This window comes from Trichosurus vulpecula, chromosome 3 (assembly GCF_011100635.1).
Source record: "Trichosurus vulpecula isolate mTriVul1 chromosome 3, mTriVul1.pri, whole genome shotgun sequence".
In the NCBI taxonomy this organism is placed as follows: domain Eukaryota; kingdom Metazoa; phylum Chordata; class Mammalia; order Diprotodontia; family Phalangeridae; genus Trichosurus; species Trichosurus vulpecula.
This window is the reverse complement of record NC_050575.1, coordinates 29,332,600-29,476,778: the sequence shown is the minus strand read 5'-3', so window position 1 is coordinate 29,476,778 and position 144,179 is coordinate 29,332,600. Positions and strand designations below refer to the sequence as shown.

General features: G+C 40.1%; 1 protein-coding gene and 1 pseudogene across 5 annotated transcripts; one reads left to right on the top strand and one right to left on the bottom strand.

The window, feature by feature from the left end:
- Positions 1-2,946: 2,946 nt before the first annotated feature.
- On the bottom strand, positions 2,947-3,474 carry LOC118844717 (annotated as a pseudogene).
- Positions 3,475-41,169: 37,695 nt separating this feature from the next.
- On the top strand, positions 41,170-140,977 carry LOC118841820 (core histone macro-H2A.1). Of its 5 annotated transcripts, none has more exons than XM_036749476.1 (9): positions 41,170-41,481; positions 58,327-58,528; positions 98,712-98,818; positions 100,303-100,500; positions 107,705-107,812; positions 116,690-116,789; positions 124,278-124,367; positions 127,399-127,573; positions 140,198-140,977. In XM_036749476.1, exons 2-9 carry the CDS (start codon positions 58,357-58,359, stop codon positions 140,361-140,363), a joined length of 1,116 nt encoding a protein of 371 aa, XP_036605371.1. In that variant the 5' UTR covers positions 41,170-41,481; positions 58,327-58,356; the 3' UTR covers positions 140,364-140,977. The 5 variants fall into 5 exon arrangements, with proteins under 5 accessions (XP_036605371.1, XP_036605370.1, XP_036605372.1 ...); XM_036749475.1 differs by having other exon boundaries at positions 41,193-41,481; positions 107,702-107,812; XM_036749477.1 differs by having other exon boundaries at positions 41,302-41,481; positions 98,715-98,818; positions 107,702-107,812.
- The last annotated feature ends 3,202 nt before the right edge of the window (positions 140,978-144,179 follow it).

The window sequence follows — 144,179 nt, the reverse complement described above, 5'->3', positions numbered from 1 at the left end:
ACACAATCAGGATAACACAAGATCTAGCAGCTTCTACATTAAGGAATCGAAGGGCTTGGAATATGATATTCTGGAGGTCCATGGAGCTAGGATTAAAACCAAGAATCACCTACCCAGCAAAACTGAGTATCATGCTCCAAGGCAAAATATGAATTTTCAATAAAATAGTGGACTTTCAAGCTTTCTCAGTGAAAAGACTAGAGCTGAATCAAAAATTTGACTTTCAAACACAAGAATCAAGAGAAGCATGAAAAGGAAACAAGAAAGAGAAATCATAAGGGTCTTACTAAAATTGAACTGTTTTGTTTACATTCCTACATGGAAAGATGATCTGTATAATTCATGAGACCTCAGTATTAGGGTAGTTGAAGGGACTATATACATATATATATGTATATATATATATATATATATATATAGAAAGAGGGCACAGGGTGAGTTGAATATGAAGGGATGATATCTAGAAAAATCAAATTAAGGGATGAGAGAGGAATATATTGAGAGAGGGAGAAAAGGAGAGATATAATGGGGTAAATTATTTCACCTAAAAGTGGCAAGAAAAAGCAGTTCTGTAGGAAGGGAAGAGGGGGTAGGTGAGGGGGAATGAGTGAATCTTGCTCTCATAGGATTTGACTTGAGGAGGGAATACCATACACACTCAATTGGGTATCTTACCCCACAGGAAAGAAGGAGGAAAGGGATAAAAAAGTACATATGATAGAAGGGAGAGCAGATAGGGGGAGGAGGTAATCACAAGCAAACACTTTCAAAAAGGGACAGGGTCAAGGGAGGAAATTGAATAAAAGGGGACAGTATAGGAGGGAGCAAAATATAGTCAGTCTTTCACAACATGAGTATTGTGGAAGGGTTTTACATAATGATACACATGTGACCTATGTTGAATTGCTTGCCTTCTTAGGGAGCGTGGGTGGGGAGGGAAGAGGGGAGAGAATTTGGAACTCAAAGTTTTAAAAGAAGATGTTCAAAAAAGAAAGTTGTTTTTGTATGCAACTGGGAAATAAGATTTACAGGCAACAGGGCATAGAAATCTCTTGCCCTAAAAGAAAGTAAGGGAAAAGGGGATGGGGGGCAGTGGGGTGACAGAAGGGAGGGCTGACTGGGGAATGGGGCAATCAGAATATATGCCATCTTGGTTGGAGTGGGGGGGAGGGAAGAAATGGGGAGAAAATTTGTAATCAAAATCTTGTAGAAATCAATGCTGAAAACTAAAAATATTCTAAAAATAATTAACAAAATAGAAGTGGGTAATGGAAACTGGGTAATGACATCATAACACACCAAGAAATAATAAAACAAAATCAAGAGAATGAAAAAAATACGAGAGAATGTAAAACATCCCTTTAAGAAAACAGCTGACCTGGAGAACAAATCAAGGAGAAGCAATATAAGAATTGTTGGACTATCTGAAAGCTAAGATTATAAAGAGTCTAAATACTATTCTCCACAAAATTATTAAGGAAAATTGCCTTGAAATTTTGGAACTAGAGAGTAAAATAGAAATTGAAAAAAAAATCTACCAATCACCATCTGAAAGAGATCCCAAGATGAAACTTCAAAGGAACATTAGAGCTATGTTTCAAAGCTCCAGGTCAAGGAGAAAAAAACTACAAGCAGTGAGAGAAAAAGAATTTAAATACCATGGAGCTACAGTGAGGAAAACACAAGATTTAGCAGCTTTAAAAGCATTCAAAGACCAAACGGCATGGAACATTATGGAAGGTCAAAGGAGCTGGGTTTGCAACCAAGAATAACTTAACCAGCAAAGCTGAGTATAATCTTGCATGGGAAAAAATGGAGAGATTTAATGAATTAAAAGACTTTGAGGTATTCATGACAAAAAGATCAGAATTGAACAGAAAATTTGACCTACAAGATTTGGGAGAAACATAAGAATGTAAACATTAAATACTAATTATGAGAGATTTAAGATCAAACTATTTACTTCTTATATGGGAAAACATTATGTTGTAACAACAACATTGCCAGCTGCTGTTGGGGTGAAAGACCAACCACAAAAGTACACAGGAGAGCTGCTAGCACAGGTCCTTTAATTTGCTTTTTCTAAGGAGAGCACCTTTAAGGGGTTAACAGTCTCACTTTAATCCAACATACATATATCATTCACTTAACTGAGGAGGAAAAGCCAGCATGCTAAACTTCAGAGAGAATACAAATAGAAATGACAACCACGTACAATATAAACAGCAAACACACACAGTTATCAGCAGACAGGCCTCTAGCTGTCTAACGAAAGAATTACATAGTTACCAAAGAGAGAGACACCAACCTCAGGGTTTTCAAAGTGGGGCAGCAGGGTGGGGGGGGGGGTAGTGGAGGTTCCAGTGGCTACCCAGAGTCCCGTCTGGCCAAATCTTCCAGTGAGTGAGAGCTCCAAACAAAATGCCAACCTCTGAATTTATATACCCTGTTGAGGGTCAAAGGGCATCACAACCATGTGACTCAAACCTATGTGAACTAGGCTTTCTTGTTTCTTAAGCAGGTCATCAAAGAGTCCCAATTTAATCAAAGAAACAAAGGCCAAACTCATCAAAGACACTTGATTACTTCAGGGCTCTAAAAGAGAAAACAGTAAAAAAAAAAAGTCCCATCTTAATTACCATTACATATGTGTAAATCTTTTTTTTTATTAGTAGAATCTGTTATTCATATTCCAATATGTTTCCAGAAAAAAAACAACAAAAATTTTTTTCAAAAAAAAAAAAAACTTCCCAACTACACACAGGAAGGAGGTTCAAAAGGAAAGGGGGGGGGGGGTGCCTGTCCATCCAACCTGGCCCCCCCCCCAGGTGTGGTTTTGTCAGCAACAAGTGGGTGGGGGAATGGCCCAAAAAAAACAATGGTGAGGGAAATGGTGCAGAAGCCTTGGGGAAGAAGAGGGGGCAGGGAGGGTCAGTATTGGGAGGGTCAGTATTGAGAGCGTCGAAGGTGGGAAGTCATTTCATAACACTTCTTGTTGATCATTCCCCGGTGGATACCTTTCTTCCCCATCAGCAGGACTAGCGTCTTGGCAGTCAAGGTAACAGTGAGATTGAAGGTGGGGGCACCCCCAGTGCTCTTGGTACGAAGGTCCATGGTGTACTCTCCATCTAGCAGCAGCAAAACCCTGATCACTGAACATTTCTGGCCCCCAAGTGTCAGCCCATTTACGAAGAAAGTCGAACGATCTTTGCCAACCAAAAAGGGCTACTTCAGCTGGCGTGATATTGGCGAAGGTTTTCCCGGGTACGGCGGCCCAGACCGAGGGAGAGACCTTAGAGCCGACTATGGCCGCGTCCTGACAGGTTCCGTCTGCCACGAGGTTGTCGTTATGGGCGTTCCAACCGGCCATAGCGCTGGCGGTCTGGCTCTGCTGCTACTGCGGGCAGGGCGTGGCGGAGAGCTCGGAACACGCGCTGCTGTCCGGACTCGCAGCTCCGTTCTCTCTGCTGCCTTCAGCTCCACATATGGGTAAATCTTAAGAATGGTATCATTATTTGGGTAGTTTGAAAAAGCATTCATCGATAGAAATCTTGGGGTTGAGATGATTATGACGGGATGACAAAAAAAAATCAAATTGAGTAAGGAGAGGTAAAATGAAGCTATTATCGCATATAAACAAGGTATGAATGGAAGAACTATTACAATGGAGGCAGGGTGTGTAGCGGGGAGGGCTGCTAGTGCTAGAACCTTATTCTCATCAGAACTGGGTTAAAGAGGGAATAACATGTACATCTAGAAGAGTCTAAAAGTCATCTTATCTTAACTTACAGAGAAATAGGAGGGCAAGGGGATAGGATAAGGGAGGGATTATTAGAAGGGTGTACAAATCAAAGAATAGGAGGAGCAAGAGAATAAAGGTGGGATTCTTATAAGGGATGCAGATTAGGGAGGCAGTAGTTAGAAGTAAATTAGATATCTGAGGAGGGATAGAGTAAAAAGAGAGGAAGAGAGGGATAAATAGTGAGAAAAATAGAACAGAGGGAAAAACAAGACTCTGATAAAATGTTGTTTATAAGAAACACATTTTAAAGTGGGAGATATACACAGAGTAAAAGTGAAGGGCTGGAGTAGAACTTATTATGCTTCAGCTGACATGAAAAAAAAGGAGTAGAAATCATGATCCCAGACAAAGTTAATGCCTAAATTGATTTAATTCAAAAAGATAAACAGGGAAACTACATTAGGATAAAATTACTATAGATAATGAAGTAATATCAGTACTAAGCCTATAGCACTAAATGCTATACCAGTCATATTTTTAAAGGAAAAGTGAAATGAAATACATGTGGAAAGAGATAGTAAAACTATAAGAGTGAGGATTTCAACCCTCCCCTATCAGAACTAGATAAATCTAACAGAAAAATAAATGAGAAAGAAGTCATGGAGATTGATAGAATCTTAGATAAGATAGATACAGTAGATATCCAGAAAGGCCTGAATGGGTATAGAAAGGAATATACATTTTCCTCATTAGTATATGCACAAAAATTGACCCTGTATTAGGGTATAAAAACTTTATAGTTAAATGCAGAAAAATTAAACGTGTCCTTTTCAGATCACAATTCAATAAAAATTATATTTAATAAGGTATAAGGGCAAGCAAAGTGGGACTTTTTGCTGTTTTTTTTTCTTTTGGAGTTCTAGTTCTTCTTAGCACTAAGGCAATCAAGTGCCTTTGATTGAGTCTTGCCTTTGATTGAATCAAGTCTTTGATGACCTGCTTAAGTCACAAGAAAGCCTAAGTCACATGACCCTGGGTCACAAGGGTTGTGATGCCCTATAACCCTGAAGAAGTGTGTATACACTCTAAGGTTAGCATTTTGCTTTGGGGGCTTACTCATGAGAAGAGTGATGTAGCCAGATGAGACTCTGGGTAGCCATTAAGGAGCCTCTTGGCTTTGAAAAACCCAGATGTTGGTGCTTCTTTCTCTGGTAACTATATATGTATTGTCTTGGTCAGACAGTTAGAAGCCCTGTCTGTTGATTTGTGTTTATTTTCTCTGTTTATAATTTCTGCTTGTAATTTCTGTTTGTATTTTCTCTGAAGTTCAGGGTGCTGACTTTTTCCCCTAAACTAAGAATGATACATGTCTGTTTAATTAAAGTAAGACTGTTAACCCATTAAAGTTGCTTTCCTTTAGAAAAGCAGATCAAAGAACCTGTGCTAGCAGCTTTCCTGTGTGCTGGTGTTATTGGCCTTACACCTCCACAGCAGCTGCAATTAACATTGCTATTACATAAAGGACCATAGAAATACATGTTAAAAATTAATTGGAGACTAGACAGACTAATCTTAAAGAATGAGTGGGTTAAAGAATAAATCATAGAAACAATAAGTGATTTTATTAAGAAGAATTATAATAATGAAACAACATACCAAAACCTATGGAGTGCAGCAAAAGCAGTAATCAGAGGAAAATATATATCTCCAAATACATGTATCAACAGAGACAGAGCAGCCCAATGAATTGGGTATGCAATTTAAAAAATTAGAAAAAGAACAAATTAAAAACCCTCAGTTAGATACCAAATTGGAAATCTTAAAAATTAAAATTAAGATCAATAAAATTGAATGAATGAGAGCCATTGAATTAATAAATAAAAGTAAGAGTTGGTTTTATGAAAAAATAAAATAGATGTACCATTGGTTAATATGATTTTTAAAAAGAGAGAAGAAAACCAAATCGATAGTATCAAAAAATGAAAAGGGTGAATATACCACTAATGAAGATGAAATCAAAGCAATTATTAAGAGTTATTTTGCCCCAGTATATGCCACGAAATTTAACAATTTAAGTGAAATGGAAGAATACTTACAAAAAATATAAACTGCCTGGATTAACAGAAAAGGAAATAGAATATCTAAATAAACTTATTATACTAAAAGAAACTGAACAGGCTACAAATGAGCTTCCTAAGAAAAAAAGCATCAGGACAAGATGGATTTACAAGAGAATTCTACCAAAAATTTAAAAATCAGCTAATTCTAATATTAAATAAATTATATAGACTAATAGGCAAAGAAGGAATCCTACCAAACACCTTTTATGAAACAAATATGGTGCTCATGCTTAACCAGGAAGACCAAAAACTGAGAAAGAAAATTATGCACCAATTTTATTAGTGAATATGGATGCAAAAACCCTTAAAAATACTAGTTAGGAGACTACAACAATATACCAGAAAGATTATATGTTGTGATCAAGTGGGGTCCATACCAAGAATGCAGGGATGGTTTAGTTACAAAAGTAACTAAAATCATATGACATATCAATATGTGCAGAAGAAGATTTTGACAAAATACAACACTCATTCCTATTAAAAAAACACTTGAAAACATAGGCATAAATGGATTTTTCCTTAAAATGATAACAAGCACCTGCCTAAAACCATCAACACTCATTATTTGTAATGGTGAATAAGCTAGAATACTTCACAATAAGATCAAAAGTGAAACAAGGATGTCCATTATCACCAGTATTATTCATTATTGTTTTAGAAATGCTAGCAAAAGCATTGAGAGAAGAAAAAGAAATTGAAGGAGTCAGAATGGGCAATGAAGTAACAAAACTCTCTCTTTTTGCAGACCATATGGTTATGTAGTTGGAAAATCCTAAAGATTTAACTAAAAAGTTAGTTGAAACAATGATTTTAGCAAAGTAGCAGGATACAAAATAAACCCACATAAATCAGCATTTCTATATTTCACCAGCAAAACCCTGCAAGAAGAGATAGTTAAGAGATGCCCCATTTTAAATAATTGTAGATGGTATAAAATACCTGAAAGTATAGCTGCCAAGACAAATCAGGAATTACATGAACATAATTATAAAACCCTTTTTTATGCAAATAAAGTCAGATTTAAATAATTGGAGAAAGTTGTTGATGGGTGGGTAGAGCCAATATAATAAAAATTACAATTCTACCTAAACTGATCTGCTTATTCAATGCCATCTCAATTAAGATACCAAAAAATATTTTATTGAATTAGAAAAATAATAAAATTCATTTGGAAGAACAAAAGGTCAAGAATATCAAAGGAGTTAATGAAAAAATGTAAAGGAAAGAGGTTTAGCAGTACCAGATCTTAAACTATATTTTAAGTAATAATTATTGTAACTATCTAGTACCGGTTAAGAAATAGAAAGGTAGATCAGTGGAACAGAGTATACAATACACAGCAGTAAATGATTATAGTAACCTTGTGTTTGACAAATGTAAAGATTTAAGCTCTGGGGATAAGAATACATTATTTGATTTAAAAAAATTGTTGGGAAAACTGGAAAGCAATCTAGCAGAAACTGGGTATAAACCAATATCTTACAACATTTCCAAGATAAAGTCAGAATGGATACATGACCTGGATATAAAGAGAGATAACATAGGTAAATTAGAAGGACATGGAACATATTATCTACCAAACTTTTGGACAGGAAAAGTTTATGAATAAAGAAGATATAGCATTAGGAGTTATAAAATGAATAATTTTGATTACATTAAATTAAAAATATTTTGTACAAATAAAACCAATGTATCCAAAATTAGAAGAAAAGTAGAAAATTGGGGGAGGGGGTATTTTTATAGATAGTTTCTCAAACAAGGGTCTCATATCTTAAATATATAGAAAACTTTATAAGAATATCAATTGATAAATGGTCAAATGATACGAACAGGCAATTTTTCAATGAAGAAATCACAAATATATATAGTCATAGAGAAATTGCCAATTAAGACAATTTTGAAATTCATCTCACATCTATCAGATTGGCTAAATTGATAGAAGAGGAAAATGACAAATATTGTAGGGGATGTGGAAAAATTGGGACACTAATAGACCATTGGTGGAACCATGAACTGATCTAACCATTTTGGAGAGAAATCTGGAATCAGCCCAAAGAGTTATTAAATTGCCTATACCCTTGTAATATTAATTAAGATAGGACTTTTTTTTTTTACTGTTTTCTCTTTTAGAATGCTAAAGTAATCAAGTGCCTTTGATTAAGTCTTGCTAGGTGCTAAGCCTCATGCCCACACCCTTTTGCTCATTAGATGTGAAGCCTTCAGGCCCTAAAAAGGGTATATAAACTCAGAGGTGAGTATTTTGTTTGGGGCTGTAACTCACTGGAAGAGTATCATGTGATTCGACTGGGCAGCTGTTGTTAAGAGCCTCTGGCTTTAAAACCCAGATGTTGGTGCTTCTCTGGTAACTATGTATTGTTATGGATAGACTGGTTTGTGTTATTTGCTCCGTCTATATAATGTATGTTTCTAATTTCTGTTTGTATTCTCTCTGAAGTTCAGGATTCTGGCTTTTGCCTCTGAGCTAAGTGAATTATATATGTATGTTTTATTAAAATGAGATTGTTAACCCCTTAGAGTTGCTTTCCTTTAAAAAGCAAATCAAAGAACCTGCGCTGGCAGCTCTTGTTGCTGGTCTTGTTGGGTCTTAGACCCCTACAGCAGCTGCTAGCAACATTGTTACAACCCTTTGACCCAGCGGTACTGACCAGAAATACCACCATTGGGTCTGTTTCCCAAGGTGATCAGGGAAAAAGGAAAAGAACCTATATTTTCTAAAATGTTTATAGCAGTTCTCTTTGGAGTGGCAAAGAACTGGAAATTGTGGAAATGCCTATCAATTGAGAAATGTTTATACAAGTTGTGGGATATGATTGTGATGGAATACTACTGTGCTATAAGAAATGAGTGGGTTGATTTTAGAAAAACATGGAAAGACTTCCATGAAGTAATGAAGAGTGAAATGAGCAGAACCGAGAGAACTTATTATATAGCACACTAACAGCAACAGTGTTCTAAGAACAACTATGAGTGACTAAGTCATTTAGAATATTATAAATGCTAAAATCAACTACAAAGGACCTGTGAAGAAAGATGCTATCCACCTCCAGAGAAAAGAACTGACAAATAGAAGTATGTATAGTATCATATGACATGTATGTATGTGTCTATACATATATGTACACATACATACATATACACACACATATATACACATATTTGTGTAAAATGATGGCCTTCTCTAATGCAGGGTAGGAAGGGAGGGAGAAAAAAAATAAAAAGTGCATAGCAGAGAACAAAAGAAAATTCAGATGGAAACACAGAAAAGCAGGGTAGTTTTGAAAACAATGTGTAGTATCTATTACATAGTTTTTATAAAGTAAACAATATGAAATGGAGATTCATGGTTTCATATTGAATCCTCTTTTTGTGTTGTGCAGTGTACGTTGAAAGCTTTCTTTTTGTATTTAAATTCAAAATGAATTTTAAATTTTTTTTAAAGATTAGTTTTTTCCCTGTCGGACGGATTTAAACTCAGATTTGCTGAGTATATTATTCTTGATCGTAAGTCTATCTTTTCCCTTCAGGAATTTTATATTTGAAGTGTTTCACTTCCAGTGGTAGTTTTTAAATGTTGGGTAATTCTGACTCTGGTCCTATCATACTTGAATTTTTTCTTTTCACCTGTTTACAATGATGTGTTGTGTTTTTTTCCCCTTTGACCTGGAGACTGGATTTTGGCTATAATATTCCTGGGAGTTACCATTTTAGTATTTTTTTCAGGAGGTGGATTGTTTCCATTTCTACTTGATCCTCTAGCTCCAAAAGATCTGGGCACTTCTGTGATTTTTTTGAAATATGATTCCTCTTCATCCTCCTCCTCCTCTTCCTCCTCCTCCTCCTTCTTCTCTTTCCTTCTCCTTCTTCTCCTCTTTCTTCCTCTTCTTCTTTCCCTTCTTCCAAGTAGTCCAGGATCATCATCAGTCATTTTGGCCTTTGTCTTGCCATTGGACTCCAATGACTCTAGAGGAGAAAGTGAGGCTGACAAAGCTGTGCAACTCTGCCTCACTCAAATCCAAGTCATGCACAAATCAAAGCATCATGATCATGATGTCCTTGCTCCTCTTCAGAAATGGAGGACAAGCAATAACAAGAACAGGTAGTCTGGTGATCCTTAAACTCTATATGTTTTCCAGGGCAGTTGCTTTAACTATAAGGTATAAACCTTATATTTTCTTCCATTTTTTTCAGTCTTTTGACTTGTTTTAATTTTTATTTTTATCATGGAGTCCTATTTGGCCCAATTTAATTTTTAAGGAATTTGTTTCTTGGATAAAATTTTGTACCTCTTGTTACAAGCTATTAATTCTCTTTCCAGTTCTTTTTTCTGTAGTTCTCATTTGTTTTTATTTTTCCTCTAGTACTCTTTTGAATTTTAAAATAATTTTAAACTTTTATTTCATTTTTCAGGAATTCTACTTGAACTTGTGTCTCCAAGACTTTTTTTGGGGGGGGGCAGGGCGGGGAGGTCTTACTTGTAGATGTTTTGGAGTCATTCTCTTCCTCGAAGATTATTTCTTGAGTGTTCCTGTCATTAAAATTGTTCTTCATAATGGGATTCTTTTTTGTTTGTTTGCTTACTCTTCCAGCCTACTTTCTGACTTCAGAACTTATTTTAGAGTTTGCCTACTTCTGGGGGAAATGTCTAGGTTAAGCTTGTTTGCTTTTGGGTCTTTCTGGTGCTTTCTTGGGATATTGAGTATTGTGCTGTTCCAAGTTCTCAGGGATAACTTAAGTTTTCAGTGCTCTAAAGTCTTATCACTACTCTCCTGGTCTGAGCAAGGCAAGTTTCTGACCTGGACTTGGGCAAAATGCACCTGTGGGCTTGCTCATGGTTGAGGTTCTGGTAGACTGCTGCTCCACTCAGCTGCTGTATGCTAGCTGGAAACCCCTGCTGGTTCAGATCAACAGAACTGGAGTCTGCCTTTTTGGTTTGGAATTCTTTCCTTAGTTATTCTCCTGCAGGCTTCAGACTGGGCTGGGACCTGGAACTGAGACCTCTGCTTTGCTCCTAGAGTCAGAGCCTCATAGCTACCACTTACTTCTGAACTTGTTCCTACCTCAGTACGCACCCTAGAGAGACCACGGGAATAGGTCCCCTCCTCAGTCCACCCTAGATCTATGATCTGGAATTGGGTATCAAGTGACAGAACTGCTAGTCAAGCCTTGTTCTTGCACTGTGCACAACATTGTTCCCTTTAGTAGTGGTCTGTGACCTCCCTCTTCTTGCCCTGCCTCAAGACTCTTAGTTCCTGCACTAGAATGCTGCATGCAGCTGTTCACATTTAGATCCTGTCCCCTTTGTTTGCAGACCTCTCTGTCTGTTTCCTTATGCCAACCTGGGCTGAAAAAAATTGACTTGGATTTTTTTTTCCTTGGATTTCCTGATCAAGATTCAATTTGATGCATTTTCTTTGTAGAGGAGTTATAGGGGTTGAAAGATGGAAAGCTCAGTTCTGCTTCTTTCTGTTAACCTGCCATCTTGGCTACATTTCCCTGAGTCTTTTCTTTAGGAGTTCTTTTGTGGTTTTTTCAATTTTATTTTAAGTTTGGGTCATTTAAAATCTTTCTTGTTCTGTCTGGGAAATTAATATTTTAAAAAATATTCATCTATTTCATTTAAATGGTCAATTTTACTGACATATTTGGCTGATATAGTTTCTAATAATTTCCTTTTTTATTTTTTTGAATTACACTTTTCTCATTTTAGATACCAACAATTTATTATATCTAACTTCTAAAATTTGATTTAGGCCCTTAACTCCTTTCTTGTCTTATTTTGAATTAGATTTGTCTAGGCCTGAATGGGGTACATTGAGGTTGTGGTTTTACTATTTCTCCATGAAACATGTTTGGTTTTTCCTTTAAGTATTTACATACAATGCCATGTAGTGGATATGTGTTAAATATTGACATTGATTTGATGTCTATGGTAATTTCCTGCATAATGTAGTTTCCCCTTTTACCTATTTTGTCTATTTTTGCTGAGTCTAAGATTATGATTGCTACTCTTGCCTTTTTTACTTTAGCCATGGTTGATGTTGCTCTATCCCTTTATTTTAACTACATATAAATCTTTTTGCTCTAAGTGTGTATCTTGTAATGAAATTTTGTTGGATTTTGATTTCTTATTAATTCTGCTCTTCTTTTACATTTTATGGGTCATTTCATCCCATTCACATGCATAATTACTATTATTAATTATAAGAATATTAATTATATGTTTCCTTGCTAATGAGTCTTTGATACTTTTTCTTCTTTGCTCTTTACTCATCTTTATGAAGAAGTTGGTGAAAAAGAAGTGTGCTCAGCACCTGTATTCTATAATTGATACAATCTGCTTCTACTCCCCTACCCCTCTTCTCTTCCCTTCACTTAAACACAAATCACAGGTTCTTGCCCTTTCTTTCTTTCCTGTTAAACATCTTTCCATGATCTACTCTCTAAGGTTAAAATTTGTTTTGCTTATAACTAATCCTTCCCTATATTTTACACTCCACCTTATTTTATCCCTCTTCTTTGTTCCCTCCAGATTTCCTCTTGAGTTAAATGTGTTTCTACACCAAGCTCTCCTTTGACCATTTCAGATTAACATGAGGTTCACAATACACATTCCCCCAATTCTTTCCCCTTGTTTGTACAGTCTATAGTCTAAATCTATCACCTCACTCCACAGTCAATGTTATACAACTGCTGCTTGCTTCTGTTCCTGCTCTTTGCCCAGCAAACAACCTCAGGACAGATCTTAGCTATACTCCTTGCCCTGCTATAAAGCCACATGTTAAAAAAAAAGATCCTCAGCCCACACTAGATCCTTGACCCAACTCTAGGGTTATAGAAGCACACCTAATAGCTGGCTTCTGTTCCTGCTCCCTGCAAGGACAAAACATCCATCCCATATAGTTAAATGCGTAGAGAATCCCAGAGAATCAAATAAAAAACAACTTGAAATAATAAACAACTTTAGCAAAGTTGAAGGATGTAAAATAAACCTATACAAATAAGCAGCAGCCCAACAGCAAAAGATAGAAAGAGAAATTCCATTTAAAGTTACTGCAGGCATTATAAGACATTTGGGAGTCTACCTGCCAAAACAAACCCAGGAACTATGTGAACGCAATTACAAAACACTTTTCACACAAAGTCAGATCTACATAATTGGAAAAACATCAGTTGCTCATGGGTAGGCCAAGCTAATAGAATAAAAATGAAAATTCTACCTAAATTAATTTACTTATTCAGTGCCATACCAATTAAACTGCCAAAAGATTATTTTATAGGGCTATAAAAAATAATAACAAAATTCACCTGGAAGAACAAAAGTCCAGAATATCAAGGCAATTAATGAAAAGAAATGCTAGGGAAGGTGGCCTAGCCATACCAGATCTTAAATTGTATTATAAAGCAGCAATCATCAAAACTACTTGGTACTGGCTAAGAAATAGAGAGGTTAATCAGTAGAATATGTTAGGTACACAAGATACAGTAGTCAATGAATATAGTAATCTACTATTTGATAAACCCAAAGACCCCAGCTTCTGGGTTGAGAATTCACTATTTCACAAAAACTGCTGGGAAAACAGGAAAACAATATGGCAGAGACTAGGCATAGACCAACATCTTATGCCATATGCCAAAATAAAATTTAGATGGGTATACAATTTAGATATAAAGGCTGAATATAAAGCAAATCAGGAGAGAAATTAATAGTTTACCTGTCAGATTTATAGAGAACAGAGGAATTTATGACAAAACAAGAGTTAGAGAACATTATGAGAGGTAAAATAGATAATTTTGATTACATTAAATTTAAAAGGTTTTGTGCAAACAAAGCCAATGCAACCAAGATTAGGAAAGAAGCAGAAAACTGGGAAAGAATTTTTATAACCATTGTCTATGATAAAGGCCTCATTTCTAAGATACATAGAGAACTGAGTCAAATGTATAAGAATACAAGTCATTCCCCAATTGCTAAATGGTCAAAGGATATGAATAGGCAGATTTCAGAGGAAGAGATTAAAGGTATCTATAGTCATATGAAAAAATGTTCTAAATCACTATTGATTAGAGAAATGCAAATCAAAACAACTCTTAGCTACCACATCACACCTATCAAATTGGCTAACATGACAAGATAGGAAAATTATACATGCTAGAGAAGATGTGGGAAAATTGGAACACTAATGCATTATTGCTGGAGTTGTGAACTGATCCAACCTTTCTGGAGAGCAATTTGGAATTATGCCCAAAGGGCTATAAAAATGTCCATACCTTCTGACCCAGCAATACCACTTCTAGGGCTGTATCCCAAAGAGATCATAAAAATGGGGAAAGGACCCATATGTACAAAAATATTCATAGCAGCAATTTTTATAATGGTCAAGAACTGGAAATTGAGGGGATGCCCATCAATTTGGGAATGACTGAATAAGTTGTAGCATATGACTGTAATGGAATACTATAGTGCTATAAGAAATGATGAGCAGGAAGACTTCAGAAAAACCTGGAAAGATTTATATGAACTGATGCTGAGTGAAATGATCAAACCAGGGGAACACTGTACACAGTAACAGCCACATTGTGCGATGAATTGACTTTGATAGGCTTAGCTCTTCTCAGCAATGCAAGGACCTAAACAACTCACAACTCCAAAAGACTCATGATGAATCCAGATAAAGAAGTATGGAGTCTGAATGCAGGTTGAAGCATATTATTTGCTCTCTTTTTTTGGCTTGTTTTTTTTTTCTTTCTCATGGTTCCTCCCATTTGTTCTAATTCTTCTATGAAACATAACTAATGTGAAAATATGTTTAATAAGAATGTATATGTAGAGCCTATATCGGATTATACACCATCTTGGGGAGGGAGGTGGGTAGGGAGGCAGAGAAAATTTGAAATTTATGGAATTAAATGTTGAAAATTAAAAATAAATAAATTAATTTATAAACAAAACAAAACATCCACCTCAATTTCTGCTGGATGCAGGATTGCTTCCTTCCTTGGAATATATAGCCACAGGCTCCAATTTAATCTCTCTCTTGGAAGCCTCTGCATTGGGTCTTCCAGTCTGTATCCCATTCCTATTGCCTGAAGTCCACTGTCACTCTATGTTGATCTGGACCGGAAATTTTACTCTTTGGTTTTTGGGGGATTTTCAGATCTGGTGCTCTTTCTAGATCTTTGGTGGACTGGTTTTTTTGTGAGACAGAGCTGGTATACTTCCTCTTACTCTGCCATCTTTGCTGCTCTTCCCATAATACTATTTATTTTAAGAGCATGAATGTGAGATTATTGAAGGCTGGTGAGTAGTTCTAGAAACTCTTAGCCTCATTTCGTAGGTGAATTTGTGGAAATGAAATTGGAAAGGATGAATTCTTTTTGGGTTAAGGTTAAGCCCTCTCTGGGTTCAAGAAAACATAGTATTCCTGGGAGGGATCCCACAAGTTTCACAAAAGCAAATGAAAAAGATGAGTATTAGAAGTTTTCCTTTCTTTGAGGAAAAGTTTAAGCCAGTGTCAAAACACTGTACTTAAGGAATTAAAAGGGAAAAGGACATAAGTAGATTGGGAAAAGGAGACTTCTTAGTGTCATCATCAGCTGGCTTTGCCTGTATTCTCATCAATAAGAAAACACACATACACACACACACACGCACACACATACACACTTGCAAAGGAAAGCCCTAATTTAGATGCTATTCTAGTACAGAGTGCTGTAAAGTTAAAGCAGTTTTGAAAAGGAGATGTCGGGTATCAAGTGCTAACATGGAGGAGAAAATTATGTTATCTGGTCCTACATCCTCTGAGGATGTCACTGCAAGGATACAAAGAAATGATGTTCCTCTAACATGGGCCCAGGCCTTCTCATCAGAAAGTAGAACCTTCCTCACAGAGCTCTAGCCTTTAAGTTGAGAGAAATAATTACTAATAACTAGGGATATGGGGGGATCTAGAGTTTTCTCCATTTTCTAAAGTCCTCACTTCAAGGCTCAGCTTCTGAAGAACAGGACTGATGATAGTAGATAGGATTAAATAGGATTGATACCTCAAACTAGGTATGGCTACCCCATCCAACTTACATTGTGTTCTACTCAGGTTTGGGTGGCAGATCATTTGTTTAGAGGCGAGGAGTATTTTAGAAGTAAAGGACCTGATCAAAGTCACATCTACTAGCACCTCAGTAGAATAGGTCCACTTCTGATTTTAATATTCAGAGGTCGGAGTTGATTGCCACCCTCAGGAACACCCACTCTTCCAAGGGCATATAAACTGTGAGTCCACCACCATGATTTGTCTTTGATCTAAAAGAAATAGCCAAATAACCATTCTTCTTATTAATAATATGCTAGAATTATTAATAAAATGATTCATTACCCAGAAACTCTGCCTCAAAAACCAAATCCCTCTTTACTAACTCTCCATGATATCTGAAATCAGGGCATTTGAAGCTGTTCGAAGTCTAAATGTTTCTAGTTTGCTAAGACAGTTATTGTTTTCCTGTTTCACCAAGAAGGGTTTGAATAAATCAGATAATATATCTTATTCTTTTTTAAATTACTTTTTCTTTATTTATTTTATTACTTTTTTTTAGTTTACAACACTCAGTTCCACAAGTTTTTGAGTTCCAAATTTTCTCCCCCTCCTTCTCCTCCCTGCTCCCCGCTCCCAAGATGGCATGTGATCTGATACAGGTTCTACATATACCTTCCCATTAAACTTATTTTCCCAATAATCAAGTTGCAAAGAAGAATTACAACCAATGAAATTAACCATGAGAAAGATGTAACAAAACCAAAAATAAAATAAAGTAAAAAAAAAAAGAGAGCAAATAGTTTGCTTCAGTCTGCATTCAGATTCCATAATTCTTTCTCTGGATGTAGAAAGCCTTTTCCATCATGAGTCACGATGCTGTTTTAGAACCTTGCATTGTTGAGAAGAGCCAAGTCTATCAAAGTTAGTCATCACAGAAGCAATGTGTCTGTGGTTGTGTACAATGTTCTCCTGGTTCTGCTCCCTTCACTCATCATCAGATCATATAAGACTCTCCAGGTTCTTATGAAGTCCATCTGCTCCTCATTTCTTATAGCACAATAGTATTCCATTGCATTCATATACCACAATTTGTTTAGCCATTCCCCAATTGATGAGCATCCCCTTGATTTCCAATTCTTTGCCATCACAAAAAGAGCTGCTATAAATATTTTTGTAAATACATCTTATTCTTAAAGTACCTTGTTCTTAATATACCTTCTTATTATTCTTAAGGGGAAAAAACAGACTTTTAAGGTTGATGTTTCTTTTTTTCTTAAACATGAAATCTACTTTCTACTTATGGTCTCATGGATAATTGTGAGAGTCCAACACTTCTTTGAGATAAAACTCACCCCTTTTACATCCCTATGTTCTGTCTCAGAGAGTCATTGTTGCTTTGTAATCTTTCTGAAGTTAGTTAGAAAATCTAATGGTTTGTATTACTAGTAGGCTGCCTAAAGCTAACCAGTGAATTATAAATACAGTTTCTTAGAGGAGTTCACACATCCTGGAAGGATAAGGCACTTAAAAAACCTCCAAGATAAATGAACCCCAAGTCTGACTTCCGAAGAGGGGAAAGGTTCTACCTTCCATTATTGAAATAACTACTGAGTCTCATCATTTGTCTGAGGAGCAGATAAGGGCCCTATATGGCCCTCTGATGCACTAAGAGTTGCCCTCCCCCCCAAAGAAATTTTTAATTCCATCTGTTTGGATTAGGAACCAGTACAGCTCATGGTCCTTGTTATGATAGGATAAGAATGTGTAATGTGACTAAACATTGTTCCCTTAAAACAAAACATTTTTCCTTATAAGGAAATTGTTTAAGTCATTTCTCCAAATCTATTTTGGGTTTAGTTTAATTTGTGAGAGGGTTCACATGAGAATTATTTGGCATTTTTTAAGCAAAAAAAAGGAGGTTCACAATTAATGTTCTCATCCTTCAATGCATTTAATAATGTTGAAAAAAGTTTTTAATAAAGTAGAGTTTGTCCAAATGATAGCAACCAGGACAGGAAGGGAGTGGAAGGCTGTCATGGAAGACTCTTTGAGGAAGGGGATTGATTCTCAGCCTGGAGAAAAGAAGACCTAGGGAAGGAAGATCATTGTCTTCTAGTATTCAGAGGACTGTCATGTGCAAAGAGGGATTAGACTTGTTCTTCTTGGCCCCTGTGGACAATACTAGGACAGTGGATGGAATTGTTGGAGAAGCAAAATTTGCAGGATCATGGTTCATAAGACATTTGAAGACATAAGATCACAACATTTGGAGCTTCAAAGCATCTCAGATGTTATTTAGCCCATCCCCTTCACTTTACAGATAAAGAAATTAAGTAACTTGTCCGAAGTTGCATATAGGTAGCACAAGGCAGAGCTGAGATTCAAAATCAAATCCTCTGACTCCAAATTCAGTATTCTTTCCATCACATGTCAGTTCAATATAAATAAAGCTTTCTTTATTATTACAGTTATCTACAAATAGGACGGCTTCCTCAAGAGACAGTGAAATCCCCTATCACTCATTGTATTCAGTTGGTGGTTAGTTGACAACTTTCAGAAAATTCGTATACAAAATCACAGAAGACTAGAATTTCAGAGCAAGGAAGGACCTTAGAGGCCTCACATCTGTACCTATAGCCAATCTATTCCTGGTACTGTGCACCATTAATGCATTGAATTAAAGAGACAATTAGAATCTATATTGCAACAGTGTTTTTTTAATCCAATGAATATAACAGGAAGAAAAGGAAGACAACTGTAGCAATTATTTTCAAAATAAATATTGTTTAGGGGGCAGCTAGGTAGTGCAATAGATAGAGCATTGGCCCTGGAGTCAGGAGGACTTGAGTTCAAATCTGGCCTAAGATACTCAACACTTACGATCTATGTGACCCTGGGCAAAGTCATTTAACCTCAATTGTCTCACTAAAAAAGAAAAGATAGATTTTACATATAACTAAAGTTGAGAATGGGGTAGGATGAGGGCAAGAAGAGACAACAGGTCCTTGCACACAGTAGTACTTCATAAATAATTGTTGAAAATATGAAAGGGTTCCTGCTTCCTATTTTCCACTTCCTCCCATACCACCTAATACCACCCAGACCTGGGATGAAGCCTCCCAGATGAAACTACAATAAAAAAGAAATAAGTGCTTCCGCACAATCCAGAAATGCACAATAAAAAGGACTGCAGAAGCCACCAGTGTGCTAGCAAAGGGGATTATGACACACATATGATTTTGAGACATAAACCAGGGAGTCAAAACAGAAAATGAGAACTATGCACCAATTTTCCTAATCAATGTTAGTTCAAAAATTTTAAATAAAATACTAGCAAAGAGATTATAGCAATGTATCACAAAGATCATATACTACAACCAGGCTGGATTTATGCCAGCAATGCAGGTCTGGTTCAATATTAGGAAAATTGTAAACATGATTGACCACATCAACAACAAATACAACAACAAAATCATATTATTATTTTAATAGTTATAGAAAATGCTTTTTTACAAAATACAACACCCATTACTATTAAAAACTCTAGAAAGTACAAGAATAAATGGAGGTTTTCTTAAAATGATAAGTAGCATCTATCTAAAACTAAGAGCAAGCATTATCTTTATTGTTTTTTTTGTGGGGGGAAGGCAGGGAAATTGGGGTTGAGTGACTTGCCCAAGGTTTCACAGCTAATAAATGTGTCAAGTGTCTGTGGCTGGATTTAAACTCAGGTCCTCCTGACTCCAGGGCCTGTGCTCTACTCACTGTGCCACCTAGCTGCCCCACAAGCATTATCTTTAGTGGGGAAAGGCCAGAAGCCTTTCTAATAAGACCAGGAGTAAAGCAAGGTATGTCCATTATCAATATTACTATTCAATATTTTACTCATAATGCTAGCTATAGCAATAAGACAAGAAAAAAATTGAAGGAATAAGTATAGGCAAGGAGGAGTCAAAATGATCACTTTTTAATGATGATAAAGTATCTAAAGTAGAGAGTCCACTGAAAAACTAACTGAAACAGCTGACAACTTTAGCAAAGCTGTAGGACTGTAATGCCAATCATGGTATCACACCTGAGGACTGCTGCTGTGAACAATTTTAAGGGTCTAATTGCATAGTATAATGAACTCTCTATTTATTCAGGACTAAACATTGTTCAACAAAGTATAACATTCATAGCAATATTCTTAAGGAAAACATATTATACATGTATACACACACACACATACACACACAGCTTAACACTCAGTATGTCATATGCCACATAGTACATATCATTGCATTGAGTAGCATTTCCCAAAATACTTGTTTATGCAATCAGGGGGTCCCAGGCTAGTGTCTTCCCTAGCACAATACATCCTTAAGGGATAGCAGAAAATATACCATCCACCCCTAGGTCACAGTAAGAACAATCTCCTTAATCAATTCTAAGTGTTGAAGTAAAGTACACTTTCATCTTAACTTGAGGTTGACTTCCAAGTCCCATGGCTCTTCCTCTGTGGGCTGATCACTCCCAGTTCTCACCTGGATTCAGTCGTAGACAGCTCTTCACTCCTGCTCCATGTCTCAGCTCGTGAGGACTGCTCCACTCTGAGCTCTTCCTGCTCCTGCCGGACAGCAGCCTCCAGTGCTCCTGCCTGCCGCTTCTGCCCCTAGGAAAACAAAGCTTAACAGGACAACAACAATATGGACACACACCACCAGCACCGTCATCTCAATTCACTTCAAAGCCGGGAGGCTCTGTGATAACAGCTCAGTTCACTTTAACAGTCCTCAAAAGGTGTTTAAGCTAAGCCTCCTTCCCACAGGCAGGTTTCTGCCCTACAGCTCTATTCATTTTCAAAGTTCAGAAACTCCTTCAGCAAGTCTCTGCCATCAGAGGTCTCCTCTTTGCTCTCGGAGGAATCCTCTCAGCTCTCAGAGGTCTCCTCTTCACATTCTCTTCCTTTCAATGCTGGCTTGCCCCTTCAACGCTGGCTCTCTTAACATCTGCTTTCTCAATTCTGGTTCTTTCTATATATAGCTCTACTCAGCATCTGATTGGCTAGAGCCCACATATACATATATGATTGGCTAGAGCCCACATGCACACGTGTGATTGGCTCAGCACAGAGGCATGTAAGACTGAGGCTGGGAAACTGAATAATGCAAACAGAAAAACATCAAAAAAAAATCCCCCTTTGCTTGCTGTTAAAAGGATATAAAATAAATCCACATAGATCATCAGCATTTCTCTACATTACCCACAGAATCCAGCAGGAAAAGACAGAAAGAGAAATACTATTTAAAATAACTTGTACCTACCAAGACACACAAAGGAATTTTAGGGACACTATTATAAAACACTCTTTACACAAATAAAATCAGATTTAAATAATGGTAGAACTGTTAATTGCTCATGCCTAGGCCGAGCCAATATAATAAAAATGACAATATTACCTAAATTAATCTGCTCATTCAGCGTCATGCTAATCAAACTACCAAAGAACTACTTAAAATAGTTAGAAAAAATAATAACAAATTTCATCTGGGGAAACAAGAGGTCAAGAATATCAAAAGAATCAGTAGGAGAGAAAAGGGAAGGAAAAGAAGTCTACCGGCACCAGATCTCAAACAATACTGCAAAGTGGTAATCATTAAAATAATGTGGTACTGGGTAAGAAATAGAGAAGGTGATCGGTGGGGTGCATTAGATATACAATATACAGAAGAAAATCAGCACAGTAACCTAGTTTTTGCTAAACCCCAAAATCTTAGATATTGGGGTAAGAACTCACGACTTAACAAAAACTATTGAGAAAACTGAAAAGCAGTCTGATAGAAACTAGTCCGAGACCAACATCTCACACTGTACACTGACAGAATTGGTACTTGATTTAGACATAAAAGGTGACATCTTAAGCTAATTAGTAGATCGGGGAAGAAATTACTTACCTTCTCTACAGATAGGGAAAGAATTCATGACCAAAGAAGAGATAGAGAGGTTCACAGGAAGTAAAATGAAAATTTTTTATTATATAAGATTTGAAAGTTTCTGCGAAAACAAAACAATGCAGCTAAAACTGAAAGAGAAGAAGGAAACTGGGGAAAAGCCTTTGGAGCAAGTTTCTCTAAAAAAGGTTTCATTTCTAAGATTTATAAAAAACTGAGTCAAATTATAAGAATGAAAGCTATTTCCCAACTGAAAAATTACCAAAGGATATGAACAGGCAATTTTCAGAAGAAGAAATCCAAGCTATCAATAGCTATATAAAAATGCTCTAAATAACTAATAATTAGAGAAATTCAAATTAACACAACTCTGAGGTACCACTTTATACCTATCAGATTGAAGAAGATTTCAGAAAAGGAATACTGGAGAAAGACATGCTGGAGGGGATGTAGGAAAATCAGTGCATTAATGCACTATTGGTAGAGCTGTGAACTAATCCATCCATTCTGGAAAACAATTTAAAACTATACCCAAAGGACTATAAACCTATGCATACCCTTTGATCTGGAAATATCACTACTAGGCCTATATCCCAAAGAGATCAAAGGAAAACGAAAAGGATCCGTATATACAAAAAGATTTATAGCAACTCTTTTTTTGTGGTGGCAAAGAATTAAAAATTGAGAGGATGCCCATCAATTAGGGAATGACTGAACAAGTTATGGCATATGAATGTGATGGAATACTATTGCACTATACAAGGTATTATATTGTTCAAGAAAAATTATTATACTGTTTAAATTTGACACTGTGATTAAAGGTTGTCCACATCGAGAATCTCACCTGACTCCAATAATTCTCTGGGAATGCAGAAGATGGCCACAAGCTACTTTGGGTTCCCCCAGGTCCTGGATCTACCCAAAGCATTCTTGTTTTGGGTTTCCACACCCAGGACTTGTAATAAGTCCACGCAAGCTTGTGTTTTGACTTCACTGAAATTTTAGTGAAAATTCACAGTTACTCATATCTATCTCAATCTACCTTGCTTTCAAGTTGCCCCCTTAGAAAGTTTGCTAAACTGTGTACGTGTGGTTTGTATGTGGGTACTCTTGTCTACATCCTATATATAGACATTTCTCACTTTATATAATTGGACCATTCAGCAGACCTCTATGTAATTGATTTTTACTTAATGTGAATTTGCCTGCAGATGTGAGGAATGGAGGAAGAGAGACAGAAAGGGGCTGCATACCTGTGGAGAAAGAAGGCCAGAAAAGGGTTCAAGGACAAGTGAAGGTGGGAGATAGAGAAGCAAGAGCAGGAGGAGTAACAGTGGGGTAGTGTCAGCCATGTGGGGGCCTGGCCAGAACCAACAGGTAGGGGCAGGACAGACAGAAGACAGACACTTTGGGGTGGACACGGTGGGGACATTGTATCAGGGCAAAAGATTCCTCTCTCTGAACCAGAGGTCTCAAGCCAAGTCCTGATCCAGCAGTGGCAGCAGCAGTGGCAATCTCTCCACCTATCTGTTCTTCTGCTTTCACTTGGAGGGTTTATTTTTAGTTTATTTTTTTTCTTGATGAGGGTGTGGAGCACCAAGCTGAGGAGCAGGAGAGAGAGAGAGAGAGAGAGAGAGAGAGAGAGAGAGAGAGAGAGAGAGAGAGAGCATAGTACTGAACAGTAAAGTTAACGTAGGCGTTTTCTTGGAATGCAGATTTATTTCAGAGTTCTTTAGCTAAAGTTGAATTTGTGTTATGGTGAGCAGAAACCTTAAACAGGCCTCCTCCCTTCCTCAGGGCATTGGGTGTACACCACTACATTGACTACATAATGCTGACTGGGCCAGAGGGGCCCTAGATCAGATGGTAGGTGATATGAGAGACAAATCAATCCTAAAATTGAGGGTCCAGCTTGCTCAGTCAAGTTTTGGAAAATATAGTGGGAGGGGGAAAGCTCAAAGGACTGCAGGCACAGTTCAGAGTAAGCTACTGACACTTGTTTTGCCATTTCTTGGGAGGTGAGGGAAGTGGTATCAGCATTGATCAGAGACATATGCTAAAAAAAACCGGGTTGGAATTGTTACAAGAGTAGTAGAAGTTGGGGAGTAGGCCCAATATCAGTTTGGACATTCAGATGGTGATACCATACTATGCTGGGCACAAAACTACATGATCCCTCTCACAAAGGACAAGACATCTATTCCTGACCCAAGTGGCCCAGAACCTGTCCCCAGATGGCAAAATGGAACTCTTAGAGTGAGAGCGTTGCCCTTAATGATGAAGAGTTGCATCATTATGTATCTGACTGCCCATGTCAGGTGTGCAACCACCCACAAGTCATGTCTGTGACAAATTGATGCTTCCTTGGAAAGGGAAAAAGCCTCCCTTGTCCAATGGTTTCTTGGATCCAGTCTCCAGAAAGCCTTACCTGATAAGAATGGACTGTTTGGGGACATATTTCTGCCTGATCCTTTCTGGCCCTTCCTCATCCTCAAAGTGCTTTCTCTCTCATAAGCCTTCATACCCCCTGAAGAAGTAGCTCATGTCTCCTTTAAATGGCAGACTTTGGGATGGTTTAGGGAACTCCTTTTCAAAAAAAGATTTAGGGGACCAAGAGGTGATATTTGGAAGCATCTTGTTTTCTGTCTTGTTGGGAGACACCTTATTATCTAATAGCATGGTGGAGATAGAATTGTTGCTATATAATTCTGATGGGCATGTCTTTATTTGGAAGAAAGGAGACCCTTTAACTGACTTAGTGGTAATTCTGAGTCACTGGATGAGAGTAAAGGAGAATCCTTATTTTGCCACTGTGGTAGAAGGGGGCAGCCCTTCAGAGGGCTCCAAGGGGGCAAAGATTTTGTGTTATTACTCTGATAAAGCTTTCAGGGAGGTAGAACAGGAAATACTTAGTGGAAGGTGATACAGCAAGAGCGTCAGTATCAACTTAGATCCCAAGATATTTTGCACGCAAGAGGGTTACGATCTCTTAACCACTTTACTACAGATGATCCTGACGCAGAGTGAAGAATTGTTCACTACGTCCAAAGTGTCTGTGCAGAGGCCCTAATATTCCTGGAGCTGCTCTTGCTCATCATGGCCACCTCATACCAGAAGAAGAAATCTATAACCACTGGGATGTTATTATCTGCACCTTGGCTCTAATGTTCTCACTGCTGCTTTGGTTCATCATCCCCACTTTGCATTAGGTGAATCAACTTTCTTTAATCATATGGTTTATTAAACATAGCAGAAAATATAAATATAATTATTAATCATTTACCTTCACAGATGACTTCATCCAATAGTTTTCCAGAACTTCTTTTTTTTTCTCCAAGTTTATAAACTTGAAAGATGTGACATCATTCATCACATGGACCAAGACTGTGAAACTTTGAGGCTTAGTCTTTCTGAAAAAGGAAGGAAAGCCTTAGGACTTTTGGCTTTTGAATTCCTCCACATTTTTGTTTTCTTTTCTCTTTTACTCCTTTTTCCTACCTTAGAATTGCCTGTGATAGGAAGACTGCCTAGTTAGTTTAATGATGGAAGGTTCTTTAGAAGATCATTAGGACCTTGCTACCAAGGGGTGGTATGTGGCAGAACACATAGCTTCGCCCCAGCCCAAACAATTCCCACACAATCTACATTGTTAGAGGAAGTTCCTGAATCAATGAGATCACAGTTCCCTTTTAGTGTTTAACTATAAAAAGACAGCAATCTATAGCTCTAGAAGTCTCATCCTTACTCTAGAAAATTTTCTAGTATACAGTCTTAGTATCCGATATTTATATTACACAGGCGGTCAACTTTCTTTAATCATATGATTTATTAAACATAGCAAAAACTACAAATACAATTATTAATCACTCACCTTCACAAATTATTTCATCCAATAGTTTTCCAGAACTTCTTCTTGATATCTGGTTTCAATGCATCAGAGGAATAATTCCAAAACACTCACCACAGTCACATCTTAAGATAGATTGCATGTGTGTATCCCACTTAGGGCCAACTCTACAAATGAAGGAAAAACAGAGGAAGGGCAAAGAGGTGTATTACTTTCCTTGTCTTCCAATAGCCCAGCAGGAGCTATAGCAATGACCAGTCTTACTACTCCAGTCCTGTCAGCTCCTTGAATGCCTGACCCCAGGATCAGTATGATATTTCTACTGCAACATTGGCCTTAGAGTATCATATCTTTAGCAGATAACATTGTAGGCATCATTGTTATAGTAGCTGCCAGCATTTGAAAACATTCAAAGCACTGAGCAATTTCCCAAATATAACCCAACTCATTCTCTTTTTCTTATTCAATTCTAGGCCCTATAATTGGACTGACTAAATGGGCTGCGTATCCAATTTCATTACAAAACCTAGGCAAGATGAATTCTTCGTAGAATCATAGAATTTCACAGTTGAAGGTCCTTCGATAATCATCTAGTCCAATCATATCTGAAAAAAAACATCTCTTCACACAACTCTGGACAAAAATAGACTGCCTTTGAACCTGGAGACAATGTGAACAAGGAGATGAGCCTTGGGGGTGGGGAAGGAGGTGTTTGTGACTCCAAATATATATTTTACCTATGCAGAATTGCATTTGTCTTGACAAAGAGAAAAGCTACCTTATTCTCTGAGACTAGAACAAAGGAAGAAAGGTTTGGGGAGGGAGGGTATAAGCATTTCTATAGTGCTTACTATGTGCCAGGCATTGTGCTAAGCACATTACAAATATTATCTCATTTAATCCTCACAAGTCTGTTAGATAGATGTTGTTATTATCCTCATTTTGTTGTTGTTGGTCTTTTGTTCTGGAAGAGGACCAATGACATCATGAGGGTGATGCCTTCACTTGTATGTGGATTGGATATGAGTGGAGTAGAGCTGTGCAAAGTAATCAGCTTCACTCTCTCCTATAGAGTTATCAAAGTCCAGTGGCAAGACAAAGGTAAAAAAGAGGACTGATGATGGGCCAGGATGCACAGATAAAGGTTAAATGATTTGCCCAGGGTCACACAGTCAATTAGTGTCTGAGGTCAGATTGCAATTAAAGTCTTCCTGACTCCAGGTCCAATGCACTATCTACTGCATTACCAGCTGCCTTGGGTGAAGACATAGAGAGGTTCTAAAAGTATGAAATTTCCCATAGATGTTCCTAATCTTCTCATTTAAACGATTAAGGTAGCAGCATTGTTATTTCTGGTATTTAAGAATGAATATGTAGAATGAATATGCTAAAGCAGAATTCTTAATTAAAGGCTTTTTTTAAAAAAAATTTAAGGAATTCCCCATTCCTAGAGGGATAGATACTTTCTTCTGTAACATGGGGGCACCGGCCTATAAATGCCAGTGTTTGAAGCAAGTGCACATTTTTCCTGCCTCATTTAAGCTCAGGCAACCAGGTGGAAGCTTGAGATGAGCTTATTCATAGTTCAGCAAAGATGGGACAGGAGAGAACTCATAGAAAGAGTAGCATAGAAACAAGAGCTTAGAGAATAGTAAAGAAGGAACAATGAGGCTATAATCAAGAAAAAGCATCCAACAAAGTGAGCAAAGGCTATAAGGAAACTGAACATTTTCCAAAGAAATAGAAAGTATTATAATAAATTCTGTGAGCTCTCCATCCATCCAATTAGAGCTCTAAAAGAAGAACTCAAAAAAAGATGAACCAGATAGTAGAGAAACTAAAGCAAATAATGAGAAATGTCTCCCAAACAATGCAGTCTTTGATAAAGAGAATAACAAATTTAGAACTCTACAATGCAGAGAGAGATTACAAATTCATGAAATAAAAATAAAGACTGAGTGAACACATGCCAAGAAAACTGAACTTGACAGGATGGGAAGATAAAATTTAAGGATTATTCCAGAAAAACACAATAAAATAAACAGCCTAATTTTAATACCTCAGAAGTCCAAAGAAGAAAAATTGACCAAAAGTACTAGAAATAGGATTAAATACACCTTTTTCAGAACCCATGGGATGTCAATGGAGAGCAGCTCTACTATGACAAAGAAATGTCATAGAGTCATTAACCAAGGAAAATAAATTCAAATAGCTCAAACCTACTCATTATTTATGAGAAATCAAAGGAAAAATTGGAATATGATAGTCTAAAATGCAAAGGAGCTCAAAAGGAAACCCCTAAATAATGTATCTTCATAAGCTTTATCATTAATAAAAAATGATAGACTTTCAGCATAAGAGAAGAATTTGAGTCTCTCCATCAGAAAATAGAAATGAGCAGGGCATTTGACATGTAAGCTCATGGAGGGGGGTAACATATATATATATATGCATACATACATACATATTATATATATATACACATACATACATACATATTATATATATACACACATATGCATGTGTGTGTGTGTAAACAACCATAGTGAACCTGTCCATTTCAGTTATGTTATTATATGCTGTTAGTCAATGGTTCCTATATTTAGAATTATAGCAGCTTCAATGGATTATTGACTAAAGACCAGAAATGCACAAAAAAAGAATGTTGAGAAAAAGATTTTAATGAGAAATCTCAAAATATTCACTTAGATCCAATACACTTTGATCAGGAAATTAGCAAAAGTCATTCAATAGGTCATGATTCTGATATAATAAAGAAAGATGTTCAAGAAATCTGTACTATTGACAGCCATAAAAAAGAGGAATTATAATGAAGAATACATTAAATTGGTTTTTCATTTCATGGAGATAATGAATATTCATGACAGCAATGTGTAATAGGGTTAGGGTTCTTACAAATAGTAGCTTAAAACCTTCTCTTTTTTACCTCAACATTCACAATTGAAACATGATAACAATGTTTATAACATAACCCTGGACCTCGCACATTGGAAACCCTCTCTGTCCCTCTAGCCTCTCCCTGTGATTGATGCGTTTCTCCTAGAAGCTCCATTTGAAAGAGGAGGCCCAGGCCAGCCATGTCTTTATTCCTCTCCAGGCCACACTTCTGACTCTTATACTTTCTCTACAATGCTTTTATGTCAGATACCTTCATATCTCCCCTTTCCTTTTAGCTTTTTGGCTCTCTTTTATGTGTTTTCTTCCACCATTAGACTGTAAGTTCCTTGAGGGCAGGGAAGTCTTTCTGCTTGTATTGTGTTCTCAATGTTTAGCACAATACCTGACATATAAGTCCTTAATAAATAAGTATATTAAGCAAGTGCTTAATAAATACTTGTTAACTTGACTTCACTTGATAAGCTTGTTTAATTTTTTAAGTGGAAAGAACAAGATTTGAAAACACACAATGTTGATTCATTTATTTCTGTGAATAAACAATAAAGTAGAAAAGTGATTGAAGTTTCTTATTTAATAAATTATCAAATCACAAAAAATAGAAGCTCACTCTATTGCAGAAAATTAATTTTGCTCTGTGAAAGCAATTTTCAAGTATATGTTTGGAGATTATTTCATTTGGAAGTTAGAGATAATGCCCATTTCTAACAATATAGTTTCTTATAGGATACATGATATATAAAATGATGGTGAATTAGTTATTGTAGAAATAATTCGAAAAAGGGACATTTAGCTTTGCAATTAGGTAAGGCAATTGATACTTGTAACTTAGCAAATACAGTTTTAATTGCATTTTAAATATGTCTGCATGGTGGTAAAAATGATTTCTTGTTGTCAGTTAACAGGACATAGATATTTTTAATTTAATTAATTCATAGTTTGGAGGAGAACAAATCAATTGATTGTCTTGTAGAATTTGCACAGATGAAACAAAATTAATGACTGGGAAATTAGACACATTGGCATATTGCTTCACAAATTAAAAAAATTAATGTGAATATAACATGGACACACTACAACATACACAAATGTTTTGCATTGAAAAAATGCTGCAGAAATTTAAAAGTGTGTTAGATGCTGTCAAAATAACTCACTTTAAAAAAATCAAGACCTACTAACTCTCAATTGCTTACCATTTCATGCAGAGAGATGGGCAGTACATATGTTACACTTCTAACACACACAAATATGTGCTTTTCTATGGTAAATAGATTAGTTATTACTCACTTATTTGAATTGAGAAACACTAACTGTCCTTTTTTTTTTACCTGAGTAAGTTTACACGGCATGGCTACAAAGTTTAGCATATTTATAATTATTAACAATTCAGAAATGAACTCAGCACATAGCGACAGGGTACAAATACAAACATATTCAATGTTTAAGACAAAGTAAAAAATAAAACTAAGAAACTAAAATTTCAGGCCCACACAATTAAGAACTACACTTAGTGCTTTGTGATATTACATAATTTCTTATTAGAAAATGAGTTATATTTGGATCAGACTGTCAAGAAAGGCATCAGTGATCATCTGAAATTTTAAAGTGACTTTCAATGAATATTTTCCTGACATTTCCAATAAATTAAATTGGATGTATAGCCCATTTGGTATATATTTTACATCTATGGCTGATGAATTGCTAATACATGAAAAAGAAAATTTAATTAATATACCAACAGATTTTGAACTACAAATATCATTCAAAAGCAACAGTCTTATAAATTTTTTACTAGAAATTTTAAAATGAATTTCCATCTCTTAACAAGAGAGCTTGAGAAAATATCCTACTATTTTCCACCCCATATTTGTCAAGCATTTTCACTTTGTCCTTTTAAAAAATCAAAATAAAGAAATAAAATCTACATGGAAGCAGATTCAAGATTATGTTTGTCTAGTATTGAGTCAAACATTGTAAACTTTTGTTCAAATAGAAAAGTCCAACATCAAAATTAAGTTTATATATGATTATTATATTATGTTAAACATTTCCAAGTTTTAATTTCTTTCACTTAACATGTTATTTAACTATTAAAGAAAAGAAAGAAAATCTATGGGTTATCATAAAGGCTAAAGTTGCCAAAATGGACTGTATGCCAAAGATATACTTAATATGCAATGAGTTACATGCTTTCAGGATGAAGAATTAAAGAATATGTCAAAAAAAAAAGAAAGAAACACAATTTCAGGCATGGCCACTGTAGGGATTTGCTTTGTTGGATTATATATGCTCATGATAAGGGTTTTTCTTTTCTTTTCCTGCTTTAATAGAGGAAGGTGGTAGAAGGAACAGACTATGAATTCATGTAAAAATAAATACATTAATCTTTCTTACAAAGTAAAACAATTAAAAATAAAAAGTTATTTATATTAAACAAAATTTATAAAAGAAATAAATTTAATATGAACTTTTATAGATAATAGTAAGCATATTGCTGGATAACCTCTTTTAATTCTTACATAATTTGCCAGATAAAATATTTGTAATTATTTTGTAATTGAGGTTTTATAGAATTTTATATCGAGAGTTTTCATAATTTTAGATAGAATACAATTTTGCATATTATAATTAATGTAAATTTTAATTTAGAGCTTTGGGGGCAAAAGTTATATTGTAAGCATTTAATGAATAAATCTAAAATATTATGAGTGATATATTAAATTGACTAAGTTCACAACAATTTTTTGGTTGTTGTTAAAAGGGATTTGTAGAACAAAATATGTTAAGAACCATTGTTGTAAGTAATACAACCTTATTCTTTAATTCACACAAGGAAAAGCTTAACCTGAGACGCACAAGAGTGTGAAGAAGAGGGAGTGCAGGTATCAGCTGAGATGATCCTCAGGGCGCAGCAGGTAGAAGGAAGAGAATCAGTGATTCAGAGAGAGCCAACCTTTTTAACCCTACTACAAGTAACTACAGTTACTCCAGGCTTTCTGCTCCAGGATTTGGAAGAGACTAGGAGTTTTACAGGAAGTGGTAGATCTCAGTAAGTTCAGAAAAAGGGAGGGAGGGAGAAAGGGACAGAAAGAACAACCATTTACTGAGGGCCTACTATGCGTCAACGTGCTAAGTGCTTTATATTTGAGCCTGACAACACCCCTGAGAGGGCAGGCATTACTGTTATTGACATTTTACAAATGAAGAAGCTGAGGCAGACAGAGAGGTTAAGTAACTTGACCAGGGTCAAACAGCTAGTAAGTGTCTGAGGCCACATTTGAACTCAGGTCTTCTCGACCCCAGGCCCAGCATTCTTTCTACTGTGCGGCATATACATCAATTAGTAAGGTTCCATAAGGAATAGAAGTTTCTAGTAAATATGGGGAGGTGTCCCGAAAAGAAGTAGGGCAAGGAAGGGTACAAAGCAGGGGGGAGAGAACTCTCTAGAGCAGAGACAAATCTCATGCAAAATAGGCTTTTGCTCATGCAAAAAAAACTACAAGTAGTTTTTTTGGCTTCTCATGTAGTTAATGATAAAGGATATGCAAATGAAATTCATGCTTTCACTCAAAGTCCTTCTTGCTGGAGGTCCCTCTCTGCCAAAAGCAGATGAACTATTAAGTTCGTTACTTGTTTTAGTGTAATCCTTGGCTCAAAGGACAATTATATGGAACTCTCTCATTACTGGAGTTTGATTGCTCAGTGCCCTTCGCCAGTGGGAGGGGCAGGGTGGAGTTGGTGAGAACAGGAGAGAAGAGACATCACTGCTTTTCTGGCTTCCAGCATCAAGAGAGAAGATACATGACTCCAATGGCTCTTCAAGTCCATGAAAGGAGAAAGATTCTGAGAAGCCGCCATGGAGAGAAGCTGGCAAAACTTTGATCATGTCCCTATTCCCAGTTTGCCACTCTGGAGACTTTGGGGAATTTCCCCTTGGGTGAGACCTGAGATCTGCTCTCTTGGTTGAGCTGAGTTATCTTATTCCCAATGAGAGATTTCATTCTTTCTGTATTTTCTGATATATATTTTCCTATGTACACTTTCATGGGTTTCTAATTTGCTATCAATTTGAATAAATGGGTTTCTTTGCCATTTGCTATGTGTGTTCATTGTAGAACTAGCAACTGGTAGGAAGCTTGGGACACTCCTTTCCCTATTAAGGAAATTGTGATCAGGAGATGTAGCTTGAACCTGAAAACTACTTCCCTCAGACTAATTATATTTAAGGGTGTATATATCTATATCTATATCTATATATATCTATATATATATATCTATATATATATATATATTTGTGTGTGTGTGTGTGTGTGTGTATAAATATAATTCTTGCCTGGTGCCCTCTCTCTGAGGAGAGCAGAGTGGTCAGCCTCTGGCTCCAATTTCCTGCTTCCTTCCAGCAGGAATTAAAGTCTTCCTTGAAGAAAGATGGGGGAAGGAGATGCTAGGAATGCCTATTCTTGCCTCCTTGTGAGCCACCACAGACCCACGAGGACATACATAACTTACATTGGCTAAAACAAAACAGAACCCACATGTCACACCTCTTACATTAGTGATAATTTTATCCTTCAAAATGTGGACAAACCAATAATAGAAAACTCTATTCTGGATCTGATTTTCACTAACATGGAGAAACTGGTTGCTGGATAGCAATGACGGGAAACTTGGGGGAAAGTCCATCCCTCCACCTTAGATTTTGTGATAGAGAAGGATGGGAAATATGGTCATAGTCTGACATATATCCTAGATTTTGACCAAGAGTTTAAAGGGTCCAGAAGAGAAAGAAGTATGATTCTATGGACCAGAATGCTCCAAGGGAAGTAAGTCAGCCCAGGAGGGATGAGAGAGTCTTAATAAGGAAATTCTAAAGATATAAAGGAAAATAATCCCAAAGAGGAAGGAAAATGGGATTGGTCTAAAGAGGCCAATGTGTATGCTTACCAACCAACTAAAAGTTTGAAATGAAATGTACAGAAGATAGAAGCAAGGTCAGGTAATGTAGAATGAGTGTGGGATGGTTCTGTGAAAAGATTGTCAGGAAGGCTAAAGTTCAAAATGATATGAAGCTTCCAAAGAAGTAAAGGGCAAAAAAATAGGTTAAAAAACTATATTGGAAGAAAAATGAGGATCAAAGAAGAGATAAGACCTTTGCCTGATATGGATAGGATGTTGAAAGCTGAAAACAAAGAGGATTGAGATGCTCAGCTCTCATTTTGTCTCTGAAAAGGGGAATGACTTCCAAAGTGGAAACTAAGAGGACACCCATCAATCAGGAAATGGATGAACAAGATATGACATATCCATGTAATGGAATTTTGCCATCAAAAATGATTTGAGATGGTTTCAGAGAAACTTGTATGAACTGATGTAAAGTGAAATGAACCAGGGGAAAATTTTATAGAAAAAAAAAACATTGTAAACATAAACAACTTTGAAAAACTTGAGCATTCTGATTAACATGATGACCAACCACAATTCCAGAGTACTGATAATGAAAAATGGTACCTTACTGACAGAGAAACAATAGGCTCAATATGTGGTATGAGTCACATAGTTTTTGATATGTCCAATGTGGGAATTTGTTTTGCTTGCCTATGCATATTTGTTATAAATGTGTTTTTTTCTTTTGAATGGTAGAGGAGGAAAGGGAGAAAAAAAAGCTTATTTATACATTTTTTTAAGAGAAAGGATGCCCTTTACACTGAAAATCATAGAACAGAATAACTACCAGGGAGTTGATAGCCAAGATAATTAAGAAAACAGTAAGAGAATATCTAGTGGCCCTTGAATTCAAGTCACTCAGCTCAGATGACTTATATTCTTGGGTCTTGAAAGAACTGGGTAGTGTGCTTGCTGAGCCACTCTCCATGATATTTGAAAGATCATAAAAAATAAAAGTTGTATTGTGAGATTGGAAAACAGTAAATGATGTCCCAGTTTTTAAAAAAGGGAAGAGAATAGAATCTGAAAATTATAGGCCAATGAATCTGATGTTAACTCCTGGAAAAATTCTAGAATGGATCATTAAAGAGTTGGTTGGCAAACATCTAGAAAAGGATACAGTGATTACTTCATTAGGATACAGTGACAGCTTCATTATGAACAGGTCGTGTCAGGCTAATTTTATTTCCATTTTTAATATGAATACTAAACCAGTAGATGAGGAGACTATTGTGGATATAGTTTGCTTAAACTTTTAGCAAAGCTTTTGATAAAATAGCTCATGATCATCTTATGGAAGTTGAAAGAGCTGGAATCAAAGAGTAATTGTTAATGGTTCAATATTAATGTAGGAAGAGGTTTCCAGTGGAGCACCCCCAGAGATATCTGCTTAGCTACATTCTTTAAAACAAAAATTTTTTAATTAATGAGTTGTATAAAGGCATAAATGGTGTTGTCATCAATTAATACATGATACAAAACTGGGAGGGCTAGTTAGCACAATGAGTGACAGGGGCAGAATCCAAAAGGATCTCAATAGACCAAAGCATTAGACTGAATCTAATAAGATGAATTCAATTTGGATAAATGTAAAGTCTTTCACTTTGTTCTAAGAAGAAAACTTCACAAGTGTAAGATGGAGGAAGCATGGTTAGACAGCTGTTGTTCTGAAAATGATCTGGGAGTTTGAGCGGAGTGCAAGCTAAGTGAGTACTGTGATGTGATTTCCAAAAAGCTAATCTGGATTCTTAAGAGGGGCCTAACTTCTAGCAATAAAGAGGTACAAGCTGGCTCCAGCACACCATTGGCTTCAAGGGATGTCATGTAGAGGAGCGATCGATTTGTTATTCTGGGACCCCGAGGACGAAACCTGGAATATTGGATGGAAATTGCAAAGACATTTAATGCCAGAAAAAACTTCCTAACAATTAAAACTGCTTAAAAGTGAAAGGTACTGCCTCTACAGGTGGTGGGTTACCCTTCCTTGTACACCTTCGAGCAAAGGCTAATTGACCACTTGTCAGGTATAATATAGGGATAATTCCTTTTTGTGCATGAGTTGGACTAGATGGCTGGTATGGTCCTTTCCAACTCTCAGATTGTGTGATTCTATGTTTCTTGAGCTAAAGAAGGCTGTAGTTTTTGTCTTTAAAAATACATTCCCCTAGGGGCAGAAAGACAACAAAAAAGTATTTATGAGCAAACTTCAAAGGGGTATGTCAAAAGAATGGAGAAAAAAATTGAAGCAGTATTTCTCGCACCAGAACAATGTACCCTCAATATGAAACCAAGCACAATTGATCTTTGGTATGGGCTAGGAAGAGAAGAGATACAAGGGGTGAATCTGGAGAAGCATACTTACCAAGCCTAAGATGGAAAGGAGTGGAGCGTGGCTTTTTGTTTCTGCCTCTTGCCCTCCCTAGGGTCTTTGGGAGATCTAGAAAAGAGCACTGGGGTGAGAGGGAAGAGTGAAAACATTTTATTGTGGTGCATTTCTGCCCCCCCCCCCCCAGTGTGGTGGCAGGAGGAATGATTTTGGCCTTGCCACAAATTCAGTTCAATCCAAGAATAGGCACTTCTCTAGGGAGGAGTAATCTTTCCTGGGACTTCTTCTTACGCTGAGGAATGTGGGACGGATGTATCTGAAATGGAAGATAGGCAAATGGGTGTTATATAAATTGAGAGGGAGGGATGAGGTCGTATTCCTAAGTGGTGAGTGAAAGGGCTTGGAATTAGACTATGACACACCACCTCCATCACTAATTAATATGGCTCCTTATAAAAACATATGAGAGAGAGAAGAGGAGAGGAGAGGAGAGGAGAAAGGAGAGAGGAGAGACAAGAGGAGAGGAGAGAAGAGAGGAGAGAGGAGAGGAGAGGAGAGGAGAAAGGAAAGAGGAGAGAGGAGAGAGGAGAGACAAGAGGAGAGAAGAGAGGAGAGAGGAGAGAGGAGAGAGGAGAGGGGAGGGGAGGGGAGGGGAGAGGAGAGGAGAGGAGAGGAGAGGAGAGGAGAGGAGAGGAGAGGAGAGGAGAGGAGAGGAGAGGAGAGGAGAGGAGAGAAGAGGAGAGGAGAGAAGAGGAGAGAAGAGAAGAGAAGAGAAGAGAAGAGAAGAGAAGAGAAGAGAAGAGAAGAGAAGAGAAGAGAAGAGAAGAGAAGAGAAGAGAAGAGAGAAGAGCAGGAAAGGCAGAAAGGAGACATGGTAGAGAAGGAAGGCTTGAGAGAGATCTGAAATTGCAATGTGTTAGGCTAGATAGGTAAGGAGCAAGGCTTTTGTTTTGCAGAAGCCCCACTTTGTATGTGAGTCATAGAAAGAATAAAGAAAGAATACTTGAGCACAACACCCATGAATACGAAATTAGAAGTTAGAGTATCCTAGGAGGAGAAAGGACTAACAAAGAGAATTAAATTAGCACTTCTTAGCAAGGGGCACTACAAATGAATATTATTCAAACTAAGAAACTAGATGGTTTCTTGGAGGGAAGGGAAGATTCTGTAACACTATTTTCTGGGTGGAAAAGGATAGGACAAAAAAAATGGGCTAGGGGCAGGATAAGGGATGCAATGATCATCAGATATATACAAATTGAAGTGCTTTGATGCTGATTTTAAATTTAATATGACAGAATTTAATAGAATAAAATACAAATTATTTTAACCTCAAACGTGAGTGGACTGCCTTATTAGGGACATTATTGTTTTACTAAAACAAATGGGAATGGTGGAACTGATATGGAAACAAAACTCAATAACAATTTTCTGCACACATTTTAAAAACATGGAATATGTTTTAGACTAAAATTAAAATTTTTAATGTTTTAAACTTTTTAAATTTGAACTTTAAAACATTTAAAACATGTACAAAATAAAAATAAGGTACCAGAACAAAAATTATTATGCTTCATACAATTATGAAAAAGGAATTTCATTTATGATTTCAATAAGGCAATAATAAAAATAGATAATGTCAAGAGAGATAAGCAGGGAAACTACATTGTGTTTGGAGGCACCATAGACAGTGAAAAAATAACATTATTAAATATATACACACTAAATAACAAAGCGTTTAAGTTCTTAAAGGAAAAGCTAAAGGAATTTCAAAAAGGTAGTGATAGTAATGATAACTATAGGACACTTTAACATTCTTCTTTAGAACTGGAAAAATCTAACAGAAAGAAAAACAACAAGAAAAAAGACTGAAGAGATTGTTGGAAAAATTAGATTTGGAAAAACCTCTAGCACTTTTGGAGTATGGAATGAAAAAATATACGTAATTCTCAGCATCACATTATTTACAAAAATTGACTGTGTTCTAGGGCTTAACAAAAAATGCAAAAACACTAAATATATTATTTATAGATCACAACTCAACAAAAATTAAAAATCAATAAAGGAAACATGAGCAAAAAGATATAGTCCTAAATGAAAGCTAAGTAATGACTTGCTAAATAATTAACATACCAAAAAGAGAGAAAAGACAGAAACAGAGAAAAATAAAATTTCCAAAATAAAAAGTTAAGATGACACATTCCCTATTAATAGGAAATAAAATGGGAGTTCATTAGTCCGTCCATCCATCCACCCATTCATTTGTTTAACAAGCATTAAGTATCTACTAGGTGCTGAAGGAGATTTTAAAAAAGATAAATAAAACATAATCTTTACCCTAAAAAGCTTATAATTTAGTAGAGGAGATAAGAGATATGGAGAGAAATAACCATATACCTGTAATATAAAATGGAATATAGTGAGTCCATAAGAGAGATCCAAACAAAAGATTATTAGTTTAGAGGAGGGAGAGATTATTCTAATCAGAGAAGAACAGGTAAAGCCTCCTAGATAAGGCTAGACCTTGAAGTAGGTAGGATTTCATCATTTAGAGATGGGGGAAGAAATAATAACTACCATATCTACCTCATAGGATTATTGTGAGAATCAAATAAGATGGTAGATGTAAAAGCACTCTCACAGAATATGTGAGACAGAGGTTACCACTTAGTCCAACCCATTTCTATATATTCCTATATATATATATATATATATATATATATATATATATATATATATATTTGTGACAATTGGGTATCTATCCCTCCTTTGGAGATCTCCAGAGAAGGGAAACTCCTGCCACATTTCTTCATGACCCATTAGTCTTATCAATTTCCTCCCATAAATCCTCAGTCTGGGAGTCTAACCAATGTGCCAAGGACCTTTTCACATTGTGTGAATACCAGTCAGCTATCCATCAAGTCATTCCTCACTCATTCTCAGCTTAGCTTCTTTTCCAGTCATATTTCTATCTGATGTTATTTCTGCAACTTTTACCAAGCAATTTGGCACTGGTAATGTTATAGCCTACTGATTTCTACCAAGTACCTCTCCATGATCCTTGAGGTGACTTGAAACTTTAATTCTTCAGAGACTGAGATAGGCCATGACCAAATAGAATCATGGAAAGAATATTGACGTTAAAAAAGATAAGTCTTTGTTTCCTGGAATATGTTCAGGTCATTAAAAATAGTGCACAATTCCAAAAGGCTATCTACCTTGCTCCCCTCCTTCTTACACCTCTAGACCCAGTTCATTGTCCAATCACAGTTACTATCCAAGATATATGTACTGATGGATCAATTCTATGAATTGCCTAGCCTACTTCATATCATGGTCTCGATATTTCTTTATCTATTGTTTTTTTTTTCTGTGGGAAGTTAGGCCAAATTCTTTCCAGTGATTATATATCTCATCTCTGCTGTATTCCAGTGCCTGATGTAATCATCACAATGTCACCTGCAAAACAGAAGCACCTGGAGGATCTCACAATCTATAGGAAATACCTCTTTAACTAGTATTTTGTGAAGGATATATTTCATAACAGTAGGAAGCATCTTTGTCACACCTACATCTCCCTATTTGATGCCTCCCTTGATAATATATATAGTCAATAAAAATAAACACATTAGGATCTTGTATTTTTTGTGCCCTCCAGTCAATTATGTGCCTGTAAAGATGTGTTCTATTGTAGAATATCTTTTGTGAAAGTCTGTTTTCTTCATATCTTTATAAGTGCTATAATTTGAGTGTCCATTGATCACATAAAGAGTTTGTAGAGAGGAGAAAGGCATTTAGGTCAGTAGTTATTGACATTTTCTGGGTTGCCCTTTTGGAGTGATAATGAGAAGCAGAGAAGACTAGATGATAGAGCAGTGGCCTTCTAGTCAAGAAAACATGGGTTAAATCCTGTATCTCACATATTGGCTACAAGACCCTGGGCAAATCTCTTAAACTTTAAAAGCACCAGGCAATTCAGAGCCGATAAACTGCTGCATTCCATAGAAAGAATCTCTTCATCTGGAGTTCTTTAATGTCTCTCTCTCTCTCTCTCTCTCTCTCTCTCTCTTTCACACACACACACACACACACACACACACACACACACACACACAGGCTTTTCCTCAAGTATATGATGTCCTGTCTCCTTTCATGCTTCTTGAGAATTTATTCCTCAGCGGCCTTTTTGTACATTATGAATCTGAAAATCGCAAGGAAGATCGGTTTTTTCTGCTTCCTCTTTTCCATTTCTAAACCAACCTGAGATATGGTCAATCTATGCTCCCTTTAAGGAAGGCTTCCAGTAATCATCCTTGATGAGTGCTCTGCTGTGGTGTAGTGGAAGGAGTATTGAATTTGGAATGAAAGGACGTGGGTTTGAATACTGACTCTGCTACATGCTAGCTGTGGGACCTTGAGCTATTCCTTTTTCTCCTCTGGGTTTGAGTTTCCTCATCTACAAAACGAAGGGTTTGGACTAGATGGTCAATCAGGTTTCTTCCAGTTCTAAATCCTCTTGCCTACCTGGGTAGAGAGATTTCATGATTGGGTAATCTTCAGTTATTTCAAAGTCTTTCTCCTGCTCTGGTCCTCATCTCCATGGATAGGGGCACAATTTTATTTCCAAGTATGGCTCAGGGTAAAGCTGATAGTTTTAAGCTTTGCTCCACCAAATCTCCACAGACCCCCGACTTTTCTCAAACAGCAATCGGCAGGATAGCAGCCACACTACAGTAGGAGGGATTATCCGGGAGAAGCCCTGAGAAAGGCCTGAACAGGGACAACTACGTCTACTGGTTCTGTGGAAGAAGTAGGAGGAAGGCGATGGAATTAAAGTCTCCACCTCCCAGCAGGCAATGTAGAGGTAGCGAGGTGGTTATCTTCAGCAAACCTAGCAAGACAGGCCAATCCCACCCCGCAGAACGCAAGCTCTTTGCGGGTAGGGGCTGTTTTCTGTGTGTCTTTTGTTTCCTGAGAGCCTTAACACCTCAGTGCCTAGCAAACCGCAGGCATTTAATAATGCATCTCCAATTGAACTGGGAAGCAGCAAGCCAACTGGCCGGAGGAGAAAGGAAAGGCCCTCTAGGCGGCTGGACCGGAGCTCCAGCCTGCACAGGATAAGGAGCCAGGCTCTCCTGCAGAGGGCTCCGAGGCCCGGGGCAGCTGGGCAGCTGGGCAGCTGGGCTTGAGCGCTCCAGAGCCTCAGGCTGCGGTTCGGCTCGGGCTCGTACGTGAACGCGCGAGGCCGCGCATTGGAAAAGGAGGGTGTAGATGGGGCGCGTGCACGGGAGCGCGGCGTTGCGGGGGGAGGGAGCAGAGCGGGAAGGGAAGGACCGCTGCCAGCCGGACACGGCCGAGGATGGGGATGTGACGAGAGGCTCGCGGTGCATTGTGGGAATTCACACAGACACTGCCGAGTGGTTCCAGTTCACACGGCGGCTGATCGGAGAGAGAGGGAGAGAGAGAGAGAGAGCGAGCGAGCGCGCGCGAGCGATAGGGAGGTGGGGGGGAAGAGATCGGACGAGCTAGCGAGCGCGGAGAGAAAGAGCGAGAGCGGTCGAGGCAGGAGACATATTGCTGCTGCTGCTGCCTGGGAGCCTCTCCGTAAGTGATCGGCGGGGGGTGGGGGGAGGGTCCGGGCTTTCCCGCTCCTCTGGGGCCGTGCGCTTGTTTGCTCGGGCAGCTGCAGCCGCCGACCCCCGAGGCTGGTGGGCTGCCCTTCGGAGCGCCCGGCTTTCCATTGAGAATTCTCTCTCCGGGCGGCCCGAATGGGATACATTGTGTCTCTCCGTCTGGCTTTGGGCGCGGGGTGGGGGGGGGGGGAGGCAGCTCAGAGCCCGGGGGTGGGGGTTGGGGGAACCTGCTCCAGCTGCCGGGAGAGCGAGAGAAAGGAAAGAAGGAAGGGAGGAAGAATTCGTTTGTTTCTCCCCCAGTTCTCCCCTCCCCTTTTTTCCTTTAAAGAGGTCGCCTTGCCTTCTTTCCTTTCTTGCAAGGAAGCTTGCAAGGCCGACAGCTTCTTAATTTTTAAAAATAAACCCGGAAACCAACTTCCTTTGGAAGAAAAAAAAAAGCAAGCATCCTATCCCTGACGCTGCTGCTGCTGCTGCCGCTGCCGCCGCCGCCGCTGCCCTCCTCCTCCTCCTCCTCCTCTCACCCGCCCCCACCCCCATCCCGGGCCCCGGGGCCGGCGGAGCCTCGCGGGGTTGTTCCCGCCCTTCCGGGAGCCCGGGCTTTGGAGGGGGGGTCCGGGCGGGGGTCGAGCCCAGTGCCTCCGGCTCCTTGAAGGGAAGGTGCAGAACCTGGAAGGAGGTGAAGAAAAGGACTCCTCCCATCCCCCTCCCCCTTCTCCCCCCTTCCCCGCGGCTTGGCCAGGCCTGTACCCAGGGCGCTGTTTGGGAGTCTTGTGTTAAAGGTGCCTAAAGTTGCACTTGGAAGATGAGGCGGCGTCGGCAGCAACGTGGCGCCCCGGAGTTACGCGAGTGGATGGCAGAGAGAAGGGGGTGTTCGGGAAGGAGGGGGGGTTCCCAGGTCCCCGGAACAATACTGGCAGAGGGAGTGAGGGCAGAGAAGAACGCCCTGGAAGGAAGGAGAGGGATGTGCATGTGTGGGCATTTGAGCCATGGCTGTTCCGGGTCCTGTCATTACTTACCCTGGGGGAAGAAGCCCGAGTCGCTGCCCAGGCAAGGTGTCCTCTTCAGTTGGGGGGAAGGGTGGGACCGAGTGGACCCTGTTGTTGCCCAGAGATGATGCCTGCACAATCCTCTTCTCACTAGGGAACGATGGAGGTACGGGAGACCGACCAGCACTCCACGTTCTTTAGTTTCTGGGTTGTTCTGTTTACAGTTTTAATTTTCTTCTTGAAGGTAATTCCGGGAAGGGCATAGATTTCCCTTCTGTTGCAGCTTGGTGAAGTGCCTGAAGAACTGAGTTCGATACCTGACTGTGTCAGCCTGCCCCGTGTAATCTTGGGCATGCCGCTGCACTTTGAGCCTTGGTTTCTTCACCTGTAAAATGAGGAGGACTGGAGTAGGTGACCTGTAGGGTTCCTCCAGGTTCTACGTCTTTGATCCTTTGCAGGGTTGAGAAAGGATTGGAACTGTAGACTTGCTTCCCTTTTCCCAGGAGGAGGGTGGGTAGAGATCGGGAGGGTTGTTTGGGTATTCTCTGTCAGTTCTCCTGACCACCAATGGTTGAGTCCCTTTCCCTGATAACCCATTACTTCCTACATTACCTAAAGGGAATTCAGATTATGACTGCAGTTGTATACATGTTAAGAAAATGCTTTATTTCAAAAGAGACCAGATGGAATATGAAGAGCAAGTAAACCTTAAGTCTGACACTTGCACTTATTGTGAAAAACTTGTAAGATTTTAACGATGCCATAAACGTCCTATAAGAATAGAAAATTATAGGGTCTTGCCAGTTTCCCTCCCTCACCCTCATAGTTTGAGGTTTTACAGTTCAAGGTGCTTCCTTCCTTTTTACCATTAGGCTTTCTTTAAAGACCATTTGCTTTGGTGGAGCTCATAGCCCTCATTCACAGCTTTAGAACTCAATTTTGCCCACTGGGGCCCACCTTTACCCATTTGATTATGGAAGCAAACACTAATTTACCGTCCGTGGTATAATTAAACCAAAAACTAGCACCTCTGATTTCCCAGATTTGGCAACAACTCCTCTGTATGAGTCTAAACCAAGTTTAGTATGTTTTATGTGGTAAAGTTACAGTTCCTCTTTATAAAAACATTTTTACTTTTTAAAAAAAGCACTCAGGATTTTAAAATCATGTTTTTTTTTTCCTCTGCTTTACACAGTGAGAAAGTCAAATACTGACACAATCTCCAAAAATTTGGGTTTGTATTCTTAATGAATTTAATAATAGCGGTATCTAGCATTTATAAAGCACTTTAAGGTTTATAATGGCACTTTAAGCCTCACAACAACCCTATAAGGCAGGTGTTGTTATTATACGCATTTTATAGATGAAGAAACGGAGGTTGAGAAGTTAAGTGACTTGCCCAGGACCCCACAGCTAGTATGTTGAAGGCAGGATTTGAACTGGAGTCTTTCTGATTCCAAGTTTAGCCCTCTATCCATGTCACCACCTAGCTGACACAATTAGTGCTGGTGTTGAAAGCTGACACACATAGTGCCGGAAACAAAGCGTAACAGAAGCATGAAATTATACCAGGATGAACTTGGACATTGAGACAGTTTATTTCCAGACCTCAGAAGTTGTTCAGTGCCCCGTAATAAATACGAATGGAGGGTTTTAATGAGTAGCAAGCTCAGCTCAAGTCAACACACATGGCAGCCACAAAAGCTCATTTCATCTTAAGAGTATCACGGTGCCTAGAACCTGGGATGCATGGTACGGTAGAAAGAGTGCTAGATTTGGGGTCAGTCACTGATCAAACACTGCTTTCTGGGCCTCAGTTTTTTCCTCTATAAAATGGGAGGACCACCTCTGAGGGCCCTGTCAGCTCTAAATTTATGATCCTGTGGCACTCCCAAATGTGTTAAGTTTTAGTTAGACAATGTAGTTCTTTTATTTATTTACCTAGGACTCGAGTGCCTGCTATGTTCCAGACACTAAACAGTAGTTACGGAAATGAAACTTCCTGTCCTCGGGGAGCTTCCATTCTTTTAGTATTGTTTTTAGTCCCAAGTACTGCATTTTAGGAAGGATGTTGACAAGCAGGAGAGTGTTCAGAAAAGATGATGAAGGTTCTTGAGGTTATGCCGCATGATGATCATTTGAAAGGGGATAAGGACGTATACACCAATCAGCCAACCAACATTAAGCATCTGCTTTTTGCCAGGCACCGTGCGTGTCCAAGGTCTCATAGCAAGTCAGTGGCACAGAGGGACTGCAACCTAGGTCTTGACTTGAGTCATATCCTTCTCTGCACAGCCTTATAGCCTTGCCCTGGATAAGTGATGCAATGAAACAAAGTCATGATTTCTTTATAAAAAATAATAATTGAAATGACCATAACCACTTACATCCGTACAGTGCTTTGCATTGTATAATTTCCATATTGTTTTCGCTTACATTATCTCATTTAATCTTTGCAACATCTCTGTGACATACAGGCAGAATTTGTCGCAGAGTTGTTGGAGGGGAAAGTGTTTTATAAACTTTAAATAGTTGAACAGTATCATAGATTTAGAGTTTGAAGGAACCTTGTGGTCAAACCTCCTCTCATTTCATAGATGAGGGGGCTGAGTGAGGTTGTGACTAGCCCATGGTTCACTTAGCTAGCATCTGAGGTAGGATTCGAACAAAGCTTTTCCTGTCTCCAAGCCCAGGGCTCCACCTGCTGCCTTAAATGTGAGTTATTATTAATAGGTAATGACTTTGAGATAGTCTTTTAAAAAAAAAGATCCAGGGGTCTTAGTGGATATCAAGCTCAACCTGTGTCCACTGTGATCTTAGGTTGCATTACAAGAGAGGACTAGGGATGCGAGTATCCTGCTGTCCTTCCTGTTTTAGCTCACACGTGGAGCATTGTCTTCAGTTCTGGGAGCCCAGCTTTAGGAAGGACCTAGAGGAGTTCAGAAGGAATGGCACCCTACACGGTAGAGGGTCCTGAGGTCAGCTGATAGGAGAAGCTGAAGGTAGTGGGGACATGTAGCCTGAACAAGAGGAGACTTCGCAGTAGACATAATACTGGTCTTCCAATATTGACAGGGCTGTCATGTGGAACATGCATAGGTAAGCCTGAGCCTGAACAGCAGAACTAGTGATAACGGGTAAAAATTGGGCAGACTTTGACCCTGTGAAAGTAAAAACTTCCTAAAAACTAGCTGGATTCCTGTGTATTTATTGAATTTCCCCTCTACCCAACAGTCTTGAGGAAAAGGTTAGATGCCCACTTGTGGGGATGTTGTAAAAGGGCTTCTTAAACAGCCTTGAACTGGACAAGATTTTGAATAATGCATAAATTCACCTTCAGAACATAGATACACTCCAACTTTCTGACAGCTCTTATTTTAACAGAAAACTAAGAATCGGTTCATAGTATACTCACTTAAGTCATATCTAAGGAGGCCTAAAATAGTAAGGAATTTTGAAATATTATTCCAAGATAGCCTACAGAAAATTTGCTTCGGACAAGTCGTCATCATTTTTTTTTTACCTCTACCACTGCCACCAAGCAGTGTAGAAGAACTTGCTTTACTTACAAAAGCCAAAAGGAAATCCCCCAAAACAGCCAGACCACTTTTGACATTGCAGCTGCATCAGAAGAATGTTCATTTATTGTTTTACTGATCTATGGCTGATGGTCAGAGCAAACAACTGTAGAGTTTTCTGTCTCTCCAAAAGAATTCTCTGAAACTCTGAAAGAAAAGGGGTTATGGTGACCATGTATTTTACCCAGTTCTGTATTGTGCTTGTGTTTTCCTGTATCATCCCAGTTTCACTGAGGCTGGTACAGTGAATTGGCAACAGATCTGGAGTTGGAGGACCTGGATTCAAATCTCAGCTTTGCCACTTAGGATTTGTATGATTTTGGAGAAATCACTTCACTTCTCTGTGCCTCAGTTTCCAGATGAGCAAAATGAGAGGGTTAAACTACATAACCTTTGAGATGTCTTCCAGCTTGTGGTTCCAAGAATGTCTGCAAGCCGGTGTTTTCTCTATATAAGTTAACAAGCTTATGTTTTCTTGGCTGGTAACTAGAAGAGAGTCCAGCTGTTCTGTGTGAATGGCTTGTAAGAATCATTTAGCAGTCAAGAACCTTGGAAATGTATGACTGTTTGGCAATGATATTTGACAGAACAACTTCCCTGTTCCTGGGAGCTTTTATTTGATGGGTTTCCTTTAGAGTGGATATTTTCTATTTTTTATTGGGACACACCCTTCCGAAATGGAGGGAGGTTGTGGACTGGGATGGGGTGAGGAAATCACTTTGTGAATCAGGCATTTACATTTGAATTCAACGCAGCAATCACCTTGTAAGTGTAAGGCCTTGTGCTTGGGTCTGGGAATGTAGACCTTATAATCTAAGGGGGAAGGGATGGGGAAAGATAATACATGGTTATGACCCCAGGGAGAATAGACAAGGTGACATCTGAAGGCAACTTGGGACTTGAAGTAAAATGGGGACTTTAAAAGATAGAGCTGAGGGGAAGGGGGATTCTGTTCCAACCATTAGGGATGATATGTGTGAAGATGGGGAAGGGCAGAAGTAGCATGGGTAAAAGAAGAGTCTTGTTCAGCTAGATCACAGACTGAAAAGGAGTCCTACATTTGTTTCTTACATTGCTGGGGAATCATTATCAGGTTAGAAAGGTAGTTTGGAGTAAGTCTAAAATGCCAGGTTCAGAACTTTATACTTCAATCATTAGGCAGCGGGGAGTCCCTGAAGGTTTTGCAGGTAGAGAAATGTCGTGATCAAAGTAATTCCAAGGGAAGGTAACTTGCTTGGGTGGCTGTATGGAGGATGAATTTAAGAAAGCATAGGCTAGAGTCAAGAGAACTGGTTATGAGGTGAGGACATTCGGGAATCTAAGGGATTCCTGAATTAGGGTGGTTATAATGAGGATGGAAAGGTGGACTAGAGGGATTTTTGTTTTCCTTACCGGGTATTAACATTTGATGAAAACTCCTGTAAGCAAGTAAACATGCTTGGGTGGTCTACATTGGTGTTGCCCTCTCTGTAGGAGATTTTCCAAGGCAAGTTGAAGCTCCCTGTCAATTGGCTGATGTTCAGATGCACACTAGGTTAGTTTTAAGCTCCAAATGAATTAGGAAGACAAATGTATAGCAGGTAAAGTTGCATACAGTATTCTTAACCACAGAATAATTGGGTCTTTGGATTATACATGTGCTGGGCTCACCTGTAGCATTTCGTGGCTTGCTTCCAAAGGATTGTGGAGAGTGGACTATAGGGTACTTGTCTACTGCAGCATGCTTTCAAAGAAGAGTGTGTGCGTGTGCGTGTGTGCGTGTGTGTGCATGTGCGTGTGTGTGTGAGAGAGAGTGTATGAATGGGGACAGATGACATTCTTGATTGGCTGGAAAACTAGAGCAGGCCCCTATTTTAAGCCAATCAGAGTGACACTTTTTAACCCCAGCCCCGTGAGTGATGGTTATTGTACTGTATCCTATGTCTCTTGGGAGTGACAACAGTGACACGGTTAATCATTTTGTATGATGGGAATAAATGGAAGGGAATGTTGTAACAGGATTAGTGTCTCATGCTCCAGAATTAAGTGTCTCAGATTGGCCTTGGTGATTGAAGTTGATGGGAGGGTGACAAATGCTTGTGTAGAAAGTGGGCATTTATCCAACTCCATGAGATCATTATCCTGTGACAACATGGCTTTGATCTGAGCACTGATCTTACAGAATCTGTCATCCTTTTACTAGGATGTAATTACCTTTAAATAGCTGTCACCAATCAGACTCTAATCAATACTTTTATTTGTGGTAAATGTACAAGTATTAATTATTTAGCTAATAAAAAACTTTATAACATATCTTTAAGCCATTTTGTAATTGTCTTGATTATTTACTTCTTGCTATTTGGTTTTTAGGTCTGTCTGTTAACGCAGTTAAATTAGCAAGTCTGAAAAAAAACCTTTATTTGGCTTTCTGCAAGAGAGAAACTTTTAAAAGATGTACAGAGGTACTTATTTGGAGACAACTTTAGGACTCCTTTTTGTTTCCTACATTGCTGGAGAATCAGGATATCTGGGCTCCATTCTGGCTGAGCTCTTCACTGTTTAACCTTAGATTAGTTTTGTAGCTTCTGTGGGCCTCAGTTTCATGAATTGTAACAGATGAGAAAATAATCTTTGGCCTACTCGTCTCTCTTACAAGTATGTGAGAAGGGTATGTGAATGAGGCACTCTGAACTCCTTGGAGGAAAGTTGCTATGTACTTTGGAAGTGGAATTGCTATTAATGGCTTCTGGTGTGGGCATGATAGGCATTTCTCATCATGGTGCCCTGAAAAAGTCACACATAGTATTGCTTAGAACTGGTATGTATTCCCAGAATTAGGAAAGGAAATCAGCTGGAAGAGAGGCATAGATGGTCATAATTGTAAAGGGCTTCACACAGTGCTTGGCACATAGTACGAGCTGTAGAAATGTTAGCTATTATTATTATTATTATTATTATTATATGTAATGAAGCACTGTCTTTACAACAGCCCTGTGAGGTAGTCAGTGCAAGTCTCAGCTCTGACACTCATAGCCTGTGTGACTTTGGGCAAATTGTTTAACTTCTCTAAGCCTCAGTTTCCTCGTCCATAAAAGGAGGGGATAGGACCAGAAGATAATGTCTGAGCTGTTCCAGCTCTAAATTTTATGATTAATCAGTCTCTCACTATGCATTTATTAAGCCCTACTATGTGTCAGGCTTAGTGAAAATAAATAGAAGAGGGAGCCAGTCCCTACCTGTCAGGGAACTATCAACCTAGTAGGGGGATGCAGTGTGTTCACAGAAACGTATGAAATAAATACAGAGTAATAAATGCGCTCCTGACTGAAGGACCCAGGACAGGCTTCTTTAAGGAGGTGGCCCTTGGGCTGAGCTTTGGAAGGATCCAAGAGTTGTAAGAGGCTGAACATTCTAGGCATGGAGAAGACCCTCTTCTCCAAAGAGGCTGTGCCCCCCAGAGGCCAAGGGGCAAGAAGTCCTGTAAGTATTTTATCTCTTTGAAAGATGAGAAGTTTAAGCAACTGACAGGGTGATATTCTGGTGAGTATCCCTGGACCTCCCGCTGACCTTGAAGATTTCCAAAAAAGCTTTACCCTCCCATTTGATCTGCACAAAAACCCTGTGAAGTAGGTGGTGTTCTTAGCCTTATTTTGCACATGAGGAAACTGAGGCTGAAGTTGAATGATTCCTCAGGTCACATATCTAGTGAATGTATGAGGTAGGATTCAGTCTCTAGTGCTCCTCATTCTAAATCTAGAACTTTTGTCCATTCATCATCACCGCAGGGTTGGCCACAATGTGATGAATTTTTTTGAAAATAGCTTACTAAAAACTCGTGAAGACCTGTTTATCTATGTAGGTATTGTGGCACAGTAGAAAGAACACTGGACCTGGGATCAAATCTCAGCTCTGCCACTTTATATTTGTATAACTTTGGGCAAGTCGTTTCACATCTCTGGGCCTCAGTTTCCTCATCTGTAAATTGAGTGGATTAGATTCAGTTGTATCTAAGTTTTCTTCCAGCTCGAAGCCTGTGATCCTTCTGTATATATTAGGCTATAATCAATATTGTTGGAGGGAGTGCCCATATTCATGAAATCATGGCTCTTCTGAAGGATTGAAATAAAAAGCATTTATAGAGCTCCTACTGTGTGTCCAGTATCAAGTGATTGATGCAGGGGACCCAGAAAAGACTTTTTATCTCAAGGATTTTATATTTTAGTTGGGAGTTACAATCACTTAACAAGTATTTATTAAGCACCTACTGTATGCTAGCCACTGTATTAGGGATGGTATAAAGACAAAAATGAAATAGTTTCTTCCCTTGAGGAGCTTATATCGTATCAGGGGAGATAACACACATGGGTATGTATATGTATGTATATACAGCTATATGTGTATATATACATATATGCATATGTGTGTGTATATATCATAGACATATCAAAATAAAGGGTAATAGGAAGCAGGGGATTAGGAAGAGCTTAATTTAGGAGGTGGTGCTTTCGTTGAGCTTTGAAAGAAATGAGATTCTAAGAGGTAAAGGTGAGAAGAATTGCATCCCGGGTATAGGGGTAACAGCCAGGACAGAAGCATGGAGACTGGAGATGGAAAATCATGTATGAGGAACAATAAGAAGGCCCATTTGGCTGGATCATAGAGTGCATAAAGGGGAGTAATAGAAGACTAGAGAGCTAGGTTGTGAAGGCTTTTAAATGCCAAGCTAAGGAGTTTAGCCTTGATTCTAGAAGCAGTAAGGAATTCCATTGTTTACTTACTGAGCAAAGGAGTGGCATGGTCCCTCCTGTGCTTTATGAAAATCACTTATCTCAGTGGAAGATAGGGAGGAAGGGGGAGACAGTGGAGGCATGAAGAACAATTAGGTCATCACAGTAGTCCGATGAGAGTTGAGTAGTGTCTGAGCTAGGTGTAAGTAGGTGGCTGTGTAAATAGGCAGAAGGGACAAAGTTAATGTGAAAAAAGGGGAGAGTGATACAAGACCGTAGAATCTGGTGTTGGAGTGGCTGCTTCGGACTGCTATCCCAGCAGTAACTGGGCCGTGCAGTGGTCAGGGAAGGCTTTCTAGAGGAGGAAGGGTTGGAACTAGACGTCAAGGATGGGTAGGATTTAGAGAGAATGGGGGGAAATGGGAGATGTTAAAGAGAGAAGGAATAGCAGGACAGAGTTAGGACTGAGACTGACAAGTGAAGTAAGGTCCAGAGTTGGGGGACAGCGTGCCATTTGGTTGGATGGGTGGGCTGGGGCCAGGCTATGCATGGCCTTGAAAGCTATTGTAGTTCCACTGACTCCAGGGCTCTTTCTGCTCTTCTGATGATGGGGCAGTGCTTTTTAGCTTACATAACTCAACTGATCGGATCTCAATAGCGGGTGGCAGAACAGCTTATTTTCCCCATCTGACCCACAAACATACTGATCCCCTCTCTGCCACCCTCTTAACCTGTGTGATCTCACCTCCCTGGGTTTCATCTGTAAAATGGAGGGTTTGAGTGAGGACCTCACATGACTAAGACTACATGGCCAGAAAGCGGTAGAGCTGGGTCTGACACCGAGGTCCCCAAACTCCTGTTCCAGTGTGTTTTCCTCCTTGGTGACTGGCAAGGTTTGGAGAGGGTTGTCCGAAATACCCTCCCTCTACCTTTCTATATGAGATATACCCCTCAGGGTTCCAACTATTCTGTGTTCAGTCAAGGTGACTGGTATAAGTGCGTATTAGAGCATTTGAGGATTTTCAGAGCATTTTCCTGTGAGGTAGCACGGGTATTATTTTCCTCACTTTACAAATTAGGAATGAGAAATTAGGTGACCTTTATTCTTGTCACAGCTAATGTAGTGCTAAAGCTGGAAGGGGTCAAATTTCTGGCTTTCCAAAACAATGGAGTGATTTTCTGCATTTGATTCACGAGCAGGAAAAGAGTAGGGCCTTCGCAAAATAAATTCCTAGAAATACTTTTTGTAAGTGATCACTTCAGCTCCTCCATCTGGCCAGGCCACAGACAGAACAGCTGGACCAGAGGTACAATGGTTATCACAGTGACCTAACGTCCAATCGCTTTCCTAAACATAACCACAGTGGATGGATGTGTAGGAGAACGGAGAGGGCTCTAGGGTAATTCAAGTAGGGAGGGTCAGAGTTTGAGGGGCTAGACTGTATCTACTTTGCATAAAAATAAGTCTAAGAAAAGCACATATTTTAAGTTTGGAGTAGAGAGATAAACTAGAATCATTAGATTTAAGAGATAGAAAGGATCAGCTAGTGACCCAGGGGTGGGGAACCTGTGGCCTCTAGGCCACATGTGGCTTTTTAAGTCCTCAAGTGTGGCCCTTTGACTGAATCCAAACTGAACAGAACAGATTAAGAACCTATCTAGGGTAATGCTTCTTAACCTGGGGTCCATGAACTAGTTTTCAATATATTTTGATAGCTGTGTTTGAAAATAATTTGTTTCCTCTGTAAGCCTTTGCATTTTACATTATTCATTTAAGAATGGGGTCCATGCTGCAGAAAAAGGCTAAGAATCTCTGATCCAGTGCAGTCCTCTCATTTAAGGGATGAAGAGAGAGGTACAGAGAGGAAGTCAGTTGTTCAAGATGTTATGGGTAGCAGAGCCAAGACTCAGACTCACATCTTCTGACCCCAAATGCTAGACTTGTAATTAGAAAGATTGGAGTCATAGAAGCTGAAGGCAATTGACGACTTTGATGTCTTCATTATATAAGTCTAGTATCTTTTACACATTCTCTGTAGGCACTTATTTTCCATAGGCACTTAGCTCTCATTAGCCATAACTGGACTGAAATCATATTATCCAACCTGATAGCATTCAGGCTTCTACAGAGCTCTTTGGGGAAACCTCCCTTTGGTTGTTTGATACTTTCATCAAGGATACTGTCAATATGTGTTTAGATCATTCTCAAAGATTTTCTAGAGATGAGAAAGTAAACTACATAGCAAGACTGTATATCCTGGTTACTCTTCCACAATGACTAATCAGTAATTCTATATTAAGTACCTACTGTGTGTCAGGAACTGTGCTGGGCACTGGATAGACAAAGACAAAAGCAGAACAGTTCTTTTCCTCCTGGAGCTTGTGGTCTATCAGAGGGAAATAATATATATGTTCATGAGTATAGAGAGAATTCATACCAATTAAATACAAGATAATTTCTGGCAGGAAGGGCACTAGCTGGTGGTAAAGAAGGGCTGGTGATGTGAATGCAGAGTAGATCTGGAAGGAACCTTAGAGACCAATCAGCTTTCTGATTTTATCGAAGGGTAGATAGAATACAGAGTGGGGAAGGGATCCATACAAGGTCACCCAGCAAGTTAGCCTTGGAGGAAAAAAAATATGCGTAAAGAAAGGCATTAAATAAATACAGAAAGGTGAAAACACTGCCTTCATCTGTGTCTCATTTTAAAGGGAAATAATTAAAACTCTGATATAGAAACTTATTCTGTATGTTTGTTGTGAAACATGACCATAGAGTAAGGGTGCTTGGTTCTGTGTGGCTAACATGGCATGCTGCTCAGATAGATGCCTTCGCCAGTTTGGTTTAAAAGTCTTGAAATGAAATGAATATATAAGGGGACTAAGCATGAAAAATACTCTTGAAATGCTGTTTTTGTCTACACTGTACAAAATTGAAAGGAGTTAAAAGGTTGCTGTTACCAGTCATTTGTTTATTCTGTACTAAACATGGGTCCGTTTGGCAGTTTGAGGAAGCCTATGAACCCCTTCTAAGAATGATCTTAATTGCATAAATTAAGATACATAGGGACACAAAGGAAGCCAATTACATAGTATAATAAAATTATCAAAATTTAAAAAAAAATTTATAGACCCCAGGTTAAGCACTTCATTTGATACAAAGTCAGAAGAGCTTTCCTCCCTAGATTTGATTGCTGGTTTTGTGTCCTAGAAGCTCAGCTTCAGGGAGAGATGTTAGGCTGAAGAGACAGCAAGCAAATCAGAAAGATGATGTCTCACATGTAAGATGGAGAGGAGTCAGCACTGAATCTCATTCATGACGAGGGAGTGCTTCATTAGAAGAAAAGGTTACCATAATCCAACTCTGTTAACCTATACAACCAGGCATTCCCAGGTGAGGGGTGATCATTTTCTCTGAAACTTAGGTATGTGGAATACAAAAACAAAAATCTCTGATGCCCTTCCTTGTTCATCTAGAATCATGAAGGCCATAGTTTCTGAACCCCAAACTGAGACATGTCTGAAAAAAGCTATTTCATTTGTAAAGCCTTATTTGAAGTACATTTTCCTTTCCTGAAATTACAAGTGTACTTGAAAATTGTGGAAGACAAATGTTCACTGGGTTGCCTTGCTGAATTGGGGCCTAAACTTTGAACATCTTAACTCTTTATCTTGGATGCTTAGCTAGTTTGGATCTATTGGCAAAGATGACTCAGATAAAAAGAAAAAACCTTTATGTAATTTTTAAAAATTTTAATTTCTGTAAGTCTGAAATACATACCTATGATATAGGAGCCTTTGTTCCAGCCCACACGCCTTTACCTTGCTATGTATCAGGCTTGACAGGCAGCTTGGCCCCTCCCTAGGCCAGGTGTAAATGTAAAGTTGGGGCTATTAAGTTTTTCAGGGCAAGCTGCTGGAAACAGATCCTGTGAATGCCTGAGTACAGAATGGGACAAAGAACTTTAATTCTAGGGAACAAGATGTACTTTGGAGCATGTCAAGCACAGAAGTCTAATTGTTCCTCCCTTGAGTAGAGGTCACACTCTTCTCTAGCTGTAATTAGACCAAAGTCACTGAAGGCAGCTATGACTGACTGCTTAAGGTGGGCTATGCCCCCAGGATTGTTGAAGGGTGTTAGGAGCTAAATTCACAGTTCAAACAAAGAGCTAAACGAATTTCAGGAAATACTTACCACTTTTCCGTATGCTTCTATTTAAATACAAAAAACCCTATCCATTTAAAAAATTACTACAGTAGTACATGACTTTCATATCCATAGACTTAATGGAAATTTCTTGTTAGGCTTATGGTTCTAAGAAATATTTGCAGTAACACTACACATGGGGTAGCAAAATGTTTATTAAAACTAAGTTAGGATCTTTAAGACATTTCCTGCTTTTAGTGGGTAGAGGCACTTGTAAGTAGGGAATATTTTAAGTCACATTCATTCATTCAACAAAACATTTTTATTAAGCATTCTTCACAGTAGCCCTGTGAGGTTGGTGGCCCAAGTTGCAACCCTGCATTGTACTGTATTACCTTTGTAACCCTGACTTTGTGGCTTGTGTGCATTTAACTTCTCTGAACCTCAGTTTCCTCATTTCTCAAATAAGGGAGTTGGACTAGATTTCCAGAAGCTCTAAATCCTGTGACCTATCATCGAAAGTACGGCTAGGTGGTGGTAAAGATAAAAAGTTGATATAAGACACAGTCCACCTAGACCTCATAGTATTGTAAAGGAATGAGATGCATTGCATTGATAGACCCTAAGTATAAACATTCTCGTTAAAATGAGCAAAGCTTATAATTATGAGGACTACCTTTCTGACAATAAGTCCTGTTTCTGCTTTACCTAGCCTTTAGGGGACACTTGACTCTTTGCCACCCTTTGGTGGATGGGTGCATAGATGTATTTCAAACAGTAAGGTCTCTCTCCTTTGGACAGCTACCTCAGGGTGGATTCTGAACCAAGTTTTGGGCCGCCTTAGCTCCTATCAGATTTGTCTGTCACAGAGCTCTGATTTTCTGAGAATTAAGCTTACTGACATTTGACCCAGGCCTGTCAAGGGGCATTAGAGCCCCAGGGGGGAAAAATGAAATAGTAAGATATAAAATATGTTGCAGTGAACAGAGTGTACCTGGTAGTGCTGTTTATGAGACCGTAATTAGTGTTTTTATAGACATTTAAATTTCTATGGCCTTCAGTGAGCTGAACTAACGTCACAGAGAGCTGGCCCTCTGGACTGATGGCTAAGGCCTGAGTTAATGATGTTCCATTTCATAGATTAAGTAAGAGAAAGGGGTCATGTGAGCTAGTCAGTGATTCTGCTAAGAATTTGTGTTCTATGACTTCAAGGTGTAGTGGAAAGAATGCTGGAAGACCTAGGTTCTAGTCTTAGGTCCACTCTTTACCATTTGTTGTAGATGAGTCAGTCTCTAAGTCCCAATTTTCTCATTTATCAAATGGAAAAATCGTGTTTATGCTACCTACTTTCTCGAAGGGTAATTTCAAGGAAAATATTCTTTCAACTGTAAAGTGAACTAGTTTTCTTGACACCAGCTTCATTGTTCCATCACACTTGACTCGAATGAAAAATCCAAGGGACAATTTCTGAGTAATTAATAATCAATTTATTAATTAGCCTAGCTAATAATCAATAAATCGATGGTCAGTGGTTTCTCTCAGTAACCAAAGACAAAACACATGGAGACTGGAAGCCTTAATTTACTCTTGGAAAGGGGGATGTCCCTGACATGAAAACCAACCCTGATTGGTGAACAGTTAATGAGAGGGTGGGCATATTAATGAGGAGGTGGCTAAAAGTCTTCAGCTCCTCCTGCTGAGAGTGACACGTGATCATGAGACTCCACTGCCTCCAGCAATCTGCACAGGGCAATCCATCTCTACCCAGAGCACTCTAGTTGGTTCATGACCTGGGTTACCCTGACCTCCAATGGGGGCCAGGAGGAGCATCCATCCAAGGACCTGGGCTTAATGCTTTGGGGCTGAAGTTCATCCAGATTAGATTCTGTTTGCCTTCTAAACAGAAGTAAGGTCTCATGGTTGGGTGCGGTCCTGCCAAGATTGTGGAGCATGGTTCCAGAGGATTTGGGGAATCTCATCATCTACTAGCCTCATCTGTCAGCCTTGACCTTCAGAGACTGGCGGATTGACTTCCAGGGGCTGGTCCCCAAATGAGGAAATAAAGAACAAAAGCCTTAATCCTGATTTAGTAATTGGTTATTAATATAATAAAAAATAAATTCCCTCACACTGGTTCAGGGTACTGAGTGCTTTAAGAAAAATGGCTATTCAAAAAGTATGAGCCTTCTGGAAGTATAAGATCATGAATTTAGAGTTGGAAGGGCCCTTAGAGGTCTTCTAATTCAACTCCCTCCTTTTGCAGAGGAGGACACTGAGGCTCACAGAGATTATGCACATGTCCAGAATCACACGGCCCCTAAGTTTCAGAAATGGGATTTGAAGCCATGTCTTCCTGACTTCCGAGGCTAGCATCCTGTCTACTATACCTTGCTGTCTCTTAGGCTTCAGAGAATTTAAATTCCATTTATTCATTTAATAAACACTTATTAAGGACTTACTGCATTCCAGGCTTGGCCCTGGGGATACCGAAACAAAAGTGAAATCATTCCTGCCCTCATAATATCTTATATCCTATTCTCCAAAATCACATAAGTAGTAAATAAGTCAAGCCAGGATTTGAACCCAGTACTTTGGACTCCAAATGTAGCACTTTCCCCTGTATGATGCTGTATCTGAAAGGTATGTTTTATGTAAGTGCATCCACATTGACTGTCGGTCTTCCTGCTTTGCCCCACTTTGCTTCCTCTCACTGCCTACCTGATTCTTCAGCATCACCTTTAACAGGTTAGAGGAGTGAGAGGACCTGACTGCTGTTTCTCTCTAGACTCAGCAAGTATTTGGTAGAACCTTCAAGTGCAGGGTAACCGTAAATTAAATTTCATAAATTAAATTCCAAAGAGACCTTGAGAGTTAGTTCCTCTTGCCACTCAGAACCATGAGCATTAAGTTAGTCATGGATTTTAAGAGTCAGTCATTCTCCATGCCGATGAAGAAGCTTCGAAATATGTACGGTCAGCAAATAGATAAGCCCTAGGTTTTAGTTCTGTGTAAATACAATGATTAAGCATAAAGCGTAGAAGACCAAGCAAAGAAATCCAATTTTCTTTTTAAGTGTACAGTATAAAGGCACCTAAGGACAGTCACATCATCTTCATGGTAATGTTTAAATGGAATGGCAAATAAAGTAAATGGATGTCACAGCGTCAGACGTGGAAAGCGGAATCATTATTTTAAAGGAGGAGCGAGCAGATTCATTCCAAGAGAATAAAGAAGATGTAAGTGTTTTCAGGTCTACATGGAAGAACCAGATCTACTGTCTCTCATTTGCCATCACTTGGGCAGATACGAGCTAGACTTAGCCTGTGCGTGCATGTCCTGTTCCAGATGGTCCCAGAATTGGAGTGGGTGATCTGATTTCTTTTTCCTTTGCCTTTGTAGTGTGCTGTTTCACATCCAGGAAAAGACAAGATGTCAAGCCGGGGTGGGAAGAAGAAGTCCACCAAGACCTCCAGGTCAGCAAAGGCTGGAGTCATCTTCCCTGTGGGACGGATGTTGCGATACATTAAGAAGGGACACCCCAAGTACAGGATTGGGGTGGGTGCTCCGGTGTACATGGCTGCTGTGCTGGAATACCTGACTGGTGAGTCTGACTTGGCTTGGATGTGAAATGGCCATCCAACGAACGTTCACACGACATCTGTTAGGTGCCCGACCTGGAACTTCATTGTGGAGAGGAGGGGGAGGGAGGGAGGGAGGGAGACACAGGGGAGAAGAAAAAGCTCCAGTTTATCCTCAAGTTTACAGTCTGATAAGGGAGACAGGACAAAGAAACACTCAGTGACTAAGACATATATGTTTAAATGCTAAAATGTGATACACACATAGGTTCGGGAAAGGGGGAGAAGACTTGCAGGAGGAGGTGCGGTTTGAGCTGAGCTTTGATGGATGAGGAGAATATAGATTGGCACAGAAAGGAGGAGGAGGAGGAGGGTATTTCAGGCTGAAACAGCAGCATGAACAAAACCACGGAGACAGGGATAAGTGGGGCGTGTTTGGGGGACAGACTATTTATGTGGAGTAGCACAGGGGAATGTTGGAATAGTTGGAAAGAATGCAATCTAATGAACATTTGTTAAGTACCTTCTGTGTGAGAGACCCTACTGCCTGGGGATTCAAATGAAGAATGCAATCTCTGTCCTCAAGGAACTTGTGGTGTGGATAAGGCATGTACAAAAAAGGATTTTACAAAGGAGGAAGCAGTTACCACAAAGGAGAGCTCCAGATAAAGTGATTGAAGAAAATTTTAGGAGGGGTGGAACAGTAGGAGGACTCTATTTAGGGGAAAGGATTCCCATAGAATCCCACTAGTAAAGATTAAACTCCTTGAAGTTGAGGATTATTTCATGTCTGTCTTTTTTGTATTTTACATTTTTTTTGTCTGGACCTGTAATTTCCTTAATAAGGGGAACTCTTATCTGCCAATACAGACGAGTAACTGTTGTACAGCTTAATGTCTCAGAGATTGGCCACGGGAACAGAGAGGTTAAATCACTTGGTCCCAACTAATATGTGTCAGAGGCAGAACTTCGACCCAGGTCTTTTAGATTCCAAGGCTGTCGGTCATATTTTGCACAGAGTAGGAACTTAATAAATGTTGATTGAATGTTTATTGAAATATTAGACTCAACAAGATGGTATTTAGGTTCCTCAAATCTAATACACCCAGGTCTCATAGAGCCACGTTTTTGTTGTCCCACCACTACAGCTTTTGGTACTTGGGAAATAAAGGCAAAACTGTCATATACTCGTGCAAGTGCTCTACACGGAGTGGGTCAGACCCTCTAGAGATAGGTAATCTAGGGGAAAGAACAGTGGATCGGGAGTCAGGAATTGCTTGGAGAGTCATCCATTGTCTGAAGCAGGAATTTTTTTTGACTGTCCTTGAAAGGGGTCATCCAGTCTGCTCAAAAACATCCAGTGATGAGGAATCCACTGATTTTCAATGCTGCCTATACTCTGAACTTCCATTTTCTCATCTGTTATAGGGGCAATTACTTTTGCTTGGTGTAGAAGCAAACCGACGTAGTGGGTAGAGAACTGCCTTTGGGGTCAGGAAGACTGGAGTTTCAGTCTCACCTCTAACACATGCTGTCTGTATGACCTCAGACTCTCTGAGATGATATGTTCCTTCTCAGGTGCTGACTTCCATTGAAAAAGGGAGTTAATTGATCAGGAACTCCATAACCCAATGAAATTATAGGCTAGGATGAAAAAAACCACTGCAGTTTCCCTCACAGGGAAGGGCCCACATTCACATATGTAGAAGTGCTTTGAAAACAGTCAAGTTTTAAATAAAGAAGATTATTAGAGTGGTCTTAGGACCTCAGAGATCATGTAATAGATCACAGTATCCTCTCATTTCACAGCAGAAGAAATTGAGGCTCAAAGAGAGGTTGGCTCAGGATCACAAAGCAAGTTACCAAGAGGTCTAGACTGAAAACCCAGGGTTTCTGACTCCCAGAATAAGGCTCTATTCTGCATTGTATCCTGCAGCATGATACTTTCAGTTCACTTCAGTTAAAAAAAAAAACTTTTAAAATTTCATCGTTACTGATATCTCCTGTCTTCATATCGCCTTCGTTTCTGAACATATCTTTGTTCTTCCTACTCAGAGACCCATCCCTCCTAACAAAGAATAAAAGAGAAAAAAACCAGTTCTGTGAAAGCAAGCGATGCATCAAATATGTCTGCAGTATGTGGACTAATCCACAACTCCCCTCATTCTCTCTGCTCCATCTGTGAAATGGGGACAGTGATATTGGCCTTAAAGGTTTATTTTGAAGATCCAAGGAGATACTCTGTGTCATGTACTTTGAAAACTTTAAAGTGCTCTATTAGCTGTTAGTTAATATTATTAGTTATTAGTATAATAAACCATATGCAGAGTGTACATATACAGAGTAAATACAAGGTAAATTGGAGCAGCTAAGGAGCACTACCGAATATGGGACACTAGGAATGACCCCGTGTAGAGTTAGGTTTTCTGATCAGTTATCATTCTGTGCTCTTCTTTTATGCATAGCTCATGGGCACCTAGCTGTGACAGTGAGCAGTGGAATCTTGCAGTTGTGAGGGGGGAGGAGGGCCATGGTTTAATGAATAGTCTTCTGACATTTAGAATCCTCTTATATTATTTGATCTTTTTTTAGTGGGATGTTGGAATCCTGGGTTAAGGAGGGAGGTGATTCACCTTCAAGCTTATATTTTAAGTTCCCTTAACCAGAATGAGAGGAGAATCATAAATTTGGAATTGGAAGGTAGCTTTGAGATCATCTAATCCAACCCTTCATTTTACAGATGCTGAAAGAGGCTCAAAGAGAAGAGTGTTTTGAGTTACTTCTCACTCTGCTCTGTCATTTTAGTGTCATTTAATTTTTGCTTCAGTGAAAATACTTTCTTTCAACAAATATTAAGTGTCTATTATTTGCAAAGGCCTGTGAGAGGACACAAATGAATGAGACCCAGTCACTGTCCTCACAGAGCTCTTGGTTTACTGGAGGTTGTAGGGAGGGCTTAAGACATGAACACAGATAAATATGCTATAAAGCAACATGTGGCATGTCCCATATGAATGATAAAGATGAGCTTTTGGAATATAGAGGAGGGAGAGGTCACTAACTATTGGTGTTATTAGAGAAGGTTTTGTGGAGGAGGTGGCATCTTGAAGGAAGGGCAGCATTTAAATAAGTGGGGATGGAAGCAGAGGGAGGAATGAGGCATTCCAGGCAGGGAGAACAGCGTGAGCAAGACACATAAGGGAAGGCTTTCATGGTGGAAAGTGAGTACAGCGGTTTGGGTGGGATATGGAATAGACTAATTTAAGTAAGTATGCTGAATCACTGTGCTGCGGGACACCCAAAGTTTAAATAAGAAGCTGTTCCTTCTTGGGTTTTACATATATTAATATATAATTGTAACATACGGTATAACCTAAGTGCATTAGAGGGAGGCACAAAACCAGAAAAATAGCTGACTTTAAATAGTGTTTATAAAGCACAGTACACATATTATCTCTTTTGACTTGTACAGCAACCCTGTGAGATAGATAAAGGTAGTATCCCCATTTGGAAGTGAAGGAAACAGAGAGCTTAACTTGCCCATCATTACACAGCCAGTAAGTATTGGAGGCAGGGTTCAAACCCATGCCCCTTCTGACTTGGAAGTCTAGTATTCTTTTGAGGACATCTCTGCCTTGTGAAGTTGGGGTGGGGCCAGGGGAGGGGATTGTTGAAGCCTCCTAGAGGACTTGGCTCTTGAGTTAGACTTTAAAGGTTGTTTCCTTTAAAACTCAAGCTGTCTCCTCCTTGAAATCTTTTTCCCTTATAACCTCAACTCTAAGGGATTTTTCCTTTCTTTGTTAGGCAAAAAGGGAAGGGAGGACATTCCAGGTATAGGGAGCCCTGTGAACACGTGCATGGAGGCAGGAGAGTACAAAGGGTGTATGTGGCAGGAGTTTTGATCCCTCTGGCTGGAACTCAGAGCTTGTGGGAGGAGAGTATTATGAGATAAGCCTGGAAGGCTTAGGTGTCACCCAGTTGTGAAGGTCTTTTGAGTATTTTAAAGGCATTTGAACTTGAGTCATTAGGCAGTAGGGAGCCATTGAAGATTTTTAAGCAGGAGAGTGACAGGACCACATGCATGTCCCTAAGTCCCTTTCTAGGCTGTTTCTATGATTCTTTGATCCTATGGAGGCTTATTTTGGCTTCAGTGTCAGGGATGGATTGGAGAAGTAAAAATTATAGAATCAGCAAGGCCTATAAGGAAGCTGTTGGAGTAGTTCAAAGGAGTGCTAATGAGGGGAATGAGGATGGGGCTAGAGAGGAGGGGACAGAGTTGGTGCAGAAGTAACCTCAATAGGACTTGTGAGACAAGATGATAGAGGAGGAGTTAAAGAGGAGGCTAGAGGAAAGTAAGGCTGGAGAGCTAGGTTGAGGCCAGATTGTAGACAGCCTATGGAGCTAGGACTTTGTCCGGTCATCATCAGTAGGGAGCCATTGTAGGTCGTTGAGCAAAGGCAACATGCGCATGCACTCCCTGGTTTTGGGAAGGTTTTGTGGGGAGGGAGAAACAGACAGAGAGAGAGAAAAAGAAGGGGGGAGAGGGAAGGGAGAGGAAGAGGCAGACAGAGAGGGAGGGAGAGAGACAACATATGGGGCAGCTTAGATGGGGGCAACTTAATCCATCGTGTTGTCCACTTTTTTGCTGTCTGCGAGATCCTTCAGCAAGAACAGTGAAAGGGCCCCTTGAAGGGCCGGCCGTTCTGGCTCCTGCTGAACAGAAGTGTTAGTTGTCTAGAATCATGCAGCAGGCCGCCTTGTTATATGGTAGCATGTCTGGCATTTGAACTCTGTAATTCATACAATAATAATGGGTAATAATGGGTAGCATTTTAGCAGCTGCTCTGTGCCAGGCACCATGCTAAGTGCTGTACACGTTGTATTTCATTTTATCCTCACATTAACCCTGGAAAGTTTTTATCCCCTTTTTACAGTTGAGGAAATCAAGGCAACAGAGTTAAGTGACTTGCCCAGGGTCACACAGCTGGTAAGTATCTGAGACTGCATTTAAACTCAGGTATCCTGACTCGAGGCCTGGTGCTCTCCCCGCCATACCACTAGCTGCCTAGTGGGGGGATTTGTCAGGGGAGGCTCCTTGGTCTATCTATACTTATCTGGTCAATGTATACTTACACTTTTATATATATTATATACAGTACTTATATAGTCCAATATGACAGATGAGGAAATAGAAGCCCAGAGAGATTAAATGGTAGGCCTAGCTTTGTAGCCTCTGTCTAAAGTGAAGGAGAGTGGATTAAATGTTGGACTTGGAATCAGGCAAGACCTGAATCCGTGTCCCATCTTAGTCACTCACTAGCTGCATAACTTATCGCTTAAACTCTCAGAGCCTCAGTTTCCTGATCTGTAAAAAGAGGAAAATAATTCCCAAAGCAACTACTTCCCTGTGTTACTGCAAGGCTCAAGTGAGATAGTGTACATGAAGCTCTGTGCAGACTTTAAAGCCTGACATGAATATTGGCACTCATTAATTGTTCCTCAGAGTCAGACAGCTCGGTGGCAGGGCAGAAGGTGTGATAATAGACAAATCAGGCTTTGGAGAGGGTAACCTGGAGCATTGCAGCGGTCAGCTGGGCCCTCCTGCTGCTGTCTGAGGAGAGGAGTGCTGCAGGTAGGGGTTTTAACTTATGGAAAGGCTGATCTTGAACGTGTCAGGGAAGAAGGTTGGAAATGAGAAATCATGGTTCAGACAGATAGCAAACTGGAGACTGAGAGCAGTCAGGGTCACTAAGAAAAAGAGACTCCATTCTTTGGATTTATGTCAGTGGTATTGGTAAGTCTTGAACTTTGGCCCGAATTAGTCTCTTCAAGAAGAAAAGTTGCAAGTCTCAAAATGTAGGATTATAGATTCAGGTCTAAAAGGGACCTTTTAGAGTCACTGAGGTTTAAACGTCATTGAGTTCAGCCCCATTTTCCTGAGGCCCAGACAAGTGAAGTGACTTGTCTAAGATCCCATAGACTGTGTCAGTGCTGGGAAGTTTTATCATCATTTGAAGGCATTAGGGAAATCTGAGCATGCTCGCTAGAGGTCTAGTGTAACTGAGTCAGGATGAACTGGGTTCAAGTCTTGCCTCAACATCCTGTGTGACCCTGGACATGTCTCCTACCCTCTATCAGCCTTTGCTTCCTCATCTCTAAAATAGAAAGTTTCACAAAATGACCCTTGAGGTCCCCTCCAGTTCTACAAAAAAAAATTAAGAAACTCTGCCCTACACTGATGAAATCAGAAGTGTGGACCCCCCTCTCAAAAAAAAATGCTACATAGGAAGCTTAGTGGCACAGTGGAGAGTGCTGGGCCTAGATTCAGGAATACTTGAGTTGAATTCTAGCCTCATATGCTAGGTGTGTGACCTTGGGCGAGTCACTTAACCTCTGTTTGCCTCAGTTTCCTCAACTCTAAAGTGGGGATAATAACAGCACCTGCTTCCCAGGGTGGCAGTTAGGATCAAACAAGATCATTTTAGCACGCTTAGCCCCAGGCCTGGCATACGGCTATTATCATTATCATCACATCCTCGTTGTTGTTATGGGCAGCCACCTCTTAAGGCTCATCTGCCAAGTTACGGAGATGGTGGGATCTGCATCAGAAGAGGAACTTTCCACACAGATCCTCGATGTATATGTTCCTTATCTGTAGTTTCTCTCGAACAAAAGAATCTAGTGGAAACAGCAGTGACCTTGGAATCGAGAGACACTTGGTTTTGGACCCTGACTCTCTCACCTACTCGTTATGGGACTCTGGGCAGGCTATTTCACTGAACTTCAGTTTCTTCGTCTGTAAAATGGGGATCAGGACGCATGCATTACATACCTCAGAGAGTTCTGAAAGAAGATCGCACTGCTCCTCTCTTCAAAATGTTAATGTACAACGTTGATATATAGTAGGAATGAATTCCTTAGTCAAGTCCTTTCATCTGTCTGGGCCTCAATTTACATCATATATAAACTGATGGTATTGGACTGGATTCTAAAGTCCCTTTAGCCCTGACATTGTAGAATTCTAAAATGGAGAGTTCTGATTTTTAAAAACTGTTCATTGCATGACTTTTTGACTTTCAGGTAAAAAACACTCCCCCCTTGCCAGAACTTCTCCCTCCCACCCTCTTCTTCCCCCCCACTCCCCCTAAACGGCTGCTTTTCCCTAGATAGACTGCAGTACTCATTTGTAAGGGAAATTAAACTCCACCCTTTTCTTCTTTCCTCTCCCCCTGTATAACAAAGCTGATAGTAGTAGCTTTGGTGAAGTTCTGCATCTCAATCATCAATTTTTGTGAGCCTTTCAAGGTTACATTGGGGAACACGAATGACCTTTCTTGTCCTCTTTGCACAACAGGTCAGTAATACAGTTTGCTTCTGATCTGAGTCCATCAAAGATGTATAAAAGCTGTACCACATGAGTACAATCATAGGATCGGATATGCAGAGTTTGAAGGAAGCTTAGAAGACATTTAGCCCAATGACCTTATATTATAGATGAGAAAACTGAGTCCCAGGAAGTTAAATGACTTTCCCAAGGTGACACAGTCAGCATCAGAAGCAAGATTTGGACTCTGCAGTCCCACTCCACATATAGGCTGGAGCCAGGGCTAGTAATGTCCGTAGTTAAAACATCCAGAGAATTGTTGCTAAGAAATGGTGCTCTGACTGTTGAAGGTTATAGAATGTCATAGCTAGAAGGGACCTTAGACCACAAAATGGTACAGCTGTGAGCGAGCTTTGAGACAATGTAGTCCAACTTCCTCATTTTACTAAAATGGGAACAGGCCTGGAAAGAGGAAGTAACTTGCCTAGTACTACCACACACCTAGTCAGGCATTGCAGACTGGGGCTCAAGCAAAAGCCTTTTAATAGTTATCCTTTCCACATTGCTATTTTCCCCATCATAGTTTCGATATATTGCGGGTCAGCATAAGACATTAAATGGGAATTTTGGGGAGTTTTGCAGAAGCCACAAATGACATGTGAAGACCAGAAGATGACACAGAACCTGTAACCAGATACTTAACCCAAATTTTACATTAAGGTATAGTAAATACTCCATAAAAGAAAAAGGAAAAATTCAGACTTCTTTTCTGGTACAAAGGGAGGGCCAAAAAATTTAGATCGTAGGGGCACTGAGCCCCTAATCTCTTCTATGTAGAGGGGATTACTGTACTCACTGTAGTACTTTTCCTACTACATCACCCTCATGCTCTCCTCCCAGTGAGTCTGCTTCCAAGTGAGCTCATTCTGTCTCTCAGCTAGAAGTTGGGGGCAACTTCATTGAGTTCCAAGTGTTCTCAGTGCGGTTCTATGAACTGCCCTTGGGATATTCACAGGTCAGCCAAGCACCACCTGTGTGTATGCTTTGAAGCCTGGCCACAAGGGAAGGGGGAGTGCCTGAAGTTGAAGGACCTGGTTTTGAGCAACAGCACTGCTGTTTACTACCTATGTGATTGCTTAGCCTCTGCTCAGTTTTCTCCATTTTTAAGATGAGTGAGTTGAACTAGATGACCTCTAAGGCCCCTTCTAGCTCCATATGACCCTGTGAGTCTATGAATTGTTGCCAGCAAAGTAAACATAGTCATAGCCATGTTATAGATTCCCTAGGTGAACAAGAGGGAGGAATGAAAGGATATTTAAGAGCTAGGGATGTTGGGTGACATAGTTAAAAGTCTCACTCCTGGGGGGGATTCTGTTCCGCTTTATTGGGAGGGGCAGCAGTGTGGGCTGTGTTTGTTCTGTAATTTGAGGCTGGGCATCTGTTTCTCGTCTGGTATGACTAGGCGAATCATCCGTCTTACTTGAAAGGAAAATAAAGCATCTGGAGTGAACCTGTGTCTGGTGACCAGCATGCACCCTTCCAGAAATCCTTCTTACAGATGGCTCTCTAGTCTCACCAAGCCCTAACCTCTCAGATTCTTCCCAGACCTTTCCCCTTGGAATATGATCCCTTCATAAGCTGCACTGTTGGCCATTTCTCCCAGTCACGTTATAGTGTCTTGCTATTCCCTTAGTGCCTCAGTGGCACCTGCAGCTTTCTCACATAATTTGCAGACTTGTATTGCTTTTCCATGTCTTTGTGCATCCAGAACAACAAGTTTCGGTTACTGTGAGTGAGCAGGGACAATTGAGATGATATTCAGGGTTGTCCTGGCCCTGGTGGTCTCTGCCCACAATGTCATCTCTGCTTCATACTCCTCCAGGTAATATTTGGTTGTTGTTCAGTCGTTTACTTGTGTCCGACTCTTCACGACCACACGGGTGATAGCATGGCAAGACTGTCCTTGGGGTTTCTTGGCAAAGGTACTTCAGTGGTTTGCCATTTCCTTCTCCAATGGATTAAGGCCAAGAGAGGTTAAGTGACTTGCCCAGGTTACACAGCTAGTAAGTGTCTGAGGTTGACTCTTTTTTGTAACATGCTTCAAAAAGCATGTTTCCCTTTTAAGGAAAGGGAGCATTGACTTCAGTGTATTGTACTTGAAAGAACATTGAACTTGGAATCAGGAATCAAGCCTCCGCTGTGCTTTTTTTTTTTTTTTTTAATAAATAGCATAACTTTAGGCAATTCACTTCTCCTCTTGGTCTCAGCCTATTTTTGTAAAATGGGGTTAATAATGCCAACCATTTTTGTGAGATTCAAATGAGATAAGCCCTTTGGAACTGTGGAGTACTGCATAGTGGTAAGCTTTAATTATGTTTATTGTTATTATTCAGTAAGCACTTATTAGAAAGCTTGGGAAGTCCCAGTTTGTGACGTGCAGCCTGAATGACAGCTATTTGAGTTAGTTCTTCAATATGTATGTCTTGAACAGGTGCTTAAGATTAAGATGAGCAGGCCCCAAAATTGGTTTAGCAGAAAGAGAATCATGAGTCTTAGCATTGGAAGGGACTTGAGAGAACATCTAATGCGTACCTGAACAAAAATCCCTTCTGTGATAAGTTTAAGGAGCGATCATCAGCCTTTACTTGAAGAGATCTCACAAAGGGGAGCTCCAGAGGCAACCCATACCACTTTGATACAGCACCAGTTATTGGGAAATTCACTCACTAACTGCTACCTTTTGCCCTTTAGGACTGAACAAAGCAGTCCCTCTTCCACATGTTAGCCCTTGAAATGCTATTGTGTCCCCACCTAAATCTCTTTTTTTCTAGGGTAAATATCTCCAATGTCTTCCTTCCTCAGCCAGGTAGTTCTCTGGAAACGCTAGCTTTTCTTCAGAAGACAGATGTAGCCTGACCAAGGCAGACTATAACAGGAGTATCCTAGGAATATAGATTCTGAGCTGGAAGGGAACTTAGAGATCAAATAGTCCCATTGGCCTAATTTACAAATGAGGAAACTGAGACCCAGAGTGGTGAAGCATGTAATCCAAAGTTATGGCGAAGTACGGAGTCAGGATCATAACTCAGATCCTTGGATTCCCAGTCTGTCACTCCACATTGCCACACTGTATCTTCTTTATCACTCCTTTTGCCCCGACAATGCACTTTTCAGTGTAGCTCAAGATCTCATGAACTTTTTTGGCTGCCATTTTGCATCATTGACTGTGTTTCTCAAGGAGAACTATACAAGTTCTGTTGGAAACTATAAACCTTCTCAATGATTTGAATTTGTTCCTCCAAAAGAAAGCCCAGTACTCTTTAACAGTGATCTCCTCCAAGTAATGCTATACGTTTATGACTCAGAACACTGTGATCTTAGAATAAATAACATTATAAATATCCTAAAGGGCAAAGAAAATGTGCAAGCTGGGTTTAAGCAGGGTAATGCATTGTACCAGTGGAAACGTATATAGAAGTGGCATACGTATAAGGGAAGACTTGGGATTTCATCATTATAGGACACTCCAAGATGAGGAAATGCCCTCTACCAATTCAAATTGGTATCATCTCTGGTACTCATAGTCTTCGAAGCTTAGAAGTTAAATGACTTGTTCAGGGTCACAGTCAGTACGTGTCAGAGATAGGACTTAAATTCTCTGTCTGACCTTCCTGACTTTAAGTATAGGTGTCTGTCCACTAGCCCATAACAGGTATAAAGGGCATGTCTGACTGGAAAAGGAGATGCTGCTATCATAGTGCTAGAATGAGAGAGAATTGATGGGCAGACAGCCTGGGTGCTGCTGGCCTGCCCCTTGGAACTAGATGAGGGTTTTGTTGGGTGGATCCTTCAGAGAAGATTTACAGGAAGGCATAGATAAGAACACAGGTGATAGCAAGACATAGACAATTTGTGATTTTCCCAGTTGAGGTAGTACCCACACTAATGAAATCATGAAGTGTCAAGTGTTTAGTGAGTGTCTGCTGTGTGCCTACCACAGTGTTAGGAGTTGCAGGGGAGACTGAAGAAGAATATGGTATGGTCCCAGTTCTTAAGTATTTTCCAGTCTAGATGGGGTCACACACAGACTTATGAGTTAATTATGACAGTATGGAATTAAATGCTAAATTGAATTTAAACAAAGCCAAACTGTGGTTAAGTCAGCAAGAACCCTTGTAGGTCAAAGAGTGGACAGAGCCAGGAAAATAGACTAGATAGGAAAATATGGAGAAAATCACACTGGATTTGTAGCCAAAGGTTCTGGATTTCCATCCTGGTTCCCTTCCTTCCTGTGTGATCTTGGGCAAGTCCCTACTCCCAGGCCTCAGTTTCCTCATTCTATTATGAGAGGGTTTGGCCAGATGACCTCTAATGTCCCTTCCAGTTCTAAATCTACAACCTTATGTCACTAGGATTTAGGAATCTGAAACTGAAGGGGATGTACTGTTGGAGGCAGTGTAGCACAGTCCAAATAGTGATGGATTTGCTGTCAGAGGACTAGAGTTCAAATCCCAGCTCTGTCCCTTACCTCATCTGTAACTTGGGCAAGTCACTTGAGCTCCTTGGGCCTGTTCCTTCATCTGTAAAATTTGGGGTAAGGAGGATTGGGGATGTGGATTAGATGACTTCCAAGGTCCATCCCTGCTCTAATGTTCCGTGCTTCTCTGATTCATTTGTCTAACCTGGACATTATAGATTAACCTGCGAATAACGGGGTGGTTAGGGAAGGCTAGTACCAAGTTATAGGAGAAAACAAAAGCTCCACGCATAAAGAGATGGGTTTTGGTCTGCATGCACGTTTTCATTCAAGGTGTAGCTGACCATAAATCAATGAGAGGCTTTTAACAGATGGACCAGATGATGTCTCACTGTGTAGCCATGTGACTTACTTTAAAAATAAACAGACCAAAACTTGTATATCCAAATGAATGCCCCCCTCTTGGGAGGCTGCAAACTCCTTTCTGTGCTTCTGATGTTGCTTGGACTACATCTGGACTCGTTTTTAACCAACATGCTATTATTAGCCCTGTCACATCATTCACCAGTCTTGGTTTTGAGTGACTTTTAGCTGCTTCCACAAATCACATTCACTCCTAGAGGGGATTTGAAAATATTGTAGAGATGGCATCCTGTGCACCAGTGTCTAGGTCTCAGTGTGGGTCAGGTGCCTGAAGAGTGAGACTTGAGGCCACCACTAGTGTGGAGCAGCTGTTGCTGGAGCCTCAGGCCAGTCCAGGCTGAGCATGGGAGAAAACTGGCAAGGTTCTCCTCCCTGAGTCTCCAGGAGGCTACCTTGGCTGAGCTGGGCTGGGCTGGCTGAATTTAGGGATGAAGAGCAAAGCCAAAGAGGCTTCTGCCATCCCGTTCACTCATTCACCAAATATTTAGTAAGCAACTACTATGTGCTGAGAATTGTTCTAAGTACAGGAGGATGTAGCTAAATCACAGCTCTTGCCCTCTCAGAGTTCACAATCTAGTAGGGGGATAATGCATATACTCATGTAAGTAATTACATTGTATAACTTCCTACATTACTCCCAACCAAGAAAAATTATGATAACTACGTTAGAGGGATGTCCACAAAGTGCTTTGTGAGGCCTGAGGGGAAAGGTGATCGCTGACTGGGAGAACTAGGGAAGGTTTCATGAAAGAATTTAAACAGTATGTGGAGTTTGGATAGGCAGAGAGCAGGAGGACTAGAAGCCAGGTGGGGGTGAGGTGGGGGAGTAAAAGAAGATGTGTCTTAGTGGGAGACAGAAGTCCAGTGGGGCAAGATTGAAAGACTTTGGGATCAGTGAGTCATAGTAGTTTGAGTGCCAACCTTGGAGCCAAAGAGACCTTGGGCAGGTCACTTTGGCCTTCAGTTTCCTCAAGCAGAGAATGAAGATCTCCAACGTAACCTGCAATTCTAAGGATCTGTGTGACATGCTTTGAAAGCATTTCCCAAAGTCCAGTCTAGAAGTGAGCTAGGATAGTAGCACTAGAACTAGTAGAACAGGGCCCCCCAACCAATGCTTATTTGGATGTATTAAGCCTTTAGATGCCTTTTGTATATTTCCCACACCATGCATTTGTTAAAAATTAATTCTCATTTTTGGTTCTCTGTAAACATTCTCCATTTAGCGCCTCCCTTCCCCTTCTTTCTGTTTGTCCTTCCTATGATTTTTCCCAAATCCCAAACCACTCTCCTTCCTTTAAGCGCTCTGCACCCTCTAATATTAACTACCGAACATGAGACTTCCTTAATAGGAGCCTGGCGTCCTTGGATAACAGAAGTCTACAGCTGTCTGTAGCTTAATTGACCCAAGTAGTGTGTGTTTTTACACAGGGAACAATAGGTGTCCCGTGGGTGATCTTTCAGCCACCTGACAGACTGGATGAGGTGTACTTTGGAGCCAGTGAAACACAGAGGAGAGGTATAATCATTAAAAATACACCTTGAAGTCTGATCTAAGCCAATAGAATGATCTTCTTTATTCCATATTTCAACTTGCTTGACTTCTGATCTTTAACTCAGGTCAGATGTTCTCTATGCTGCCATCAGTTTTTCAGCTACGCTGGTCTTCTCAAATCGGGGGCGTGAGAGAATTCTCTTGTCAGCACACCCTGCTTATGCGGATACTTGTTTCAGTGAACATACATCATTTCTGGGGCTTCTGGCCTTGGGAAAGGAAGTAAATCCCCCAGGCTCAGAGAGCTTAGGGGTGGAAGGTATGTGTATTTGGCCCTGACATTAGCTCTAAGACAAGAGGTCATGGTTAAATTTACTACCTCTAGCCCCTAGTCACTGCAGTCTTTCCTGAATATGCTCACTCAGTGCCACTTAACTAGAGCAGCGAAACAGAATGGCGACATCGTCGAGTTTCCATGGTTTAAAGAGCATTGGAACAGGAGTCAAGACATCAGGAATCTAGTCCTGACTCTGCCACAAACTCACTGTGACTTCAGAGAGGAGAGGAAATAGGTCATGAGAGATGAGGAGAGACATGGTATGGTAGGAAGAGTGCTGGCTCTGCTATTTATCACTTAGCCTTGAACAAGTCTCTGAATTTTTTCTTCTGTAAAATGAAGGGTTGGATTAAAGGATGCCTAAAGTCTCTTCCAGCTCGAAAGTTCTTCGACTCTGAATGCTTCACCAGTTTTTTAAGATGGCATATATATATCTATGTTTATGTGGATGGATGTTTGTATACATATATGTGTATTTATGTGCCTCTGTGTAGATATTTTAGAGCAGATCTGTGATTCTGGTGCTAGAAGGAACTCCCTCTAACTATGCAGATTGATCCCTGTTTTGAAATTTATAATTTTAGAGAACTTCCTGGGGAACTTGGAGGTTAAGTGGACTTGCCCAGAGTCTCATAGCCAATATGTATTAGAGGTAGGGCTTGAGCCCAAGTCTTTCTAACTCCAGGGCCAGCTCTCTAATCTAGAGATTAGAATCTAGATCACTCGGTGCGTGTGTATTTGTATCTTTCATTGGGATGAGTACACCTTCTATCTATGTAACTTTAAACTCCTTTTTATTGTAGTAAATGAGTTGTTGTGGCAAAAATGGAGTGGAATGGAATGCTTTAGAAAAATTCATCACTTGGCAGTCAGCCTTATAGACATGGAAGGGATTGTAATGGTCATCTGATCCAGTCTTCTTGTTTTACACATGAGGAAATTGAGGCCCAGATAGCTTTTATGAACAGTGGAGCTGCTGATTGCTCATACCCAGTTCTTCCAAACGAGAATCCTCCTTGCAGCATATTTAACCGGTAGTCATCCAGTTTTGAAGAAATCCAGTGAAGGGGAGACATCCTGCCTCTTGAGACAGTGATTCGTCTTTGGGATAGCTCTCCTTTGTTAGGAAGTTTTTCTTTATATCTGACTTAAAACTCTCTCTCTGAACTTCCACTCATTGCTCCTAATTCTGCCATCTGTGGTTAAGAAGAACAAATCAAATCTTTTTTTCCTTTTAATATGGTAGCTCATCAAATGCTTTAAAGTAGCTACCATGACCTTCCTAAGCCTTACCTTTTCCAGGCTAAATGTCTCTGGTTTTTCCAGTTAATTCTTGTATAGCTTAATCTCAAGGCTCTTCATCATCCTAGTTGTCTTCCTCTGAACATTCTCCAGTTTATCAATCTTTCCTAAAAGAACTGACCCCAGTACTGCAAATTGTATGTCTATTACCTCCTTAATTCTGGATATTAAGAGATTCTTAAAATAAGCCTAAAATTGAATTCACATTTCTGGCTGCCATGTAACACTCCTGACTTAAATTGAGCTTGCAGGCCAATATATTTACTGGTTCACGTCCTGGATTGACCACTAACTAGCTTTGTGAACTTGGAAGAGTCACTTAATTGATCAGAGCTTCCATTTCTTCCTTTTTCAAAACAGAAAAAATAATCCTTATTCTACTTCTCTCAAAGGTTATTATTAAGCTCGAAGGAGATCATTTATGTAAAGCCCAGTGCAGACAGCAAAGCACCATACAAATGTGTAAACTATTATTTAGTTCTGGGCAAGACACTCAAATCTTAGGGGATACAGATGGTCACTGCTGGCAGTACTTTCCTGGCTAAGGAAGATAATCTTGAGACCCAGAAGAAAAGATAAAAATGGTTACCAGAAATCTTGCTGCACTTAAAGGTGACATGAGTTATGAAGACTAGAAATACATTCCAAGGCTCTGAAAGAAGTAGGTGTTGTCATGAACAAGCTGCCGTTAGTGATTTTGAAAAATCATGGAGAACAAGAGAAGGTGCTATATTATTGGAGTTGGAATCTGTGAATTGGGTGATGAACCTTACTTTGATTACTGGAAAAATGATAAAAGTCACTTTAATGGTGATTGTTTCTGAGCATTTTTCACAGGAAGTGATCGATAGGAACCTTCATGGATTCATGAAAAAGACAGGTCTTGCCCAGCCTACTACCTTCATTTTCTTTTTTGACAGAATTTTCATATATACATATATATATATATATATACACATACACACACATGCATACATATACATATATATGTGTGTGTGTGTAATGGACTTCTGTACATATGCATATATATGTATTAGATTGATAGATATGTACAGCTATCTACATCTTAGATTTCAGCAAAGTATCTTTCATTCTGTCTTCGTGGACAAGATGGAAACATGAGCTAGAAGATAGGACAATTAGGTGAATTAAGAATTTGTCGATCAACCAGACCCAAATAGTAGCTGTTAATGGGTCAGTTCCAGTTTGGAGGGAGTTCTTTAGTGTAGTAACCTAGGGATTTGTCCTTGTTGCTTATACTATTTAACATGATGTCAAAGAAGGCATCGATGACATGCTTATCAGATTTACCGATTGCATGAAGCTGGGAAAGATATCTAAATGGAGAGTAGAATCAGGATCCAAAATGATCACAGCTGTGTAGAGTTGAGGATTGCATCTAAGAAGATGAAGTGTTAATAAGGACAAATTTTGATTTCTGCATTTGAGTTCAAGAATTTGACTTCACAAGGACGAAAACCATGGCGTGATAACAGGGCAACATGCAAAAGATCTCGAAGTCTTCGTGAACTACCAGCTTGATAGGTGTCAGTTGTATTACATGATACCTTACAAAGCTAATGTGAAATTAGGCTGCATTGAGAGACATACTGTATAGAATGAGGGAGTTGGTAGTCTTGCTTTATGTTGACATGGTCAGAACACAACTGGAATATTTTGTTCAATTCTGAGTGCCACATTTTAGAAAGGATTTTGACAAGCTGGAACACTTTGAGAGGATTCTGAAATTGGTATGATTTTCTCCCTAATTAGGTTGTAAGTTCTTTGAATGCTTCACACATGATAGTTTGGTGATCCAACAGTCCTTCCTTGACTATAATTGACACGTGGGAATGATATTTTCTGTCAGCTGTATTTTCCATAGAACTATCCTGCTTTATATTCAAGACAGTTAAGAGGAATTAAAATGGAGTGGAAATTGGGTAAACGCAGGCCAGCAGAATCATGGGGCATGTGTGGGTCCAATAGGAATTGATTTCTGTTTCTTCTTTGGTTGTTAGGAGAAAATTGCTACTTCCAGTAATTAATTTTTAAAATGTTTTGTCGATGCTTTGTTTTTATTATAATCCTCATTTCCCAGATGTCCCTGACAGTGTTCCCTGAACCCTCTCTTATAATAAAGAAGTACATTTATACCAGTGATTCCCAGCTGGGTTGTTGCTGTACTGTTGTTGCTCCTCTTCCTCCATATGTTGCCATGTAAATGGGAGCATTTGGAAATAGTAAGGCCATCGTTCCATTGTGGCCTCTAGGCCTCTGCCCCAGCTCCTGCCCCTCCCCTCCTCCCCTCTCAGATGAATTAGTACTCTTGAATTCACAGCTGCTTATTGTTTATCCTTTTAATTGACAAAAGCAGGCCAAACTTTTATGACCTGCTCGGAGATTCCTCATATAGGTAGCGTGCCTTCTTAGCTTCCCCACATGAATGAATGAAAAAAAAACATTTATTAAGGACTTACAATGTACAAAACATTTTTCTAAACACTGGGAATACCAAAGTAAGATATTCCCTGCTTTCAAGGAATTCTCGTGGGAGAGAAAACATATATGTAAAATTTCTACTGAAAGTAGGATAGAAAGGTCTCATACCAAAGCAGATGGACAGTAATGCCTCTTCTTTAATATCATTTCTTTTTGAAAAAAATTTTTCAATGGAAGTTCTCCCTATGTAGAGCAGAACAAACATTACCTTATACTTAGCTATCATAATTCAATTAGCCATTCTCCAATTGATGCACAAACACTCCCTTAGTTTCCAATTCATTGCCCATCTATACAAAAATATTTTTAGCAGCTCTGAGTCCTTTTGCTTTTTCTTTGATCATTTTGGGGTACAGACCTAGTAGAAGTAACACTGGGTCAAAGGGTATGTTCAGTTTAATGGCTTTTGAGGCATAGTTCCAAATTGCTTTCCAGAATGGCTAGACTGGTTCACAACTCTACCAACAGTACATTTAGCTAAAGTACCTGTTTAATTATTTCTTCAGCAGACCTTCTTTGAATATAATTTTTATTGCATTTTGGTCCATGAAAGATGCATTTATTATTTCTGCTTTTGTGCATTTGTTTGTGAGATTTTTATGCCCTAATGCATGCCCTAATACTTGATAGTCAGTTTTCACGAACTTGCCATGTATAGCTCAGAAATATTTATGCTTCTTCTTCTTGTTCAGTAATCTCCAGAAGTCTGTCATGTCTAATTGTTCCAAAGTTCTATTCAGGCCTTTCACTTTTCTTTTTCATTTTTTTATTAGGTTTATCTAGATTTGAGAAGAATAAATTGAGGTCTCTAGCCATTATAGTTTTCTCCCTGCAACTCTTTTAGCTTTTCTTTTAAATATTTAGATTCTCTGCCATTTGGTCCATATGTGTTTTGTATTGATATCATTTCATTACCTATGGTACCGTTTATCTTTTAATTAAATCTAGTTTTGCTGTTGATTTGTCGAAGTTCTTGATTGTTACCTCTGCCTCTTTTTTACTTCTGCAGAAGCATAGTAGATTTTCCTCCAACTCTTGTTTTAACTCTGTGTACATCTTTATAAGTGTGTTTCTTGTTAACAACACATTACTAGATTTTCTTTTCTAATCTCCTCCTCCATTTGATAGATGCATTCATCCCATTTACCATCAGTTATTGTTAATTATATATTTCCCTCCATTCTATTCTCTTATACTTTTCCTTCTCTTGGTTTCCTGCCACTTTTTTTTTTTTAAAGAAGAATAGGGTGGTGAGAAAAAAGGAGTGTGCTCAGCATCATTTTTCAAGGTTTGGTATAATTTGCTTCTGTTCCCCTGCTTCTGTTCTTTTTTCCCTCACCCAGTGACATTCTTTTATTGTAAACCACTCTCTGAATACCACCCTCCTTTGTTAGAGTTTATTTTGCTTAAGACTAATCCCTCCCTTAATTTACCCTCAGTTTTATCCTCTCCTTTCTCTTCTCATCTTATTCCTGTTACCTGTTGAGTGAAATGTATTTTTGAGTCCACCTCTGTGTGTTTTCTTCCCTCTTGACTAGTTCTGATAAAAGAGAGGTTTAAGTGTCTGTCACCTGCTCCCCCAACCCTTTTTTCTTTGTGTATATACATATATACATATATATATATACATATATATATACACACACACACATATAGACTTCTACTTGCTCACCCCAATTATGTGAGATAACTTCCTCCACCCTTTATCTCACCCTCCCTTTCTATTCTTCTTTTAATATCAACAAAACGTAACAGAACAAATTAGATTCTCCTTATAAGCCCTGACCATAATAGAGTTTTGAGGGGATACATGTATCATCTTGCCTTGTTATAATGTAACTAGTATATCTTTGTTCAGTTGAACCTGGACCATGATTGTTCATGATTGTTTGCTCATGTTCACCTTTTTAATGTTTCTCTTGAGTCCTCTGTTTATATTTCAGTTTCTATTCAGTTTTGGTCATTTTGTCAAGGACTTGAAGTCCTTGATTTTTTACAATCCCCCCTCCACCCTACCTCTTGTAGAATTATACTCAGTTTTGCTGGGTAAGTTATTCTTGATTGTAAACCTCTTATCTTTTGCCTTCTAAGAGGAATATCATATTCCAAGCTCTCCACTCCTATATAGTGATGGCTGCTAAATGTTGTATGTTCCTGACTATGGCTCCTTGGTATGTGAATTCTTTCTCTCTGACTGCTTTCAATATCTTTTTTTCTTTGACCTGAAAGCTCTGGATTTAGGCTGTAATATTCTTGGGAGTTTTCATTTGGGTGTTTCTTTCAGGAGATAATTAGTGGATTTTTTCTTTTTCTTTTTTACCCTCTGGTTCTAAGGGATCTGGACAGTGTTACAATTTGTTGGAATATGTCTGGGTTCTCTCTCTCTCTCTCTCTCTCTCTCTCTCTCTCTCTCTCTCTCTCTCTCCCCCCCCCCCCTCTCTGTCTGTCTCTCTGTAATGGCTTTCAGATAGTGCAGTGAGTATTAACTGACGTAGAAAACTGATAGAGGAGAAAATAATTTGTTTTTACAATGGGATACGTTACTTTTTCTTCAGTTTCTAAAATCTTTTGACTTTGTCTTATTATTTCTTATTGTGTCTTGGAGTCATCAGCTTCTATTTTGTCCCTTCTAATTTTTAGGGAGTTTGTTTCTTCGGTAGGTCTTGTACTTCCTGTTCCAAGTTATTAATTCCCTTTCCAATTCTTCCATAGCTCTCATTTCTTTTCCCATTTTTTCCTCTAGTACTCTTCATTTCATTTTAAAAATCATTTAAGCTTTTTTTTAAACTTTTGCATCATCTTTTCTGAGAATTCTAGTTGAACTTGTATCCAAGCAGTGCTTTTCTTTTTGAGGCTTTGCTTGGAGATGTTTTGGAGTGATTTATTTTCTTCCAGGTTTATATCTTGAGTGTCCCTGTCTAGTAGCTCTTTATGGGGGGATTTTTTTGTTGTTGTTTGTTGATTCTACTAGCCTACTTCCTGACTGTGGACTTTGTATCAGGATTGGGCTCTACAAACTTCTAGAGGGATTATCTGAGCTGAACTTATATCCTCTTAGGTTCTGCCTCTTTCTTGGGGTATCTGGTGTTATAGTATTTCAGGATCTCAGGGTTATCTCATGCTAGGGACTGGCAAACTTTTAGTAGTTCCAAAGTGGTATCATATAGCTCTGTAAGTTCCTGACTTGGGTTTGGGTCTTAGTAACACTCCCTGGTTGAAAGTTCCAATAGACTGCTTCTGGACTCAGCGATTATTGGCTAGCTGGAAGCTGATATTGAGTAATAAAATTGTCTGGAACTCCTACCTTGCCTCTTTCATTGCAGTATCTGTGAGAGCTGGTCTGTAAACAGGAATGGTAGTGTGGGAGATTGTGCCACTCACAGGGCTCTCGTGCCCAAGCACAGTGCTTGGAGAGTCCAGCAGTAATAGTCACTGTTTTGAACTTCTGCTCACCTCAGAAGTCAATGTACCTTCTTCTGGAAAATCTTTACTCTAGAAGGCACTGAGTCTGCTGTGGTCTCTTTATTTAGGCTTGTGAATTTTACATGAAGTAAAACCATCTTGGATATATAGTCTTGTTTGTAAAAAGTTTCAAGTGTTTATGGTTGGGGAGGGTGACTTTGGTATTTGGAGAATATCTGTCAGCTGAAATGCCACAGTCTCCTTAAGTGTATCCACTTGAAGGTTTCTTTGTCTTCTGACAGAAAGAGCACTGATGGAATAGATGCATAGATTCAAAAAAGGATTAAAATAATAATTTAGAATGAATCTGTCATCCAAGAATTTACGGGAAGCAACATCAGACACATTGGAGCTATAGCATATGATAGGTTGGAAGAGGCACTTGATCTGGAATCAGAGGAGCTAGGTTTGACCCTCAGCTCTACCACTGTGTAACTTTGGGCACACCACTCCACCCCTCTGCATCTCAGTTTCCTCATCTGTACAGTGAAGGGGCTGGACCAGATTAGCTCTGAGGTCCCTTATAATTCTGATCTCTTTTGGTCTCATGATCCTTTAGCTGTCAGCATTTGGAAAAATTCTTATGCCCTTCCCAAAATGATCCCTCTCTGCTTCCTATCAGATAGAATCTGGAGCTGAATAGATCCTGATCCAGCAGGAGAACTCTTCTGTACTTTTGGTCTTAGAAGATGGGAATGTGACATCACCAGTAATCCTAGAGGACTTGCTCACTATGCAGCCTGGGTGAGCTGCATCACTCCTTGGTTAAAGTTTTCCCTCTGTTCCTGAGAATATAAAGAATGAAAAACTGAAGAGAGTGAGGTCTTTTGGTGATAAATGCTATGTAAATTCCACACACTATGATTATTCCATCGTATGTCTTTTTCCTAGAAGAAGAGATGTTTTAGACAAGAGTTTCTGAACTTGAACCCTGCTGTGACATTATTACTCATGATATTAGCAGTCCAAAAAAAGTAGAAATCAAGTATTTAAGTTTGTCAAGGCTAAATCAGTGATAAGACAGGTGGTAGCTGCTGGCAAAGCAACCAGTTATCTTAAATGTTTCAAGAGACGGTTTTTCCTTTCTGCCAAGATAGCATGAAATGAGCAATATTTTTTAAAGCCAAGGGCTGAACAATCCAATTGGATTGTAATAGTATTATCCCAGGTCAGTGTGTGGAAATCACTAGGGTATAGGGTTTAAAGAGGGTTCTGCACTCTTAAAAATCTCCCAAGTGCCTTGAACCATTGAAGATGATTATTAGAATTTGTTCTTGAGATACCAGGTCCCCCATGGAGAGGAGAAAAGAAACCAGTACAAGTTTTGTGAGTAGTCTTTCCAACTATTGTTCCATCAAAATATCAACAACTAATAAAAATATATTTATTATCCTTTCTCCCTAGCTATTTAAGCCATACTAACATGTTAGGAAAGCACAACCTAAAGTTGAAACCTATAAATAAATACAGTTGAGGGGACCAGCCCTAAGGGGATATTAATCACAGTCCTCAAAAAAGAGAGGCTTTTTTCTACAGGGCCTCTTGTTTGTTAGGAGTTTAATATTCAGCCTTCTTTGGATCTGCCAGGCTGCATGAAACAACTCCTTTCTCCGTTCCTTTTCCTCTCTCCCCTCCCTTTTCTTCCTTCTCTTTCTCTCCTTTCCTCTCCTTTCCTCCCCTTTCTCCCTCCCTTCCTTGCTTCTTCTGCCCTTTTTCTTCCTCTTTTCTCCCCTCATTTCCCTTCCTTCTTCCTCCCTCTCCATCCATCCACTTATCCATTCATTCAGCAAACGTTAACTAAGCTTCCACTAGTGTGTAAAGCATGATTGTCAGAATTTGGGGAGCCAAAGACAGGAATCTTGCCTTCTTAGAGGTCAGTGTCTAGTAGAAGGATAAAATGGAAACATAGGTAACATAGTATTACGTGGTAAGGATATCAGTGAGGCATAAATTTTTTTTCTCCCTCACTTTTCCTTCCCTTCCCCTATTTCCTGTGCCTCCAAATATTCCAGTGATTTTTCCATCGTGCCAGGGTCAGGGAGAGAGGGGGACACACAGACAATGGCTGTATTGTTTCCCTGGTACAAAGTGCTCTTTTCTCCATATATCTGTAATATTATCATTTAAGTGTCTAATAGATGGCCACCAAGTACACAGGTGTATAACTTTGCCTTGGGTTTTGGGAAGTTATGGTAGAAAAGAGAAGTCGCGGAAATATCTTTGTGGGTTTTCCCCTCCCTTCACCCTCCTTCACTCCCTCTCCTTTGGAACCACTTCTTATTTCAGCATCTCAATCAAATTCTAATTTTACTGGCTAGATAACAACAACCCTGATACAAAATGCCCTGCCTGCAAAGCTGCACTCTCCACCTGGGAAAGCCCAGGAAAATTCATAGCTTCACCAAATGGATCCTAGAGACACTTGCTTCATATTCTGGTTGAAATTCTGGTTTATTGCTCTTGGAGTAATTATTAGCCAAGGTTAGTCTTTGGCTAACAGTTTGTTGGTCGATAAATCTGGTTATTGACTACTAAAAGTCAGTATCAGTCATTCATTAGAAAATAAGTCTTCTCAGCTTGAGTAATATCACCCAGTAACTGCTGACAGCTGGACACAGTGGATGGAGGGCTGGCTTTGGCATCATAAAGGCCTCCGACACATACTAGCTTTGTCATCATGGACAAGTCACTATCTTCCCTGTGCCTCTGGCAGTTCCTCGTTTAGGGGAAAGCATTCTGGATTTGGAATCAGAGGACCCGGACTCTAATCCTAATTCTGCCATTTATAACCTGTGTCATTGTGGGCAAGCCACTTACTCTCCTGGGGCCTCTAAGGCCCTTTCCAGTTATAATCCCATGTCAATGTAGACTGGCTTCATATTGTATCTGTTTCTTTGGCGCCTCCCTAATTTGAGGTATCTTGGAGTGATGGATGATAGAAATAGAGAGAAAGCACTGACCCTGGAGACGTAGAATCTAGTTTCTAATCCTACCTCTGATGATCCCTACTGAACCTCAGGGAAGTCATTTAACCCTGCTGAATCTTAATTTCCTCATCTGTAAAGTGAAGAGATTGAACCAAATGGCCTCTCAGCCACTAGTGCCTTTCAGCTCTAAACCTACAATCCTCTGTGTCATGGTCACGTATTAAAAAAGGGGGGCAGGGAACTTTGGGTTAGTTGGACCATAGGATTTAGAGGTTGGAGGCACCTTAGATCCACCCATCCTCCTCATTGTACAGATGAGCAAACGGAGGTTTGGGGGGAGTGGGTCCCACAGAGAGTAAATGGCAGATCCAGGATTCAAAGACAGGTCCTCTCCACAGCTAGTAGTTTTTCTCATGAACCATAATCTTGTTTTCTAAATTACAATTTGGGTTAAGTAAATTAGTGTGATTGGTTCTGGTTTTGGTGTTCCTGGTCTGGCCTGGTCTGAGGGCAGTCAGATGAGGTGTAAAGCTCAGGGCCTGAGTAGGCATCTACAGATGCAAACTTGAGAAAGGCATGGAGCAGGCTGTAATCAAAGTAAAAGAGAAGGACAATTTCTTAGGGAGCCTGGGCTTCCAGATAGGAGTCTCCTAGGTGGTAATACAGCATCCTTCAGGGAAGCCACTCCCAGACATTTCAGGATACCTTGTGTAGTCCTCATGGATCCAGAAGTGAGCCTGTCATCATCTTGGTCCTCAAAGCCCACTTCCTTCACATATCCACAACCCATCCCCTCTTTGTTGTATGGAATGGGGTGGTGGCAATGTTGTCTCAGCTTCTTCTTCACTTCCATAAGTGTTACTATGCTAGGGCATGATGGAGGAAACAAGATAAAGAGAAGACCCTGACCAGGGAGCTCACAGTCACTAGACTCACACACATGCAGGACAGGCAGTGATGTCAGCAGGATTAAGTGCTGAATTGTGTGGTATAGACAACATTGCTTCTGGAGCTCAGAGAAGCAGAGATCAGCCTTGGCTGGAAAGCTCTATGTAGAGGAGCAGAGATCAGCCTTGGCTGGAAGGCTCTGTGCAGAGAAGCAGAGATCGGCCTTGGCTGGGAAGGCTATTTGTAGAGAAGCAGAGGTCAGCCTTGGATGGAAGGCCCTACGTAGAGGAGCAGCCCGGTATGGAGCAAAGAGCCCTAGACTCACAGTTAGGAGATAGCTCTGCCACTAGCCAGCTGTGTGACATTGAGCAAGCTACTTTCCCTTATTGGGCCTCTTTCCTTCTCTGTAAATTGAGGGCATTGTACTGGATCTGCCAGAATTTGATTTTAGAATTTCCCAAAGAGGATCCCAGTAGGTACAAGAGTTGTTATAGTCGTGCTTTCAGTTGACTCAAGATCTTGTAATATAACAGTCATAAAATTAAAATTGGAAGAAACCTTAGAGATCATCCGATCTAACCATATCATTTTACACATGAAGTAAACCAAGGCCCAGGGAGGTTAAATATCCTGCCCTCAATTACCCAGATAGCACATGGAAGAACTAGGGCCTCTGACTCACTACTTGTTCGCCTGGAACCTTCCTGGCCTCCTAGGAAAGGGAGGGTCTGGATTTTGCCTTATGGGACAAAATACTAGACTTTGAGTCAGAAGAACTAGATTCAAATCCTAGCTCTTTTATTTACTAGCTGTGTGGCCATAGGCAAGTCCCTTCTGATGGAAATAATGCTTGCATTACCGTATCAATGAATAATTGTCAGGGAAGCATTTTGTAAACCTTAAAGCACCATGTAACAATAAATGTGGACCAGAGAGTTCTTCATCCCATCTCTCTTCTCCTTCCTTCCCTCCAGCTCCTTAAATTCTGTGCTGGAAAGGATCATGCAGGGATTTCCTATTAGGAACACATTGGATTTAGAGTCCAACAACTTGGACTCTATACTGACTAGTTGTGTGACTTTAGGTGGGGCACTTCCCATCCGTGGGCCTCATATATAAAATTAGAACTTTGGACTAGATCATTTCTAAGATTTCATTCAATTCTAGTTCCTGTGATCATCTGAGAATCAGAGGGGAGATCTGCCAGAGTTGCCCGAAGGAGCAGCTGGTGCGAGACGAGAGACCCAGCAGAGTGAGTGAGCCAGCAGGCACACATGGAGGCTCCAGCAAAGTTTCCGTCTGTTGCATAGTAACTCTCCCTCAAAATAGAGCTTCCTCCATGCTTACTTCTCTTCAGCCTGATGGGAAGTTTAACAGTCAGAAAAAACCAGGGTTGAGTTTTAAAAATTACCACAAGTGTCTCTAGTCAGTTTTCAGTGTCATCTCTCTATTAGTGGTTACTGAATGCGTTCCACCTGCGAGTGCTTATTCCAGTTTTATGGATGAAACAGGTGCAGGACATAGAGTTCCTGTCCTCAAGGAGCTCATAGTCTGTTGGGGAGAAAAGACATATACATGTAAAGAGATAACTAATATGGTGCATTGGAAAAAAGCTTGGTTCAAGACTGGCTTCAAATCTTGGCTCTGCCTTTCCATCTGTGTGATCCGGTGCCAGTCACTTGACCTCCCTCGCTTTGTTTCCTCATCTTAAAAATGAGGGAGTTGGACCTAGATGACCAAAGTCCCTTCTAGATCTATGTTCTTAATAAAGAACAGCTTGTGCCAAGTACCAAGTAAGGGATACAGGCAGTGAGGCCCAAGGGTGAAGGGACCGCAGAGGATTGTGGAATTGTGGAAAGCTTTCATGGCGATGTGATCCTTGAGAGATGGATAGAAATTTAGGTAGGTGGTGAGAGGAAGGAACAGCATTCTAGCTAAGAAGAAGTGATGTGAACAAAGGGATGGAGACAGAAATGTAAAAAGTGTGGGGGCCAATGAAAAGACCAGTCTGGGTATCATAGAGGATTTCATATACAGGAGCAGGATGAAATAAAATAAAAAGGTAGGGTGGCACTAGGTTGTGGAAAGACCTTGAATGCTGGGCTGAAGAGCTTGTCCTTTATCCTCTTGACATTGAGGAACTATCAGATGTTTCTGAAAGGAGAGTAACCTAAGTTTGAATACTGGCTCTATCACTTACCCATGTTAGCTTGGGCAAGTCATTCAGCCTATGAAGGTCAGTTTCCTCACCTGTAAAATGAGGCTTCTATCCTATGATGAAAATCATATTTTAGGAAGATTAGTTTGATAGTGCTGGATGAGCTGCAGCCAGGACAGATGTTAGGAGCTTGATCTTTTCTCTATCTTTTGAGTATTGGGAGGAGAGAGACTGGGACAAAGGTGCTACGAGCCTAGCCCACATATTCTCCTGATTTAGACATTGGAGAGTGGCCACATCTTTGGATTAGAAAGTTTCAGAAATTGGCTTCTTAATCACCAAGCTCATAGTGCTTCAGAATGAAGCCCAGCAAACCAAGAAAGAAATGAAATTCAAGTTTTGTTAGAAAGACAGAGACACACCATGTGGTTAGTTTCCACTCCCAGGAACAAGATGGATGGGGAGTTTAAGACCAAAAGTTTGTAGTGAAGGAAGTAAAGGTTTGATCTCTGTCACTAAAATCATGCTGAAGTGGTAGTAAGGAGGGTTGCTTCTTTTTCAGTAATGGTTTATGAAATACCCCTGATTGTTCTCAGTTTTTAACGTATCTCTTTGTGTTATACCTACCCCTCTCTTCTAAGATGAATGAATGCCAAAGCATTGCAGTTTGGTATTTCAGTAGACAAATATACAAATTAACCACTTCCTCTCAAATGAGTTTAGTCTTCAAAAGAAGAAATTGATTCTTAGGGACAACAGAGACCTCCCAAATGGCTAGAGCTCAAAGATACTTTCCTCAGACCAGCTGGTGTTGATGAGGTCACCTTCTCCATTCCTTTTCTTTACTAATGGTGCTGGCATTTGCTGCCTCAGCAAATGTGGGGTGGGCACTAGCCAGTGATTGGCAGCTGACACCTGTCAGATCTGACTCTTCCCTCACAAATGCAAGTTTGGCAAATGCAGAAGAAGGTCAGGGACTAAAAACCAAGACCCCAACTCCAAGGAATAACGAGCCTGCTGGGCCAAGACATACACTCTGTGTTCAATCAAGTCACGTCTGGCAGCACTTAGGTTAATCAGGTTCAAGTGCATTTTTTCAAACATATGTAAACCGTTAAGAGTAACAGCAAAGTGTAAACTATCAAGGGGAGGAAACACCAGGTTCTCTATTGCTCTCCCTTCCCTCTTCCCCCCCAATGAGTCTCAGTCTCTCTCTCTCTCTCTCTCTCTCTTCATCTCTCTCTCTCTCTCTCTCTCTCTCTCTCTCTCTCTCTCTCTCTCTCTCTCTCTCTGTCTCTGTCTCTCTGTCTCTCTCTCTCTCTCTCTCTCTGGCCCCTGCCCCTTCTTCCCTCCCCTTGTCTCCTGTGTGTGCATATATCTAGATATGCAGTATATATACTATACATGTTTGTGTGTGTGTGCTAGAAAATCAAGTCTGCCAGTCTTTGTAAACTCTTCATTGGCGTGTGTAGTTTGGGGGCATTTTTTGTGGCTACATTTTATGTTGGCTGCAGAGCCTTTACTGATTTATGTCAAAATGAATGTGTAAATGAGAGAAGCTAGAAAGGTTTGTTAATGAAAACAAGTAGATTTGACCCCAGGATTCACAACGCAGGCAGTCAAGAGGTACAGATTCTCATCCCAGCTCTGCTAGTCTGTGTGACCTGTATGTATGACCTCTCTTGCAGAATGCCGAAGTTGGAGTCAACAGCACCTGAGTTTGGATTCTGATTCTGCTGTTTGGTACCTGGGTGACTTTAACTCAGCCTCTTAATCACTCTGGGTCATAATTCCTCATTTGTAAAATAAAGGGGTTGGATTAGATCAGTGTTTCTCAAATTGTGCTTCAAGGAATTCCTAAACACTTGGGGAATTTTTTTAAATGAACCTTTTGTTGTTTAACAGTCCTTAAAATAATTATTTTAGAGGATTTTATTACAAGAATTTTGCCGAAGTCATATTTAAACTGACCAGTTCTAGTGCTGTGGAAAAGTTTGAGAACTACTGGACTCCATGATCTCGGAGCTGTCCACCTTTTGTGATACTGTAGGGGAATGGGGGGGGTGATTTGGCTATGGTCACCTCTCGCATACCAGTTGTTACCGTTGTTATTGTTAGCAATATTGGCATATTTGTGCCTTCCAAGGTATTTAGGAGCCTTTAACATTGAGGCTAATTGCTCATGAGCTCCACCAAGGAAGGGAAAATCATGCTTCAGTTGAAGCATGGGGCATTTGGGCATAAAAAAAACAAAACCCTGATACTTTCTTCACTTCTGAGTATCCAAACATAGGCATAGTCTCCTGGTAATAAGAGCAGTGAACTGGCAGTGTGGTGTAAAACATAGGACGTGAAGACAAGAAGAAACGTGGATGTGACTAGGACCTCGTTTGTAAAGTGGGGACAATTCAATTTGATCGTGGAAAATTTTCAAATTCTCTCAGTTGCCTAGAATTCTTTGGTTCTGTGGGTGGGACAGAATGAATGGAGGTCCTCTAGTCCAGTGAATATCAAACTCTAAATAGTATGTTAGGATCCCTACAGGCCACATATTAGCTTGGGAAACTACATACTAACATTATCTTTGTTTTTATTGCATTTTTATTTATTTTGTTAAATATTTTCCAAATACATTTCAGCCTGGTTCCAGCTGCACTTGGGAGTGTCGCAGGCTGAATGTTTGACACTTCTGATAGAATTTATTCCCATATCATCTTTACACCTAAGTTTCACAAGCTGAATGAACATACATCCTGTTTTCAGTGACTTTATTTACAAAATGGGATTATCATGTTATTCTATACCTTTACTGTGCCAACCTATTAGATAGCTAGATAAAGCATTTATTATTAAGCACCTACTGTGTTTGGGGTACTCTGCTGTCTTGAGAATACAAATCCAAATGGAAAGAAAGACAATCTCCTCCCCCAAGGAGCTTACATTCTAATAAGAGAAGACAGCAAATAAAAAGGAGTTTAAAATGAGTTACTGACTCAGCCCACATCTTCTGAGTGACTTCTAAGCCCAGTCATTCAGTCAGCAAGCATTTAAGGATCTACTCTGTGCCAGGTGCTATGTATCTTTTAAGGAGACAAAGAAGTCAGGGACCTTGCACTGTTATGTCCAGTGCTCTTCTACAATATAAATAATTTCTGTAATGAAGACCCAAGTCCAGGGTATAGCCCAGAGGATTGATTATGCTGTGTGTATACCCTAAGGGTTTGGATGACTTTGAGCTTGGTGTAACTAGGGCTTCATCTGAAAAATCTGGATCATAATGATAACACAGCAACAATGCTGGAATTATTTTAAGGATCAAATGAGGTTCTTTATATTTGTGTTTACATGTAGAACTTTATAAATCTTCATATATACTTAGATCTATGTAGAGCTTTGTGAAAACTTCATGTGCTTTATGCATGTAACCTCTTAGGATGTCAGGTCCAGAGGGGTCTCAGATGAGGCACAAGCACAGGAATGCATGTGGATCTTTCTTTAACTGCTAAGATTTGGGAGAGTCCGAGGGGATTGGAGGAGACTATAGTTAGGGGAGGCATGCAGGAAACTCTGCAGTCACCCTCAGATTGGGGTTGATTGGGTTAAAACCTTCCGGAATTGTGTGAAACAATTCTGAACTCAATAAACTGCTGATGGAAGGTTGATTAACTTAAAGAAATACAGATACCTTGTCATGTTGTTGGCTTTGTAGCAAATGCCTGTTTTCTCCTTGGGATTACAACAGCCTTTGCTTTTCTTTGATTTCAAGATGTTATTTTCAATTTCTCTTTTGTTACATGAGTCTCTTCAAACGGCTCTGAAAAGGCCCCTGACTTTTTCCTATTGGAAGGTCTGTATTTAAAAATTTGGCTTGGCCTCAGCACATCACCTGTTAGTTGTTATGAGCCTAATTCTGCAAACCATGACTTCATCTCCCTAAAGGGAAGATAGACAAAAGGCTTCAATACAACAGATATGGTTTAGTTCAAGAAATTTTTTAAAAAAGCACTAAACTTAAGGGAAAAAAAAACCCAAAACCTAAGCCTTTGGTCTCTGGATGAACTCGGAAAGTAGACCTGTCAAAGGTACTCACATTCTGACAGCTGGTTAGGGGCTGAAAAGGCTGCCAAATCACACTGTTATTCAAGGCTGCAGGAATTTTGTCAGAACAGCCTTTAAAATATCATGTTCAATGAGGCCAAGGGACATTTAGGCCAGTGAGGAATCTGTCAAGATAGCTGCTCTGGGGAGAGAAAAGGATGCTGTGTCTTTTAGGCCTGGGGTCACCGCAAATGATGCAGCTGGCAGGTCATGAAGTGTGGGTGAACTTGGGCCAGTATAGATTTTAAAGCTAGCGGAGCTGAAACGAGAGGTGTCTAAATCTAGGACACTTTGCAAAATGAGAATTAATGAGATGGAGAGAATTTCTCATCTTTTCAACCTGTCTTCTTTTTAGCTGCAACTTTTCTAGTTGGTAAACTTGTCCCACCTTTTTATCCCCTCTAGACTTCACCCCAAGTACCAATATGTATGAAACAGGTCCATGGTGGGCATTCCTTACAGAAAATGGATATTTTTCCTTAGCTGAAGTGTGGAGCAAAAATGACCCAACAAAGGCAGCAGTGAACTTGATGTAAGCTGCACGAGGGGCCCTGTTTTTGTTCTCCTCCTCCTTAATTACTTTTCTCCTGGTTTCCTTTGTTCTTAAATTTAGGTTTTGTTTGTCCCTAGAAGAGTCACTTGTGACACCTGAGAATTCCTTCCCAAACTTTATCCAAAAGTTACTCTGTTAGTCTCTGCAAGATGAGGGTTTTGGTCTGTGAATCCCAGGGCATTCTTGGCTCCTGAGATTCTCTTTTCCCCTAATCCAGCTACAGTCAGGAAATTCAAATATGCACAAAAACCTTCCCCAAAACAAATTAACTGAACTTAGGAAAACCTTCCCCTGAAAGAGTTTGGGCTCAGTTCAAGTTTTAGGCAATAACTGAAGCTGGTTCTGATTTAATGCAAAACAGTGCACCTCCTGCTGAAAATCACCAAGGTTTTGGTAGAGTTGATGCAAATGGTATGTAGAATCATTTTGGGGAGCAGAATTTGGCTGTTAATAATTTAGTGTACAGTTCAATGCCTGAAGTCTCTGTGACCTTGTGTCTTGTTAGAGCATAAATAGGAGGGGCTCACCCATTTGCAGGGAAACAAAGCCTAGAAACATCCTTTGCTGATCTTGTTTGTAGTTTGTGTCTCTCTGTCTCTTTTCCTTCCCTTTCTTTGTCTCTATCTCCCTTTTTTGACCCTCTCCTCCTCCTTTTCTCCTTTTCTGCTAATTCCTCTTCCTTGTTCTTCTCCTCCCGTAATTTCTCTCTTTCTTTCTCCCTTTCCCTTCTCTTCTCTCCTTTATCTTCACCCTCTCACCCCTCTTCCTTTATTTATTTTCCCTTTCTCTTACCTTTGTGCCCCATTGTCTCTCATTTCTCTCTTTCCCTCTCCCTCCTCCCTGCCTTTTATCTTCTCCCTCCTCCCCTGGCCTCCTTCTCCCTCTTGGCCTGCACAGTACCCTCCGGGAGTGAGAAGGAAGTTGTCACATCATGTTCAAGCTGCCAGCATTTGGCATCTTCTTCCTTTTTTCCTACTCGGTTATAGGGCATTTACTGCCTTATCTCTTACCAGGGAAGCACTTTTAGGTCTCTTTTTTTCTAGAGTGTGGAAGGAGACTGTGTTAGAAACTTGGAAAGGACAGCAGATGTTTAGGGTTTTGTTTTGTTTGGGGTCTTTGTGCTCATTTTCCCCTTGCTATTATGAAACACGCAGCCATCCATATAGGAGGAGGAGGGGATGGGCGTGGAGTATGTTTTTGAAAAGGTGTGTCTTGGGGTGCTTTCTTGTATGTCCCTTGATGAAGGGGTTGCTATAGTAACTGTCCATCTGGAAAAAAGAAGTGGCTGAGTAAACAGTTCTAAACGCCATTGCACAGCTCTCCAGAGGGTGACTGTGAGTATCCCTTTGTGTAGTCCTCACATTACATAAAGGAGTTCCCCAATTCATGTGGATGGGGAGTGTGCCTGCTTAGTACTCTGACAGGCCATCCCCTCTGTTTCGACTCCATTTCGTATTATTTGATTTTGGATAACCTTTTGGTTCTGTCTGTTCCATGAAGGAAGGTTCACAGTGACCTGTGGCAGTGGCTCCATTTATTTTGGAGTCTCAACATTTTTGTTGTTCCTCTGCTTCTGGTATTTTCGGGAGTTAGAGGGTAGATGAGGATCACATAAAAGCATATGAAGTAACTTATCATTCGAGAAGTTTGTGGGTGAAGTGAAGAGGAGTGGAACCGGAAGCAATCTAAGAGATTGTTTAGTCCAACCCCCTCGATTTGTATATGAGCTAACAGACGGAGAAGGTTTAAGGAACTTTCCCAAGGTTACAATAGTAAATGGCAGAGCTGGAATTAGAATGCAGGACGTGGGATTCCAGATCCAGCACTGTACTCTTTTTCATTTTCACTGTGTTGCAGCAGTAAATGCGGGTCATAACTCATAGATCCATAGCATGGTAGAACAGGAAATGACCCTGGGCAAATCACTTAACTTCTCTCAGCCTCAGTTTCCTGATCTGTAAAATGAGCAGGTTGGACTCAGTGGCCTCAAAGGTCCCTTCCAGCTCTGGATCTATGATTCTGTGCATTACAAGACTTGCAAGTTACTTATTTTCCAGCTAAATAGCTAAGAGTCCATTCTCTTCATTCCGCAAAAGAAGGAATTAAGGCCCTGAAGGACTTACTGAAAGCCACACAGATAACAAATGGCAGAGGTAGTACTTGAACCCCGGCGTTTGTGTCTCTAAGGCCAATGCTTCCTTATTATACTAGGCAAAAAGGAGCTGTTGGAAGAAGTTGGAAGAAACTGTCATAAACATGGAACTGGTATCCATCAGTAGGCAGGAAGAAACGCAGTCTAGGGCATAAGGGTGAGAGTTAAGCTTAGGATAGGAAGATGTCTGTGTCTTACTGTGAGATTGGAGGGAAGTCATAGAGAACAGGTATAGAAACTGTCAGAGACACATTTAGGGGAGAAGGATGGTGTGTATGAGAACTTGCCTTAGATTGCCTCCGTTTTTTAATAAAGTGAAAGTCAAGGTCATGTATCCAAGCGTGAAGGGAGTGGGAATGGAATCGGAGTTCTGAGGAATTGGGGAAGGTCTGGAATAGGTGCTGTGCGATGATGTGTGCTGAGTCAACAAGAGGTAAATAAAAGGATTCCCAGGTATAAGCCCTTCCTTTAAAAAAAAATAAGGAAACAGACCTACAGGAGAGTAGAGCCGTACAGCCAGCCATCATCAGAGTAGAGTCCTCTTATTCCAAATCTTTCTCCAAAACTAAGGCCCAGAGCCATGTGAATTCACAATATAAGCTGTCTGTATAGCTTGTGTGAGGAAGGAGCCTCTGACGTAGCAGACTTGGAAGGAAGCCTGGGTTTTCCCTGAATTTTAGGAAAGGGCACCAGAATTCAAAGAGCCAAAATGCAGAGTCTTCTTCTGCTTTGGTAAGCACTTTCCCTCTCTTAGAATATCTATATCCACTTCTGTGGTCGGGTGTTTTGAACTTCATCGCCATTAAGTAAGCACCATCATAAGTATTTCTCAGTAAAATCACTGAGGCTGCTGAAATTTCAGCGACAGTGTGAGTAGACAGAAAATACAGAAACAAGCAAACAAGGATCATCCCTGGATTCCGTGCTGTCCCTCTTCGAGTCACCGAGCTATCTTTTCTTACCTTTCTACCTTCCCCATCCACTTGGTGGTCCCATGCTCTTGAAAAACTGTTTTTAAACAAGTCTGAACATCAAATTGCTCGTTCCTGTTTTTTTCAACTCTAGCTCAGCTTTCACTAGCTATGGTTACATTGGCCCTATAAGTGTTGGAATCTGTTCCTCTCTTTCTTGCATAGAGTAATAGGGTAAAGAGGGAAGAGAAAATTAAAAAAAAAACCCTTCTCTAATTTCCCCTATAACTATAAATTCCTTTTTTCTTCTAGGTCCCTTCCCTAATTCTTTCAACAGCTCCAGCTCCGCCTGTCTGGGTCCTCTTACAGGGAACCCCCTCATTCTATTTACCAGACAGGAAAGAAAATAGGACACCTCAGCTTCCGTAAACGGACATTAGAAAACCGTAACTTCAAACTGAATTTCCTGCTGAAGGAACAGGGTTTAGCTGAATCACACTCCTCTATGAGAGCAACATTTTCTTTTGTGTGACAAATACAGCAATCTTCAGTGGTGTAATGCTCCCCTGTCCCTCCTCCTCCACGTCCCTGTTCATTCTTTGTTTAGTTCTTTAGCTATGAAATAATTTGCTAGCCTAGTGATGCACAGAATCACAGGGTAACAGATTTAGAGCTAGAAAGGATTTTTGAGGCTGTTGAGTCCAAGTCTCTCATTTTACAATCTAGGAAACTGAGGCTAAGAGAGGGTAAGTGATTTGCCCAGGGTCACAGCTAATAAGTGACTGAAGTAGGATTTCTATTCACATCTTCTTGATTCCAGGTCCAGCACTCTATCTACCACACCCACCATCTAACCTACCTGTGCTGACAAAGTCCTAAAAATATAGGTACCCACCTCCTCCAAGTGCCTGTGCAAAAGAGACAGAAGGCAACCACATCAGGGAAAAGGAGAGGAAGACAAGACAAAACCAATAGAAATAGCTTTGGACAGCATCTCTCCTTAGTTCTCAGCCAGGGTGACTACACAGAGCCTAATAGTGGCAGGTGCCCACCCTGTAGTTTACCTCGTTCTTTCTTGCTGACCCCAATGTCAAAGCTGTTGTAGTGTTTTGTTTCAGTACCTGGCAAATTGTGCCCGAGCTGATTGGGACACATCTGACAGGGGAGTAAGTAAGTTTGTGTGATTGCTGCTTCACTTAATGAATGGAAGAGTCAAAACTGATCTGGCCAGCAAACTTTGCCAGACTTTATTTCAGCATATCTGATAAATTACTGGTTGCCTGAAATTGGCTAAGTGACCAGAGCCATTGCCCTTTATGTCTTGATCGATGGAGCAGTTACATCATTCTCTACTTAACTGAAAAGGGAAATACTTAAAGTGATCAGTGGACCTGGCGTGGCTTAGTAGAAAGAGCAAAGGTCTTAGAGTCAGGACACCCGGGCTTGGAAATTTACTAGCTGTGTGACTGCAGGCAAATTACTGAATATTTTTGATCCTCATTTATGAAATGACGATAATGATCCTAAGACTCCCCACCTCATGGGTTTTTATGAGGAAAGCACTTTGTAAATGTTAAAGCAGTTCAGAAGTGTGAGCTATGGAAGATAAAGCAAACATAACATGGGGATCTCTTACTCTTTTGGTTGACTTCTGTTGATGAGGTACGGAGGGAAGGACATCTTCCAGTTAACCTGATGTACAACTGTGAACTGAGAGGGACTTTCAGAGCGTTTCTTCCTATTCCAGAAAAGTGGAATCATGATGACCGCTTTCACTTCCATCTCATCTCGTTTCCATGATGTTCCTTGTGATGCTTCCACGAGGATCCTTGCCTGTGAAGCTCAGCTCCCACATGGGTTTCCTGAGTGGTTTCGTTTTATTCTCATGGGTCTGGTCTTACACTCAGGGCATGCTCATGCAAAAGATCATGGGATTACAAAGAAAGCCAATTACATTGATTTGCAGTTATCAGTTTTTTTTAAGTTTGTGGATATTAGGTTGAAACCTTTGATCTGGTCCAACTTCTTCATTTTACAGATGAAGAAACCGAGCCCCCAAAAGGAGAAGTGACTTTGTGCCTTGCCCAAGGTCATAATGTAGCTTTCAAGGCTAGAATTTGAATTCCTTTGAATTCAGATCCAGTGTTTTCTGTTATACCATGCTGCTCATGGCAGTGACATTTCACAGTTCATTTAGGATCATGGATGAGGTTCAGAGAAATTAAATGACTTACACAGGGTCCACAGGTTCTAAGGAGAAGATGTAATATTTGAATCCAAGTCCTCTGACTCCAGATCTAACACTGCTTCCACTTCGTCTTGCAGAAATTCTGTTATTTGGCTGTGAACAGTTTCTTATTGACCCGTGTTTATACAAAAAGGAAATATTTGTAAACAGGCAACCCAACATCTTTCACTTAATTAGACGAATGAACATTCATCCATTCATATATTAAGCATCTCTTAACTTGCTGTGTGCAAATTTCTATGCTGAGAACTATAAGCTAGGAATATAAAACTTAAATCAGACCTGGTCCCCATGCCCTCTTGGAGACTTTAGTTGAATAAGCAGGGTAAAACCTAGGTTCTGTTAACTGACGTAATGATTGTGGATAGATTCCTTAGAGAGGTGAAGAACTGTGAAACTCAAGGAAAAGTTTATTAACAATGAGAGGGATTAAGAAGAGCTAGCTGCTTGGAGCAAATGACATTCGAATTGGGTTTTAAATGATGGGTGGGAATTCGACCAAGGAAAGGGAGGAAAGACTTCAGGAAAAGAGAGGAGTCTGAGTAAAGAATAGGAGTCAGTATTGCACACGGTGTGTTCAGGGTACAGAAAACAGCACACTTGGGTGGTATGGAGGGAAGCAATATAAGCTAATAAGCTAACATTTATATAGCACCTGAAGGTTCACAAAGCATTTTACATAAATTATTTCATTTGATCCTTAAAAAGAAAACTTGTGAAGTAGATGCTACATGTTACATCATGTTGTGTCACGTTAGGTTAGGGTACGTTATGTTATTGTTTTGTATTCCCATTTTTCAGACTGAGGAAACTGAGGTCGAGAGAGGTGAAGTGATTTTCCCAGGATCACACAACCAGTGAGTGGCTGAGTTAGGATTCATATTTAGCTCTGTCCTGACTGCCCATTTAGTCACCCAGCTGCCTCTGAAAGGGTAGGGCAGCTATGGCTTCTGAAGGACCTTGGATACCGAGTAAAGGAGCGTGAATTTTACTCCATAGGAAACAGGGAGCCACTGATCGTTTTTGAATAGAAGAGTAACATCACCAAATCCCTGACAGGACATTTAAAAGACACACCTTTGGTTCAGTGTCTATACTAAGATCTCTGATTTTAAGTGCGAATGCTAATGTTTTTAAAATGCCATCATCACGGACTTAGGATAAGGCGGATACAATGGATGAATGAAGAATAATATATACAAAGTTCCTGCCTTCAAGAATTTTACAATGTAGTAAGAGAGAGAAGATATAAATGGATAAAAATTTACTAATATAATATTCAGAAGGCATAACGTGATTAAATGTAGTATGTTACAAATAAATTTCTTGTTGTTTTTTTCAAAAAAGTTTTATTAGTACATTTTTTTCAAATTACAGTTTCCTAGTTTTAGCCCTCCCCCATAAACATAACCACACAGTAGATTCCTGTCTTATAACTAAGAAATAGTTCGACCAAACCAAGATACACAGTCATCCTATTTCATAGTCTATGCAATATTCTCCACCCACACTTCCCACTTCTCTGCTGAAAGGAGGAAAGTTGTCTCTCATCATCTGGCTTCTGATGTCAAGATTGGTCTTTGCATTTAATCTGAGTTCAGCCACCTCTTGTACATCATTTACATTATTGTAGTCCTGTTGATCTCCTGGTTCTCTTTGCTCTGTGTCAGTTTGTAAAATTCTTCCCACACTTCCCTGAATTCTTCCTAGTGTGTGTTTCTTAGGGCCCAGTAGAACCCTATTTAATTAATAAACCACAAGTACTTTCCCAGTTGATGGGCATCCACTTTTCATTTTTTTTCCAGCTTTATTGCTACTCTCTCCTTCCAAACAACAAAGGTAAAGAATATGTTTCTCGCCATTGAGAAAGATACCTAACTAGGGGCAGCCAGGTTGCTCAGTGGATAGAGCATTGGCCCTAGAGTCAGGAAGACCTGAATTGCAATCTGGCCTCAGATACTAACTGTGTGACCCTGGGTAAGTCACTTAACCCTGATCGACTCCAAAAAAGAAGGATTCCTAGTTACGGCTGTGCAGAAGGAAGGAAATTGGCATATACTCCTAACGCCACAGATTTCTGGAACATGTGCTAGTGGCTTTTATAAATTAGAATGCCAGGAGAAAGATGATTTCAGTGGTGGAGGGGAAGATCCCCCCTAATGCATTTAGTTTCCACTGAGGTCTTTTTGATATCCTCTCCTTTCCTCTCTTCTCTTTCTTAACTCTCACTCCTCTCTCTTTTTCTGTCTTATCAGTCTTTTGAGCTAAAGAACTGAGAATTGTATGCAGTTTTTATTTAGCTTCCACCAATAAACACAGTTCATCTTTTCCAACCAGAAACCATTATAAACTTAGTGACAGACCTTGACATAACTGAGAATCTCTTCATAAAGCTGAGTTAGTCTAGGACTCATCATAAACTTGTTCAGTTACATTGCAAATAGGGCCCTCTCTTTTTCTCCGATGGCAGGTCTTAAATCAGGGACACAGAAAAAGGCTAATCAGTGTAGCTAACATGATTTCTAAAAAGCAGTAACAGATATTTATGAAACAACAGATTGCCTATGTAATAAATAATTATCATTATAGTAATACTATACTCGTAATTTTTATTTCCATCATTGTCATCATACACAGTGATTTATGTGTAAAATTTAGGCTGAAAGGCTGAGCACAGTAGTAAATTCGTACACACAAAGGCTGTGTTTGCACATTCAGTCACACCTTAACCTTCATAGCAAGGACCTGGAAGATAATTTTCTCATTACCATGTTGAATGGTAGTTGTTATAGTCAAGAAAGAATGAGACATTTGCTCAGGATTGTAAAGTTTCATGAGCGGTCAAACTTCAGTGCCTAACAAAGGAATTTACTGTATATGTCACACAGAGAGATTTCCCCCTCCTGTGACACTAACCAAGAATCATATTCTTCTGCCTCTCCCCATCCACAGCAGAAATTCTGGAATTGGCCGGGAATGCAGCAAGAGACAACAAGAAGGGAAGAGTCACTCCTCGACACATCCTTCTGGCTGTAGCCAATGATGAAGAATTAAACCAGGTGGGAATAGAAGCCATGGGTGCGTCTCAGGTAGATTTGGGGTAGTTGACCACTTTTGAGGAAGTTCTTTCATTCAGTCAAATGTTCCAGCAGACAGTCCCAATTTTTTATCAGTCTCTCCCTCCTCCAGAGCTTTTCCATGTCTGCAAGTTCTGAAGGATGGAATCACTGCTTTGCTTTCTCTTTCATTTACCTGCAATATCATGGCTCATTTTCAGTTATCGAACCCATAGTTTTAGTAGATTGTATTTGAGAGTTTCTCCTGTTGAAAAACTTACTACCTGTAGTCCAAGTGGTGTGGGCTGCATTTTGACCTATAAAACCACAAATGAACATTGTCTTCGCTATATTCTTAATTTTTTTAAACATTTGGCAATTATATTTTAATCTGGTTCTGTGCACTTGGGAGGGGCCAGGAGTTTATACAACTCTTCCCTGGTCACCTTGCTAATAATAAGCCTCTCTGGAGTTAACTGGTCTGGTCCTTAGGCACGAGAGGTATTCAGTTCATCAGGTGGCTCTCAGATTCTTTCTAGCTGAGTGGAGCTTGTGCTTCTCTGGCATAGGCTGAGAGAACTTTACATCACCACCACTCCACAGTAAGATATTCAATTAGAATTCAAGTGTAGGATTCTTGAAGGAACAAATCCACAGTCATGAATGATCATCTCTGCTAGCGAAACATAAGACAAAAGCTATATGCTATGCCAGGCAATTCATGTGTCATGCTAATTTTAGATAGGTCTTCTCTTTTGACTATACGGAAGGGAAGGGGGAGGCTCTGGTGCATTGGTGTGTTGCAGGTGGCTCATACCTGCTCACGAGAGCCCATTTTTAAAGTTTTCAATGGAAGCATTCATACCTCAGAAATTGGCCAGTGCTACAAAATCAGGGCTTCACTACTGTCTAAACTTAAGGAAGCAATGGAAAAAGTGTTAATAATGCAGATTAATCTTAAAACTGTGTTGTGCGTACCAATTTTTTTTGAGAGCTGGTTATTAAACGTTTACCAGCATACTTCTAAAGTAGGGTGAAATAAAGTATGTGCGGTTTGAGGAAGGGAAAGTACCATGTAAATTCAAAGATGCTGGAGAAGCAGATGAGAAATTCACTCTTGTTTCAGTGTATGACAGTGGTGGGGGGGAGTGTGGCATTTATTAAAAATAAGTCCTTAGAATCTTAGAATTAGAAGGAACCTGAGAGATCATGTAGTATAGCCTCCTACCCATTTGGGAACACATGACCTAGCTTCCCTGATGGAGAGGTACACTGAGGAAAGAGCACCTTTTTAAAAAAAAATTCAAAAACTTCTTACTGTCCCAGCTCAGTTGTAGGGCCTTTGGGCCACAGTTTCAGGTGATCCTTCAGTTCCCTGCAGTTCTGACCTTCCATGGTTCTAGGTGATCAGCTTTAGTGTGAAAAAGTTGTCATTCTGCAGGCCTGAGAATGTTGATTTCTAATGTGCCACTCTGATTTGCCGGCAGCTGTTAAAGGGGGTCACCATCGCCAGTGGGGGCGTTTTACCAAATATCCACCCAGAATTGCTAGCAAAGAAGAGAGGATCCAAAGGCAAACTGGAAGCCATCATTACTCCCCCTCCAGCCAAAAAGGCCAAATCTCCATCGCAGAAGAAGCCTGTGTCAAAGAAAGCAGGGGGCAAGAAAGGACCCAGGAAATCCAAGGTATGCTGTTCTGCCAAGCCACCGTGGGAGACCTGAGGCTTATAACCCTATTCAAGCCAACACACACTTATTAAGCTTTTTCTGTGCGCAAGGCACTGGGGAAGCAAACAACAGAGTGCCACTTAAACTCTATGTATATCCTCTAGGATGAGGGAGTCTCTTCTGAACTTTGGATGAAGCAATTTTAGGGCAAATAAAAGGAAGTCCTGCTTTGTACGGTGACTAATAACTTATGGAAGGCTTTACCCACGAGCTGTTAGAGGCAGGAAGTAAAAAATGGATTTAAGGAGTTGGACACGTTTGTGACTGACAGAACTTTACATGCCTTCTAAAAAACCCATCATCTAGCTAACCTTCACTGGTTATGTCATGTAGGACAGCCAACCCCTTCACATCCCATTCCTTGGTGTCATGTTGGATACAAAATAATGAGTCAGGTAGCCTGTGGAGCAGTTCTTATGGTCCCATATATACTTCTGCCTGCGGCTGTGGCTGTTCATGAATTTTCCTTCAAGCGATCTACATTCCTCAAAAATTAAATGTCCAGCATGTAAGAGAGCGTGCTGGTTGATTACTCAAGGGGGGAAATTTACTTTCAAAGGAATATGTTGGCCCCTTGAAAAATAACTTTTCCCAGTTGTCACTATTCATTGCAGTGACTTTATATCTCCCGGTGAATGGGAGCATTCCCAAATGTCCCAGATGTTTTCTTCATTGGAATGTTATTACTCCAGCGTCAATGAGAAAAACACAAGTGCTGCCCAGACATTTAGTGCCATGTATTCCTCCTCAGAGAATGAGGATAGGAGCCTAATGGGGAGTGGGGTGGGTGGATGATTCTTTGCTCTTATGAGCAAACTGTTCTGCTTTATCTTCTAAAATGCAGATTATGTTTGCTCTTTTTTAATTTTATAATTTTATTTTTAATTTGTGGAATAAAACAAGCAAATTGGAACGATTTGCCTTTTTCTTAGTGGGAGAGTTGGTGAGCATGAAAAAGTTCTACCGATTTGAATTTTGACTACTTGTCGCATTGTATTTTCTATGGGGAAACTCCTCATGACTCCTCATGAAATGTAATGATATGCTTGTTTTTGCCCTGCCCAGAGAGGAGCAGTTGAAAATGGACTATAAGCACATTTGTCTTATTTTCTACAGATCTGTGACTTCCATTTTAAATCAAGAGACCTCATGGGTAAAGGTGAAACTTTTCCTTTGCCTCATCATTGCATTTTTAATAAGTTGGGTACCACAACACTTGAGCTGAAAGAGCGCTTGCTTAAGAGGCATTCATTCTAGCCTCCTATCTCTTCTTTGGGCAATGAAAACAGCCCAGGACATCCTGCTGGCTATTGTGTTTCGAAAAATCTCTTCTCCCAACTCCTTGGTAACCCATTCTTCTTTTTAAAAAGTGCTTAATTGATGTCTTTTAAAAAAAAATAGTCCTTCTAATAAGGAAGCAATTAAGCAAAACTTACACAAAACAATTTGACAGTGCATGCTACATTCTACTTCCTTTACCTCTACCTCTCTATCTGACAGGAGAGAACTGTGTTCATAGGATCATCATTCATTCTTCGTAGATTTAGAGCTGGGGAGAATCTTACTGTAGGCCATTTTTGTCCCATCCCCCTCATTTTACAGATGTGGAGCCAAGGCCCATAGTTACGCAGTAAGTAGCAGAACCTGGGCCCCAAACTAGGTTCCCTTGCCTCGTATACCACATTGCCTCCAAGTAGATGAATATAGCTAGTGGAGCATAGGCCCTGGATCTGGGATTTCATTGGTACAGTAACTCCAAGGGGAGAACACCTTCTCTTCTGATTCAGCTTGGGACCTCCTGCAATTTAGAGTCTTGGAAAGTTGCCTAGGACACTGAGAGTAAATGGCTTGTACAAGATTACTCAGCCAGTATGTGTCAGAGGTGGGATTTGAACATCGGTATTCCTAACTCATTGACTGGCTCTTTATTTACTAAAATATCCTTCCTTATACTATTAGTAAGTATAAAAAATATAGAAGTAACGCTATTTCAAAATTCCCTAAATGGACAAATCTGAATTTCTATTTCATGGAGACATATGTGGTTCTTCACACAAACTCAGAATGTCAGAGCTGTAGGGGATCTTAGAATCACAGAAGATGAATGGCAGAATTCGAAGGTCTACTTCTGCTTCCTGGAACAAAGATTGGTAACCTATTTTAGTTTCTACCAGTGAGGAAGGTCTTTCTAACTCCATCTAGAATGGGGTCCTGTGGAAGCCTGGACAGTGATAGCTGCCATCTGTTCCTACAGCATAGCCATTAAAGACTTTTTCTTGGAACAAATTGTACCACTTCCTAGATGTCTTCAGTAAGCACAGCCTGGTTTTACCTGGGGTGTGACAAAACCTTTAGTTTTTGTCTTCCTGTTTAACCATAGAATCATAGAGCAGGGGCAGGAAAGGGTCCTTGGATGTCATCTGCTCCAACCCTGGGAGTTTATGAAATAACTTGCCCAGTGGGAGTGTGTTAACAGCAGGACTCGAACTCATATTTTTGTAACTCGAAGGCCAGCTTGCAACCAACTACCTCATGCTGCCTGCTTTGTTGTTCTTATTGTTTTGGTTGGTGGGTGGGGTGGGGGGTGTTGAGGCAGGGTTGGTTCTGTGTTGAAATAGGAGATAAACAATTCATCTTTAACTTACAGTTTTAGAGAGTTGCGAGGACACTGAGAGGTTAACCACAAATAGCGCGCGCGCGCGCGTGTGTGTGTGTATCTCCCTGCCTCTGCTGGAGGTATGCCAGAACCCTACTCCATGCTAACCCTTGGACCCTCTATCTTGGTAGGGGACCATCTGCCCTGACATTATTCTCCACGGTCCTTGGGGCCTTGCCATCTGCCCTGCTACTTCTCCTGCCTAATTACTTCCTGCCTTTTCTATCTTCCATGAACTGAACATGAAAATGAACTCCCCTTTATTTGTTGTCTCCCTCAGCTAGAACATGAACTCCTTGAGACCAGGTTTCTGTTTGTATTGCTAGTGCCTAGCACAGAGTAAGCACTTAATTAGGGCTTTTCCATTCTGTTCCATACATGCCAGAGGCAGGACTGCAATCACCCCCTTTCCAACTCCAAGACTGACTTGCTAACCACTGCACCAGCTTGCCTCTCTTTTGTCTGCTGTAGAGTCTGTTTCCCTTAGAATTTGTTAATGTCTCTTTGAGTGGAGTCAGAGTAAACTTGGAGAAATTTCTTCCATGCAAAGCTCATTTCTTTCAGGGCAATGAGGTACTTCCCATAAAACAACAGTTCAGAAAACCTTTCCCAGACCACCTGAGAATTGCCCCGAGCCTTTTGAAAGGGAAACGCAATATTGAATAACTCACTAGAAGTTATTTCCAGACTTGAATTCCACTTCCCTCTGAAGTCCCGTAGGTGGTTCAGGGCTACTCAGGGATTCCATGGAACGTTCCATACTTGTTCTTGCAAAATATAAAATTAGCAGATTGAGCCGTTTCTTCTTCTCTTCTCGTATGTGCAGTTGAGATGATTTTTTTTAAAAAATTAGGTAGATGTGTTCTGAAGCTTATGAGAAGGATCCAGATCTGCTCTTTGTCAGAGAGATTTCCCAGCTCCGGCCACCCACTGAACAGCATCCCATAAGCAGTGGGGCTGTGGTCGAGTGACTGGTCTGAGTTGCTCTGCCGAACAGTTTCATTTTTTGTATTCATAGCTTCACTGTTGCATGTTTAGTCCAGAATGAACTCTCTTAGATTCCTGAATCCTAGAGAAAGCCTGCCTGAGGAGCGTAACAAAATCTCTGGCTCTTTGTTGTGATTTCAGAATCCAGCCCTTGGTCGTTCCCAGTCCCTCTCCCTTGACCTCCAGGTGTTTTTAAAAATTTATTTATTTTTTCCCACTGCCTTTCTCAACTTCCAGACCTTCCAAATCCAGGCATGTTTTCTTTTTGGACTAGGACAGAGGAGAGGAAGGTGGTGGGGAACATTTCTTGGTGGAGCTATATTTAGAGCTCAGAATTTCTAATAACCACACACGAATGATCACTCCAAAACTCCACTTTTTCCTTGATTACAAAAGCAGGAAGTCTGTAATGGTGGTCTGTTTTTCTTCCACACAATAAAGCACATTGTCTGCTTACTGTACCAGTATTTGGCTAACGTTAAACCCTGAGGGGATTTGAAATTGGACCTGTGAACAGCTAATTTTCCAAACATTTGTTTAATGTGAATTGTGGTGTCAGCTTCCAGAAATCAGTGGAAAGCCCTGTTTCTCCACTCTTCCTGTTCCTAAAATACCTTGTCAAAGGATACTTGGAATGCCTCCTAACATTCCCAAAAACTTGAAGGGAAAGGGCATTGCTCCTTATCAAGTGTCAAACCTTGACAAACCAACGCATCATATTCTTTTTCAATTCCGTGTCATTTAAATTTTTTTTAACTCCTTCCAAGTCTAACAGCGGAATCTGTTATAATGGACTCCTATAAGCAGATACTGAAATTTTTCATCTGTACATAGATAATGCCTTTTAATCTGGTTAGTTTCAAGCACACCTTTTTTACAATTGTCTTTGAATTTAAGCATCATTATATTTGTGTGTGTGCATACATATAATGTACATATACGTATAGAATATGTGTGTGTTTGTATGTATATGTGTGTGTAAACACAAAAACATCTGGGAAGATCTGAGTTCAAAATCTGCCTCTGAAACCTCCTTACTGGATGACCAAACAGTCAGTCACTTAATCTCAATAGCAGTCTAGGGCAGTTCTCTAGCGCTTCGAGTTGTAGGGAGGTTGCCACCTGCATTGAAAGGAGTTCTCTCATCCAGGAATTCTTTATCCCAATGAAATCACAGATCTCATCCCTGTCTATATGGGGACATAAAATTGTATGTATAAACTTTATATGCATATGAAGTTAAGGAAAGGAGCTTATGGATAAATAAGGATAAACTTAAGGACAAATACCATTTAGATTTTTCATGGGGAATTGATAATCTACTAATGTGAAAAGGGTGTTTTGGGCCAGAAATTAGAGTAAAGATAATTTTCATTCAGAATCTTTCCCTTTACCCGGTATAAAAAATCAGACACTTGCATGAGTTCTCCCTTATCACAGACTGGTCAAGACCCTGGGTGATCTTGGTATAGTCACTCTCTTTTGGAGGCATAAATATATTCTAGCCACAAATTTAAGGGATCAATATTTAGGTGAGGATGTCAGGAAAGTGAGGTGGCTCTTTGGAAAAGCTGCCGCTGTTTCAGTACTTTTGCTGCCCCTTTGGTGAAATTTTACTCAGGAGTCAGACTCTTCCCACATGATTGACAACTGAGGTTGTACCATCCAACAGAGAGAATCGAGAAGAGGGACGCTTGCTTCTTAAGCATACAAATCTAGACCATAGGTCAGTTAAACATTTGGGGAGTTGAAACAAAATCTGGAATGGGTTTCAAAGTCACTTAGACTTCTTTATAGGATCATAAAGCTAGAGTTGGAAGGAAAAAAGAAAGGAGATAGGAAAACATTTATTAAGCACCCATTGTGTGCTAAGCACATTACAAATATTTAAGTTAATTTAATTATTTAATTTAATCACAATAATTCTGATGAGGTAGGTGCTGTTATTATCCACATTTTACAGTTGAAGAAACTGAGGCAGACTGTAGCCAGATTTTGAATTCCAGGCCCAGTAGTCTAAGGGACCTTAGAGGTCACTTAGTCCAACCTCTTTATTCTGAGGCCCAGAGAGCTTTTAAGTGTTCAGGGGGTGAGTGGCAGGGTTTGGGTTCAGATTTAGTTCCTTTGACTCCAGGGTCAGAGTTTCCTTACCACTGCACCACTGTTTGACCCTTTTGGTTGATTGCAAGGCCTATGAAGGAAGGAGCTGACCCTTTTAGAACCTACAGTGCTCTCCCTTCTTTTGCTTAGTGGACAGAAAAATTGATTTGGAGTTTGGAGACCTGGGTTTAAATCCTGGCTCTACTGCTTACTATGTGACATTGGGCGAATTGATCTCTTAGATCCTTTCCAGCACTAAGTTCTAGGAGCCTAAGTATTTAACCACTAGGCCTCAATTTCCTCAGGGGATTAGACTAAATCGTCTCTGAGTTCCATTCTAGTCTTAAGTTCTTTAGTCATATTTTCTGATAATAATATTCACTGTCATCCATTCTGGACTCCAATGCCACCACCCTGTTCATTCAACCCCTAGTTAAATACTAAGCAGAGTTTAAAAGAGGCAAAAAAATAACCTGAAAAGGCATTTCTGTTTCATGAAAATTCCCGTGAGACACATGCAAGCAGTCTACTTTGTACATATTAAAAACAGCCATCCTGGTGCTGTTCTCAAACCCCTCATGAACTAGTGCTGTTATGGGGAATTGTGTCCCAATTGAGCCTAAAGGAGCAGACAGATAACCTATGGAGTGGGTCAATCATATCTAGATTGTTGACTCTCAGACATTTAGGGGTCCAGGGACCATTCATATCACCCTGCTGAGCCCTGTTAAAACATCCCAGCTAGAATTCATGGAACAGGAGCATTGGTTCAGGTGAATCGCTGATGAGGGAGATCATAGGCAAATCGTTGATTTTGGCCCAGAACGGAAGTATAGATGTTGCCATAAAATAAGGCAAACCAATTATTTCTGGTTTAACGGCCTTAAATTTCACGAGATTCTAGCTCAAGATTTTGTGAAAATGCAAATATCAGGGAGAGGTATCATTTGAGTAATCAGTCAGTAATACCTCTGTGTGAATGAATTTATCACATACTTTACTAAGAGTGGATTTTGATAAGAGGGAGAAAGATGAGAATAGGATTAAGGGCATGGGACATCCGATAGAGACAGGAAGGTCCTTGGTACATCCTTTGAGAATCTCTGGTAGTATGTCATGGGCATAGTGGGAATAATACTGGATTTAAATCAGAAAATTCAGGTCCTCATTCCAGCTCTGCCTCTTGCTTGTGTGATACCTAGCCTCAGTTCCTTTCTCTGTAAAATGAGGAGTGTTGAACCATATAAACCTCAAGGTTCTGCTCAGCTCTAAATTTAAACCCTATGATTGGATGTTTTACACTGTTCTCTTGATTTTGCAGTGAAGTGCTACATGCCAGCCTCAGCAGACAAATGTTCAGTTAAATGAGAACCTCCTCATATGCAGATTTAAACTAATCAACTCTATTTATGCAAGAAGAAGCAGGGAGAAGTCAGCAAAGCAGCCAGTGCAGATAGCACGACAGAGGGCACTCCTGCTGATGGATTCACCGTCCTCTCCACCAAAAGCCTCTTCCTCGGCCAGAAGGTATGCTAGCATTTTCAAAATTGAATGAGCTACTGGACAGACCCATAGGATTCACACGCATACAGACATGCAGACACACGTGCACACACACACACGCACACACACACACACACTCTCAGGCACACAATGCCCTCTACTGTGAAGGCTGGGGGCTTTTGGAGGTGTGATCTGATCCTGTTTTGGGGACTTTGGGGCCCTAAGATACCACTGTGATTGAGGAAAGCACTAGGTTGGGTCCCAGAGGAACTACACGTGTCAGATCTGTTGGGAAAACATTGAGGGAAACAGGAAGACTTGGAAATATTGGTGGGAGTGGTGAAAAAGAAGGTTCAGGAAACTGGGGTGCTATGGAGATAAGGGAAAATGTGGACATTTCAAATATAAGGGATTGAGAAGCTGATATGTATATAACATGGTCAGCAGACCATATAAGCTTCCTCCTACAGGTGGAACTCTGTGCAAAAGGGAGACTGAGAGTTTAGCCAGAAGCAAAAAGAATCCTTAGCAGAAAGCAAGGGAACAGCTGGTGGGTCACTTCACCACATCTGGAAGAATATCATTCTCATTTTTCAGTACAGTGGTCTTTCTGACCTAAACAGTGGTTGGTTCTTATAGAATATGTGTACTAGGGTACTTTTCACTTCCTGACATATCAATTTATAAAAATTATTATTGTTTGTTTTTTAATCTTGTGCAATGTATTTTCAGTTGCTCTGGTGATGCAACTTTGCAAAAGATGCCACAGTTTGTAAAAGATAAATTTATTTTTATTGGAAATAAATATGATACCAAGATCTTTTAAGCCTTGAAAACATAATGGTTATGAATACTGCCTTAAAATAGAGTGAATTAAAAAGAATTAGATATTCTATTCAGATCATTTCCTTTCCTGAAAATTTAAATGGTATAATTTAAGGGTTGAATTTGACCTTTTTATAAAAAAATGATATTATTTCATTTCGACATGGCATCATTTGTTAACTCTCAATATGAGGTTATTTTTGCATCATAAGTGATTCAGTCTGCTTTATCATGCCACTGAGATTTCTCCTTTGAATCCTTTGGTTTTTTTCCAAAATCAGGTTGTACTTAGTCTCTTATTGTAGTTTTATGCTAATTTAGTGTTGTAAAACATAACCAGAACAGCTTCTGTTTTGCAAATGCTATCTGTGTTTTTAGTACATTTTTTTTGTAAAAACAGCACAAATTTGTTATTTTAAGATGTGGGGGTTTGAAAATTATACTTAACTTTTTTTATTCACTTTATGTTTTATGTTGCACAAAGTAAGAAAATCAACTGATTGGGTATAGTTTTATATCCTTTTACTTGTTCTTTGGGCAATAGATCCCAGATTAATGTGACTCATCATACAAATTACCTTGATTGGAATGAGGGGTGAAAAGTGCTGCGACTTGAGCCCTGCCCCCCTCCCCCTAGCTTGTACTAAGTTCCTTGGCCCAGATGGAATTTCCAAGACCTGGTAACCTGTTAAGTACATGAAGACAGAGCCCTTAGTGTTCCACCCCCATCCCACCCCCACCTCCCCAGTCTCCTTTCCCCGCTCTGGCAGCTTGTCCCTACAACCTCTTCTGCTTGCTCCCATCTTCGCTATTTACTTATAGCTAACCCCCATTCCTGCTTTGTGTCAGAATTCCTCACCCTGCCTTGATGAATAGGGGAAAAAAATGCTTCCCACATACCTAAATAGAAATTCTTTATATGTGTGAATGGTAAGGAGAAATTCTCCCTTTCCCCAACTCTTTTATATTTCATAAAGAAACTGAGATTCTGGCTTGTCTGTCTCCTTGCTAGTCATTTGTAAGCTCCTTGGATGGAGGGACTAGGAGGTCTTCAAATTACTTAAGTACAGTGCTTTACACGTAATAGCAAACTTGACCCAGTCTACCTTTTTTTTTTTCTTGAGCACAGTACGTAGGCTTCAGTGCCCATAAAAGAACCAGGAATTTCTTCTCCCGTGTAAATGGATTTATTAGTCATACATTCAAAAGTCTGCTGAAGATTAGAATGGAAAGAGGTGGGACTTGTACACAAGTCATTTAAATTTGCTCTTCCTTTTCATTTGTGCTTCATTACCAGGCTCTATAGAAATGTCTTTGCTATGAGAAAAGGATTCTTTAAATAGGCAAAACTAGTTAATGCCAACCGCACAACAGTGTTCGGGAGCAGCCAGACCAAGTGCATGGCAAGCCTGTCACTTGTGCTGTCACCATTTAAACTGCTTGCAGACATTTAATCCAGTGTTATTTAGGAAATGGGGAAAATATGAGGAGCCTTGTTAGAATACAGCAATGAAATCAGTTTGGCTATTTAATCCTTGGAAACAAATTTCAGTTAGGACTGTTGGACACTCTAGGAGACATGCAGGTAAAGTTAAGTGCTGGTACTCCATACAACACATCTCTTCCTCTGTCCCAATTTGGAATCTGTAGACCACAAGAGGCATCAGGTTGTAGGGCTACAGGGCCAGTTGTCAAAGTAATGAAGACATCCAGTTCAACTTTTGCCCTTGCCACATCCTGGCTGAATGACCCTACTCAAGTCACTTAATTGCTCTAGGCAACTTTTTAGGACTTCTTAAGTTGCAGGACAGTTGCTGCATTGCATTGGTAAAGGATGTTGCAAACTAGGAGTTCAGTACACTGCTGAAATCAGTTTCACACAAATAAATAAAGCAATGCTAAGACTGAAATTTTGCAATTTAACTATTGAGCCTCTCGGCAAGTATTTTGTTCAGTGCCTTGAGGGTGTTAGAAAATTATCCTCTAGCATTTTAAAATTGCATGCAATTATTGAGTTCTACGCCCATGGTTTTCATAGAATGAATTGTGTTTAGACTACCTTCAAATAACAACGGCAAAATAAAGTCTGATCAACACAGGGGAAAAAAAATGTTTAGCACTTGTTTCTACATATATTAAACATAGGAACTAAAGATACATAAAAGCCGGCAAGAGAGACTTCCCTCATACGACCATCTTGTAAAGCAGTTCACGGTTAGACATGTATGAATAATAACATATTTATGTGATTTGTTCACAAACCTCTGTTATTGTGCACATTTTGCAGATGAAGATACTGATACTCTGAGCAGGCAAGTGAGTTAAGTTCATACTGACAGCAAATGTCACAGCCAGCTTTTGAACCTTAGAATTTCTGACTGTATATCACTAAACTCCACTGCCTCTTGATTCAGATCATGCCTCCCTTACCCACTACCCAAATATAACTCCATAGAGTAAAACAATTTATAACATAGTTCGTTGTTAGTATGACTGTTCTTTACTCTGATGCTAATATAATAAAAAGGTGCTATTGTTCCTGAAGTCAGAAAGGCCTTCATTCTCACCCCTTGAGGTATTATGCAGACAATTTTACATTTAATAAAATTTTATTTTGACAAGGGATTTTCCAGTCATTGGTCCAATATAGCAATTAGTTAAACAAATGATACCATATGTTCTGAACCATAAAACAGATAATTCTCAGTGTTCCTCAAAATACCATTAAAAATGTCCAACTTTCAGATTTAGTTTGCCTTTTAATTGGGGCAATTTAATTTAGTCATTTTAACCTACAGGCTAATTTTGTTTTTAGGAAAGACTTCAGAAGTCTCACATCAGTACAGTTTCTGAACACTAGTCCTCTGTTCTGCTCAAGTCATATTTTTCAAATATGTACCATGATTTCCCATCTGTGAAGAGAAAAGCTGGTGCTTCCTGCACATGGCAGGAGGTTGGGCTAGAAGATGCGGTTTGGTTGCTGCACTTCTCTGTTGTCTGTTGCTAAGCTACTTACATGAAAAAGCAAATGAGTTTTGGAAACTAGAAGTTAATTGTTCTTGTTAATGATTTGTACTTGACATATTTAAATCCCTGAAATAATTGCTTTAAGTTTTTAACAAAAGTATATAAATATTGCGTTGTAAAACTGTTGTGAAAATGAAGGCAGTGCTGTGATATTGAACCAATTACATGCCTTTGTTTTGTGATTTCTGATGCAATTGCTGCTTAAGGGACAGAGCTTTTAAAACCTGATACTTCATCTCCAAAGAGCATCCAACATAGATTTCCATAAATTACTGTCAAATGATAGCAAATTTAATTTAATAATTTTCTTAGTAGAGTTAATACTTTTTCAGAACAGCCTAGGAAGCGATGAGTCATTTCTTACAAATCCTCCTGATGGTCACTGAACAGCCTTAGGACGACCCTCAACTCCTCGGCTTTCTCTTGTAGTTCTAGACTCTTTTCATTCCAGATTATGGAAAGACTCATATGTTCCCTTCCTGAAACTATTTCGTCTGTTGATGGCTATTTCATCTGTTGTATTTGAAAATTTTCCTGAACCAGCTCAGACAAGAGACAAGGCAATTTCAGAGAACTTTGGTTGTTGTGTCCACACAGAACAAAGTAAAAGCTTCTTATGAGGGAGATGCCGGTTTGAAACTCACAGAATTGCCTCAGCACTTCCATCATCAACATGATGAAGGCCTGATGGCCGGTGTATGTTTCATGACAGCCCCAGTAGGCCTATTTATAAGAAACTGAGAAAAGTAAGCGTGATCAACCTCCTCCCCAACATGGACACACATTCAGGAAGCCACTTCTTTACTAAGATGAACAAACACTACAGTAAAGTTCTATTTCCCATAATGGATTGGAAAACAAAGGCTCAGCAAGATTGGATTTTTCCTTTGGGGATGGTAGAAGATGTTCTCTGAGTAATGTAGGACGATAACACCAGTTTCACCTACATTCCCCTTTCTTAGAGAATTAATACAAATTAACACCCAACCAACATTACAGAAGAGGATTGTCAGTATCTTCCAAGTCTTTTCATAAAATCTGCATTTATATCCAATGAGTATTAAGAAAAAATAAAACCTTACTATATATTGCAACCGTAGCTGCATATGGTAGCTTCAAATTTCAATACTTCCATGTCGCTGATGCCATCTCCTCAGCTCCATGAACAATCTAGTTCAAGATCTGTTCAAAATAAGCATGATCATTGTCTCTAAGTAAGACCATGTGATTCGGAATGAACAGAAAGCTTGTTAAGGCAGTTTTCCGTCACTATAATGGATACATCTAGAATATTTAAAACAGCTCATTCTATTTTCTACATTGAAGGAAGAGAGACTAATAAAAATATCATCCCATTTCACCATAATGTCTACAAATGTTTTAGTATTCATTTCAACTAATGTTTTATTTCACTGCCACCCAGCCCTGTTCTAGATGCTATGGGGAGTACAGCTGAAACATAAGATATGGTCCCTCCCCCTCAAGGAGCTTACATTCTAGTTGGGGTTTTCTCTCTCTCTCTCTCTCTCTCTCTCTCTCTCTCTCTCTCTCTCTCTCTCTCTCACACTCACACACACACACACACACACACACACACACACACACATACACAAAATATCAATCTATTGCCGGGTTGAATATAATCTAGAGTCAAAAGTACAGAGTGAAGACATGCTATGAGATGGTCGGGAACAAGGTCAATGTCATTTAGAACCAATCAGAATTAAAACCATGGACTCCTTGTGCAGGCAGCAACTTTGAGAAGTCATCCATGGTATCCCTTCAGACATGACTTTACTTAAGCCCTGATTGACCTATGAGAAACCATCTTATTTTTTATGAACATGCCAACATTTTTATATCACCCTTTCCAATGCCTCACAGTCCTGTTGAATAGTCAGGACATTTTTCTTCATGTCTAGCCTAAATTTCCCTATGTAGTAGTTTTAAACTGCTTTGTAGTCCTGTTCTCTTCCACACATCTTTCTGGGGGAGTCAAGTTCTTACTAGGGTAATCAGAGGGCGGCCTTATATTTTCTATCTTTAGGTCTCTTATTTCTGCCTCCTACATTTGCATTTTTTACGAAGGGCTTACTGATTCATGGCTGGTCTGTTATGTGCTATGGCATCGAGATCTTCTTGGCCATACCTGCTCATGCCCAGCCCACTGCCTTTGTTTCTGTGCACTGTTTGTTCTTCCCTGGGTGTATCTCTTGTCTTTGCTGAATTTCATTTTTTTTCTATACAATGTGCCAGTTAACCAAGGTACCTGCACCTCTTTTCATCTACTTCTTTCCTCCCTCCTACCCCCCAAAAAAAGAACAAAGAAAAAAGCTTTATTTTAAGGCATATGTTCTTTGGTCTATTATCCAAGTACATGAGATAAACCTTGCTCAGTTTTAATCCATATTGATGAGTAATGGCTGTTCTCTGGTGTCCCATCTCGGCACGACACCCACGTTGGCCAGATAGAAAGACAAACATCTCCACACCACAGCTGCAAATTGTCTGTGGAGCCTCATGGCTTCAGTTTGCAATTTCTGTCCCTTTACCAGGCCAGGATATAAGATTCTACCTGAATTATACTCCATATTCTCAGCAGAGAATCCAATTCCACTAAATGTAGGCAGAGTCAGTCTCCCTAGGACAAAGCCAGCTCAAGGCTGGAGGGTATTTTATAGCTTGGTTGAATTGGATCCTACATAAATAACCAGCTTTCCTATGAGGCATTTCTGAACACAAAACCAGAACAGTTTATATAACTGGAAAAAAGTGTGAATTTCTGAGGATTTAAGCATGTATGGTTTTAAACACATACAAAAATGCAGTAATGTGATAGATATAGTAAAAAGTGCACTCATCCATACCATGCCAAATGAAGTATTTCTTTCCCTTTTCCTTTCTCCCCTCTTTTCTTCCCTTTCCCCAACCTTGAAACAGTGTTTCTTTGGTATTGGCTTAATTTGAGTTTTTTGGTTGTTTTTTTTTCAAAACAGCATTTGCATGTTGTCAGATTGCAAGACTCAAATGATATCATTTGGAAACAACCACTCCTTGTTCTCAATTGTGCATATGTTAAGGCACAGTAACCGTGAAATTGCCTCTACATTTCCTACCCAATTGGTAGACCCATAGTTAACAAGTGTTAATCTTGACTTTCTTTAATGCCATTTATTCCTATGCACAGGAAGACTCCTTCGGATGAATGAGTGAGTGAATGAATGAGAATCATCCCAAACTAGTTTGGCTTTTTTTTTAAAGCCAGGACTGTGGGCAGCTGAAGTCCCAGGTTGCAATTCTTTATTTGAGGGCCACTCTCCCTCCCCCCAGTCACCACACACGAGTTCCAAGAAACACATCTGAGGATCTCAATTCAAGGCCATTTGGAAAAGTGTCTTAAACCACTAAATGTTCAAACTGAAAGCTAGTAGTCTGCTACCTCTCTCGTTAGTAATTAAAAGTGATTCTCACTGTCAGATGGCTAGACCTGCCCTGAGCCTGGGTCTGGCACAGTTACACAGAGCGTGTTTCCACTACTGTCTTCCTAAGAAAGGATTACCCTTAGTCTAAACAGGGTGCTGATTTTGAGAATGTGCTGACTACTTCTGGGAATCATAAACCTGGGTTTATGTTTCTGATGCTTGGAGTGTGTTGGGCTTTTGTTTTGTTTTGTTTTCAATAAAATATTTGGCTCAATAAATTCAGAGGATAGAAGCCTAAGCAGCAGTTGGCCCTGTTGCCAGCTTTCAGCTTCACTGATATGATTTTCATTTGTTTTCCCAGAAAACCAGGATAAGACAGCTCTGGCTAGAGTAGGTTCTGGCTGTATTGGGATGGACATACTCCCTACCAGCAATGGATCATCATCTCCTCTGGGGAGGCCCTACATTTCTTTAAGTAAATCGATGACCACAGTTCTCATCATCACCCTGGCTAGAATCTATCTCAGCATCCTTCTCTGGCATTGTTTTTTTCTTTGGCATGAGTTTTGTTCTTGAAATACAGAGCCAAAGAGTTAACATTGCATTTCAAGAAAAAAAAATTAAGTTCCGCTTGAATACTAGTGTCTGAAAAACAATAAATCGGAAATGTGATACTAACATCCATTGGTGTCTACCTTAATTAATTCCCAGCACCCCACTGGTTGCTGAATTTACAGTGTAAAATTTCCCCTTGTACTTAGGTACTCAAGGTTGCCATGGAAATATGATAAAAGGATGGTCGTGAGCTGGAATATAAAGGAGCTGATTTATTGGGTAGAAATAAACTTGCCAGAGGGAAATACCCTAGAGGAGAAGTCAGGACAGTAGTGCCCAAAGAGTTTGGCAAATTTTAAGATAACTGCTTCTCGAAGAGGTACTGTTTTTCCTTCTCCCTTGGTTCTCCCCCGAGAAATCCAGAGTCTGGTGATGAATGGGCAGGTGAAATTAGATGTTTCTAAGCAACAGACCATTATAGCTCCTAACTGGCCTCCAGACTGAATCAGAACAGACTTCCTCCTGGATAGATGGGAGTAGCACTAAGGATATATGATAGGTTTGTTTAAAATGGCAGCAACCACCCCATCCCTGACAAAGCCAGCCTGGTACTGTGAAGTCACTGGGAGGGGACAGGAACTCAATAACGTTGTGCTCTCATAAGGAAGAGAAATTTTGAGTCTCATGACAGTGATTTTCCTGGACAGAGGCTCTGGGATGATCAGCATTGCCAAAGGCAACATATGTATCCAGTACAGTTTAGATTTTGCCCAGGCCCCCATATTAACATCATTAATATCTCCCTAAGGCTGGCACCAAAAAAAAAAAAACTTCCTTTCAGCATCCTGAGTAGCATTTGAGTCTTGTGTTTGAAATGGATTCATTTTGAGCACTGACCCTCCCTACCCCACTCCCGCACCTGCACCCGCACCCATCACCAACCTTGTTTGTGGCCTGTACTTTGTTTTGAGTATTTGTTACTTCCATCCGTGTTGCAAGGCTCACTTCTCTGCAGCTTTTCTGTGACTTCCCAGCTGTCCTGTTATTTCCCACCTCATGCTTTTCTTTTCAGCTGAACCTTATTCACAGTGAAATCAGTAATTTAGCCGGCTTTGAGGTGGAGGCCATTATCAATCCTACCAATGCTGACATTGACCTTAAAGATGACCTAGGTAATTGGGGGAATGGGTTTGGCACAACCAGCTGTCAGATGGAAAACTATGGAACCCAGAATTTAGCTATTTAACAACTTTTTCTGTAAAATAGTTTAACCCAAATTCTAGGCTGATGTTTGAGCCTGCATAGCTGTGTCCAGCTTACACCAACCTTAGCCCAGGTATAAGGGACTCAGTACATTTCATTGATTCTGATTGGCATCTTCTCACTTGATTGCAAATACATTTATGTCTAAATTCTTTTCCATAATGATCAAACTGACTGTTGGCTTCTTGGGGTGGGGGGAGGGGGGATTTTTTTTTTAACTGACTGAAATACTCAGGTGACAAAATGAGAGTTTCTCCATTCCAGTCTTCATTACAAATAATATTCAAACTAATCCCCAAAATAATTGAAGAGTAGAAGAGAATGATACAATGTGGCTACAAATTGTCATGCTGGCTTTAATTAGCAAACAAATTGATTTTCTCAACATTTATTATCTACTTTGGTTGCATTGTCTTTTACATTGGAAAACAGTGTTATAATATTAAGTACCATCTACTTAGAGCACACTGTGGTATCGAAGAGTGAATTTGATTCAACAAATTGCATGCAAGACCCTGCTTTAGATATTGAGAATACAGAGAAAAGAAACAAGAGCGAGGGTCCCTCCACCCCACCAACCTCAAAGGCCACGTGCTCATAGTCTCCTGAGAAGATACAACACATACGCAAGTGAGTAATAAAAAGTAACTTCAAAATGGGGGAAGTCAGAGAAGGCCTCATATGAGGAGGGGGCCCCTGACCTGTGCTTTAGAGAAAGTCCCAAGATAGGAATTCAGTATCTTGATAGATAAGTTACTTTGTGAAGACAAAACATCTGTTCCAGAGCTCTACATAGCACAGTAGACCAGACCAGACATCTGTGAGGGCGTGTAGATGGGGCTGTGCACATCATCCCCATGCTTAGAAGCACACCTTGGCCTTCACTGGTAGATGAGCAATACCTCTGGTCTCCCAAACGACAGCTTGTAGGGATGAAGGTGATGGCCTTCTTCTCCTTCTGGCCTTGTCTATGGTATTTCTAATACATCAAAAGGCCTCAAAGGAACTCTTTTCCAGTAAATACTAATTTAGGAGTTCATTTTATAGTAACAGTGCTAAATACCTGTAGCTTTTTTACCTCTGCTTTTATAAAGCATCAGCTTTCCTTAATGGAAAAACAATTCCATTTTGCTCTTCAGGTGTTGCACATAAACATTTTTGCAAAGTACAGGATTAAACAAATCTAGAAATGTATACTAAGGCCGACCCCATTTCAGATATTTGTATTTCACATAACTTAACCTGGATATTATTTTTAATGAAAAGACAAAGAGAAGTGCCAAAGTGGTGCCAATAGAGTGTATCTTAAAAATGCAAAATGCATTAAAGCAGAATTGGCTTAAATAAGTGGTAGACTTGAAAAATATATTCCACTCCACTGGAGAAGAGGGAAAATTACCAGTTCTCTACACACGAATATACTGTTTTCTCAGTTTAAAAGAGAGGTGCCTTAAAGGTAGACAAGATGATAAATGTCACAAGGATAAAAATTAAGGCCTGTGAGTTTATTGCTGCTGACAAAATGGAGAAACTTGTTATTTTGGTTGGCCTGATGATCCGCAATTAAAAAAAAACAACATGCCATATTTTAGTATCCTTCTCAGTGGGATGCCAGTTTTATAGGTTTCTGCAAAGTGAAAGGGGTGTTAGCCATTTTTAAAAAAGCTTTGGAAATGATCTCATGTGATTTTTTCAGACCTGTCATTCAAACATTTAATTGAAACATGTCACATTTGATATCCCTCCTCTCACCCCCATCCACACGTGTACACACATCTTGGATTACCGTTTTGGCTCATACTTTGGAATCCACCAGGTAGGTCCACACTTCCATTGGTGCGTTAGTGAATGTACAGCCTATGCATGGGTCTCAATCCAACCCAGTTGATCTACATTTGTTTACCTGTTATAGTTGCAAGTTGTACAGGCTGATATTGCCACGATCGACAGTGATGCTGTCGTTCACCCGACAAACTCTGACTTCTACGTCGGTGGTGAAGTAGGTAATGAAAAGCCCAGTGCTGCGGAGTTTGTGTGTGTGCATGGGCCATCAGCCACAAAAGCTTGATCGTTCTGATAGCTATGCAGGGCTGCATTCATCTTGCACTTCCAGCAGTCCTGACTCATGGGGGTCTTAAAAATGAAACACTTTTCCTCCAAAGTCCCCTGATCATAGCTCTAAACTGCATTCCCTAGGCTCAATGTAAAGGCAAAAAGACCAGTGGTGATGGGCCGTGCAGCCATCAAATGGATGCTTCTGGCTTTTGTAACACAAGTTCCTCCTTCAGCTTTTGCAAGTGATCCCCACCCATAATTCTGACCATCTGGGATCCTGTCACATGGGCCCACTCTCTGGCAGAGGCATGCCATCGAGATGACCACCCTTTTTTAACCTGAATGAAGCTTTCAGAATGACTTCACAGTGTCATCATAGTGAATTGGAAGAGAAAAACTCAATCATCTGATTATTAGCATAATTTTTCTACATAAAACAGTTTGTGTTCATCACAGAATTGACACATTTTTATCTTCCATCAACCTTTTACTGGGTTAATAAGCTATTTTAACATCATGGAGATACCACAGCCTTAGATTTCACAAGAGCTAAAGGAATCAAAAGTAAATCCATAGTTCTGTGTAATACACAATTATCTCTCAATTTGTGGAACAGATATGAGACCAATATGTTCCCCCAAAATATTCATAGTTCTTTGTGTTTGTATCCCCAGTGCCTAGCATAGTACTTGGTGCATCATAGTAGGTGCTTAGTAAATGCTTGTGTGTTGATTGATTAACATGACTATATATTTAACCTCTCCAAAGACTTTCCAGAACCCTAAATTCTGGAAAGGATTTTCTTATCACTTGCCAGTTTAATCAGTCAGTCAGCAAGTGTTTTAATGAGCACCTTCTATGTATCAGTTGCCTTTCTAGGTGCTGGAAGAATCGTTTTCTTTGGGTTGACTGGTTCCAAGGGGTTGGAATAAACGATCTTCAGGATCCTTTCCAACTCTAAATTTTATAGTCCTATAGTTTTATAAGTGTATTAAATTGCCTCATAGTGAGGGATTCCTATACGGAAATACTAATACAGCATATCATACAGAAATACTAGGTCTTGGGCTCAAAGATAGTCCCCAAAATGTAAAAATTGAAGGTTACCCAATACCTAAATGTTAGCTCATATTAAAGGTGGCTAAAGATGATGAGACCTTCAGAAATATTTAATACTGCCCTCAAAATGGCTATAATCCAGTAGTGTATATTTTGTTCACCATTACTAAAGAAAACATAGTATTTGTAGTCTCCATAGATCATTGTTCCATTGTGTAATTCAAGTGAGTTAATTCCATAGGTTCTGGTTTCCAATGCAGCATCTAGGAAGAAAATATCAAGCAGAGTCTGGATTAACTGAGGCTGTTAGGCCAAAATTAGATCCTAATATAGACAACTAAAATAAACTGAAGTCCAAATATCAAAAGGGAGGGAGAGAGACAGGAGCTTCATTCCTCACTTGACCAAATGGAATTGTGATGAGCAGGGAAAGGTCATTTTATGAATAACAAAACAATTTAATAATAAATTTTACAAAATTGATAGCTGTGTACTCAATCCATAGTGACTAACCTGTCTCTTGTAACCTAGACCCAAAGACAGGGCCTCTAGACGTATGATACCTACTAAATATGCTTTGAACCTTGAAGGCCACCTTCTGAATCACAACTTGCTCCGAAACCTCCTTTGAACTCTAGTCTTTTGATTCAAAAGCTGAAGGGATCCTTGAGAATGAGATTATTCAAATTCTTCCCAGACAAGGACAGTTCCAAACAATCCTAGGGAAGACAAGAATTCCCTACATTCTTTTCTGACATCCTCCTCACAGTACGATGTGATACCTCTTTGGACAGATGACACAAAAGCTAAAGGAAACCACATTAACCTTAATGGAACCAGTTTTCTTGAATGATTAATTGAAATACTGGCAAAACAATGGTGGCAATGATACCTTACGTTCAGTAGTTTTCTATTGTCTTAAGGGCATACGTACCTCACAACTGAACAAATGAAGAAGTAGGCCAAGAGAATTCAAAAGACTGGCTGAACGTCACACTGTTGGTTGATAATAGAGCCAGGGTTAAAGTGTGCCAGCATGGGGCTGTTTTTAGGAGTGATGCCTGGTGAACCGGTTTAAACCAGAACTAAACCAGATCCATACTTTATCTCCACCAAACCTGACTTAAACTTGCACCCCATTTGGGTCTAGTGTCTGCTTTGAAGTGAGCCTGTTTAAGAGTCAAAGAAACCCCTGCCTGATAATCTAATTTCTCACCATTGATAATAAATTCCCAGGTCCCATGACTGCTGGAAGAAGAAATGAACCTGCACGAATGCTTAGCTTCTGATGATTAACTTTGATCACCTAAAGTTCTTTCTAACAGTGAAATTTACCACAGGCATAAAGCCTCAAGTCATCTAGGCCAAAATTCTTTCTTAGGCTGTTCTAAGCACTGTAATACTTATTATGCCTGCTTTGTAAGCATGAGATAATGCTCTTATTCTCATGAGAGTAACACATAGTTATGCTTGGGAGAAAATAAGCCAATTGCTTTACCATTAACCCTGATATTAGACTAAAGAAGCAAATGTTCTTTGTTAAGAATTTTGGCTATATAAAGGAAAAATGTCTTTGTCTTATAAAAAAATACAAATGCATATGTATTCATACATAGCTATGCATAGGATCAGAGTGGAACTTGGTAGTGTGTCCTCAATTCTGGGTAGAATTCAAACATCACTAATATTTAATCTAAGAGCAGTTTAATTTTAGTTTCCCATTAAAAAAAAGGACAGTTTCTTAATTTAAAACTTATATACTTTTCATTGAATAGAATATTGATAATAAACCATATGTGCCTAAGAAATAGTTGAAGGAAAGAAGACACTTATTGTAATGCTGTTCTTAACATTTTCTACTCTGGAATTATTATTTCATTTTAGTTAATAGATATAGTTAGAGAATTTGATTCATTTACCCTAGAATGTTTCTTTTCCCCTTTTTAAGCTTTGCAATATATTTTGCATATATTATCTGAAGTGAAAGCAGTGGTATACTCATTCTGAATGGTAGTGAATCAAGGCTATAGTCTGACCTTTCCTCTCCGTAATAGCCTTGCCTCAATTCTCTGGTCATTTCAAGCCTGTACTGTGTAAGTGCTTATCCCTTATTCTCTACTATTCATTGCTATCTTAGTCAGATGTCACATACAGAGTTCCTGCCACTTGAGCTTAAGATCAGTGGAGCTCAGAAAGCTGTATTGGGTAGTGGCTTTTGCCTCATGAACTCTGCCTTTGAAGCACCCAATTGTCCCCTTCTTAACTTTAAAGTGTTGAGGGAAAAGACTGGATTTCACATAAAAAAATCTTAAAATGAACACCTCTCTCTCTGAAAGTCAGCCTAGGACGAAGTTAACACCTTAATGTCTCTGCCTTAAGGAGAGTTGACTGGGGTTTGATTATCACCCTTTCAGTACTCACAGCAGTGCTTGCGGATTTCCAGGGCAGGATTCTGCTGACGCAACTACAGCTTCAACCCCAAATTCTATTTGTACCGAAGCCATTTGTCTTTTTATTTTTTTCATCCGTGCTGGGAGTTTTTCACCCATGCAGTCCACCCATTTTTGGGATGTGAACTCCATGTGAATAAGGCAGATTTCTTTAAAACATCTAATACTTGTTTTGGTAGCATATATTCAAAGCAAATTTGGGATAATTCATTCCAGTGCCTCCAAAGCAAATCCCCACAAACTTGTGTTATGTATATCATGATTTTTTTTTCCCAAGTAAAAGCATAAGTAAGTAGTTTAAAAAGGGTGCACTTCAGCCTCACTTCAGGAAAGTAACTTTAAGATGTGCAAAACAGGAATCAGAGCTTTTAAAAAAAAAAAGGCCAAACTTTGTTCACTCAGAATTGTTCAGTATTATTGCCTTCTTTGGCTTCAATGACAAAGGTCCATTGTCTTTTCTAGTTGTCCCTCAGAACAGTGGAGTGGACAAGTTCTAAATATTTAACATTAGATTGTAGGCTTGTATTTCCACTTAGAAAAACATCCCCCAGTAGAAGGTATTAGAAGATAAGATCACAGATTATTGTTGGAAGGGACATCATCGTAAGTTGCCTATTTTAATCTTCCTCCCTTCATAGATAGAGTAACTGAGCAGAAGAGCCAGAATTTGAACCCAGGACCTCTGTGCTCTTTGCACCACTGTATTTTCCTAATTGATTTTTTTTTACCAAACAAGTGAAAAGATTTACTGCTCTTATGTTTTGAGCCTGAATTGTTTGAAACTCGGTAATCATTCCAATCTGTCACCAAGAATTTTAAAAGTACCATTTGTGCAGAAGCCATTCGTCTTTTTATTTTTTTTTTAATCCATGCTGGGAGTTTTTCACCCATGCAGTCCACCCATTTTGGGGATGTGAACGCCATGTAAATAAGGCAGATTAAAAAAAAAAAACAGTCAATCCTTGTTTTTGTAGCATATACCCAAACCAAATTGGGGATGATTCATTCTAGTATCTCAAAAGCGAGTCACCTCAAACTTGTGTTATGTATATAATGGGACTGTGCTAAGTGCTGGGAATGCAAAGAGTCTTTACATAATAGAAGATCTTTAAGCTCTGTTTCTTTCTTTGCTCATCTTTACATATGATGGTTGGGGGTCATTAGTATAATTTAGGAAATCTTGTCTGGGGCCATTTTTGTATTTGCCTATGATGACAGAACTGCAAAATAAGAACTAAGTCATTCAATAATTTGTGGCCGTAAGTTGGTAAGAACCCTTGATGATTCCCACCAAATGTTGGGGTTCTCTCCTTTTGTTCTAGGTTCAGTGACAGAAGTTGGATGTTTGGTGGAAGAATGATAGGATTCTTAAAGATCTTATTATTTTAAGGAAGGAGGGACAGTAGGGAGAACTTGGGCTTTTCCAGAGAAGCTCAGGTGGGAGCAGGGCTTCTTTGTGTAGCTCCTTTTCTGACAAAAACAAAATAAAACAAATGGGAGCAGGCCCACACAAAAAGGGCCCAATTCTCTTGGCCTCCTGATGACTCAGGCACCTTTGAGACCAGCCAGAAATAGATTCACTGACATCTGAATCAAGGTCCAACAGAGACAGGAAAAGCAAGAGGCAATGTGAAAGGTGCCCATTGGCTATCCTGGGAATGGCTTTGAAGTTTTACATTCACAAAACTAACATTTAGTTCCTATTTTGCAGTCCTCCCAAAATTGAGTGGGTCAAATCATTCTGTAAGTAGCATGGTAGTTTGACATGCTACCATGCTTGTGTGGCTCCGAGTGATGAGACTTAGAATGTAACCAGACGCTGTCCTCCTTTAGGGAATACCCTGGAGAAGAAAGGTGGCAAGGAATTTGTGGAAGCAGTATTAGAGCTTCGGAAAAAAAATGGTCCATTGGACATCGCTGGAGGTAAGACTAAAGCAACACTGCCAGTTTCCAGATTTGGTTCTTGCTCCAGTTGGGTGCGTTCCTGTGCCATCTTTTAATCCTCACAAAACACTCTTAAAGAAGCCATCCTGCATGATTAGTTTAGAGTCTCACAATGAAAATTACAGTATGACACCGTCCCATCCGTGCAGTGGAGTGAAGTGAAGAGCTGTTATCTTTAAAAAACAGAATTGTATTTGTAGGCATAGGGTCCAAACTTAGGATCCATCAAACCATATTTAAAATGGTGATTGTTCAAAACAGTTCATCAGTTATTGTAGATCTAAGATTCTGAGTGGAGTTTCAGAACAAAAGAACACTGCAAACGTGAGCTCTGATAAATTACAAATGGCAGTATTTAAGCCATCTGTAAAGCTGCTGATAAATGTTGCAAATTAATAATCCTCATTCAGCTACTTCTATAATTGCAAAAATAATAAATAAAATCCATTATGATTTGCCAGTTAAGTTCCTCCAGAAAGGAAGAAAAAGCAAAAAGCAAACTGCTTTTGAACTGCAAAACTTTTCATTCACTGCTTTAATTTTTGTTTTTGTTTTTGTTTTTCTGGTCCTTACAGGATCCCCTATCCAGGCTGATTTAAAATCTGAAGTTGGAAGAGAATTTAGTTGAGCAAACAGATCAGTGCAAACTTTAATCCATATGGGTGATGGCTAAGTACAATGTCACCCAAGTTGCTGAATGTGAATATACATGCAATGATGGCTCTGGTACTAGCAAGCCATTTGCAACTAGGCCATTCTTCTCTCTTGCCCAAGAATCCTATGGTCTTACTATTTCTGACAATGTCAGTTCCTTATGCCTTCTATGGTTACATAGGACCAAAGCTCATCAGGATGAGATGGTGGTGGGGTTCCTTCAGATGGTGTGAATACTTGTAGCATGAAGCATTAGGCAATATCTTTTCCATGGATTTGGTGACGATAGAACCAGTTTCACCCTTTTTTACTGCCAGAGGAAATGAGACGCTATGTTGGGCCTTATGGAGTTCTTAAGTGCATCCAATTGGGAAAGCCAGCCTACTACAAACTCATGTTTGAAGACAGAAAGGTTCAAAGTAGATTCCAGAATGTCAATTAGATAGGATCCCAGAGACGGTCAGATTGAACCCTTTTGTCATATCATTAGAAAGCTAAGTCCCAAAGAGGAAAAGTGACATGGCTAACAAAGGAGCAGAAGACATGGTCCCAGGCCTTGGAGCTGGCAAACTAGTTGGGAAGAAAATGCCTGCACTTTTTGAAATGGTCTGAGAACAGACATGATAACTGGCTGTGTACCAAAAGTTTATTTATGGGTCAGTTGTCTGGATCGCAGAACATGTTTTCCAATAGAAAGGATGTTTGATGTGCCAGTTGCCTTCCTAAGCTGCCCTACAAAAGCACTTTGAACCCATAAGGTAGATCAGGGGTGGGGAGCCTGCAGCCTTGAAGCCACGTGTGGCCTTGAGTGCAGCCTTTTGATTGAGTCCAAGTTTTACAGAACAAATCCTTTTATGAATGGGATTTGTTCTGTTATGCTGTAGATTCAGTTTTGAGGACCTTGAGAGCCAAGTGAGGCCTCAAAGGCACAGGTTCCCCACCCCGAGACAGGTGAACATTGGCACCAATCATGTCAGTAAGCTCAACTGCCATTCTACGCATTGTTCCTATGGGTTTTTAGTTTCAATTCCACAGACCGTCAAGAGGAAAGACTTTGCCTTATAGAGCTTTCCCTTCCCTACCAGTGCCTCAAGCACCAGAATCCACACATAAGAATGAAGACCTTCCCTACCTCCTCATCAAGCTGGGGCAGGACTTCTGAGGCAGGGCCTTTTGGGCCGCAGGGGATTCTGGGTGTTCCTAAGTCAGGGATAGCCAGTACAGTCAAGTGCTCATTTACAGACGCCTCACCGTAATCGCATCATTAAGTATCTGTATATTTCCATGTGTTTATAGTCATTTATTTACTCATTTAATCACCCAGGTCTCATTCCTTGGTACATAGAAGGGCCCTAAATCTTCATCTTTGGGAAAGGATTCTTCATGATTAGTAACATGATAAAAGAAGGAAGGATTCTTGAGGGGCGTATCATCGGGCATGGGCCATTTTCTGTTAAAATGAAACGATCCTACCTAAAGCCAAGTGATTACTTACACTAAACTAAACAGCCTCATTTAGCTGTATGGACTCCCAAGACCTTCACAAACAAAGCCACTGAACCAGGATACTGGGGTATTCGTTAGACTCTATAAATAAATGAAGGTGATTTTTCCTAATGTGTCTACACCGACATATCAGGGAAATTTATTGATCACACCTAATGATTTTTCAAACGAACCCGTTGGCAGCAGAAAGAACCAGTGGGGTACAACCACTTTGAAAACCTCAAGGGGTTGTCTGGCATATTCAGTTCACTGTGGTTGGCCCTGAGTAACTGTTCTTTATAGCAAGGGGATTGCCCTACAATAATGGAACCATTCCTGGCACTAGCTCAGTGGATGCTGAAGGCCAAGTTTCCAAGGCTATGCCTTGGCGGGCCAGTGCAGTTATAAATGACTATAGCTAAACCTACGTTTTACCACCATGGGAACCTAGGTTATAAATGCAAGTATGTTAGAAGGGCTCTTGTTCTCTCTCCACACTCCTGACTTGAAAGAACCAACATAATTTTTAAATCAGTGTACAGTACCTGACCATTTGTAAAGCCCCTTCACAGGCATTATCTCACTTGACTGGCCCAGTGGTTCTATGAGGGAGCCAGGGCAGGGCTGATCATCCCTGTTTTACTGATGAGGAAATAGGATGAGAGAAAAACAGAGATACTGATCCAAGGTTACTTCTAGTAGGTAGATTAGAACCCAGTTCTTTTGATCCCTAATTATATGACACCATATTTGCGGGTGATTTAAATTTCAGGCTGAGTTGTTGTTGTTTTTAACCCCATGCACACATGTAAATTGTTTTTTTATTTGCAAAAGGATGGGAGCTAAAGGTCTGGGTTCTTCTTCCCCCCAGCGGCTGTCAGCGCGGGCCATGGCTTGCCCGCCAAGTTTGTGATCCACTGTAACAGTCCAATCTGGGGCTCTGACAAGTGCGAAGAGCTCCTGGAAAAGACAGTGAAGAACTGTTTGGCCTTGGCAGACGACAAGAAGCTGAAGTCAATTGCATTTCCATCAATTGGCAGTGGCCGGTAAGAGAGCCCACTAGTCCAAATATTTGTGCCAGAAGATAATTTTCAAGTAATGTATTAATGTATCCAATTATTGAGAGACTAATGTGGACACTCCACTGGGTGGTGAGAGGCAAAAATGAGTAAAGCTAGGTCTTAATCTTTACGTGGTTCATAGTCTAGTGGAAGAGATAAGACATGTGAAAAGTTAAATAATTCAATTTAATTTAATTTCATCCAGTAAATACTTACTTAGTACTTATATCTGGGTACCAAGAATACAGATTTAAAATAAGACACAGTCCTGGTCTTCCAGGAGCTTCCAGTCTAGTAGAAGTTCGGGACATGTACACATAACTGTAGTGCAAATCAGGTTTCGATAAGCGTAGAGTAGATATTAAATAGAAGCCTGGGAGATTTAAGGAAGGAATAGTCACTTCTAACTGGGGAATCAGAGAGATGAATTGAGGAAGGCTTTGTGAAGAAAGTGGCACCTGAGCTGGACCTTGAAAGTAGGTGGAGATACATGGGGAGTTTTCTCTGGGCCTGAGGAACAACATTCTCAAAGGCACAGAGGTGGGAAAGGGAAGAATAAAACTGAGGAGCACTGAGTAGTCGTGTCTGGCCAAATGACAGGTTATGCAGAGTGAAAGACAAAGCTAGCAAGGTAGGTTGGAGGCTGGTTGTAAAGGGCTTTAAATGCTTAGCTGAGGAGTTTGGATTGGAAAAGGTCAGACTGGAGACCCTCTGATTCTGTTAACCTTGGAGTCATCATCTTGGAACGTGGTCCAGCTGTGCAAGGCTCCTCCACGGAAGACAGAATTGAAAGCTCACTCTGTTTACCTGCCATAAGAGAAGGTAGAAGCATCATTTGTAGGACTTCGGGACCTCATAGGTCACCCAATCCACCTCTCTCCTTTTGCAGATGAGGAACCTGGGGCCCAGAGAAGTTCAGGGCCCTGCTCTGGTCACACAGCTGGGATTCCCGGTCTGCTCCATGGCCTGTTTCACATGGGCAGTATGCTCTGCTTTTTTCAGTGGGCCATTTTGCTCTCCACATATTGAAAACTCTCAGTATTGTCTAACTGAGTGTGATGTAAAGAAGCCTGGGTGAAGGTATCACTACACTCAGGAGCCCTTTGAATTGAGAAGAAAAGTGACCGTGTTTTATAAGATAGGAAGTAGTCAACAAGCTCCTGGTAGAATATGCTTTATTTGCAATTAAGGAGATTTACAGCATGTAACGTAGACCCAGGCCCGGAGTAGATTTAGAACCACTTTCCACAAAGCAGTCTTGTAGGAGTTTAAAATAGCCATGCCTCTGAAGTCTGTTCTTTATCACTGAATTCACTGTGTTACCTTTGATAAATGAGTCAACTTCTTTGTCTCTTGGTTTATTTATCAGTAAGTGAGATTAATAGGGTTTACCTTCCTCATAGAAGTATTATGAGGCTCCATTAATTAGTGTTTATAATGCACTTTGATATATGCTGATAAAAGGTGTTTCAGACGTGAGAGGTAATATTATTCTTTATTGGTAGCAGTATTTTTTTCCATTAGCTATTGAGAAAGCTTTTAATTGAATTATGAAAATTAATTCCCATAAAAGTACATCTGTTATTTCAAGCATATTTACATTTTTCACAGAGTAAAACATTTTTAAAAAATAATAAATTGAAAAACTTTTAAGATCCACAAGTGCCGAAGGCACCACATGTGCACAGCTGTTCTGTTACAGACATCTGTCAAGCAGACATCACCTTATAAAGCCATGTAAACAGTTTCATTCCCTTTCATGACTCAAGAATGGGATTACACCAAAGCTGTTCAAATAAATCATGTTGGATTTTAGGAGGGGAAATAAAAAAGCTTGTTTGTGGCATTCAGTGTCTCCAGCATAAAAGTCATGTTGGGATTTAAAAAAAAAATTAAGTCCAGCATGCTAAAGGAAAGACCTGGCGATGGCATTCTCATATAACAGTATTTCGATATCCTCAGTCTCCGGCAGCCGTAACAATCACAGTACTGCCTGCATCAGTGTGTATTCCCTACTGGACATTGGCCTCAGATGATTTTTTTTAAAATGTGCTTTGGTTAAATAAAGCCCAACATTGTAATACGGGATGCAGGAAACTACCTTTGGCATCTAGATGTCCTGTTTCCAGCCTGTTAGACCACACTATTTATTGAGCCCCCTACTCCATGCAAAGCCTTCCTGGGCTCTGGTTGACAGTAAGAGGGTGCATGCAATCTCCTAGGAGAAAAACACAGCATCAGTTTGCTCTCTTCTACTTAGGGGATTTTGCATGAACTTTTCTTAAATTTGTGAGTTCTGAGAAAGCCAGTTTAGGGCTCTCTTTGCCTTTCCATTTAGCAAGTGCCAGCCCCACAGTCATTTGCATGGTAGGCTCTCCAAGCCTTTTGAGCAGGCAGAGACTGGGTGGCAGGAGGAAACACTTTAGAATTCCTTCACCTTATAAATCCAGGGTTATAGCTAGTAGGTCCCTGCCTTGTGCCTTTGGCATTTGGGCCTAGAAGAAAAGCAAATTAGAGAAAAAGCAAAAAGAGATCACAGATGCAGAATCATGGCCTAAAATGGCATAAAGTGTGGAGGTGGAAATCCGTGGTATGAGACTCCACCCACCATCACTGACTATCTAGGAACTCATGGGGCATGAAGGCATTTAACATAGCAGCTCTCTCCAAATTTCCATTTCACAGCTTGAAGAACTGCCCTTTCAGAACAGGCTCTTTATTTTACAGCTGAATAAGGTACCTTCTCATGAAAGCAGCTTCAGATTCACCCAGATGTCAGAGCCAGTTGACTCAGATGCTGGGGAAGGCATTTCCAAGGTGTAGGAATGGTGGTAGGTCCACGGTCCATTTGGAAGAGCAGCAGACACAGCACAGGTGCTCACTTCGTTTCTTAGGCGTCATAGTCTTATCCATCTACTAAACACTTACAATGGTGGAAAAATGTTTCTGATTGCCTCCCCCCAGCTGTACTTGAGGACACGGCGGGGAGACAGGACGAGGTCGTGGTGTGCATTCCCAGGGAAATGGCCTCCACGCTTCTGTGCCAAGGAGTGTATCCCCAGCATACAGTCGGCTTAATGCGTAGCCTGCATACACAAGCGCAGATCTTGATTGGTCAGGCAGAACTGAAAGTGAGCACCGAATCAGGCAGGTTGACGCTAAATGATATATTTTTGATAGAATCAGGACTAGAACAATAAAGCCAGAGAAACTTCTCTGTTGCTGTTTGGTGTGGAATTATGATTTCATCAGGGTAAGGAATTCTTGGTGTAGAAACTCCACTGATTGGCAGCTTTGCAGCGGATCAGTCAGAAAGACCTGAGTTCAAATCCTGCTTCAGCAGCCAGCTATGCGAGCCTGAGCAAGTCACTGAACCTATTGGCCTCTGTTTCCCTGTCTGTAAAATGGGGGTGATGGTAACAATAGGAATAATAAATAGTACTCACCTGACAGGGTTGTTGTGAGGGTCGGATGAGATAACACGTAAAGCACTTGGCAGTTATACAGTAAGAATTCTTATTGTTGTAGCCTGTGGTCTTGGAGAGTGGTCTGGTATGCTGAAAGGCTGTAACTTTCCCATGTTCACACGGCTCGTATGTGTCAGAGGCCAGACTTGCACTGGTGATTTCCTGACCCCAAAGCTGGCCTGCTATCCACTAGGCCACCCTGCCCGTCCAGGGAAGTAAGCTTGGCACATGTCTGCACCTAAAGAGATAAAGCCATTTCAGACCCACTTAGAAAGTGCAGAAATAGATAAAGGGGTTTGTGGACTGAGGCTAATACAAGTGACGTTGCTCCACGATCAAAGGACTAATTATTCGGGATTTGGAAATCATCTAATTTAAATCTGTTCCTTTAGAGAGAAGTAACTGAGTCCCAGAGAGAAATGGCATGTCCAGAGTCTCAAAGCTGGGATCAGAGCCCTGTTCTGTGGTCCTGAGTCTCAGGCTTTTTCTAGGACACCAAGCTGCCTCTTGTGCTCAGCTGGTGAACTCTCTCTCCAAGTTGTTGGGCTCTGCACTTTCTTCCCAATGCCCTGATGGTTTCATTATTCACAAGCAGCCAGTACTCTTGGAAATAGGAAACTACTGTGTATCTTAGTTTGACTCACAAAGTAGGAGCCAAAAATGCTGAGCTGGAAGAAGCAAATTTTTATTCACTTGGCCAAAATAATAATGATTAAAAAGAACAATCTGCACTCCATCCATTTGACAAAGTCAGCAACTAAACACGTGCTACGTAGAGCCCATTAGTTCTCCGAAGTAGCTACTGTAACAAGAGGCAAAGAATAAATGATTTCTGAGGTTCTGTGATCCGAGGAATGAAACTGGATTCCTACCCTCGTGAGATTTATAGTCTAGTTAAAGACGTGACATACAGCTCTAAAGAGATAATCACCAACACCAGACAGTGTGTGCTAATTACTTAATAAAAGAAATCGTAGGTAGAAATTCAGGGAAGGAAGAGGTCATTGTCAGAAAAGGCTTCCTGTGTGACTTTGAGAAGCTCTTCTATTCATTTGGGCTCCAGCTTCCTCACCTGTAAAGATATGGCTAGCTGATCTCTATGGGCCCTTCCAGCTCTACAGTCTAACATGAAGGTGATTGTTTGGGAAACCAGCCTTGCAGAATGGGGTAAGATTTGAAGAGGCTGAGGAGATGAGGAAGATCATTCTAACCAGGAAAGTGCAGAGTGGGAGAGCTGGGAGGACAATGAAGAGACCAGACTGTTCAGAGCAGAGGGTGTCTTGAGTCTGGAACTGTGGGTTGGAGCCATTTTATTTATAGGGTATAAAATGAACATGTACCAGTGCAATCCAAGACCTGTCTGCAAAGAAGAATAAGAAAAAGATAGGCAGTGTGACATGGTGGGTAGAGAGCTGGCCTTGGAGTCAGGAAGAGGGAGATTCCAATCCTGCTCCTGACATGGCAGCGGTGTAACAGTGAGCAGGACCCTGCACCTCTCAGAGTGCCTCTCTCTAAGACTGAGTGGCAGAGGAGGTGTTTATCTGTATTGAGAGGAATTGCATATGCAGTGTTTCCCCTAACCCCACCCCTAGCCCCACCAAAAGAAAAAGAAAATGGTGCCCCCCCCACTCTCCTAATATAGATGTTATAAAAAGAATTTCCTATTAAAAATCACTGTAAGCCCACCCTAGACACAAACGGGAGTCTGATGGTCATTTGAGGACCTCCTTCTTTTTACTTGATTATACATACACGGCTTCTTCTCACTGGCATGCTTCTGGAGTGTTAGTTCATGCTTCTGGTGTGTTAGTGGAGGCTTTCCCTGCAGGCTGAGAAGTGAAGCAGAGTATTCACGTAGCAATTTCTTAGTCCCAAAGCAGTTTGTGCCCCAAATGCATAGAGGACCCAAGAAGGAAAATCCGACTTTCAAGATTTCAAAGATCTCACTACTTAATGATGCACCAAAGTATTGAAACTCAGCCACCAATCAAAATAGCCAAGTAATGCTAATAGCTGACTTTATTTATTGCTTTATGGCAGGATTTCTTAACTTTTTTTGTGTCATGGGCCTCTTTGGCATTTTTTGTGAAGGCTGTGGGACCCTTCTCAAAATAATGTTTTAAAAATGTATAATAAATAGAATACACAGAATTACAAAGCAGACTAGTCATGTTGAAATAGTTATCAGAATATTCAAAAAAACAAATTCACAAGCCCCAGATTAAGAACCCTTGCTCTAAATTTGCCAAGTGCTATAGACACGTGTGATTGGAGCCTCACATCAACCCTGTGATGTAGGGACTGCAGCTGTTATCCCCATTTCATAGAAGAGCCCTTTCCAGTACATAAGACTGCAAAGATGCCCTCTATTTTTCATGTCAACACACAGCTTTAGGGAAAGGAAGTGGGTCCTTATTCAATTCACCTCCATTTTATAATGAACCAATCTTTCCCTGCACGTCTCATCCTCTTGAAACACAACTCTCTTAGATCAAGTATCATCCCTACAAGAGGCCTCACTTATAAGTGTGTGTATGTTTCTTCCCAGGACAAGGTGAAATCATTGAAGAACTCTTTTTAGTGTTGTCTTTGAATCCTCAGCACCTAGCACAATTCCTGACACATAGATAGTTAAGAGATGCTTGCTGAATTAAATTGAATTTAGTTTTTGAGAAAAGAAACGGCCACAAATAGGCTTGATTCCTGACTGGCAAGACAGTCTTTATGGACTGAAAACACACTGTGGAAGTATTTTCTTCCATTATCCTTCTTTGAGAAAAAAAAAAAACGTCATTCTTCCAGGCTCCCTGGGACTGCACCCCTATCTGAAAGGGTGAAAAGGATTTGTTTTTGTCATAAAAAACCCATGTTGGACAGCAGGAGGGAAATGTTTACTATAAAAGTGATAGACACCTTGGAACACATTTCAAGAAAACCAATTTGAGGATTTTCTGTTAATAAATCCTTATTAACATTCATTCAGTAGTATTTGGTGAATGAGATGATATGTTTCCTTGTGGATGGATGTAACACTGTCTGGTTACTGTGTCGTGCATGCATGCATACACATACACATGTAAGGTGCTCAGGAAATGTTCTGCAATTTAAGTTCTTAGACATACGGGACATCTTCTGCCTTCTCCTCCCCTGAGCAAGAGTTTCTCCAATGTTCACTGTCCTGGTTCTGTCAGGCCGCAGAAACAGGTACATTTTGGGGGCTGAGATTGCAAAGTTGGCACTGCCAGTTTAGGAGTGGAATTAAAAATAACATCCCTCCTGCCCTCTCCTCTCTCGGCTCTTTTCCAGCAATTTGAGGTAAGACACCATTAGAAACACTGAGTGAGGGTCTATTAGAGGTTAACCTTATGTGTAGGAAGGAATAATAAGTAGGTTCCTATTTTAGATCAGTATCCGGATATCATCCCTTGTAACCATGTTAAGAGGTGGGGTCTACGCAGCCAAAACGATCTCAAACATTCCATTCCCAAACTCTTTATTTGATCAGGATGGCCCAAATGATCGAGGAGCAGAGAGGCCTAGGGTCAAACTACCTGGCTACACGATTTAAGTCATTCAGTGATCAGAGAGCCCTTGAGTACTTGCTGTATGCTAGCCACTGTGTCAAGACAAAGAAACAGACAACATAGCCCCTTACTTACATAAACATGACCCGGTTTACAAGTTCATAGATTAAGGACTATAAGGCCATCTAGCCCCTTACAGATCAGGAAGCACAGTTCCACTAAAGGTTAAATGATTTGCCCAAGGTCACATAGTAGCAAATTCGAGATTTGAACCCAAGTTCTAAGATTGCAGATTCAGCATTCTCTCCACCGTAGGGGAGATAAGACATAAGGTGGTTTATTTTTTCAATAAATATTTATTAAGAACTTGCAAAGTAGAGAACTGTGTTATTAGAAAACAATACATAATAGTAGATGTCCACGTGTTGATCACAGGACACAGACATTTGACTGTTTAGGACCTCCTTCAGTAGAATGGATGACCTCTGAGGGTAGGAGGTACCATGAGGTTTTTGTCCATAATGTCTGGCACATACATGGGTGCTTAATGAATGCCTGCTGCGTTACTCAGCCTGCTTTTCTGTCCCTCATCATGGCATATACCAGATGAAGTCAAAATAGAGATGGCCCTCCAGCTTCAGTGAGAACCACACACCACTTTAAAAGCAGATTGTATCAGCATAAACCAAATAAACCAGAGAATAATGGGGTGAAACTTGTCCCACCTCCCCATCAGCCAAGGCCCCTGCTGGGCACTGCAGTCACAGCCAACAGTTTCCCCCTTAATCAAGACATATTTTGAGACTCAACAGGAACCCAGACTGATCCCCACAGTGAACAGAGTTTTCTCTTCAGGCATGTGTTTCTAGAGCTCCTTCCCACATCCTTGGCTGCTAGTGGGTCCATTTATGTCTGCAGTCCTGGGAAGGCTTCCCACTCCCTACCAGTCCAGCCTCCTTGGGTTGTTCTCACAGCTGGCAAAATTAATGGAATCATTGTAACCTGATCAGGTACTCTAAGAGGCAGCTGTACTTACGGCATGAAAATAATCTTTCATTCTTTGTGTGACGCTTAAATGATCTCTTATTCAAATGGTCTCTACATGACCTTCAACACCACTCACCCCACCCCCAAACCTACATTAGCTTAGCTCAGGAATGAGGCTGTGTAGACCTAGTGTGATTTTGCCAAGTCCTCAGTCATGGACGACCCATGGGAATGAGAGGAGGCAGTATGGTACTGGGGAGAGAACGTCCAATTTGGGTTCAGAGTCTCTGGAGTCAAGTTCCAACTCTGCTTATTCATTATTACATTTGTGACCCTGGGCAAATCACTCCATCTCTTCAGGCTCCTGTAAAATGGACTGGATGACCTCTAAGACCCGTTCTGGTTCTAAAATTGATCATTCTATGAAGGGGAGCTTAGCCACATGCAGCCTAACCTTTGCCACTGCTTAGTTCAGAATCGCACACTCAAAATGATCAGATCTTCCACATACATTCCCCCCATCATACATAGCAGTATCTTCAAAATTAAATGCTTGAGAGATCTCAGAACATGTTTAGATGACAAAAGGGGGGAAAGAAATCCTGGGAAAAGTAGATAGTTGGGCCGCCTTCTTTCATGTATGCCACAGACTTCCTATTTAAAATGACACGCATTATTTCCTGTTAAAATGAATCAGGAATAGAACACCTAACCTTTTTCCCCCTTCTGTTAAAGTTAGTCTATTATGATACATGTTTGGAAAAAAACTTGAGCAGAAATGGGCATCCAAACAAAGGGGGGAAAATCATTCTATCCTCTTTCTGGGTATATCTTTTCCAACCCCAGAGTCCTAACTGATGGTACGAGCCAGTTAGTTTCCACACTCAGGACTTGTCTGTACTACTGTACTTCCTTCTTTGTGTCATGATTGTAGAATCATAGATAAAGATCTGGGAGGGACCCTGGAAGTCACCTAGTGCAAACCTCTCCTCTTACACATAAGAAAACAGACACACAGGTAGTGAGTGGCAGTGCCAGGATGCAAACCCAAGTCCTCTGACTCCAAATCCAGCATTCTTCCTACTGCACCGTGCTGCCAACCCCGTGAAAACATGGCCCCAATAAAGAGAGCCATTCCTTTTCAAAACCTACCAGAGAGACTCCATTCAAATGAATACTGCTTCTTCAAAGTAGTTCTCTTGGGAGACAACACACTGCTCACCTAATCCGGTGATGCTGCTTTTTCCCACAACAGTTCCAGATTTCCCTTTTGGGAACAGCCATCAAGGGCCTGGGGTGCAGACTTTTGAATCTTCCATGGTAGCAAATATTCCTCCTTTGAGGCTGGATTTGATTTCTGGAAATAGGAACCCTTTGGAGCCAGCCAAGTCCAGTGTGTGATCAAGCTTGTAACAGTGTTCTCAATCCTGCATGGAAGTATGACTACCAATTAATGAAATGGCTTGCAAACTGGCTATGGAGGAATGGATGATTTCCCAAAGGGAAGTCCAGAAATGTTGTAGTCAGTAGCAGCATTGCTGGAATGAATGTACAGCCTTCCAAAAAGTACTTCTTAAAGAAGATAGTTCTGTTCCCCAAACGTTTATTAAGTGGCTACTATATGCCAGGCCAGGTGAGGCATCATCATTAGAGAGGAGGCCTTGGAATCCAGAAGACCTGGGTTCGAGTTTCTCTTCTGAAACATGCTAGTTGTATGACCCTGGGCAAGTGAGAGCTCCAGGTGATTCTCTGGGACTAAAAGCAGCAAAGAAGCCGTTGCCTTGGTAGGTCAATGAAATCACCATTTGTACTTTCCTAAATATTGGGGATTCAGAGAAAAAGAGAAAACAGGACTTGCCCTCAAGGAGATTACATTCTCCCACACTCTTTTGGATGTACAATTTTGGTGTGTTAACAGGATGATCAAGGCTTTAGTCCCACTAAGTCTATTTGGGAACTATTGCACTAAACTGGTACTCCCCTGTAATGTTTGACAAAAAGCCATCCTACTATGTGCTAAACATTTTTTACAGATTATCTCATTTGTTCCTCTGAACCACCCTGGGAGGTGGAGGCTCTCATCCTCGTTTTAGAGTTGAAGAAACTGAAGCAGACTGGTTAAGTGACTTGCCTAGAGTCACACAGCCAATAAGTGTCTTGAGACCTGATCTTAACTTGGGCTTTCTGACTCCAGGCATATAGATATGTATTTCACTCACGCTCTCCTGAAAATTGAGTGTCTTTGTGCAGAGCCTAATGTAAGTTGAGCCCTACTGACTCCTTACATATGAAAACCAGGCCTAGACTGGACGCTTAGAAATCAGAGTAATTCAACAAACATTTATGAAGTAATTATGATACACCAGGCACTGTTCCGAGCACTGGGGGTGCAAAAGTAAAAATGAAAACTTTCCCTGCTCTTGAGGAGGTATCCAGATAAATAAACAGAAAATATATTCGAAGTAAATAAAATGTCCAGGACAGACTGGGGGTGAGGCGCAGAGGTGGGTAATGAGGAGAAAGGAAGGAGGGACAACTACTTGGAAATATCAGGAAAAGAATGGAAAGACTTTGCCTTAATGTGATGAAAAGTATTTATTTAAAAGCAACATCTAGTATTTTCATTGCAATAGAATGTAGGCTTTTTGAGGAGAGGGATTGTTTATGAGAGATAGTGTGGCTAGAGATCTAGCCTGGAAACCAAGAAGAACTGGGTTCAGGTGCCACCTCTGATGACTATGAGCCACATGGACCTGAGCAAGTTCTTTAAGCCCTCAGTGTCCTGGGCACTTTCTAAGTTGAAGAGAAGATGGCAACCTGCATTGGTAGAGGGAATTTCCTCATCTGGAAATTCTCAACATGAAGTTACGGGCCCAGTGCCTTTCCAGGTATAGTAAGAGTAGGTGTTTAACAAATGCTTGCTGAATGAATGAAGAAATGTTTCCTAATAAAATCAGGAGTGAACGAGGGTGTCCGTTGTCACCTTTACTATTTGGCATAGTACTAAAAATGCTCGCTACTGCAGGGAGGCCAAATAACAAATGTAGGCAGTAGGCTCTGAAGGAGAGGTATAAAGTTATCCCGCTTTGCAGACTATAGGATGGTTTACTTAGGCTTGCCTAAAATTGGCATCCCTGTTTCATCTGGCATGTCCTAAATGGATGTGCTTTTTCTCCTAATCTCAGTTTGGCCCCAGCAGGATTTATCTTCAGTCTTTGTCTTTGGCCGTTTGTGACGGATTTCTTGCCCAACCATGATTTTAGATACCTTGGTATGTGAGAGCCATACATGAAACACATTTAGAGGAACAAATCACACAGGAAGTATGTTAAATTGTTAAATTTCCATCCATCTTGGCACATACCAACAGGAGAGAGACGCCCCACTCCAAGAAGGTCCCCATTGAAACAAAAATCAACTGTTGGAGAATTAGGAGCCGAATTGTCTACAAGTTCTGCTTCAGGCCCTTGTGTTTGTGGATGGCATTTAGAGAGATGCACAGAAACTCACCCACCCACAGGGTGTAGGCTTATGGCTTCCAGCCTTTCCTGTCCTGTGGTTCTGCTCCACCACTCTTGAACATGCTTTATGGAGTATGTTTATTTTGTTAAAAATTAAATTGAGTTAAAAGAATTTTTGTGTTGAGAATTGAGTGATAGACCCTGAGAGTGGGTATTTTGATTGTTTTAGTTTTAGCATGCCCACAGATTTTCAAGGACCAAGTTGTTGGCCTTGTATGAGTATGTACAATATTATTGAATAATATATGTATATGTGTAATATTATTCTGTATGAGCATGTCAGAGACCCTATGATTTATTGATTAGAGTTCAGGGCTTTATTGAATAGAGTTTGGGGAAGTTAGATCTGTGAGCATATCCTGCCTCTGACCCTGAAGAAGCTCTGTGATCTGAGCAAGTCACCTAAACTCTGTGACTCAAGCAGAATTTGCGTTGGTAGGAGCTCTCTTACCAGAAATCCCCACGCTGTTGGAATCACAGGCCTTAAAATGCTTCTATTTCTGGGCATCTATGCTCTATGTAAGGCGTCATAGGAGACCAGTGTGGTACGGTGGAAGTAATAATGCGGCAGAGGCCTTGAGTTAGAATCCTGGCTCTGCCATTTACAGCTGTGTGACCTGGGACGAATCACTTCTGCTCTAGGCCTGAGTTACTCATTTGTAAAGCGAGAAGGTTGTATTGAGTGGCCCTTCCCACTCTGTATCTGTAAGATTCTAAAACACGTTGATGTCCATAGGGCAAAGTCTAGACTCTGTTGGAGGAGCAGCACTTAGGTCATCACTGTTCGTTTTCTGTCACATTCATTCAGCAAACGCTGAGGGCCCACTGTAGAGACCAGATATACCGGGCAAAAGTAAATGGTCTAACCTTGCACTTTCAGATCTCAGTCTGACACATATGCATGAAACGGCATGAGAGAATGACATGCTAGCACACTGAACCACTAATTCAGAGGGTCAGAGCTGAAAGGACAGCTCATAGGACATACATAACTAGCTAATGGGAAGGGGGAATAGCAGCTGCTACTTTTGACCCCAAACCTTCCCCCCCGCCCCACCCTCCATTTGGGATCATCATAAGCTAACTCTGGTGTACTTTCTCCCTTCGCAGAAATGGTTTCCCCAAACAGACGGCAGCGCAGCTGATCCTGAGAGCCATCTCCAGCTACTTCGTGTCCACAATGTCTTCGTCAATCAAAACGGTTTATTTCGTGCTCTTTGACAGTGAGAGTATAGGGATATATGTGCAGGAAATGGCAAAACTAGATGCTAACTGAGTTGAAAGAATTAGAGAAGCAGCCCAAACTCACGTGGTTCTTTTCTCCAATTTAAAATTAAAAAGAAGAAAAAGAGTCCTTAACTCCTAATTGTGAGGCAACACCCTTTATTTTCAATTTTGCTCATCTAGGGAAATGAGGTTTTTTGTTTTTGTTTTTCAGGTTAATTTTTTGACCTTCTGAAATGTTTTTATGTTAGCACTGATAGTTGGCGTTACTGCTGTTAATGCACTGTTTCAGCCCTTGTATGAGTTTAGTGTAATCTAGGAGATTTTATAGTTTTATTTTAATGAAAACCGGATTGATGCAGACAGTAGTGGGAAGTAATTGTCTTTTACATGTGGAAGAAACCAGGAAGCCCTGTTTTGTAACTGTGTTGTGGTACGTAATCCTACATTGCGTGATGTTTCCCTCTCATCATATCGTTCTCATTTTTTTTCCTAAAACAACAAAAAAAAAAAGAAAAAAAAACTACAAATCATATCTAATTTCTGTTTACTTATTGTCTTAATGATGGATCTGGAAATGGGGGGATAAAAGACAAGCCTGTTGTCCTTAATTATATTTGCAATTTGGAAATTGTGTGAATTGATTTAGTAAAATGTTAAACTGTATCTGTGCCTTTGTGTGTTTCTGGGTAACTCTACCAGAGAGGCCCATGGCTGGCTTCTCATAGTGGTTGGGGAAGGATGTTGGGCTCTAGGAACGGCCCAGATCTTGCTTATCTAGAGAAGAGGATAGGCCAGGATCTCATTCCCTAGCCTCTTTGTCAGTTCTCAGAATGCATAACCCATCTATTCTCATTCACATCTTTAGGCGAGGAAGCTCACGTTCTACCTGCGAGGTCAGATGATGGACCCTTTTGTCATCATACCTCACTCTTACATACTAGCCATGTGGGTCAAGGCCCAAAGACTTAGGAAGGGACCTTTGGCGTGGACTTGTCCCTGCAGCCACCCACCTACAGTTGCAGAGCAAGGTCTCTAAAAACAAGTATTCAGTGTGACTTTATTGATAAGATTTTTCAGTGAGAGGCAGTTTAGTATAGAGCAGTGGTGTCACACTCAAATAGAAAGAATACAGTACATAAAGATCCCTGCTGCATATGGACTTAGAAAACCACATGTTAACATTCTCTGTGTTCTTTTGTATATTATTTTGTTAAATATTTCCCAATAAATTTTGATTTAGCCAGGGCAGCTCTGATTTTTGACACCTCTGAAAGCTACCTTCTGTATCCAGAAGGTGGGGCTTCAAGTCCTGCCCCTGGCCCATACAAACCTTGTAATTGTGGAAGATTCAAACTTCTCAGGCCCCAGGCTGCTCTCCAGAGCTGTAAATTGAAGACCAGCTACTAGTCTGCATTGGTTGGAATCATCAAGAGGTTCTATCAATAAAATTTCAGGTCTGTACCTTCATCTCCCTCCCCACCTCACCCCACCAAAAAGAGCTATTTTCATGCTCATTAGGGTGTTTTGTAAAAATCATAATGAATGCTTGAATATGAAAAAACAAACCCTCTTGGAACAATTTTGTTGCTTCTACTATTTTTTTTCTCTTTGGAAAAGACCCTGATGTTGGGAAAGACTGAAGCCAAAAGGAGAAGGGGATGGCAGAAAATGAGATGGATAGATGGTGTCATGGAAACAAAGAACATGAGCTGGGACAGACTTTGGGAATGGGATCACAAAAGAGTCTGACACAACTGAACGGCTGAACAACCACAATTATTTGTTTTAGACACAGGCCGCTTCGTCCTGCCCTAATGTAGCCAGGCATACACATTCTCCCAGCTCTGCCCCTCACGACCTTTGTAACCGTGGGCAAATCACATAATCTCTCAGAGTTCCTTAAAACAAAGGACTTAAGACTGTGGTCCTTCCCAGCTCTACAGCTGTGGTCTTCATGCAACAAACAGCTACACCCTAGGGGAGGTAAAAATTCACCATCGTCAAGGACTCTTCGAAGTCACATTTCACTTTATATGACAGGGTTGGACTAGAATAATCTCTAGGGACTCGCCCAGCTCTGAAAAAAAAAAAAGCAACAACCCAAAACCTTATGATTCTCCCCTATGATTCTTACTCTTAAACCATATTTTTAAAGGGTAGAAAAGTATAATACAATATAATGTTTCATTTGGGTGCTGTCCTAAGGTGATTTCCTCCCCAAAACAACCAAGGTAGTGTAGCGTTTGATGACTTCATAGTCAAGCTAGAAATGTGGCTTGCAGAGCTGTTCTTTAAATAGCCAGTTTACTATTATTAGATGCATTCATTGTGTTTCCATGGTCTCTGCTGGGGTTTCTGTGTAACTTGTAACCAAAGTTATAAGTGTCGTGTTGTTACCAAAGCATTAGACTTTTCCCCAAAGAAGAGAATTTTTCTGTACTCCTTAAGATGTTTTTAAAATGACAAAAACTTAGTGGATGTTGTTTTTGTACTAAGCTGCTGATCATTGGGCAGATGAAATTACTTTATAGGAATATAATCAATAGAATTTTGCCATTTTGTGAAGGTACTGGACAGAACAGGACTTCTAAGGTCTGGGTTGAAGATGGACATTTAGGCCAAAGATCTAATGAAAGTTCAAATGTGCCTGTCCTGGCATGGGGTGGCTTCCTCTTCTGGATACATCAAACCCTGTATTTTGTAAATTCTCCACTAGATGTCGCTAAAAGGACTGAAAAGTAAACGATTTGTCTATTTGTCCATGTGTTCACACAAAGGCATAATTTGTGTGGATCCTGTGAAGTTTGCAGTAATTATTTACCATAATTACCGGAGGATATCTGAAGTTTCAGAAAAGTTAAGTACATAGTAACTCTATGTGAATGTGGAGTCTCATATATGTAGCAATAATTTTAAAAGAAAATGGTGCCCAGAGCTGAGTGCCGGGTTTTGAGCCAGAGGACATGGGTTTGAATCCTGCCTCTGCCCCAGCAATATCTGTGACCATGGACAACATTTTGCCTCTTGGACTTGTTTCTTTAGGCATAAAGAAGCAGCTGACCTCTAAGATTCCTTCCAATTCTAAATCTGTGACCTTAGGATGTAAATATTGCCATCTTTTAGCGTCTATACTCAGGAGCACAGATTGAAAGTTGGAAGGGACCGCCACATTTTACAGATGAGGAAACTGAGGCGCGGGGAGGCTAAATGACCCGCCCAGGGTTACAAGAGTGGTAGAGAAAGGGTTAAAATCCAGATTCTCTAACTTCAGATCTAGTAGTCTTGCCACTACTCCATGCTGATCTCTATGCCACAATTAAAATTATTTAACAAAATGAGTTCAACAGTAGTTACCTTAGGGCTAAGGGTTTGAGAGAAATGTTTCTTCCTTTTAAAAAAAAACCACCCATACCACTGCAAAGAAATTCTCATAAAACACACTTTTTTTTTTCTAGCCAGAAGACTAGCTCATAACAAAGGAAAATGCACCACAAAAGTAATTTGCTTCAGATGGAGAGAAAAAAATCCCGTGCATTCAGAAGAATAACTTTTAATCCATGTTAAAATTTGTTTTTCAGGAAAATTTAAATATCTATGTATCTATATTTAAAAAAAAAAGAAAGAAAAGAATAACTTGTGCCAGTGTGCCTGTGGCAGGTGAGTATGCCTGTCCAAATGAACGGTCAGAAACAGGCATACAGTACATGGACATACTGTGGTATTTGCCCATGTTTGCTTCACAGTCATTCCCCAGTGCATTAGGACTCCTTGGAAAGTTTGCCTCCTGAATGAAAGCCCTGCAGGTTATGAGTTACACTGTACCCTGAAGAATAGAATTGATAAGATAATCTTGTAATGAGATAGT

Bases quoted from the DNA above. Each gene is read 5' to 3' on its own strand.
- LOC118841820 (XM_036749475.1), top strand. From the start codon at position 58,357: ATGTCAAGCCGGGGTGGGAAGAAGAAGTCCACCAAGACCTCCAGGTCA. The intron at 58,529-98,711 runs GTGAGTCTGACT...CCCCATCCACAG, and splicing joins TGTGCTGGAATACCTGACTG to CAGAAATTCTGGAATTGGCC. The intron at 100,501-107,701 runs GTATGCTGTTCT...TATTTATGCAAG, and splicing joins AAGGACCCAGGAAATCCAAG to AAGAAGCAGGGAGAAGTCAG.